At 37.9% G+C, this 144,179-nt stretch overlaps 3 protein-coding genes, 2 long non-coding RNA genes and 1 pseudogene across 11 annotated transcripts in view; 4 read left to right on the top strand and 2 right to left on the bottom strand.

Moving 5' to 3' along the window:
• Positions 1-22,445, top strand: part of phkb (phosphorylase kinase, beta) — a 67,577-nt gene extending 45,132 nt beyond the window's left edge. For 3 of the 4 annotated variants that reach the window (XM_052601437.1, XM_052601440.1, XM_052601441.1), the window contains 17 exons: positions 5,708-5,763; positions 6,450-6,543; positions 10,505-10,588; positions 12,160-12,264; positions 12,491-12,573; positions 12,649-12,739; positions 15,054-15,112; positions 15,277-15,439; positions 15,517-15,598; positions 16,025-16,082; positions 17,751-17,841; positions 19,398-19,600; positions 19,763-19,897; positions 20,522-20,651; positions 20,795-20,902; positions 21,004-21,144; positions 21,695-22,445. In XM_052601437.1, coding sequence (XP_052457397.1) covers positions 5,708-5,763; positions 6,450-6,543; positions 10,505-10,588; positions 12,160-12,264; positions 12,491-12,573; positions 12,649-12,739; positions 15,054-15,112; positions 15,277-15,439; positions 15,517-15,598; positions 16,025-16,082; positions 17,751-17,841; positions 19,398-19,600; positions 19,763-19,897; positions 20,522-20,651; positions 20,795-20,902; positions 21,004-21,144; positions 21,695-21,832 — 1,821 coding nt within the window. In that variant the 3' untranslated portion in view covers positions 21,833-22,445. Of the gene's footprint in view, positions 1-5,707; positions 5,764-6,449; positions 6,544-10,504; positions 10,589-12,159; positions 12,265-12,490; positions 12,574-12,648; positions 12,740-15,053; positions 15,113-15,276; positions 15,440-15,516; positions 15,599-16,024; positions 16,083-16,286; positions 16,378-17,750; positions 17,842-19,397; positions 19,601-19,762; positions 19,898-20,521; positions 20,652-20,794; positions 20,903-21,003; positions 21,145-21,694 lie in introns of all 4 variants that reach the window. The other variant, XM_052601438.1, reaches the window with a different exon arrangement.
• A 3,355-nt stretch (positions 22,446-25,800) lies between these two features.
• LOC128016730 (leukotriene B4 receptor 1-like) lies at positions 25,801-27,432 on the bottom strand. Its single transcript, XM_052601436.1, has one exon. The coding sequence runs from the start codon at positions 27,380-27,382 to the stop codon at positions 26,438-26,440; it is 945 nt and encodes a 314-aa protein (XP_052457396.1). The 5' UTR covers positions 27,383-27,432; the 3' UTR covers positions 25,801-26,437.
• A 1,770-nt stretch (positions 27,433-29,202) lies between these two features.
• LOC128016724 (uncharacterized) lies at positions 29,203-30,270 on the top strand. Its single transcript, XR_008184266.1, has 3 exons — positions 29,203-29,317; positions 29,758-30,011; positions 30,176-30,270. It is a non-coding gene; the product is annotated as an uncharacterized LOC128016724 (long non-coding RNA).
• A 75-nt stretch (positions 30,271-30,345) lies between these two features.
• Positions 30,346-31,909, top strand: LOC128016725 (uncharacterized). Its single transcript, XR_008184267.1, has 3 exons — positions 30,346-30,400; positions 30,529-30,598; positions 31,306-31,909. It is a non-coding gene; the product is annotated as an uncharacterized LOC128016725 (long non-coding RNA).
• A 5,893-nt stretch (positions 31,910-37,802) lies between these two features.
• Positions 37,803-38,539, bottom strand: LOC128017505 (C-C chemokine receptor type 1-like; annotated as a pseudogene).
• A 30,881-nt stretch (positions 38,540-69,420) lies between these two features.
• Positions 69,421-121,108, top strand: LOC128016719 (A disintegrin and metalloproteinase with thrombospondin motifs 18). 4 transcript variants are annotated; one of them, XM_052601428.1, is made up of 23 exons: positions 69,421-69,672; positions 69,907-69,979; positions 71,121-71,440; positions 86,104-86,380; positions 86,736-86,935; positions 87,056-87,139; positions 89,333-89,492; positions 90,105-90,210; positions 90,856-90,993; positions 91,216-91,369; positions 92,264-92,359; positions 93,067-93,215; positions 97,782-97,954; positions 100,426-100,553; positions 100,728-100,851; positions 101,647-101,894; positions 106,727-106,847; positions 107,455-107,581; positions 112,761-112,965; positions 114,884-115,078; positions 116,416-116,664; positions 116,761-116,938; positions 118,771-121,108. In XM_052601428.1, the coding sequence occupies exons 1-23, from the start codon at positions 69,616-69,618 to the stop codon at positions 118,887-118,889; spliced, it is 3,681 nt and encodes a 1,226-aa protein (XP_052457388.1). In that variant the 5' UTR covers positions 69,421-69,615; the 3' UTR covers positions 118,890-121,108. The 4 variants fall into 4 exon arrangements, with proteins under 4 accessions (XP_052457388.1, XP_052457387.1, XP_052457391.1 ...); XM_052601427.1 differs by having other exon boundaries at positions 100,423-100,553; XM_052601431.1 differs by having other exon boundaries at positions 69,421-69,729; positions 100,423-100,553.
• Positions 121,109-144,179: the final 23,071 nt, after the last annotated feature.

Here is a 144,179-nt window from a genome sequence, read left to right as displayed (position 1 = left end):
ACGAAAGCTTCTAAAGGAGCCATTAAAATGGCTTTTTCTCCCAGCCCCTGTGCTGAGGGGGTTCGCGCTATGAGCGCGGCCTATGGCCGCGCGGAAGCAACGTTGGAGAGCAGCGTGTCCGAGAACAGAGAAGAGGAAGAAGAGGCAGGCGGACCTTGTTCGGTCGTTCTTATGGCTTGAAATGGTTCACGCCCCTTTTTCGCGTAAACAGCCAATGAAAGTCCGCGATCTGAAACGGAGGGAAAAGTTCCTTTGTCTCTGAAAAGACAACCCCCCCCCCCCCCCCCTGGAGATCTAGGGCTTGTCCGATTCCATCAGGGATATTTCTAGCAAGTTTGTACTTCAGATTACATACATTTCCTTACTTGGTTCTAGATAAATGGGTCTGTCAGAGCATGACGATTAGAACAAGACTAAACATAATAGGTATATGTGATCAAAACATGAAGTTACATTAAATATGTGTAATTCTACATCTGAAAGATTTGCTTAACACATGATAACACTGCAGATGTTGGGAAACATCTAAATGTACCAAAAGGGAATACGTAATACATTTATACAGCATAAAACTAACAGGTAACAAATTCATTCCATAGAATGCATTGGGGAGAAGATTTGGCTTCTCTCCTCTCCAGTGTGGTCGTAAAGTTTTACGACCTGCAAAGATGGGGGGTTGCAGAAACGTGGCTCTCTTTGAGGAGGTTAAAGTGAGGAGAGACATTTCCTAAAGAATGAGCTTGCAACTTATACTCTTCACATAACACGGATTAACCATTTTATGCAATCCATAAACATAATTAAAATACATATTAATAATAAAATTAAAGTAAGGAACTTATACGAAAAGTTCCTTTGTCTCCAGTGTTGAAATGTGGTTGGGGGTTTTCATTTCTTCTTTGAAGCTCGCATGGGCATCGTAAATAATTTAAGTCCAGCCAGGCTGGCGCCAGGCCAGGCACTTGGTGCAAAAAGAGTTTCATTTGGAAAATCTGAATTAAACACATGAATCGATGATCTGCATATCTGTTACAACATTCATGGTAAGAGACACAAGCAAAACACTTCACAGCGATGATGTGTTAAAGATATTAAAGAGAGAGCAGGAAAAGGGCCATACATTTGGCAAGGCAACAGAGGGATTCAGTGCTGACGGCTGTGCAGAAACATATTTTGTTGTTTGAGCTGAAAGTCGTTTCTCAAATGTCTGCTGAGTGGTGACAGATGTGTTGTATGTTTATCACCGACAGCCAGCAGACATGAAGAATGTGGCAAGATATCACTTACGTGTCACTCACTCAAGTTCTGATAACTCCAGACTTTGTAGTGTGAGAATTCCAATCCAGTGTCACTCTGATGCTGTAACATTTGGAGTGTTTTTCACTGCATGAATATCTTGGCTTATGACTTTTCATGTCACCTCTTAAAAGCATGATGTTGCTTAAACATTGTTTAGTAGCCAACTGGCAAGTAATCAAGATGTACAGAATTATGAGACTATGAGATTTGAATCTGAAAACACTAAGGGTTTATGAATAAAGAACCAATAAGGCCCAAACTAATACCAGACCTCCACAAGACCCAGACCAACACTAGACATCTTGAGACCCAGACAAATAAAAGGCCCCAATAACCTGTCAGTCCATTTTAATAAAGTAAAATATAGAAACAGAATTTTTGTCACTTTATGCAGTGAGAACATCTGAACCCAAAGCCTTTTATTTTTCTAGTGAAGTTTGATGCTTATTAGATTGGGAGCCTGTGGAATGAATTGCAATAAAGTGTCAAGGTTAGCTCTGTGTCATCTGCCTCCAAATTACTCTAGTGACTGTGTGTTTCAAAACACAGTCCTAAGATTTTTCTGAAACCGTTCTTTCACAGACTTTCCCATGGAGCGGGTCAACAGGTATTAGTTATCAGCCTCCTCATCTCCTCTCACTCCACACACTGCATCTTTATGGGAATTATATCACATACAACTCCACTGACAAGCACCAGACTCCTGAGGCTTTCACCTGCCTTGCTTTAATATAAATAGTTTTTTATTGCTGACTAGATCTAATATATCTGTAGTCCTTCTAGGGACTAGGGGTGATGTGTATCGAATTCACAGCAAGCCCTTTGTTCAGAATTACACTCCCACCTTCTCAAAAGTCCAATCCCCAACCTTTTCAATTTCTTTAAGGTGGTTGTGGCAGACTTGCTGTGTTGCATAGGGAGCCCCTTCACTCTATTGTAAGATGTGGAATGTAGTTAAAAAAGTAAGCACTTTTTCCATTCTGCTCTGGAAAGAGTTTTTTTGTAAATACAATGGGGTCCAAAAGTCTGTGACCAATGCATAGCTTTTTTTTAGCATCTTAAATCCTCTTGTTTATTTCCAGGTTTAAATTCAATTTTGAATCCCAGATTTTCAGCGTGTTCTCAGACTTAAGAATCATCTGTTTCTCTCCATCTCTCAGCTTGATGGGGTGCTTTATCAAGTGAAATGTGTAAACCTGCAGCTCCCAAACTTGCCAGCTGCAGGGTTTAACATTGAGGACTCAGTGCATTAACAAAGACGCTTCTTCAAATTCTGATCCTTATAGGAGCATTAGACATCTTAGAGAGCAGCAGTTCACATCACTTAATGATTTTGCCTTTTGGCAGAAGAGCAGTCGAAGAACAAACTGCAGTGCGAATGTGGATCTGCCAGATCTCTTTATCCACATCATATCTCCAAGAGACAGTCCATTAGGTTTGCATTGATTTGTCACATAAATGGATTCAGGAAAAAAAAAAAGGCTCCCCGATTGGAATTGAACCTTAACAGTTTTATTGAGTTTGCAATAAGAATAGAATAAAAGAGCATGTGTGCAGTCATTTATCAGAAGAATGTTTTCAGTAAAAAAATGCTTATTTGATATTTGTCAAAATAAAATATTTACAACCAAATGAGCGAAACTGGTGTAATTTAGTTTTACATTCAGTTTGTGGTTTTGTAGTTGCTGCGGTCTGCAGAAAAAGAAAACGTTGTAATAACATGAAATGTGATCTCTGTATTATGGTATATTGCATCTGAGGCAGCAGTAATAGCATTTCATTAGTCTGTACTTCTACACCTTTGTGATACACACTCACAAGCTATGGAGATTTTCCATTAGTGATCCCATTTCGATTTCAGCAGCTCCAGACTCTGTGAAAACATCACTTAGCTGCCGATGGGGAGGCTTTTCAAGTGCTCTTTACATCAGATAGGAAATTTCCTCAGCATGCAGGGGCAGCTTACACCGCAGTCAGACTTAACCTAGATACTGTTAAGAGTCTAAGCCTGTCAACGTATGACGGCACTGAATTTGTGAAAGCTCCAAATGTTGAAAAGATACTGTCCTATATTAAAATGATTTGCCCTCACAAAAACATGTTTGGACTTCAGACCTTGATCAAGTTAGACGCCATATTGATTTAACACTGATGAAAAAAAAGGCTGTGAGGACAAGACTTACAATGGCATGCAGTGCAATGCAGCTGAACAATCGCTTCGTTAATAAACTCCAAGTACTTCCATCTCTCACAGCCTCATTTTCATTCATCTCAAAAATGAAATGTGGTGCTACCGACTAAGGTCTGTACCATAATGCCATAATATTATATGAAGTTGAATAGCAGTAAATACCATAGAATATAAACATGGTAATAGATGTGTTATTTATCAGCGTATCATGGTAATAACATCTGCTACCATCATTCATGGTACAAGTCTCAGATGTTTGCTGTTTTTAGGACTTATTTGTGCTTCTATGCAGATACAGCACGATTATGCTAAAATCCGCAAGAGCCTTTATCCTCATTTGTTATTTTTTTGAAACCGTTGTTTTGGCCTTCAATTTATTATTGACTGATTTGTCATTAGAGATAAATATTGACTGTTTGACTCACAGTGAGGCTCTTGGAGCCACATTATTAATGGAGATAATTTGACTGATTGGTAACGGATACATTAATAAAGAACATTTTTTTTTTTTTTTTTTTTTATCACTGTCAGTCCTATTGAGCTGCCTGCTCATAGTGTATTGTCTGCTGGTTCAGTGAGGAGAGAGAGACTGCAGGAGTCTGGCGAGAACAGGAAGGCTTCCAACAGTAACCACTAGAAGCATTTGCAGGCTTTTGTACACCACCGTCTGCCATCAGTCATAGCACTTCCAATAAAACTTCCATCTCTTTATAACATCACTACAAAGCCACTACACTGCTGTGAGAAAAGATGTGCAAGTCAAAGTTGAGATGAAGAAAAATGCTAACTTCTATTCCAGTTTAATGAGGTATGCCGGCACTTATTTTTAACAGCTCTGTACGTATAGTTGACAAATGTACAGTATTTGCTCATTACACTTCCATTTTAAGTTTTTGATTTGGTATTTTTTAGTTTGATTTAAAAAAAAAAAATATATATATATATTTTATTTTAAGCCTCAGTCTATGATTCCATCCAGTCGGAGGGTTTCAAACATGTTTGATATTTTGAGCCAAATTTAGAACACGTAATGTTTTCATCTGTCATGAGTCTCCTAGCAACAAGGCACATGTTTCTTTGTGAGTTTGCTGCATTCTAACAAATTGACCGTCTGGTATCGTGTGATCCTCAGTAGTGTTTGATGCCCAGTTTTTCTCTGTAACCATTTTCAGAATCTCCTAGTTGATGCTGCCTATAGTGTGTTAAAACATGTTGAAATTTTCAGCTTTCACTCCTGTAGTTTATTTCAGCCTTTAGTAGCTTGAACCTGCTCCCATCCACCTGAACAAAATAGCGTCCTCCTCCCTCACACAGGGCAGAATTAGCATGTATAGTCTCTGTTGATCAGCCCTAGTGATGACTCACTGCACTGCCTCCACAAAATGGCTGTGCCAATATGTCATTTAACCCAAAGCTGTGATTTGCCCTGTTCACCGAGCACTTATCTCTCCCGTTCAGGGGAAGCAAACAACAACAGTCAAGACAAACAGCCTGCATCATAAATATAATACCGTCTTCCATTTGGACATATAGATCTCTCTATCCCGATGTTTGATGCATCCTAGTGCATTTGAAGGCGTGTTATTTACATATTAGCGGGTTAATATTACAGTTCTTGGAGGTGTAGCAGAAGGTATGAAAGGATATTGTATGTGTGCTATACATTTTTGCAAGAGAAGTGTCTGGCAAACCTTGGAGAAGCCCAAAGTTGTGATCTTGAGAAAGCAAGACACATTAGCTGCTAAGATGCTCTTACGCTGTTTTGGAGTTGTGGCAGTGGAAGGTTTAAATGAAGGCTGGGTTTCCTCTGTGTGTAGGCAGAGGGCTTTAGTTACTGATTGATATGAACCAACCTAAACCTTCAGCAATCAGCAGCTCATTATCTCAGCAAAATTACTGCACCATCCAGCCCAAACAACTGTAATGAGCTAGCATAAAGAATCAGGTATCTGATCCACCATCATCTCCCTCAACTTTGGATGCAGTCTCTCTTTCTCTCCCTCTCAATGAAGCATGTTTTTCCCTATTACTTCCCCAGTCATTGGTTATACTCTAGCTGCTTTGGCTTTCCTTTCACTTTTAAGATCCCTCTCTCTTTTCTTCAGTTTTAGTCAAGTCACTCATTCCTGAGCACACAGGTGATGGATTTTACACTCTGTGCCCTTGCCTTTGAGACCCAAAGTTTTCCAATATGTCTTCTCTGCTTGTTTCCTGCAGGGTCCCATTGACAACGATGTGGTCATTCATGTGGCCCTGATAGCAGAAAGTCAAAGGTAAGTACATTTCTCATGCCTCTCTCTCTTCGTCCTGTGGTCTAATTGATGCATGCACACTAATTATTGGGTAATTCGGTAGCCTTCATCTATCAGCACTCTCATTTAAAGCTGTTCTGGTGAAATGGGGAGGTGAAAGAGGTCATGTGGCCAGCTGGTCCCTGCCAGACCTGCTCTGCAGTTCATTTAACATTGTTCACCCCAGCGCTTAACCCACCTCTCCCCTTATTCACCTTGCAAAAATTAATCAGGATTACTTGTCTAACTCAACCATCAGTACATTCATTTAAAACAACAAGTTCCACTTAACACCTCACCTTCCCTGCAAAGTTCATCCAATCAAAAGCAATATAGTACATTAATAAGAAATATTTTTTTTACAACTAGAATCGCTATAATGTGGTTTTGTTTTTGAACCGAAATTTTGTAAAACAAGGGATAGAATGCAGCACAACAATTGCACCAAATGGAATTGCAATAGATTGATTGTTTCCAAACACATGGAAGAATACGGATTGTGATCTCAAGATAACAAGCCAGAAAAAGAATAATGTTGGCTTCTAGACGTTTGTCATTATTTTTGCAATTCCTTTTTGATTCCACTAATGGTGCAGAAATTACACACAGAATCTTTAATATAGCTGTTTTTTATGTTTAATATTGTCTGTCTTGCTTGTGTTTTTCAGATTGCAGGTCTTCCTCAACACCTATGGCATCCAGACTCAGACCCCGCAGCAAGTGGAGCCCATTCAGATCTGGCCCCAGAAAGAGCTGGTGAAGGTATCACGGTTCAATCCATCATACTGGCCAACAAACAAATCTTCCACACTGATCAATCTCAGTGACAGTCGCTCCATTAGACTGTTAGTCAGTGTGGATTGACTGGCACATCAGTCATGTCAGTCAGTGAATTATTTTTGCATGCTCTTAAAAGATTTACACCACGGATTGAACCTCGAGAGTGCACTTAGTTCGACTCTGAAAATAGATTTAAATGTTATCTCCGAGATATAAATGTCCTTTGTGGAAATACTTGCAAAATATTAATTAAATATGACAATATATCAATAGAATGTAGTAATCATTTATTGACCAACCTAGTCTAAACGTATTTAACTTATCATAAATCATATTTTTACAATATTTTTAGGGCTCTCAAATCATTTGCTAAATGTTATTCCTGCCTATTCTGTCTGTAATCGGGAGTGCACAGAGCAATGTGTGTGATAGTGTTTACATGTTTGTTCTTCTGTCTGTGGGTGTGTGAGTGGGCGGTAAGGTTTTGTCATTGGAACGTGCAATTTACTGCGGTTAGGTGTAAAAGCTGTTTGAAATTAGAAGCCCAGCAGTATCTGCTTCTCTTGACTATGTTTTTCTGCTGTCAGTTTTGTGTATGTGCGCTACAGTATCCATTAGAGAGAATGTTGATCTGCTGAGTATGCCTCTGTAAGGATGCTAACTCCGTGGCTGACCGATCAGAGACAGCTGGTGCTCTCTAGATAGGGTTCCCTACTTTACATCAGATGCAGCACCTTCATTGCTGTCACCTTTTTTGGGAAATATCACATTTGCCTAATGATACACATTTGAATGTTTCTTTTATAAAGGAAGAATAGCGCTAGGTCAGTTGCTGGTCATTTTATTATTAAATTATTGATAAAAGGATTGATTATTGATTAAATAATTAATTTGTGTTGGTTTACACTACCGCTTCAAAGTCAGCAGCCATTCCTCCAGTCTTCAGTGTCACATGATCCTTCAGAAATCATTCTAATAGGCTGATTTGGTGCTCATATAACATTTATCATTTGTATTATTCTTTGTGCTGCTTAATATTTTTGTGGAAACCATGATTGATGTATAGAATGTTTAAAAATAGATTTGAAATATAACCGTTATATTTACTGTCACTTATGATCAATTTGAAGTGTCTTTGCTGAATAAAAGTTTTTTTTTTTTTTTTAAGGAATTTTTTTTTTTTACTGATCCCCAAATTTTAAACGGTAGTGTAATTTGATTATTATACTATTATTTTCACATTCAGTCAATTTTATAATTAAAACCATTCTATCAATTCAAGCAAGAGTCCATGTTCAGCTTCACATTGGGCATCTGATCAGTATTCAAATTTTTGATCAGCAAATTCTAAACAAATTATGCACAGAAATACTGGAACACTGCTGTAGTTATCTTTTTACTGTGCGTGCCACGAAGAGTTTCGGACTCTGGGCAACACTCCCAATATAATCTCTGAAGCTGTCTACACTGTCTTTTACACTCTCTAAATCTCTTCCGATCGGTTTTGGCTGTTACTCCGTCTGCATGGTGAGCAGTGCAACATACAAATCGAAAATCTTTCCAAATTACTGTCGATGTCTTTCGCTTTGGTTCTACACCAGCTTGTGTCAGATGATGTTTCTTCAGCACTCATTATCCTGTGCCACAACAAAAAGATTGAAAATACATTCATGGATCAGACTGCTCAAACTAGCTTGCTCATCCTTTCAGATGAACTACATTAATTTTGTATACTGAATATAACTATACATATATAACTATATGAACTATATACAAATTTTAACTCTGTGACTGGTTACAGTGCTCAATCGCTGTAAATGCTTTAGAAAATGTTTACACAGTGGTTATAGAGCTAAATTAAATGCCCTCAACACTTTTCATGATTACTTCATTTTGGATGTAATTCAGCTGTAAACTTGATCTTTTGTGCATCCGTAATGTATACAAATCCAAGAACCTGGTATTCTTGAACAATCACGTAAAATATAAGTGCAGATAAGAGAGCAGTTCAGAGGTTGACATGCTGTTTCTAATCCAAGCATCAAGGCTGCTGAAAGCGATAATAGCGTGAACGTCCTTTGTATTGGCTATTGTAGCAGCCTGGCTTCACTGCCCCTCTTGATGTTCTTCAGGCTTAACATGTGTGACATTTGCAGGTTTCGTGTCAAGCATGTTGAGCTCCTGATTAGAGAGAAGGGCACTCCCGATTCAGCTGTGTCTTCTCCTCATTGCTATTCTCCACACAAATTTTCCAAGGTACAGAGATCCGCACCGAGAGAAAAAGTGTTCTGGAGCATAAAGCTGTCTTGAAAAATTTGACAACTGGTTTGTGTCTAAATTAGCAGCTCTTTTCCTGTGTCAGTTGGATATGAGCTGGGTTCTTCACAGCAGGGTTTATTCAGCTCGTTCTGTTATTTTTTTCTGTTTATCAGTATGCAGTATGCAGTACACTTTTGTACGGGAGTGTTATTCTGAGAAGGTCAGAGAGAAATAGAGCTCCATCTAATGTCATAAAGATGTCAGTACACTGTGTCTTTGAGAAGGGGTTCAATTTGTGGCTGTTAGCCAAACCCAAAATTTACACACTGGTACTGGGAGAGGAAAAATCAGTCTAATAGTAAGTCCAAATTTCTCAACGTGGACCGATTACAATACAGTTCAAAAGGTTGGGGATAGTATTATTATTATTTTTCTTACATTTATTTATTTGTTTGACAGAAATTGATACTTTTGATAAACAAGGACACATTAAATTGATCAAAGATGACAATAAAGACATTTATAATCTAAAAAATTTCTTTCAAAGAAAAAAATGTAGAATCACAGAATCCTGGAAAAAAAAAATATCACACTTTTCGTACTTCATCAAGCAGCACAATCTACACGTTTTAAACTGAAGTCAGAAATGTTTCTTGAGCACCAAATCAGCATATTAGAAGCATTTCTGAAGGATCATGTGACACTGAATATTAAAGGCTGCTAAAAATTCAGGTTTGCCATCATAGGAAACATTACATTTGAAAATATGTTATTTTAAATTGTAATAATACTTTACAATATTATGGTTAAACTGTATGAGCACAAGAAACTTATTTAAAAAACATAACAAAAATATCTTACCTCAAAGCTTTGAATGTAAAGTGTTTTTGCCCATACACGCACACAAAACACTTTTCAAATGTATATACAAAATAGGACCAGTCTTATTAGACTCAGGGTAAGGAAGAATCTACCTACTTAGCGACATTGTGAGCTTTTGCTAAGCAAAGTTAATGAATCTGGTTATTCCTACAGTTTTACACAGCAAAGGGTTGTGATTTGATCCAATGAACCAGAGACTCTAATAAGTGTACTGTAACTTGTGATAGATGAAAGTATCATCTAAATGATAAATGAATAGTTAGTAATGCTTAGAAAGAGAGCAGCATCCTTGAGGTCAGGAGGAGGTGTTGTGAAATTGTTATGCTCAAATAATGGCTTAAATGCTCAGATTTCTTTGTCTTAATTAATGGCACTAAGACCTTGTGAAAAATATTACAGTGGCGTTTGACCATCTTGAAACTGTAATGTTTACTGGCTTGTCTGGCTTATGCTGATTCTTGTGCCAGGAATGAGGGGATATTAATAATCAAAGTAGCAGGTGTTCCCCATGGGATACGGTTTTATCTGGTGAAATCTCACTCAACATTGCCTTTGCTTTAAAAAGCACACCACTCAACAAAACCAGTCATGCAAAAGCCTACACATACCCTGTCATGACTGGTTTGTTGACCTTTTCTCCAGGGAAATAATCAGTCTTTCAGAATCAACTACTGAACAAAACATACATGGTATTAATTAATGGTTACACATGGCTCCTGTGCTATAATGCCTTGTACAATGCCTTTACACACATAATGGACTGGTATTCTAGTTGTTAATGGGTATGATTTGATCTTTCCAGGCTTACCGCTTCCTTGCCATCAATAAGAAGCTCGGATTGAGTGGGAGACCGGAGAGACCTGTTGGCTGCATTGGCACTTGCAAGGTAAAAAGTGTTCTTTGTGGTTGAAACTATGATAATAAATATTATTCCAGTTCTAAGAAAAAATCTCATTGTGTGCAATAGTTTTTTGCACTATATTCTAAGCCATGCATTGGCTGTGTGTGAGAAACATACTGGGCCCTATAAAACACCCGGCGCAATGCGACGCAAGTGTGTTTGCTAGTTTCAGTCCGGCGCCGTTCGCATTTTCCCGTCCAGCTTCACATCGTTTAATCAGCAAATGCATTTGCGCTCATTTTTGTGCCCATAGGTGTGCTGGTCTAAAAGAAGATCTGTGTTCTGGCACATTGCTATTTTAATGAGCTGAAAATAGACCAACTCAAACCTGGTCTAAAATCTGCCACAATGTTTTTTCTTTGTTATTTAAAGAGCGTACACGCTGCTTATTAAACACAGGGACGCACAGCAGCACACAAACATGCCAAATACAAAAAATTAAAGGATTAAGATTTTTTTTTGTAGGCTATATATATATATAAAACATAATGGATACATGTATCAGAATTAGGCTATCTATTTGCTCGCTCCAGTTCCGTTTCATTTCGGAGACGCGTTCTGTCTTTGAGCTTGCCAAATTCTGCCATGTAAATAGCAAATCTGTCATGGCACGAGCGCAACTGGCTCTTAAAAGGGAATGGAAGATGAGACTCTGATTGGTTTATTGCACGTTACGGACAAAAAACACTCATTAAGAGAATAAGGACAACCCATTTAGACCATGCGCCCGGGCGAGCCAACCGTTGCTCCGTCGTTAAAATAGCAAAAGTGGATTTGGACACACCCTGAGCGCACCTGCACCGTGTGCTTTACACTTTGTATTTAGATCATTAAAATAGGGCCCACTGAAATTTAAGTTATTGAAATTTAAGGTAATGGACTGAAATTTAAGGTATTGACTAATCTTCTTCCAGTAAAATGTTATTTTCAGTGAACTGGACAATATGTTTTACTTTCAAACTGAATGATTTATGCATGTATCTGACCGATTTGTTCACAAATGATTTAGTTGAAGCAGTTCTTGTGTTTACATCTTGCTAATTGTTTTTCCACAAATCCAGAAAATGGCTTTCGAAGACTTGGAAAATAGCATCCATTAAGTACTTTTATGGGTATTTTTCTTTTCTTTTTTTAATGTAATTGTAGTGTCTTTTTTAGGAGCTTCACAGCTATGATCACTTGGCATATAGCCTTGTGTAGCCAGACCTTCAGACTTACGGCAGAAGATTTGGGTCTGTATGAATTATAGATGATTGATTATAAGTCTATTGTTCTGTTCCAAATTCTGCTGAGCCTCGCGGCCTACTTCGTTTTTAAATATGATGACATTTGGAGAAGATAAATGTAGGAACTCCAGAGTAATTATCCTCTGTATTTGTTGGAGAATCGATTACGGTTAGTATGACAGTAGTGGGCAGTATGCAGCTTCTCACAGAAATACAGAGAGAGTTAGAGGGATGTTCATATGTCTGTCTGTGCAGAATGGATGGTGTTTTTCATATGCTGTCTGAGGTAAAGTTGCATGTAACGCATGAGGTCATTTCTCTCCCCCTTAGATTTATCGAATCCTTGGAAAGACTGTGGTCTGCTATCCAATTGTCTTCGATCTTAGCGACTTCTACTTGTCCCAGGATGTCATGCTTTTGATAGATGATATTAAGGTGAGTTTGGTGATATCACACCTCACTGGTTCCTCAAACAATGTAAGAAGAGGGCTCACTTTATGTCCCATACTTTGTCTGTCATTCTATATAAAGAAGAATAAACTTTAGGGCAATGGACAGAAACATTCCCCATAAATCATCAGTTTCAGCCCTCAGGGTTACAGAGTGTTTCTCCTGCTGTCTGCACTCTATTAATGCGTTTATGTTTGCATGTGTTTTGTAGAATGCTTTGCAGTTTATTAAGCAGTACTGGAAGATGCCAGGCCGGCCTCTCTTTCTAGTACTTATCAGAGAGGACAACATTAAGTAAGAGTCTCTCCCATCAGCCAGATCCTGGTTTTGTTTGTGAGAGGTACAGAAATGAGTCTCTTTCTTTGCTAGGGGAAGCCGTTTCAACCCGATACTGGACATGCTGGCATCTTTTAAGAAGGGAAACATTGGAGGAGTCAAAGTTCACGTGGACAGACTTCAGGTGTGCTGCTCTTTACAATAAATAATTTTACTGTTTATGAAAATCTTTTTGACTTCCACAACCAGCATTTCCCCACCTTTTCCTACCTGAGAAAGTATTATTAAAATATGAATTTATGGTTCTCTGAAATTTAATTAGACATGGGAAATATGAGAAATAACAAAGCATGGTTTTGAAATTATTATTTAAAGTCAGTAAAATATTTGTTGACAGTAAAGTTCAGATGACTGAACACACGACTGCAGACTTCACTACAGGTATTCCTGTTGAGTTGGCTTATAAACTACCATTCAAAGGTTTGGGGTTGGTAAGATTTTTAAAAAATGTTTGTATGTTACCTCTCTGAGTCTTCTTGTCTTTCAAAATAGTTCGACAGCGCCGTTGTTACCTTGCTTGTGAGAAATATCATGTAGCTTTTAAAATAAAATCGCCAGAGTAGCGATAACAACGTAAGTGTATGTTTCTGCACTGTAAGTTATGTACAGTATGTGCATCTGTGAGGGAGAGAGAGCTGAAGAGATAGGATATGTGGTTTACCTACATAATAGAGCGTAATTATGTTGCAAAACATGGAAATGTTGTTTTATCATATTGCTTACTATATTTATTTGTCTGGCCATTTGTTGTTTTGGTTATTGTGCGGTTGTAAGATCTTTGAAATAACAGAAATCATTTGGCGAAGTGATATGGACATGTCATGCGGTCCAGAGCAGGGATGTCAGGTTATCGCAACAAAACCCACCCAATAGCTACTCAAAACTAACCCAAAACTAGCCCAATCACATTTCGATGGGGGTTCCCCTGTAAAAATCTCATTCCGGGAGCAAAATAGACATTTTCAGCTAAATATTACAGCTGTGTATCAGCAAGAATCTGATGATACGATACAGTATATAATGATAAATTGTGATACTGTATGCAAGTCGATATATTGGAATATGGATATATTTTTAGGAAAGCTGTCATTAAGAAGACATCCCCATATGCAAACCTTATATATATATATATATATATATATATATATTAAACAGAACACATTAGGATCTGCATTTACGATAATTAGTCCCTGTGACATTCAACATTATTGAAACAATTTTTGTACGGTATGAGTAAAGGGGGGGGGGGGGGGGTTCAAGTGCTTGTTGAGTCTTTTTAAAATGTATTTTATAAAAAGACCATATGTATTTTTAGACTCTGCTTTAAAGATTCAGTTTAAATTTGCAATTGTGAAATACAATTTTGATCTGAACAAAAAAATTACATCTAACAACTGAATCTTGAATGAATCTTGTATGATTTATTTATTTTTAAATAATGATATAATATATTTTGAGAATCGATACAGTATCACCAAACAAAATATATACAAATAATATTTTCTAACACCTCTACTAAATATCTTGTTATTCGGGTCGCTTTAGTCTCATGTAGTTCAAGCTGAAGGTCTGGAATTCATGGCAGCTTTCATTGGCCAAGGCCCACCCATGAGGCTGTTTGACCCATATTTCCAACAACCAATCACAGTTCGTTTCGTTCATCTTCACGTTTCGAGGCATGGAAATGTCGCCACAATAAGAGACATTGTGTGTACAACTCGCGGACGTATTTTAAATATTTTATGCCACAAACTTTAAATATTTCACATACTTTTGAAAATCCAGCGTTTAGTTGATCCTCATAAGCACTGGTAGTCACAGTTGTAAACATGACGACTTTCTTCTTTCGTGAGGGGTTTGGCGTCAAGGTATCTTTGTTTCCAGATGGATTGTTAAAGAACGCGACACATGTCTCATGGAAATCCTGTAGAATTAAACCAATCCGATAACAACTTCGACATTCCTGAAGTGTTTCCACTTTTGTGTCCCATATGCATCAGACGTTTAGCCAACGGTCCGTGGGCGTGACATCTGAGGCTGAGACTAGGGTTGCTTCAACCTGCAGACATGAAAAACAACCCACGGCAACAGTGTTAAAGTAGCCCAATTCGACTTAGCAACACTAGTCCTGAGCTGTGCGTGTCCCTGAAAATAATTGTACACTTATGAACGTTTGTCAGCCAATCAGATTCAAGCATTCAACGGCCCCGTAGTATAAATGATCATTATACTCTCTACTAGGTAGAGAGTATTATAGTGATAGAGATCATTATAAAGAATATCACAACAGGGGCAAATACTCTTTTTACAGTACTTTATTGCTTAGCTTGTTGAGTAACAGTCATTTAGGACATATTACATGCATCATTGCATGTCTTGTCTAAATGCCTGTGTGTTCCCTTCGGTCTAATGTAACATTCTTTGTGGAAACCCTGTAGACCCTGATTTCAGGTGCTGTGGTGGAACAATTGGATTTCCTTCGTGTCAATGAGGCTGAGTAAGAATTAACCTCCATTTACACATTTGCCTTTCTCTCCACCTTTGTTCAATATGGTTTACTTATTGAGGCAATAGAAGCAAATTACCCTCACGGTTTCTAATGCATGCCTCAAATTAATCTTCCATTTCCTATTGACAAAATACCTTCATGTTATTCTTTAGGATCCCAGAGTTTAAGAGCTTTGAGGAGCTGGAATTGCCCAAGCACTCGAAAGTAAAGCGTCAAACCAGCACCCCGAATGCCTCGGACCTGGAGCAGCAGCCGGAGATCAACGTTGAGGAATGGCTCCATAAATCCACATTTGAGATTCTACAGAAATTCAATGTGAGCCTACTATCCTGCCCATGTGTTATTATGAGTCTACTATAGGTGCTCTTATATAACTCATATTCTGTTATCAGGACTGTGACTGTCTGGCCAGTCAGGCCCAGCTGGCAAGTATTCTCCTCAGAAAAGAAGGCCCTGAATTCTTCAGTAGAAATGGTATGTGGTTTCTCTTGATTTCTGTGGCTGAAGTATTTCAGCGATCTAAAAATGGTGAGCTTTTTAAAGAGCCACAGGACACTTCTTAAAGCATGGCTGCTTTTATAGCTCATCTGAATGAAATGTCCACAATTGTAATCCATTTAGTGCCTTCATGGCTAAGTAAGTGGGTTGGCAATGCTAGATCACACCCTTGTCACGGTCTTAATTCCCATAGTTACAGTTTATCTCATTGCTCAGGACGGTTCACACTCTTAAACGGACCTATTGAACAAGCGTGGAAAGATTAAATATATGCTTGTATGTGATTTTATGTTGCAGTCCGGAGCTTCCACATGTCTTTTGCCAAAAAAATGTTCCAGGGATGTTGTCTGAAAATGTGTTTTTATGGATAACGTGCCATTCTTAATCCTCCTTTATGTTCAGAGAATCTTAAAGATGACATGGAGAGAATCTACAGAAGAGCAGGCAGCAGGAAGCTTTGGTAAGAGTTTCCTCTCAACACCATATTCTCCAGAAGTAAATTAGCGTTGCATTATTTTCTCGCTGGTGGGGTAAAAATAAGGAACTCTTGATATCTTTATGCCTATTTTGCTTATATATCTTCTTTATATATGTGTAATGTTATATACAACTAAACACACTATGCGCATATCTATATATTCTTAAATTCGCAAACCTCATGTAGGCTGGCGGTGCGTAGTGCTGCGGCCGTTATCCAGAAGTTTGCCGGTTCTATAGCTCCCCATATTACCACTATGTTGGTCCATGGCAAGCAGGTAATTGGCCAGTGGGGCACACAACCTCTGCATGTGTGGTGTAACTGTTGACTCTGTGCCGACGGATGTGTTAACTCATGAGCACGCAGCACTCATCCTTTGTTGTGTCTTTCATTACATCCGCTCACTCAAGCTGTTATAATCATGCACAGAGAAGCCATGTAGCTCATACATTTTTTTTTTTTTTACTTTTATAATTGTTATTTTGCGTATAAGGTATTTTTTTGGGGGGAGGTGAGCTATTTTATATCCTTCATTACACAAATCTGATAGCTGGGGTTGCCACTCTAACGGTCTCATTTGCAGTTTGTTTGTGAGATAAACCCCATTATGTCTGTGAAAGTACAACCTGTCCATAACACCTATTGATATTAATTCCTCAAAGGAATCCATCAGCTAAAAATGAAATTGGTGAACATTAAAATAGGTTCGCTGAAGTCATGGATTCAATTTCCAACATCGTGAGATGATGACTTTGGATAAAAGCGCTTGCCAAATAAATGAATAAATTAAAGGACATGTGAATTACAAAAGTGTAGCGAGTCTAACTTTGTATTATAAAGTGTATTCCAGGAGCAACAGCAGCTGGGTCTGAATGCCCAGTGCTACTCTCTCACTTTGAGCTCTCCTGATCGTTTTCGTCCCACAGGGCCTAGCTTGAAATAATAGTGAGGATTTAAATGCTACAGGGGGTCAAAATCTTGAAATATATAACATTGTCTCATTTATTCAAGTGCGCATTATGCTACATTACAATTGGAATTTTTTTTTTTTTAACACAAAGTTGTTTTTGGTGATACAGTGTATGTATTGAAATGAAATACTTCTGACCTCCAGCTAAATAATTTGTCATTGTTTATGATACAGCAAGTCTTATTGAGTGGTGTTCATTACTTTATGGTTGGCAAGATGTTTTAATGTTCTTGAATGTAGACTTTTATGCTCACCAAGTCTGCATTTATTTGATCAAAAAATGCAGTAACAACAGTAATATTGTTACAATTATTGTAATATATTTAAAAATGTAATTTATTCCTATCATGGCAAAGCCGAATTGTCACGTTTGATTAATTGAATGCATCCTTGCTAAATAAAAAGTGTCCATTTATTTATATATATATATATATATATATATATATATATATATATATATATATATATATATATATATATATATATATATATATATATATATATATATATATATATATATATATAAAAAAGCAAACTTACTGACCATAAACTTATGAACAGTAGTGTGTCTATTTTAGGAATAACCTATATTTTGTAATTGGCTATAGTCCAGTCCCATTAATGTTTGGCTCCATTGAATGAGTGAGAATATCTCTGTTGTACTGTGTTGTGTTCACCAGGTCCGTTGTGCGCCTTGCTGCCAGTCTCTTAACTAAGCTAGTGGACAGCCTTGCACCGAGCATTACTAGCGTTTTAGTGCATGGCAAGCAGGTAAGTGGAAAACAGGAGCAGGGGCCTAAATAATGGGTATGAATAAAAACTCAAAGTCCCTGTCAAAGTCAAAAATATGAATTTCAATCCGGGATTTCCCACAAAAGTTTTACTGTTCACTGAATAAATTGACATCAAATGTATGTCGAAGTCATGATGGACTCCTCTTCCTATTATGCAACATGATAGTATCTAATTGCATCAGTTATCACCGCCAAAGCTAACCTGCTGCCCTTTCATTTGATGCTTCTGCAGCAAAATCGCTTTTACCCACAACTCCTGTAACCATCCCATTGTTTGTGCATTACATTTAACGTCATTATCCATTTTACCTTTTATTTGCTTTGTGTTGAGACAAACATTACGTGTGGTGTGGAGTGTTCATTTAATGAACTGCCAAAGTTTCCCAACACAGGCCTGTTTAGCCTCTGGTGGTTGTGAAATGATTCATCAGAGTAGCGCACTAGCAGTGAATCTGCATATAAATGCCGTCCTAGGGGCCTTATGTTGTGGTTAAGATAAATGGGTATGGTTTGGTTTGAAAATGGGTCATTCCTTGCATACAAGAGCAGTCTGAGCTGACCTGCATATAGAATTATAGTCCTAGCCCTATTTCATCTAAAGAAGCTGAGCCCTTTTCTGTGTTCTCCCTACTTAATGTGTATTTGGATAAATTGCCATAGTAGAGCAATACTGATGTCTGCTGGGAACTGTAAGGAGAACAGCAGATCATGCAAAACCAACTACCACGTACTTAAACCACACTTAAAAATATATGCATTTAATAACATAGATAAAATATAACCAAAGACCAAGATACATATCATACTAGATGTTTTATGGGACAAAGCTGGCCCCTGATGACCTTTGATTTGGCCCACCATACCATAAGAGAGGGATGAAGCATGCCATTCTAATTATTTATTAAATTATTTTTTTTATTTTTGCACTGAAATGTAGACAATGTACGCAAATTTGATTAAAAACAACAATAACAACAAAACCAATACAATAAAAAAAGTGGTATTAATTAACATTTACTTTTGGCTCATGGCCACTGTAATAATATTGTAATTTCAGTGTTTAAAAGGACATCTCGCATACGCTTACTACCAGTTTCATTCATTTTATTTTCTTGAAAACAGTATTTGTATTGGAGTGTTGTGGTTTTGTGATTTAAACAACACACTCTCATGGCAATTCCTAACTGGTTTATGTTTTTGTCAATTGGTGGCTATTTTATTTGTGCTTTCATACAATATGCCTTCACCCTTCTGACGCTTTGATTTAGCTATGGACCTTCATGCTGTGTTCTCTCTAAAAATAGCACGTTTCCCAAATCGCTTTGTACAGATTCATACAAAATCACCCCCTCTTAAAACGGTTACTTTTTGCCATGAGATCGGGTTGGATTTATACATTTTAAAATGAATGATCCTGGTTTGAGTTAGTGCAGTACATTTAAAACCGATTCAGAGGAAAAGAAACAAGCAAAAATGCATTACCTGAGAAATCATCCATCATGATAAAGACTGACGGCAGTTCTGTGTTACCAGGTGACTCTCGGCCTGTTTGGGCATGAAGAGATCGTGATCTCTAACCCCCTGTCTCCAGGGGTGATTAAAGACATCATATACAGCAAGTGCAGCCCCCATGGCGAGCGAGAGGCCGTGCTGCAGCAGGAGCTCGTCATCCACATTGGCTGGATCATCTCCAACAACCCAGAGCTGTTCAGTGGCATGCTGAAGATCCGTGTGGGGTACGCCATCACCGAGAGTTTCACAGCATAAGCCTAAATAATAAAACATGCTCACATTAGGAATCAAATCATTGGAAATAGGTTCTGCACATCTTCTCTATCAATAATTTACATAGGTTACATTAAACGGTCTTTATTTGTCGTGCTTATTTTTTCCATCAGATGGATTGTTCAAGCCATGAAGCACGAGTTGAAGATTCGTGCTGGGGACATGCCACCTCAGGACATCTACCAGATGTCCCCGAGTGATGTCAAACAGCTCCTGCTGGATGTCCTCCAGCCTCAGCAGACTGGCAGGTGCAGGAGGCCCACCATCTGTGTGTTACTCTAGATACCTGCCCAGACTCAATTATCTCCTGTGTCCAAACACAACAGCAGTATACAGTTTATCATCATTTAATTAATCCTAACCCTTTTTAATTGGGCAGCTGAGGTTAATTGTCAAGTAAGAGAATATGGTCTTCTGATAATGGAATTGTAATGGTTTATTAGTTTAATGTTTCACAATATCAGGCTACAGTTGAAAAAAATTGGGCTCAGTAAGACTTTAAAGAGAAAAAAAAATTATATATATATATATATATATATATATATATATATATATATATATATATATATATATATATATATATATATATATATATATAGGAATAAATTATATTTTAAAATTATTATATTTAAAATTGTATTTTAATTTGCAATAATAGTTCACAATATTACTGTATTTTTGATCAAATAAATGCAATCTTGTTCAGCGTAAAAAACTTCTTTCGAAAAGCATTTTGAATTCTACTGACACCAAATTTTGAAAAAGGAAAATAACTTTTTTTCCCAAAAGAATTCTGCTTCAGAGTTCGCATTCAATGATTTCTCCACTGCAACGGTTTTGAGGATCAATTTTAATCCTCCATACTTCCATAGATCGTGGCTCAATAGACGTCAGATCGATGGCTCGCTCAACCGCACCCCTCTCGGCTTCTATGACCGTGTTTGGCAAATCCTGGAGAGAACACGGAATGGCATCACGGTTGGACGAAAACATCTTCCTCAGGTAACTCATCTAAAATATTAAGCATGGTATTGTTAAGGACCTATAGACCTGGATAAATAATTGCATCATTTATGGATAAACTTAAATGTGTTCAGAATATCTTCCGTTTGACATTACCACCTCGATCTTTCACTCTTTTGCAGCAACCTACTCTGTCAGATATGACCATGTATGAAATGAATTTTTCCTTGTTGGTGGAAGACACATTGAAGAACATTGTTTTGCCCGAATACAGGCAGATCATTGTGGAGGTTAGGCACTATTTGGTCCTGCCTATTTTGCAACGCTTGAATTTGTACTCTGCCATATCATTCACCTGCTGTTTGACCCTGTGTCTTTGACCTGAATGCAGCTGTTGATGGTGGTGTCAGTTGTGCTGGAAAGAAACCCAGAGTTGGATTTTCAGGAGGCTGTGGATTTGGACTGGCTGGTTAAGGATGCTTTTGCAGACTTTCAGAAAGACCGCAGCAGACTGGATGGCTCTGAGAAACAGGTGAGGGCAGATTTATTATGTGCAAGCGTTTTAGTTCAGTTAATGGTATTAAATGTTTGAATCAGTGTATACTACTATAAAAAAAGTTTGGGGTAAACTAAATTTCTAAGTGTTTTTGAAAGCACTTATGGCTGCATTTATTTGAGAAATACTGATGAAACAGTAATATTATGAAATGTTTAAAAAAAAAAAGTTTTCTAACTTAATATATTTTAACGTAATTTATTCCTGTGATGTATCAAACTATGTTGACTAAATACACGTTTTTTTTCACATAGACACATGTCTATTCCCTCATTTTCACCTTTTACGATTATGTAATATCTTTGAATTTATCTTTGTTTTGGTGGCTTTCCTCAGTAAATATTTATATGTGCAATGCATTAAGTTCCAGTTGGGACTTCTGTGGGAGCCATTAATCAGCATAATCATGTAATTAAAAGATTGAGAGCCCTATTATAAAGCACAGCAGACAGTATGCATCAGAATAGCATGTCTGCTTGCATTAGCATTTTGTGGTGATGTTACTAAAGGTATATATAATCCACAGGATAACATGGAGGCCTTCTACAACACACCAGCCCTGGGGAAACAAGGCACATGCAGTTACCTGACCAAGGCAGTAATGATCCAGCTGCTGCAGGGAGAGATGAACCCCAGTAAAGATGACCCATGTTCTGTCAGCTAACGCACCACACACTCCTGTCAGCATTACTTCGACTGCAATACAAGCCCAGTCTTGCTAACATTCGATTGTTTTTGTCTGGGATATATTATATAGTATATAAATAAAAATATATATATATATATATCCATATTTGCATCTATTTTAAAAACACAGTTTACATCTTGTGTAAGAACCATTAAAGAATAACCTCATGCCTCATTTTAAACTATTAATTAAAGGTCAAAATGTCCCCTAACATCATACAGTAAAGTTCTGAACTAACGGCATGTCATTATTTCAGGATGTGGATTGAATAGAGCATTGTAGATGTTGTTGGTTATGAGCATAAAAGTGAATCTAGAAGCTGTTGTGCAAGTGTCTTTATTTTGAAAATTGATTATGTAGTATACAAATTCATCTTAACTTTATGCAGTTTGTATTTCATTTTGAGCTTGTTGTCAGTTTGCTTCCAAGCATGTGACTTAGTCAATATATCTCGTGTCACTTGCCTTTATGTATGTTTGAGTGGTATGAAAATTGTTGGAATGTTTTCACTGTAAGAACAGTATTTTCAGTCCATTATTACTTAAGGAAAATATATATTGAAAAATAAACTGTCCGTGTTTTAACTTGATTGCAATTGTCAGCCCTTTTCTCATTGTGTCAACTGCATTGAAAAACTCAAAGCTTTGGCAGAAACATAAAAGATGCATGTGTCGAATAGTTATTAGGGTACAAAAGCTTAGCAGGAATCTTGTTTATCCGAGTGAGTGGGTGTTTGGATCAAGATTCTTATTTATCATGCTGTCCACTGCCTCTGCTTCGTGTATGTCAGAGCGATCAGATGTCTCCGCAGTTCTCCTGAGGAATGAGTCCCAAGCTCACAATATATTGAACACGGAGACTAGACTGAGCGTCAGACTGAGGAATCGGTATCTGACCCCGAGGCCAGATAGAAGCTTTGAATAGATGGAAACGAGATTACACACTGGCTTTTAAGGGCTGTAAAAAGCTAAATTACATTTACATTTATTCATTTAGCAGACGCTTTTGTCCAAAGCGACTTACAGATGAAAACAGTGGAAGCAATCAAAAACAACAAAAAAAAAGCAATGATATATAAGTGCTATAACAAGGTCCCAGTTAGGTTAACACAGTACACGTAGCATGGGATTTTAAATAATATAATAAATAAAAAGCAAACCAATAGAATAAAAAAAAAGAATAGAGCAAGCTAGTTAGAGGTCTTTACATATACACACACATATATAATTGCATAATAAAAGAAAAGGAAAAAATTGAATACAAAAAGATTAGAAAGGTAGTTCGATTTTTTAAAGGGGGGGTGAAATGCTCGTTTTCACTCAATATCCTGTTAATCTTGAGTACATATAGAGTAGTACTGCATCCTTCATAAATCCAAAAAGTCTTTAGTTTTATTATATTCATAAGAGAAAGATAGTCTGTACCGATTTTTCCCGGAAAAACACGACCGACTGGAGGCGTGACGTGTGGGCGGAGCTAAAGAATCACGAGCGCGAATAGGCTTTTGCGTTGAGAGGATGTGGAAGCTGTGACATTACCGTGAGGGAAAACCCATCATCCAAAACAAACCATGGCTTACAGTCAGATTCAGCCGTTTATTTATGATCCAGAATCAGATCCAGAGGCTGAAACTGAACGAAAGCAGCAGCAGCAACGACACGCTCCGAGCGGGGCTCGAACCCGGGTCTCTGGCATGGGAGGGGACGCACTAACAAGGAGGCAGAGATATTTTAAGCAGTTTTACTCACCGCCTGCAGTTCCAACACATGATCGTGACCCTTTTTCCTTGGGATTGCATCATCCTTAAGAAATAAACGATACGCAAATCCGTCGTCAAACTGGGCCTTGTGAACAAGCATCTTCGAAATGCAGGGAACAAACAAAAACACTTGCACAACTCCGTTGATGCTCTGTAAAAATAAACTCCATCCACTGGTCCCTTAATGCTGGTTTTTTTTTTTTGGTAATCTGTGCAGGGTTGTCTTGCCCTGGCAACCAAAAACACACTTCTTTTGTGACTTTTCGCAACGCTCTCGCTCTGATCAGTGAATCGCTTTGATCAGTGAAATGTCTGTGCTGCTCAGCCTGGCTATATGGGGAGCGCACGCTCTTCCGGCAGAAGTGCCCTCAGGACCCATATAAGGAAATTCCGCTCCATCTAACGTCACACAGAGCCATACTCGAAAAAAAACTTTCCGAAACTTGTGACAAACCGGAAGGAGTATTTTGGGAACAAAAATACTCCTTCAAACGTACAACTTAATTTTTGAAACTTTGTCCATGTTTAGCATGGGAATCCAACTCTTTAACAGTGTAAAAAACTCAGTATGCATGAAATAGCATTTCACCCCCTCTTTAAGAATATAATTAGAATATTGAGTGTTAAAGTTACAGGGTCAAATAAAGATGTAAGAGATGTGTTTTAAGCCGATTCTTGAAGATGGCTAAGGACTCAGCTGCTCGGATTGAGTAGGGGAGGTCATTCCACCAGGAGGGAACATTTAATTTAAAAGTCCGTAAAAGTGACTTTGTGCTTCTTTGGGATGGCACAATAAAGCGACATTCACTTGCAGAACGCAAGCTTCTAGAGGGCACATAAGTCTGAAGTAACAAATTTAGGTAAATGGGTGCAGAGCCAGTGGTAGTTTTGTAGGCTAACATCAATGCCTTGAATCTTATGCGAGCAGCTATTGGAAGCCAGAGCAAATTTATAAACAGAGGTGTGATGTGTTCTTTTTGGCTCATTAAAAATTAATCTTGTTGCCGCGTTCTGAATTAATTGTAAAGGTTTGATAGAATTGGCTGGAAGACCTGCCAAGAGGGCATTGCAATAGTCCAGCCTGGACAGAACAAGAGCTTGAACAAGGAGTTGTGCAGCATGTTCTGAAAGAAAGGGCTTGATCTTCTTGATGTTGAATAAAGCAAATCTGCGGGATCGGACCGTTTTAGCAATGTGGTCTGAGAAAGTCAACTGATCATCAATCATAACTCCAAGACTTCTAGCTGTTTTTGAAGGAATTATGGTGGAAGTGCCTAACTTGATGGTGAAATTGTGATGGAACGATGGGTTTGCTGGAATCACAAGCAGTTCTGTCTTGGCAAAGTTGAGTTGAAGGTGATGGTCCATCATCCAGGAAAAAATGTCTGTTATATACCATTCAGAAGTTTCGGGTTAAGTAGAATTATTTTATGTTCACAGAGGCTGCATTTGTTTGATCAAAAATACTGTAAACAGTAATATTGTGAAATATGCCAATTTAAAACTTTTCTATTTGAATGTATTCCTAATGGCAATGCTAATTGTTCAGGAGTCGATACTTCTGTCTGCGCCGTCACATGATCCTTTAGGAATCATTCTAATATGATGATTTCATGCTCAAGAAACATTTCTTCTCATAAGTCTTGAAAACATGTATGCTGCTTAATGTTTTTGTTTAAGGATTCTGTGATGAAAAGAACAGCATTTATTTAAAATAGCAACTTTTTTGCCATAGTGTATTTAAGTTTAATTCTGTATTATGTTGAATTAGCAGTATTGTATTCGTTTTCCCACTACTTCATGACTAACTTTTACCACCGATGATGCAATGAATTCTCATCATAATCAAAGAATCTGTGGCACCTCTTTAACTTGACCTAAAATCTTGCATTTGCTTCTATTTCAAATACAATGCTATGCAATTTTTATAAGGATTTTTTATTGATTTATTTATCTGTAAACAGTTGCCCATTCTTTCTGGCTATTGTCTATTTAGATTTCAGATACCTCTTACACAAAGAAGGAACATGAAATTCAGAGAACTGAAAGTACGTTTTTCAAAGAATCTGTTTCTTTTATTATTAATTTCAAATCATATCAGTCTTTGACAAAGCTGTCTTACTCAGTGTCTTCTGAGAAATACACATGATCGGATTGGAAACAGGAACAACAGATAAAAACAAATACAGAAATACCTAGTTCAAATACAGAAGTGCTCAGCTGATATTGATGCACTTGTGACGACAGCTCAGCTGTTTTTAAAATAGTGTTGTTGTTTTTTCTTTCTTTCTGATAATTAGGTCATTTTGTCAATATTATTGCACACATGGCTTACACATAAGCAAGCTGTCATTGGCTTTTACAGTATTACATTACAATATAGCCCTTTCAGTCTCTAAAAACAAATGCTTAATGAAAACTAATGCATCAAATCACAAAACAATTCATTTTCCATTCAATTAAGAAACATCTTAAATATATAATACTTAAAAGGTTATATAATTACTGATTAATAACAAAAAAACATGCATCTAAACATTACCCACTATATGATCGTGTGTTTTTACATTGGACATTACATTGGTTTATGCACTGTAGTTCAGAGTGATAATGTAATTCATAAAGATAATAGCTTTTGCATTACAGTGGTGATTAGATGCAATTAGAGAGAAATTAAAGCATTAAACTCATCAAAAACTCTTAAAAAGTGCTATATATATATATATTTAGCTTTCTGAAATTCATCCAAATGCATTCTTAAAAGGTTCTTCTATCATTGTCCAGTTTCTACTTGCATATGTTGATAGGACGCGATTCTTAATTTACCTAGTGAGCTGTTCACTACTATGAAGTATGGAATGATCCCTCGGTAAATGTTGTGAGCCTTTAGAGACCATGGGCTCCTCTGGCTGCTTGCGTTTATGTAAACTCTTTGAGGAAAAAGCATAGAGGAATGGATTCACACAACTGTTGATGAACGTAAGAGTTCCAGCAATGTGTCTGGCAGTAGAGAGAACTGACTTTGATCCTAAAAAAACAGAACAGATCTTTTCTAATTTGATTATTTCGTACGGAGCCCAAAAAATGAAGAAAACTATGACAATCCGTGTGACCAGTTTAGTGGTTCTGTGTCTGGATCTGAGTGCTCCCTGCGTGGCTGTTTTGTATAAGAAATAATATGAAGTCAGCATGATTGTGAAAGGAAGAAAGAATCCAAGCAATGTCTCCAGTAGAGCAATAATACTACTGGCATCTGACTCCAGGTTTCTTTCACACTCCATTCTGGATTCCCTTTGAATGATCTCTTGTGTAACTACACCAAGACAAGAGAAAAGCAGCGAAAGAGCCCAAGTGCTGATCAGCAGTGCTATCTCTCTTCTCTTGGTCATCATGGTCCACAACTGAGATTGTGGATGTCGAATCCGTAAACAACGATACAAACTCAGCATAGTCACTGTTATCACACTTGAGTATTCGCTGCAGTAGGTGAGTGCTATCAAAAACTTGCAGCTTACTTGGTCAATGCTCTCTAGGTCACTGTAGATCCACACGGGCAGGGTTATCAAACACATGATGTCCGCAGCTGCCAGATTCAGCATCAGATGAGCGGTGAAATTGTCCTTTTTGAAATGCCGAACTATGAAAATAATTACTGCAATATTACCAGGGATTCCAACCAAGAAGCAGAGACTCATCAGACCACTGGTGAACAGGTCAGCTGTAGTCCAGCTGGTGGAGTTTAAACTGGAGTTGCCGTAGTTCAGCATGACAGAGACAGTGTCGTTCTAAGACTTCTTCAGGGATCAGCACTTTAGCATTTACACACTTATTTATAACTTATTTCATCACTTCCCTACAAGCACACCCACAGTTCTCATGAAATTCTTTCTTTCATAATCTCAGATCTAGACATGTCTACGCCTCTATCAATGTGAAACCAAAATTTTATAATAAAAAACAACAACAACAGATCTATGATATTCAACTGCTCTTTATTTTCATATATCATATACATTAAAAAACCGAAATGTCTGTTTACAATTTATTTGCACCTAGACTTCATACCAGATTTATTCAAACATACATATATAATTATAAGTGAAATAGGTAGCTTTAACGACCTGTCACATATCACATTTAAAATCATCAAGATGGCATTCATTGTTAGAATTTCTTTGTAGAATGTACAGGATTTGAAAACGGAGATTTTGTTCATTACCAGAAGTAAAGAAAGCACAAAGCTCTTTGTGATTATTGGACAGGAGGCTCAGATATGCAACAAATAATGTGAGGTGTAGAGAAAACCTGCGGATCCTGCAGAACTATGTGATTCATACGGTCAAATAGAGTCTGATTTAATGTCAGAAAATGTCTTCACACGTAGTATGAATTACTGTCTGACACTTTTTCACTGCATTTTGATGGATAGAATATATGTAGGACCAATGGTGAAAACTGTATTTTATCGGCCGTACCCCGATTATTGGTCAATAAATCCATATATATATATATATATATATATATATATATATATATATATATATATATATATATATATATATATATATATATATATATATGAAGAATTCAGATGCAAAAGCCTCTAAATGCCATCTGAAATTTTCATCTAAAATTAGGATTTTTATCAAGCTCCTATGCTTAGGTTGAGTCATTTTACTTTCATGGCAATGTGCAGGTCCTTTTCCAGGCTATTAAAGTGAACTAACTGAACATTAATATATGAGTCTGATAAATATCCTAATTTTAGGTGAAAATTTCAGATGGCACTTAGAGGCTTTTACATCTGAACTCTTCATATATATATATATATATATAGCCTATGTATAGGTGGTACTTACAATATTACCATTTAATTATGAATTTGATCCACTTAAACCATCTCAACACACACTGCTTAAGTCTCAGATGTCACGTTAGCTGTTTAAATACTGTAGGCTAGGCTATATAATATATTGTAAACTGTTTTCTCAAACAGTTATTCAATTAATGATCTCAGATGAAGGCACAAGGTTAGTTCTCAGAGTGTCTGATGTGATGCTTATTGTAAAACACAGAACTAAGAGATAGTAGTGACAACACTTTTCTTGCAAGAGATTCATAGGAACTGTACTAACTGAAGGTGGCTTCCAAATCAGCAGTATATGAGTCTCATGAGACACACATGCATGTCAGCAGTCTAAGCAACACAAGACGATAAACAATTAGTCACAGGCTTTCCATCTCCTTGTGGTGCTTCCGAGTAAAATACCACTGTTTAAGGGGGTTTTCTGTTCCTGTTTTCAAAGTCTACACGCTGTAAAAAAAAACCCCAAAAAACACCTTGCTATAATTTATGTCAACTTAAAATGGATTGAGATAACTTAAAAATCCAACTTAACTTAACTTAAGTTAAATATGTCAAGCACGGACACTTACTTTTTCAGCTGAAACAACACTCTAAAAAACGCTGGGTTGTTTTTTCAACCCAACTGCTGGGTTGAGGCCGTTGGATAGGACTTTGGGATGTTTTAACCCAAGTTTGGGTTGAAAATAACTCTTTTTTTTAACCCAGCGGGGTGGGTTGAGGACGCGGACGTGAAGGAGAGCACGCACGTCACGTCACGTCAAAATCGTACGTCTCCAGTGCGAGCAGCCGCCATTTTCTCAGCGTGATAGAAGCGAGAAGCGAGTGAAAGACTATGGTAAGTAACGTTAAATATTCAAAATGTAAAGTTATCTTTTATTGTTTACCCGGTTGTATGAAAGGCGGAAGGTTTTATGAAAGGCGGAAACAAAGGAGCTTAACGTTATATATATATAAAAAAACGGACGCGGTTTTCGCCTCGGACACGGAGGTCTTAACTGCCTCATGTAACGTTATTGAACGGAGGATGTACTTTTAATATAACGTCTGTGAATGTATTTTGTCATATTTACATAAGATTTTACATTATCTGTTCTCATTGAGGCGTTAACAGACAGTTATGGTCACGGTTACGCTCATGTGAATTTGTCTTTTTTTTTCGCGGTTAAACTGAATGTATGTTTGTCTCCTAAAGGAAACGGCATTGTGTAGTAAAGACTAGCATAGTTATTTTGAAGTGGTAACTGTTAAAAGTATGTTTTACATGTAATATTTCAGACTTGTCCAGCTCCTGTCTTCATTGTCCTCGCGCTGAGAGTTAAAGACACAGAAGCTGTTTGTGTGAGGAGTCACAGACCTGTGTGAGGATGAGGAGGAGGTGTTCTTCTGAAGAGAGGGACAGACGGTTTAAGGAGAGTAAACTTCAGAATAACATCAAGTTATCTTTATTTTTACTAAGACTAAAATAATGTTGTTGTTTTTTTAGATGTTGCAATCCAGAGACAAGATAACTTCATTCTTTTGAGACTGATGTAAGTTAAATTATTATTACTTTTTTATTTTTTTAGAAAATTAATGTTTCTGTTGTGTCCTGCCTGTTAACTTCACATTTTGATGCAAAAACAATGTGATTTTATATATGTATGTATGTATATGTTAATATTTTATTGAAACCATTGATGCCCCTTCTTTGCAGAACTCAAACTAACTGGAGTTAAGGACACAGAAGTCTGCTTGTGTGAGGAGGAGGTTTTCTCAGCTTCTTCTGAAGAGAGGGAAATATCGTTTAAGGCAAGTAAACTTCATATTTCATGTTATCAGTTGTTGTTTTTTTACTAAGAGTAAAATAATGTTTGTTTTTTGTTTTTGTAGATGTTAAAAGCAAGAGACATGGGAGAGCATCATTCCTTTGAGATTTTATGTAAGTTATTTTTAGAAAATAAATTTTTCTGTCGTCTCCTGCCAGTTTACTTCACATTTTGATGCAACAACAGTGTGATTACGTGCTCATTTCATTAAGACCATTGATGTCTGTGTTTTTTATTGCAGAAATCAAACCAAGTTTGGAGTTGTCTTGTCTGATTTGGAGAGTCATTATTCTTGGTCTTCGCTCTTAGAGGTAAAGTTCACACAAAAAATCATTTACTTGCCCTCAAGTCATTCCAAACCTATAAGACTTTTGTCTGTCTTTACAACATAAATTAATATATTTTTAGTTTTCTCATAATATTTGTTAATCCATTTATAGTTTAGATAATCAGTATTTTCAAGCTTCATAAATATAGAGTTATTGTAGAAGTAAATTCCGATATTTATATATGAATACATCTTAAATTATATGATAGCAAACATGTATGTTCAAAATAAAATACTGGTCTCCCAGACCAGCAATGGAGGACACAAAAAGAGAATATTAAATATATTCATACGTTTTCCAAAAAATGAGCAGAGTTTGTATGACTCTGGAAAAACATGAGGAGAGTAAATTATGAACATTTTAATTATTTGTTGAACTAACGGTTTGAAGAGCAGCCCTCCATGTACGTGAATATTGTGAGGTATGTGAATGTCATGTCTGTTTTAATGTTTCAGTAAAGAAGCTTTCTGAAAGCAATATTTATTCAAACAATATCGCATGTCCTCACACTAGTGCTGCCATTATAGCCTTCACGAGCGCTGTGGTGGACAGGAGACATTAAACAACCGCACAAAGTGTTGAAACTTTAAAACCGATTATTTACCTATCCTTACGGATGTGAATACACCTCTACCTGAAAATGGATAGTTTAATTAAATGTTTAATTTTTTCAAATGTGTTTCTCTTAGGCCACTGATGAAGAGCAGGCGGTGACTGGGATGAATCCTGGTCAGAGAGGAGAATCTTCTTTCCCCTAAACTGATGCAGCGGTGGTTTTAAAGGAGGACACTGCCCTGGATGATGTAGAAGATGTCACATGCTGTGCTGATGGGGTTTCTTCATGATTACATCAGTTATGCTAAAGAGATCATGAAAATTGACCGTGATGCATGATCTGTATTCATGGACTATGAAACAAACTGTAAGTGTATAATTTGTTTAAAAAAAAAAAAGATAAATGCTTTTTCTGTGTTGTTTAGTAGAAGAGTTTACACTCTGTCATTCATACACCTGCTCACATTCTTTCACACACACACACACACATGCGTCTGTTAAATGTTATAATATCAAAGTTAATGTGATTTATTTGTGTACTGTCATGCCAGAATAGTTGGAAAAAAACCTAACTAATTGTAAATTTATTGTATGTGTTTTCGTATATTTTTATACAATATATACAAATGAACAAAGTCCAATTTGATTTTAAGTTATATTCATCGAATGTTCAATGCTTTGTTTATGAACTCTGTAGCTGTTAATGCCATCCTTTTCTGCATTTCTTCTAACATGTTACTTTTTGACTTTTCTCTTGTTTTTAATAAATATTTTCCTTTTGGTAATTATTATTTGTGTGTAAAAGTGATATTTAAAATAAATAACATTTGTAGGTTTAATGCCTAGCTCAATTTGGGTTAATTTTAACGTAGAAATGCATTGTTTCCCCACATGGCTGCACTCTGCGAGTTTATGTTCTGCCAGCAGGAGGCGCTAAGAGCGGGAGAGGTAGGTTTCTCCGGTAACGGCTGCAGAGCGGTACTGAGCTCACAAACGCTGCCTTATCAAGCACATGCGAAATGGTATCGAACATTATCTAAATACAGTAGTTTTCCTTCTGAAATACAGTGATAAAAAAAACACCCGCTCTGTTTTTTTAAACCCTGCAATATAGTCATTTTAAACCATAAAAAAGGCAACCCAGCAGGCTGGGTTAAATATGATAACCCAACTGGTTGGGTTAAAACAACCCAGCGCTGGGTTCGTCCCTTTTTGACCCAGCGCTGGGTTGTCAAAATAACCCAAATTGGGTTGTTTTCAACCCAGCAGTTTTTAGAGTGAACACTATTACTTATTTGAATGTTGAATTTTAAGTTGTGATAACTAATTGCAGCAATCATTTTATATGAATACAAGTGAATCTAATTCCATGGTGTGGTTTACATTTCAGTAAATTACATTTCAAACTCATGGCTGTGTAAAAGTAGGAAACATATCAACTGCACAGTAAACAATAAGAACAATAATCACATTTCTTTAGTCAGCAACATTCACCTGATGGTGATTTTGTATGTTAAATGTACCTTCTTCGATATTAAACAATAGGCTACCACAACTGTAAACTTGTTCCATTAGGTTACTTACAGTGCCTTGTGAAGTATTCAGACCTATACAATTATATATATATATATATATATATATATATATATATATATATATATATATATATATATATATATATATATATTTCACATTAGTCTACACACCAGATTTTTGTATCATGTCTAATTACCATTTAGTAAAAAACTTGGAAACAAAGTTTGATTTACAGTATATGTACATACAGTTCCAGTCAAAAGTTTGATAAACGTCTATATTTTACCATGACATACTGCCATAATTGAAGCCTGCATTTATTTGATCAAAAATACAGAAATATTCAGCAAGGATAAGTTAAATTGATAAATAGTGATAGTCAAGACTTATATTGTTGTAAATTTTTCTATTTTTATAATTTTTAAACAACTTTTTAATCATCTGAAAATCCTAAAAGAATTAGCACAGGTTATAAAATAAATATTAAGCATCACAATCAAATCAGCGTATTAGAATGATTTCTAAAGGATCATGTCATTAGGACTGGAATAATGAAAAATCAGCTTTGCACTAAATGTATTATATTTTTAAGTATAATAAGTTTGAAAATTGTAATAATATTTCACAATATTACTGGGGTTTTGCAGGCTTGATGAGCATAAGAGACTACTTTCAAAAACATTAACAATAGTGACGTGTCCATACTTTTGACGGTAGTGTATAAGTAAAAATCTACAACATTTAAAAATTAAATGCACACAGTGTGTGCAGAATTATTTTTTACATATCTTTTATAACAGATTTACTCTTCACTCAAACCTGTTTGATCAACTTAATTTTTCGCAGCTGTGACTGAACATATAGGGTATAATTCCTCTTTATAAGACAACTAGAAGGTGAAATAAGTGTTACGAACCCCTCTTTAGAACTCGTAGAGAAAAGGGTTGCATAACATAAAGAAGGATACGTGAGACCTAAATGAAAGGCTAGAACATTTAAATAAACAAAACTAAGAAAACACGTATCATAACGGAATAAACACCAAAATACTTCTACAAAAATTACCAAACTATGATAAACAGAAACGAACAACGAGACACTTCAAAATATGAAAACAACAAAAAACAACCAAAAATTCCAATGAAGAAAGACAAGAAAAGAAAAGCAAGCTGTTGGCAGGTGAGTCTCCTCTCTCCTCCCTCACAGCGTCATGCTCCGCTTCGGCGTCCTTAATAGCGTCGTTCACCAACACGTACAATGAGTCGCAGGTGTACAACGACGCGCAGGTGCAGGGGGCGGACCTAGCAATCAAACTCAGACGCAGAAAAAGAAAGGACATTGTACATAAGAAACTCACAAGGCACAAGCCGTAACATAAGTAAGAAGATCCTTATACTGACTGTGCAGAATTATTAGGTACTTTTCCAGTAGGTACTGTGATAAAGTGGAAAAAAAATACTTAACACCTGATGAAAAGGATACAATAGTGATATTGCTAGCTGAGGGATCAAACATAAGATGGACAAACAACGGAGAGTCAGGACTGCTAAGAGAGGATTATTGGTGCCCCCCTGACCAACCTCCAAGATCTTTACACTTCCAGAGTAAGGGAAAGGGCTAGTAAAATCACTCTGGACCCCACAAAGCCAGCAAACTCCCTCTTTGAATTTGTTGCCCTCTGGTCTGCACTACAGAGCACTGAGCACTAAAACACACAGACACAAGAACATTTTTCCTCCCCAGGCAATATCCCACCCGAACAACACATAACACACCTCAGGACTGTACATCTGTAAATAGCACATATACACATTCACAATTCTGTCTGCTGACATTTTGTTTTTCCCTATATTTTATGACTGAATTGTTATTTATGAATTATTTTCTATTCTCTTTATTATTCGTGTTTTTATTACCTTAAATTATATGCATGTCTGCTCTATGTTCATACTTTCTGCACCTGTGTGTATATACACACTTTGCAATAAAGCTCTTTCTCATTCTTATCTTTCTAATTCAGATTCTGGTTAAGAGAAATTGCAAAAGTTTTGAATAGAATCTGGAGAAATGTGTTTCTCAAGAATTCTCAAGAAGGGCGGATGAGAAAGGAGAAGAAAAGAGGGATCTACGAAGAATAAAGAGAGAAATACGAAACCAGGTCAAGCTGTGGCTTGCCAAATGTTCCTCGGAGTTGTACATGTACGTTTCTGAGGGGAAAAAGAAACAAGGCTGGCCTCCTCTGAGAAAGAAGCATAAAGAAAAGCGTCTCGAATGGGCAAAAAAAAAAAAAAAAAAAGTACAGAGTTGGCCACCAAACCCACCTATTTTACAGTGCCTTGTTTATTCTGAAAGAAAAGCACTTCTCAAGTGATGCTCTCTGGAATGCAGTCGTCTCCGCAGTAAGGTCTACTGGTGAAGAGTTTGACTGATTCTGTGGATAGAAGATTGATGGCTGTGGTAGAAAGAAAAGGGGGCTAGGTGAATAAGTGAAGGGACTAAGACTCAACTTTAAAAAGCTTTTGTTGTTGTTGTTGCTTTTGCAGTTAGTAATGTTTAAAGATATTGATCATTTACAGTTTTCGTCTTATTTTATAATTTCCATTTGGTTCTACCCTAAAATGTTGTTGTAATAGTTGTGCTATTATCTCTGTACCTAATAATTCTACGCACCTCTTCTAAGAATTATTATTATATTTTGTTATTATAAAGCAAAGAAATCTTAAATAGTCAATATACAGTAAAAAAAAAAAAAGTAAATTGTTGTGCTTTTAAGAAATTCCTTGCTTCAATAAATCTTTTATTGATTGATTGATTGATCTATTTTATTAAAAGTTCAGTGTACCTAATAATTCCACACACACAGTAGATAAAACGGTTTAGGAATCGTATTTGTTTCGAGTGTTTTCTATTGGGGTTGGGGGGACTGACTCAAAGAAACAACTGAGAGACGGCGATATAACGTCATTACAATGATTACATTGCATTTTTTCTTCTATTTCCTCAAAATGTAGATATGCTGTCTAGTCAGGAAAAGGCTGATTTCCTCATAACAGCAGTGTGATTACTTCTCCATTACACTGGCTACTTTACGTTGTGTAAATCCAGTGTGGCAATCTATTGTTTTTAGGATATGTTGTAACATCTTATTGCGTTTGTATAGCCTCCTGAGACCCAGCCCATTGACTTATGTCCACTGTAGTGGACATTTGAGTTTCATCCCTCTCCTTAGAATCTTTTGTGCAAGTCTCTTAATTCCTGCTGTACTGTACAGAGGACATCCTGGGCTTTTCAGTGATAGCTATGTTATTTGATTGGCTGGGAGGCCGGGAACCCCCTCAATCTTTCAATTCAAAATGGACGGCATAGGAACAAGCACATTTTATGGAAAGATAAAAGGTGAGTAAAATATTGTTTGTCTATGGTTTTGTTACTATGATAATCATATATTTTCTTGTTCATCAAGGTGTTAGGAATCATATATTTAGTTCTGACAGCAAATACATTATGTATCTTTTGAAAAATGTGCTGAAAATTTTTATGAATGTCAATTATAGTGGACATCAGGACTATCTTCATGTAAATAATGACTCCACATTGTTATAGGAAACAGAACTGAAGCAGAAAGAATTCTTTACAAAATAGTCGAGGGAGATTCAGATTAAGAGTTGTCAGATGACGAGAGAGATGAGGATGAGTTTCAACCAGTGAGAGAAGACAGTGATGAAGAAGAGGAAGATGATGCCGAAGGCTCAGTTGAAGGGACAGATGCAGACACAGACACAGATACAGACAGGGATGAGCAGGAAACTCGACGCCCTCTGTGGGCTAGGAGTAATATGTATGTTTTATGCAGTTCCACAATTTTAAATTCAGCTGCATTGAGTATTTTAAACTGTTATTATTTATTATTTATCATTTATTATTATTTTTTTCCTTCATATCCGATTTGCACCTGTGTTACCTGGGCTTCCTGTGTGTCAAGTCCAATGCAATAGTTTTTGAAAACCAAGCATGCAGAAAGATGCAGAAATAAGGGCTGCAAGAGCAAGACGTACATGAGATGTACCAAATGCAAGATGTTCCTCTGCATTACCAAAAAGAGAAATTGCTTCCAGGACTATCACCACTAACAAAGAACATACTAAGAACAAAATGAAAAGTGAAGGTAACACTAGATTGGATTCAGTTTGACAGAAGGACAAAAATCCCCCAAAAATCAGTTTCACATTAGTTCTATGTTCATTGTTCAAATAACACTAAAAGGATTCAAGGGGACCAATAAAAGGATATGGACATAACAAAGTGTTAAACTTTAATAGTAAAGATGCAAAATGTAAGGGAAAGGATTCAAGAATGATAATTGTGTCTATTGTATAATCAAAATGTCTGTATTCTTGGATAATAGTCAATTTAAAGCCCAAAATGTATGTATTCTTAGTTAAAAAAAAAAAAAAAAAACTTCATAATCTGGTATAATGTGTATCTACCAAATGTGTTTGTTTTCGTACTCCTGTTGTCCACTACAGTGGACATGCTGTAAAACAAAAATAAAAACAAAAATGTATAAACTGTAGGATGTTTTTTTTTTTTTTAACCCTAAAAAGGTATGGAATCACAAAAAAATATGATTAGGAAAAAAAAAAAATTTCCTTGGTTCTCAGGAGGCTATGAGAAGTTTTGATGCACCTCTAGATTGTGCACTGAGACCTGCATGGAGACAGCTACGATGTGATGGGAATAGAGTTTGAAGTAGAATTTAAAATGTCTTTCCTGCCATCTAGTGGATGATAACCACATTGCTCTGCTAGCAGACTATGGTCCAGAAAGTAATTTTTCCACTTTAAATGTTTAAAACATTGTACCATTACGTGAGATGAGGACTACTTTTGTATATCAGTGGCCAAGTAAAAAAAATAAAAAAATCTATATAAGGCATTTGATCGAACTTTAATTTATTCAGGTGGTACCCTTCTATTACTTTTAGCTGCAATAAACTAATAATGGGTGACAAATATTGCTATGTATAGAACAACATTAGCTGCACTTTTAATATTTCATAAATATTTAATCTTAATAAAATGTAAATTCGTTCCCCTCACTTTGAACAGGGGTTCACACAGCTGATAAGGAATGTAAGACTTCCCGCAGTGTCACCTGTGGAGTTTCTAATCTCATGGAGTTTGGCTGAAGAAACTGGTAATGATGATTTGAAAGACGTTTCAAATATTTGAAACAAATGAATAATGTGGTGTGGAGCATAAAAAAATGAAGAAAGTTACCAGAATCCGGGTCACCAGTTTGGTCAATCTTTGCCTTTGGCTGAATGCTCCCTGTATCACCTTCTTATGTAGGCAACAATATGAAGTCAACTTGTGTAACTACACCAAGACAAGAGAAAAACAGCGAAAGAGCCCAAGTGCTGATCAGCAGTGCTATCTCTCTTCTCTTGCTCATCATGGTCCACAACTGAGATTGTGGATGTCGAATCCGTAAACAACGATACAAACTCAGCATAGTCACTGTTATCACACTTGAGTATTCGCTGCAGTAGCTGAGTGCTATGAAAAACTTGCAGCTTACTTGTTCAATGCTCTCTAGGTCACTGTAGATCCACACGGGCAGGGTTATCAAACACATGATGTCCGCAGCTGCCAGATTCAGCATCAGATGAGCCGTGAAATTGTCCTTTTTGAAATGCCGAACTACGAAAAGAATTACTGCAATATTACCAGGGATTCCAACCAAGAAGCAGAGACTCATCAGACCACTGGTGAACAGGTCAGCTGTAGTCCAGCTGGTGGAGTTTAAACTGGAGTCGCCGTGGTCCAGCATGACACAGACACACTAATGGACAATGTGCTGTGTTAGGACAAACTTCTTACAGATCACCACATTTATAACTTATTTCACTTGCTGCCCTTCACACACATGGTGTGATGAAATGCTTTCCATCCTGTAGGTGGTTGATGTAGTAATTAAATAGGCCCTATTATTCTTTTGGATATTTTCAACTTCCTTTAGTAGGTGAAATGTTGCTGTTTGTGCATGAAAAAAACCACACAAAATAAAACAAATAATAAATAAAATAAAACAAATTTCATATATATGTTCATGTAGGCCTACATACAATACCTGTCAAAACAATGGTACATTAATATCCTGAGGTGATGCATCGTAAGCCAAGTTACGAAAGATCTGCAAAGTTACAATGCACAAAGCCCACTCCAATGGGAGTATTTCTCTATATCAGTAAGCATTGTTTCTGACAAGGCTTACTCCCTGGGTTTCAGAAGGGTATTTGCAGGAGGATATTATTTTTCACGACACTGGGTGATTGAGTGACAACATACATTGGATTCTGTACATGCATGTATCTCTGTCCATTTTTTAATATAATTAAAAATAAATGTATTTTTAAATCATTTATTTCTATCAGCAAGAACTCTTATAACTCTCTTATTAACTTATAATGACCTCAACTAATGACTAAATAGTCTCTCTGTTGTTGTTGATTTTAACCACTGCATGGACATTTTGAGTTCGACTCAAAAAAATAACACCTTCAGACATGACCCTATACAGTCCCATGTCCCCTTTAGATCTCCATTACTTTAAAATTGGGTTAAAATAAACACCAAATTACACAAATCTATAACAACTACACCTAAAAAAGTAGGCTATAGGTTTAAAAGGATCTGATTATCCAGCATTTATTTTTTAATGTACACTATTATTCGGTTTACTTTAATAAAAGGTAAGAAAAGATCAATTCTTTTCAAAAAAAAAAAAAAGAATTAATAATTTAGACATTTATTCATAATAAAGATGTCCAGCAGATGGCAGGATATACCGATTTCAATGAGATATTCTTTTTTACTGGGCTTAAACCAATAAAACCTGCTTGAAGAAATCAGTTTAATAAGATACGGTCCATTGAATCTGGATCTGAGGTGCAGCTCTTTCCTGTCACTTTTCTTCGAGTGATTATGCTCTCAATCAGACAGATGTCATCAGAGGATTACAGGCATCATATTTTTGTTTGGGGATTGGGCTGTTTTTTTATATATTTGAATGTGTCCTGTCACAGTGTTGGCAGAGCTTCTGCACCATCTCAACTTTTCTGTCAGCAGGGAAGGCATAATCCAGAATCAGACGTTTTCCTTATATATACATAAACCTCTTTTGGAAAGCAGCAAATAAGCCTAAAGCCTGTATTGTGCACAGAATGTGTCTGGGGCTGATGCTCTACAACTTCTGCTTAGTGTAATAATTTGGGCATAGCAAATTTCACATTAATATGGAGAAAAAAAAAACACTTTCATTATTATTTTTAATGTAGAACATGACATAGCTAAAATACATAGAATGTGATATGTTTTATTTATTAATTCATGGAAATGTTTCAAACTTGTTCAGATTGTATCTAACAATAAGTAAATGTTTTTATAGGATGACTCTCAGTTCTGTGGATTTGAATGCCATTGATGCTTATAAAGTTAGTTCTGACTTTATTCAAATACATAAACAGTTTAAACTTCTGAATATAGTGATTAAGGTGTTTATAGAGTGTGGAATGAGACCAAAATATGATAGTAGTTTTTCTCCTTCAAGTTCTAGATTTGTCTGGAAACTAATGGAAACAGGGCTCATTACACTCACCCTATATTAATGAAGGCTTCCCCACTAAAAATGTAAAGGCTGAACTGTGATATTAAACACAAAATGTTCCCCACAGGACATGCTTGCAGGGAATAATACAGTGTGGCTATGTGTGGGAGCTGACAGGAGTCATTCGCATTGGGTTGACAGACAGCAGCGGTGCCTTGCTGAGGACCAGGGGAATTCTGGGTGATGTATGAATCTGCAGACAAATGAACTGTGAATGTGGGACTACAGTGAACTCCACCCCTCAGAGGTTAGAAATACACAGGCTGCCATATGAGAGAACAACATACGGTGTATCAACATATCACACATACTGAAAGCATGCTCTTTCATTTTAAATGTAGACACTATCATTTGCAATGCTTCATGTGACTGTAGTTCTTTCCATTACTAAAAGCAGATAAGTACACAGTCTTGTACTTTTGTATTTTTGTATTAATTTAGAATGTGGATGGTTCATAGTTCATATCAACTCAATTCACAGAAGACTTTTTAAAAATTAATTATGGGAGGAATTCTATCATAAAGGCTGCAGATGCTTGGAGTCATTGGTGAGTTAGAATGCTGCACTGGCCAGTTATGTAACCACATTCATAAATGCATATGTAATAATTGTATAAATGTAATAATTCACCATACTGGATTGTCAATAGAAGGCTATTATTTCATGAGCTCAGTTTTATAGAGTAAGATTTAGCTCATGTCATGATGGCTAACACCTACAAATGTTTTAAATAAATGTTTATATAATTATTTTTTAAAACATGCTCATACATTGATATGTATTTTTTTTTCTTTCCTTGAGAATGAACTAAATGCATTTCATTTCAGCACGCATCTGATTAATGTTGATTTAGCTTTAAAGTCTTTAGGTTAAATGAAAAAACAAAATATCCGACTGATTAGAATTGTAAACCAATTGAAATTCATAATACAAAGATTCCCAAAGATTTCATAATCCTTAATTTTATAGCAAAATCAATTACTGACTTCAGTTGACAACTATTATGTACTGTATTTATATCCAACTTACCCACAAGGCTGTGATCTTCTGCCAGGAGCATTGGGCCAATCTGCTGGGTCCAGAATCAGGTGGTTTGTCTTTGTCTGGCATCTCAGCTGAGACCTGTCCACTATGGGTGATCCTACCAGTAGTTGTGAAGTACTAGTGGTGTAGCACGTCAAGCTGCAAACCAAGTGAGGGACGCAAACCTACCCTAACCCTACTGTTTAAAATCAACCACATGGAGCAATGCATGAAAAGATTCCAGCGACAGGAAATAAACACAATGACAACTGCTCAGAAAACACTGGTAAACGCATGTCAACACATTGGAAACTATCAAAAACCACATAACAGGGCACTAAAATCAGCTAAAAAAACTGCAGAAGAACTGCATTTATCGACACATTGACAGCCACCAAAAACATCCTAACAACCACACTGCAATGTGCTAAAAACTTACTCTATAAACTATAAACTTGCTCTATAATTACATACAATCTATACAGTATTCATATACAGTATGTAAATCTGGCTGTTTCCATGTGACACTATGATTACTCAGTGTCTAGGCTTATTTCTACATGGTTCCTCAGGCAGGGCTCTTCACTGATGTCCATGTGGATTCGTGGAGTGAAGTTTCTACTGGTTGTGGAGGACGCATTCATCAGGCTGCTCCGTCTTCACCAGTGTAGGGCAGTTGAGCACCTCCCAAAGGCGCTGCTTGATCTTCAGTCCCGGCTTAAGGCTTTAGGGACGTTGCCGACCGCAGCGTGTTTTCATCATGGGCTCCACCACAGAGTGGTAAATGTCCTGGTAGCCCAGCACGCTGCTGCTGTGGATGGGGACTGGCTCTTCCTGATGACACAGAGGCCCCACTGAAGAGACTGAGGCTGCTGGACAGATGTTTGGAAGAACAGCAGAGTTCTTCAAGTAGTGCTCTTCCAAACCTCTGGGTCTTTGAGCTTTGGCAGATAAGCAGCTGTAAGAGTGATTTAATCTGATTACAGCTGCCAGCTGTGAAAGCTCACAGGGATCTTGAATGGAAGAGACGGCCTCCACCAAGAATCCTCTAAGATGTGTGGGAAGAGTCCTGGTTCTTCTCAGGTAAAGCTGCTCCATTTAACTCCTTATTTGCTGCTTATTAATAGTTTATAAGGTAGTTGTTAAGTTTAGGGTATTGGGTAGGATTATGGATGTCATGCATTATATGTACTTTATAAGCATTTATAAACATCCAATATGTTAATAATAGACATGCTAATAAGCAACTAGTTATTAGTGTGAATTGGACCCTATACTAAAGTGTTACCGGATTTATAAAATCCTTGAAACTTGATCATATACTCTCTCACATACACATACTTTCTATACTCTGTATCCTCAGGCAATCCTGATAATATTTGGCTCCCTCGAAGATATATACAGGAATCCAGTACATGAAAGAATAAAATTGCAATCCATCATTGACAATGCTAGTCTCCACACACTTCACAGTCGGCACAGGAACAAGGGGAGTGACGCGCACCCATCAACATGTGCTGTTTTGCAGAGATTATCTCACCAAACAAACCTTCTGAAATTTTGGGAGCGCTCCAGTCCGTGCAAGAACAATAAAGTCAATAAAGCTGCGTAAAATGCACAAATCATACAGTGACATTCTGTGGCTGTTCATGAGCCAAACTCTTAGACTTACTCGCAACTGTAGTTTAGAGTGACATTCAAATTGCTTTATTGCATTCCGTCTGACATGTCGAGAGAGAAACAGTTCAGGAAATCAACACTCAGGGTACAAATTATATCAGGCTTGACATGGTATGTGTGACAACTGAAATTACCCTACCCAAAAACAAACACAAAGAAAACAATGGTCTAATTTTGATCAATTAGTCAGGTTTGAACCTGGTATTGTGCTTGACGTATTGCTATATTGATGCTGAGGTCCACATGACTGTTGTAGCAACATGGCATATAAATACTAGAGGTTGCTAATGTAATTAAAGTTGCATGTTTGATGTTTATATTATGAATATAACATCATTTTGTGAATGCCAGCTTGATGTCACCAGGTATAAAATACATCATAGTTGATTTATAGCTATACTGCTGCTTTCAACACTCACATGCATCTCAAGTAGTTCAAAGAGGGCTAAGATGTCTTGTTATATTATCTACCATTCTACATCAAACAATTTCTCAGCTAGGCCTTTTTTCAATGCTTTTTGCTTATCATTGAATGGTCAAGCTATTGTTCAATCTCTGGCTTAATTGCAAAATGATTCCCGTTGTATGTTACTTCATAGAGGGCAACATTTTCCGGAAGTAAAAATCCTGTTCATTTTCTCCATTTTAATTTAAATTTGTAATTTTTGTAATTTTAACTGATTATTCTTTAAAGACATACCTGTTGGGAGCAACAGGGGTGTTAATTGATATGACTGTGCAAACTGTCACTATACTTTCATGTCTTGTTATACAACGTGGATTCACTCTGTTTCATAAAAACACATCTTATATCTTACAAATCTATTTGCAGTGAAAATCACAGGATGTTAGTATTTATAAATTCTATAATATTGTTGCACCTTTCATCTTGTTGCTAGGCTGTTTTTTACATTGTGATGGACTTTTCTTTTCTTAGAGGAGGGGTGACAATAATATACAGGTAAAATGATCCAATAATTTAAATTGAAATGGAATCGAGATTTATTTATTTGGTGAGTCACCAGTGGTGAATCACTCGGCAGATGGACTTGTGCCCAGGCCTGCTCTGTGTAAATCATTAGCCAGCAGCAAATGCTACCTGCTTTATCTCTTTAGAGTTTCATTTTACAGAACGAACAGTTTCAAATGGACAACTGCAGGCACACAGTGAGTGGAAAAATGGCAGGGTTAAAAATAAGAAAATGAAAAAATGGTAACTGTTAACTTCTGGCCCCTCATTCCCCTCAGGCAGTCTTTTGTGTGTTTCTGGCAGTGCGATTAGTCACCAGTGAGTGTTTTAATTTGACAGTGATTATTACCATGTTAACTGCGAACTGATGGAGCCAATTATCGACTCAAAGTATGATGTCACTATTTTTGGGATAGAGAGATAAGGCCATGCAAGCAGCCAGAGGGGTTTTATTGTGGAAAAGATGATGACCATTTATTTTTGTGTTCCTCATACAATACCAAATGTTAATTTAATTTAAATCTGTTTCTAAAATGTGATTTCTGAGAGAAAGACTCCAGTGCTTTTTAGTGAATCAAATACCGCAGAACCAATTTAGAATCAGCATTACTTAATTGAATTACTTAACTTTTATGTAAGGTAAATACACTTAAACCTACTAAAACCCAGACCTTGTCCAACAGCTCTGATGTACAGTACCAAATTTTTGGCCACGTTTTTATTGTCCTTCTCAGCTTCTATGAGTGTGGATGTTAGGTTCGTTGGCTGTTTTAAGAGTGTGGCTGCAGGTATTCTACTGTCTATTTGACTCAGGATTAATCTGATCCGAGTGTTACAGACAACACACGGCAGTGGCAAGCAATGGCAATAATATGGCCACAGTGTGGAGTGCTAGCTGCAGGAACTTTCTAGATTAATGACGGGTTTAACAGATACTTACTTTCACACTCCCAGGCGCCTGCACAGGGAAATCTTACTGGACCAAGCACAATCAAACATGATCTCTGTTAAAATCTCCATGCAATGCTACCTGCTTAAGGAAACATTATGCCTGAACTTGCTTTGGATTCCCCCACGAGGTGGATCTTAACCATAATGCTTTCTACACATGTGCAGGGGTGGAGGTATATGTAGTAATGTTTGAGTTCTTAAGCAGCAGGGGTCTGAGGACGCTTCATAGCAGGGGATGCAGGAGAATAAGAAAACAATTGTAAATAAAACAGAATGGGTTGAAGAAAAAACATAGTAAACCCAATGTTTTGCTTGGAACCCGACAGGATGTGGGATGAAGGGGAGCAGGAAACAAAATATAGAGCTTAGTGAACCCTCCAACACACAAACATGCCTTTCACTTTGACTCTTTTAAATAAGCTGTTCAAGTGCAGACATGCTCCAACTGATTTCGTTTACTCCGTGTCCAAAATGCGGGTTCCTCTGTAGCCTCTGGAATTGGAAGGTTGCTGCTTTAAATAATTATTATAAATGAGATACTGAAAAACTTGAGACAGCAGTGAACATGCTTTTGACAGCCAAAAGAAGATAAATAGGGTGAAAATGTAGGGTGATATGGTGAAAACCACAAATGGAGATTGAAAGATAGAGAATGGGAAATATGAGAGGCTTTTGTTGAGTGCCAAATATGGGTTCCCATACTGCAGATGTTGTCTTCTTTGAAGCACATTCTAACCATCCTAGAGGGAGTCGACCAATAACCCAGGTGTAGACACACTTTCCTTCACTGGGCTGTGTAATTTATGGCAACAAGAGTGCCTGAGGGAGTCACCAGAGAGGGGTATTCCCTGTCGAAACGAGATCCTGGTTGCTGGCAGCAGCCCTGGACGGAGTCAGTGATGAGAACCAATATAGATCTAACAATGCAGAAAGTCATGAGCAAAGAACAGAAAGAGGCCCCTCTTGTCTCTTGTATACACATCCTCTCAGGCCTCTCAAGCTTGGAGTTGCATGTCCTGCACAGCTCACCCTGAACAGCTCTCACAGTTCGACAGACTTGAATGCCTGAGTGGGCCTCCTTCAATCAGCTGAATCATGAAATGTTTTAAGAATGGTGTCATCACACCAAAGACTTATTGTACAAGGCATTGCCACTGGGGGAGCAGGTGAGCAGCTAAAAGAGGTGATGCCATTTGTTTATATATATATTGTTTAAATAACATAAAACATGTATTTTCTATGACACCTTTGTATCCTGTGCAGCAGCGTATCTTCTGAACCTAACAGCTAGTGGGGCATAAAAGAACATTTTATATGGAAATGTATGATTGTATGAATTTGTTTGTCAAAACATAAAATAGAATTTGCCATGAGAGTGTTGGCTGTAAGGAGACATACATTCTGTGCTCCTGATAAAGTGATATAACTGTATAATGGCGCAGGGTTTGAGGGGTTAAAGAAAAAGCTTGGCCCATCTGACAGTGAGGAGAGGTCATGTCCTCATTTGCTTGCTTCCCAAGAACACCAACCACCAAAGTCGGCCCACTTTTCATCTGATCACTGACGCCAGGCTTAGAGGGATAACTCTTGTTCTTTAACAGTGGCTTTAGATGAAACAGCAACCTGGGTGCTCCCTCACTTTAATCTTCCTTTCTGGTGAAATTAAATCCTCATTATAGTTTAACGCACGTGTGAATGTCTACGTGTCCTTAGTTGTCTGATGGAAAAAGAAAAAAGTAGATGGTTGTATATGTGCTGCTGTTAGAGGCTCACCTGTATAACAGATCAAATAATGGGCTGAAACCTGAAAAATGCAGAGTAGAGAATCAATCTTGAATTTCAATGTTGAAATAACATCCTATCTACTAAGATATATTTCTCAGGTCCTTTTTATTTTAAGGCAGGATATAAACATTCTTCAATGCTTATGATATCCCACAATTTTTTCTGTGCGGTTTGGCATTTGCTTGAAAAATGTAAAATAAATAAATAAATTAATCAATTCATAAATTGTGTGTGAAAGTTGAACCGTTGATTTAAATATGATTACATTTCATTAGATAATTTCTAGTGTGTTAATAGCAGATGAGGTACATTTAGTAATCCAGATATTTTACTACAGTTTAAAGGAATAGGAAATGAAATGATAAATTCAATTATTTTATGATTTACTTTTCCCCAATGTTGTTCCAAACCAGTTTGTAGAATCTCGGGAACCAACAAACTTTCTAAGTCTCAGAATATCTTTTATGTTCTACAGATGAAAAAGTATGGTTTGAAAGAATATGAGGGTGATTAAATGATCACAGAAGGTAGTTTTTTTGTTTGTTTTTTAAGAAATATCCCTTTAACCAGTTTTGTGCATGGAAGTGGCAGTTGACAGCTGTTTTGGGACAGTGAATGTGTGATGAAGTGAGACATTGGGGCATCTGGTGAACTGTGGAAAGCTGCTACACCAGGCAAATCGATGCTTCAGTAAATACAAATATATATTTATACTGTTGAGATACACTATCACCCATTGTTTTTTGTTCTGTTTACTCTGTGTAGATGTTTATTCTTATTCTCTTCTTGTATATATAATACTTATAAGTGCTTAGAGCTCCTGCAAGCCAAAACAAATTTCTTGTGTATGTCAGTGCACTTTTCCAATAATGCTTATTCTGAATCTTATTCGGATCAAATGTCATGCATCATTTTGCATAGCAATGTGGAACGTGTAATTTCTTGCACTTGTGCTGTAACTTTAAAAGCCCCCAGAGCTTACTGGAGTGATTTTTACAGATACTGACACTATTCTGTTTCCTCCCAACATAGTGTCATCTGAAAGACCATGCCACTATTCTGCCAAATACTGCTTAAGTACTGCTTAGAGGAGCTAATAAATGCTTCACCATCTCAAGACTTGGATATGATCTCTGACCTTTGCTCAATAAACCGAGCCACTATCAGCATGTTTTAATCCTCACAGTGGCAAGGAGAACCATGGGAAGAGTATGATGAGTTTTCACTAGCTCTAGGATATAATAAATATGATTTCTCATTCATTCTGTATAGGTTTTTCCTTTGATGGCAAGCTGAATTTTTAGCATCCATTACTCCAATCTTTGAGGTCACATGACCTTTCAGAAATCATTGTAATATGCCAATTTGGTACTCAAGAAAGTTTTTGTCATAATTATCACTGATGGTTCTTCAAAAATGTATACAATTTGATTTGAAGCAATATAAATGTATTTTCAGTCACTTTTGATAATTTTAATGCATCCCTACTGAATAAATGTATTAATGTCTTTTAAAAAAACCATTTTGACCCCAAACATTTGATTAATATATATGAATAAATCTTTATGCAAATTAGTTGTCAATCAAATACAATAATCACAATTAATCTAATAATTTCTTATTTGGTGATGTAAAAAACCCAGTACAAAAGCCAAACTGCTTTAAATAACAGAAAACATTCGTCTATTCATCCATTTTCTAAACTGCTTGTCCTTTGAAAACATCTTACTGAGAATACTGGGAAACATTTATCTGTGCGGCATGATTTCCACATGGTTGCTTAAATCTTAAACTGTGATGCTCTTCTGTTGAATGCGGGGGCGAGTGTTAGTGTGGGTGTATGTGGGTAACCCTTAACCTCCAGTGCGGCCTCTAATCGATCATGTCTGCTCCTATCCTTTCATCTGCTGTTTTGTTGGATTTGACTGGCCACGTGGGCTTTGCATAGTACATCCAAACCGAAGCCCTGACTCAGCAAGTGACCAAAGGGCAGGGTATCCAAGGCTGGGAAAGAGCTTTACATTGTGGAATCGAGCCTCAGGATGCACAGAGCTGGAGTCTGCAGCTGCCAGCAACCCTGCAACACTGAGGCACTGTTCAGACTCTCCAGGATACTTCTAACTTCTTTCACTGGCTCAGTTTTACAAACCACGACCAGTCTCGGCGTAGCAGGGATGTGTATTAAGGCGTTTAGGAAAGTAGTTTCCATTATTTGAGAAATTTAAGTCAATATTTGGCTTTGACACTAATGACTCTCATTTGAAAACACTAATGTGGTAAATGGATAAAGGCCGTCTCAATCCGTTAGACTGAGAGACAGCGGAAAGTGAGCTGGCCTGTGCTCTCTCTCACAGTTTGAGGTGTGGTACAGTGCTGTATGTTATGGGTGGATGGAGGGGGTGGTGTAAATACTAAAAGAGTTCTATACTATGGATTCTGTCTGTTAATGGTTCTGCATTTCCCCACATTCAATTTTCAATTCTCAAGACTCAGTTCTTCATTCTTACTCTCATTTGTTTTCTCAAGAGCTGTTCCAATAGAGACCTAATATAAATCAGGCTCATCTTTCTTCTTTACAGCTGGCCTCAAACTTTGTGCACTTATTCAACTTCAAACATGAAGATAGATGTTGACTTTGATGTTGATGTGATATAATAGCTTACAGCCCAAGATCCCAATAGGCTCCAGCATCTCCACAACCCTACAGAACAAGTGGTTTGGAGAATGGATGGATTTATGACCTAATCCTAGAGTCATCTGCCTTGTAAATTTATTGTATATTTCTTTTGTTAGATTTTGTTATATTTCTATATTTAACAAAATCAATAAACAGTGTTGTATGTGCTTTAGTAGTTAAATGTATCACATAGAAATCTAGCACTAACCTAATTTCAACAAGTTGTTAATAAATGACCAGTAATCCATATCATTTATGAAATGTCATATTTATCAATTATCCTTTAGTGTGACCTGATCCAGTTCACTGTAAAAAGTGACCTGAAAACTGTTGCCTATACTTCTAACTGATTATAAATATAGTTTTGTTGGTATAAATTAATGTATTTAGGTTGATACAGCAATATTAAATAATATTTATAGCTTTAATAAAACCAGTTAGCTTAGATGTTAAAATTTTTGCTTGCCATTTCTTTGTAAGCAAATTTATAAAGTGGATTTCTAATAGTAAATCTATGTTCAAGAGTTAATGCGTTGTGCCATTTTCCTCTTTTACACACTCTTTCTTTACAAGCCTGTTCATTAATAATCACTGCTCATATCATCAGATCAATATCTGAAAACATATACAGTAGTCCATTTGATTGAGAACATCATACTAAAAATATATAAATAAACTCAAAGAATAAGCCACACATTCGGTACACATTCAAAATGTCATTTTACTGTTGGCTTTAAGCGGTACGGTATCCACCTACATGTCCACTGCATGTAAATATTTACAGAGTGTAAGATGATGTCATGTCTCTGGTCCCTTGTTCACAATGATGATTGTCTCCACTGTGATTAGCAGACATGGTACAACTCCAGGACTACGCGGCCATATCAAAACAGAGTTGCTGCTCATTCTGACCAATCAGAGCAGAAAATTGGAGACAAGGGGCCCTACGTGGACTTCTAAAGCCAAGCCAACACACAGCAACCCACACGTAGCATTTCCTTTGCCTAAAAGCCCTTTCAAAGTGTCCTCTCAGATCACACTAACAATCCCTATTGTAAAAGGTCATTGGAAACGAATGTCATCCCATCAAAATGCAGTTATTCATGCTAGAGGGTGGGGCATGATGGGATATGGTTGTGTTTTCATCACACCTCTTAGAGGTTTGGTGTGGGGGACGGACTGCCTTGGCAAAGGGAAATGTAAAAAAGGGAATGACAACTTGTACTTACTTTCCTTTAGTTTAACACATCAAATAAAGGGATTTTCTGGGTTCAGTGCATGTTAAACTCATTCAACAACACTTATGGTGCAATGAATCTGTGTTTTAGAGAGGCACTTACAATAGAAGTTAATGGAGACTATTCCTAAACATTAAAGTCAGCATGGAATGAAAATTCACATTACTTTCTAAATGCATGTTTTGATAGTATTGTTAAATGATTTGTCTATCCCTATGCTTTATTAATTTTTTAGACCTCAAAATACATTTTAATTTGTGTTTTTCTGGTACAGACGACATTATTGTTGAAACAATAGATGATAATAGTACTGTTATTGAAAGTTTGCATGTTCAGGCCCCCAACAAACCCTGTTGCCATGTAAATTAATGACCAAAACACATAAAAGGTTGTCAGTCCATAACACTCAGATGTACTTCACACTGTGGATGAAAACATATGTCACATCTTCTATTTCTTTGTGTCTGCTTCAACGAAGCCACACGATTAAAAAAATTGTGCATGTTAAAATGATTATCTTTTTCTGTATAAAATAATATCCAGTTTTACTTCTCTAAATTTTACTTTTATTACAAGTTCCTCATAGGAACCCTGATTTTTCCAAGGGACAAGTCAAACAATTATTATTATTATAATTTTTTTTTTTTTTTTTTGTGGTAGTCAAGTTTATTCCAAAATTCTGTTGAATGAGCTTAATTTGTATTGAACCTGAAATATTACTTAAAGTTTAACAGTAAAAGAAGCAGTTGCTTATTTTTGCCTTCAGTGTGCACTTTAAGTATAAGAAACTCCAGAAAACTAAAAAAATCCTCTTTTCCCAGAATTTTCAGAAGTAATAATTGAGGGTGCACAGTAAAGAAACCGAATGGTTGATTAGCTCAGCAGTGGTTTTGCTCTGTGACAGACAGTGGATAATGGGTATTTACACTAATGACAGCAGACAAACATGTCTGAGCGTGCGGCTGTATTGTGCTCGGTCTCCCGCAGTGAACGCGTTTTAACGAGGAACAAATCGTCTGTGGATTTCTTAATTGATGACTCTTATATTTACAGAAATCTATTTGCACTGTTATTCAGGCTCATTTAAATGTGAAAATGGGACATGAAGCTGGAGATGCTCTGAGGGTGGAGAGTTTTCAGGACGTATCAGCGCAATTTGAAAGCTCTGCTTCAACGCTTCTGTTTAGACAAGAGGGATAAAGGCTTTCAGCAAGAGAAATGAAGCTGATGACAGAGTAATTTACAGTGTATCAGCTGGAGTCCCGTTGTAATCTTTGATGAGGGGATGGATTTATTGTTGATCTCTTGTGCTATTACGTTAGAAACACCCAGAACACTACAACACAAAAACCTGCCAGGTGAAACGCTATTATGCCCAAAGCCACAGAAAAAAAAAAAAAAGTAGAGGCTAAATAAACATGCTTGATTTATCACCTAAGAGCAAAGAGCTCACTATACACACTGTAGAACAAAGTTGGACATGACAAAGCCACATTTCTCCTGATGTTTATCATCGGTTGACTGGTGCAGTGCTGAGTGTTTTGATCTGTTTAATTCATTACGTGAGCCTCAGCAGCCACACACCCTGTAGATCAAAAGATTGCTGACTGAATCAACTATTGTGTAAAACTGGGCTATTGTATATACCTGATTTTGTATGTATGCTGCGACGGGTGTGTGCTCACTTTTAAAGTGCTGACTGTGCCGATGCAAAGAAAACTACACCTCTGAATACACGCTCATCATATTTGTGCTAGTATATCTCTTCAGGTTTACTAGATGCTTTAACTAAAATTGGATTTTAATCCCAATTTAAAACACCTGTTAGGATCCGTCTTCTAAAAATCATATTCCATGTGATTTTCCTGATATGGGTTTTGCTTTCTGTCAGAACATGGCCTAAAATGTGCTTGAATAATATAGTAAGAGACACAGAGGTCCATAATATCTGTTAGCATCCCGGACTCCTGGAAGTACTCTGAGATCTTTTCTCATGATATCTTTTCTCATAATGTACAGTAGTTACAAAAACGATCAATAGGGGCTAACTGTGTCATGTTAACTCGCCAAACTTTGACCCCTTGTTCAGAAAAAAAGAGCATAGTATGACATCTTCCTATTGAGTTTCCTTTCCGTTTCATATCCACAGGATGATTACAGATTGTTCTATTGTTCTGTCAGACTTGGGGATTTTTGTTCTTTTGAACGAGTGCAGAGAGGATGTTCATGACAACCTCGGGGGAAACGAAGACCTCCTTCACACCACACTGGCAAAGTAAAACCCAGCCCTATATGAAAAGTGAACAAACGACCTTTGTTTGCTTGAGTTGAGTTTTTAAAGGGGAAACACTGTGTGTGTTGTTGGGGGGGGGGGGGGGGGGGAGGTTGGCAGAGACCAACAGGAGGAATCAAGAGAAGAAAAACCTGACAGTTCAGAGAGAGCCGGTGTGCAGGTGCTGTGGAGTTATGAAACACTATCACCTCTGCAGACTGCGCCTTAAATCTCAGGCTCTTGGAGTACTCATCAAGTCGGTGCAGTGCTCTCCCTCCAGTAAGCTCTGTGGTCAGCAACTCTTCATCTTCCAACTTGTAGAGCTTGGATAACAATTCCACAGTTTCAGCATGGAACACTGGTCCATAACAGAAAACCACTTGTATTTTCACAGAGCTGTATTTTAAGTAATACGCTTCAAATTCACCCCAAATCAACAGCAAATAAAACATTTAGAAAATTAAATATTTACTTTTAAATTCTTTTGAATTTAATGTGATATACAATATTAGGTACAACTTTACAATAAGGTTCAGTTAGTTACTATTAGTTAATGAATTAACTAACTTGAACAAACAGTGAACAAAAGTATTTATGAATCTTTCTTTATGTTAGTTAATGAAAACACAGCCTTTCATTGTTAGTTCATGTTAATTCACAGTTCATTAACTAATGTTAACAAGCACAACTTTTGATTTTAATAATGCATTAGCAAATGTTGAAATTAACATTAGATAAGATTAATAAACGCTGTAGAAGTATTGTTCATCCTTAGTTTATGTTAACTAACTAAACTTAACTAAACTAACGAACCTTATTGTAATGTGTTACCCAATATTAATATATTTAAATATTATTTACAGGGTTCCCATTGACCTGTAACACCCCCCCCCCCATTATTTTTTTCAATATTATTGTTTTTACTGTATTTTTGATTAAACAAGTGCAGCCTTGGCGAGCATAAGAGATTTCTTTCAAAAGTATTAAAAACTCTTGCCAAACCCAAACTTTTGAATGGCGGAGTATGAAATGTTCTGTGCATGAGCGTTTGATGATTTGTTTATATTGGGCAAATTATTGAAGAACTTATTGAAACTTTCCAGTGCTTAGTGTTCTTGTTTCAAATAACTGAAGTGTAGTTGGTGTGAATTGCTTCTTGCAATTGGATTTTGAGATCCATAACTGGGACTTCAGGCTCAAATAGATCATCCAACTCCCACAACTCCCTCCTTTACTCAGAAAAATTATTGGCTCAGTGTAGCTTACGTATCCTCTACATTCTGAAATGTTCTTATTGATTATTATGTGCCTTTGGGTTTAATTGAAAACTACCAAAATACATTTCTGTGTGCTCTGTCCGAGCATTACCTTGTTGTTTTATTGCATTGATGATTGATTCCAGTCATGTTGAAATTAGCCATAGCATTTAAATTGGTGAAAGTAGGATAAAATATCCAGATGGGTCTCTTGGTTAAGAGTGACTTACCTGTTCAGAATGAAATATGTCTGAAATTGGTATTTTTCATAAATGTTCCGTGTCTTCCATCACAGAATCAGTTTCATTGCTAAGTTAAATATGGCAACTTTTGTGACTAAATGGTTCTGTAGCCAAGCCAATCCTCACTTGGGTGGATCTGAACCCTAAAACCCATTCCACTCAACCCATCTTCAATAATTTCTCAAAGCACATATTCCTTTAAGTAAATAATTATAATGCAGCTCCTAAATTACATGAAACATCAAAGACAATCACTCCACCCATAGACAAGGGACACCACAAAGCAGAGGAATTATCATAATCAGAGATGAAACTTTTCCTGTAGAACATTCTAAAAATACCTAATGCCAAAAAAGAAAAAGAAAAAATCCCCTCAATTTTTCTACCTCATGATATTTATGCTCTTACTTTAGAAATGCTGACATTTTGTGCCTAGACACTGAGCAGTGAGAGATGAGTGTGTCTTGCCAGTGCGGTGGAAGAGTTTAGGCACCCTGAGGTCTGTCACGTCCTCAGATGAGGCGCTGCCATGTGGCACAGCAGGCTCACTGAGGCTTACAACTTTCATTTAGTTTTCATTTATTTTTCAGTCTGTCTGTTCTGTTTAGTTCCCTCTATCATTGTTCGTTTTTTTTATATGTTTTTTTTAGAGTACTGTGGTTTAAATTCATGTTTTTACATAAAACTTTGCCTTATAATTATGAGCATGTTTAATGGCATTAAATTGTCAGTACGGTCTACTGTTATTGCTGTCTAGTGGCATTTTTACATTTAATGCAATATATATATATATATATATATATATATATATATATATATATATATATATATATATATATATATTTACAGCCAATAATATTTATTTTCATACCCCTTTTATAATTTCCCAAATCTTTATAATTAATTAAAAAAAAGTACACATTTTTATACATATACACTACTGCTCAAGGGTTTGAGGTTGGAGTCTTTTAAGCTCACCAACGCTAAATTTCTTTGATTTAAAAAGTATTTGCTAAATATTAGTAGGCCTACATGTCCCAAAATTTTCTGTTTTAATAGGTTTTAAAATGCTATTTATTCTTGTGATGGCAGAGCTTAATTTTCAGCAGCCATTACTTAAGTCTTCAGTGTAACATGATAAAAAAATAAATACAAATGTTTACCTCAAATGCACTGTAAGCCGCTTTGGATATAAAAAGCATCTGCAATATGTGTAACTCAAAAAAAAAAAAAAAAAACACTTATGATTTATATCCTGTTATTCACATATTTCTCAACTACATTGTTGCGATTATGATAGTTTGCATCTGGGGTACATAGACAGCTGTGGTTATTGCACATGTACTGTATAATCAGGTAAAGCCGATTTGGGTGTGGTCATATTAATCATGTCTATCTGGGAGGTTAAGCTGCTGCATTTGATACAGAGAGCTCAAGCATTGCTCTGTCTGTAAACCCACAGCACTAATGAGTGACAGGGAGCTCCCACAAACACAAAGCCCTGCTTATCCTCTTTAAGGCACAAATCCAGATTCATTTGAGTAATCCCTGGCAAATATTCCCCGTAGACCTACTGTTCATCGGAGCTTCCGTGGTGATTTCTGGAAGAAAGCCAGTGCGTTTGATCGGACCCCGCGCCAAACACATGCTGATAGACAAAATGTTCTCGAGGGGAAAAAGCCATACGTCAGATGTATTTACACAATCAAACACAAAGTTGAGAGTGAGCTCATGCTGCTGCCTATTGCAATTGGGAAGACTTTCTCCACATGAACCTTTGGTGTGTGTTTGTGTTTAAACAGACGCGTGGGATGTTAATTATCCTGTCTGCTGTCTCCAAAGTGTGCATGTTTTCTTTGCTTTATTAGGCTTTACAGCCAATAAACCTATAGTTCTCTAGGAGTGCTGGGCTTTGATGGGGTACTGTTAATTTTTACTGTTGTGCAGGACTGTGAAATGTCTCAATGATGACTGGGTTGAGACCTCTCTAATGAAAGCCATTACGTGGCTCGTGAAGACCAGCACATGATTTACTCTCAGGGTCACTTGTTTGTCTATTTCATCCTGTTTTATCATTGGCAAATGCATGACTGACTGGTCTGGGTCCGTATATTTTGTTCTGAGAATCATACAGTACTTATTTCAGACAAAGATCTGAAGGAATAAAACAAAAAAACAAAGTGGATGGCTGGATGGTAATTTATGGCTTTGTAAATATAGCAGCAGATCATGATGTGGTCCAGAGGGCACTGTGGAGCGAGCTGTTGACAGTGAGCGATTGGATTTGCTCTACCCTCCTATTATTCAAAAATGTAGCCTCACTATACCATGTGCTCTCTATCAAGTCTGCTTCTACCCATTGGGCTTGTGCTGATGTGGCACAACTGTGTTAGAGAGTCTGCACTCTTTGCCAGGCCACGTGAGTGATGAAAAGTTCAGATAGGTTTTGATCATTTTTAACCACTGATGAAAACCGATGAAAATTAAAGAATGTGCAGTGTTGTAAATTCAGCTGTTGCCAAATTTTCTTGATGTCTCTTAAAACAACTATTTTTACATTGAGGACTCCAAATATAGCTCATGTCAGAAGTAATAAATCATGGCAAACAAGCAGCCAAGCAGCCAAGCAATCAGGTCATTTATTAAGTGGAAGAACTGTTTCCACAGAATTGGAGAGCCATAATAGGAGAAAGCTGGGAAATTGCAGGAAGAGATCAGCAGTACTTTCAACTTTGTCCTGCAAGATTTAAATGGCCACTCTCTGCAAGCTAAAATGAAGACTGTTCCTTTCCTAGACTTGATGATAAGTCTCACGATTTACTGATTTACGTTCAACAGTCTTTAAAACTCGAATCACAGGGGAAAATTCACAACAGGAACACAGTAAACAAATCCAACAAGCAGACCTGACAAACACAAACTGAACAGAATGTGACTTTTAAACACAGGGAAATTTGCGATACATAGACGCATGTAATGAGTCAATTAACTGGTACACAGAACACATGGGGAGGAAAAACACCAGGGCCTGACAATAAGTAGATAAGAGAAGGAAGTATCGGAGCAGTGTTACAGGTGAGTTACAGTACATGATTTTGCCTGAAGCAAAGTTAGTCTCTTTTGCATTAATTCAATAACGCTCCATCACAAGAGTAACTTGCATGTGAACAGTCACATACTCACCCAGTCACTTAAGGTTTTTCTTTATTTTTTCAATATTAAGACTGAAAGCAATTACAGTTATCTAATCACTAATGTTTGTTTTTCATCATTAAAAATGATTATGAAAAGTTGTACACGTTGGAATTGCAATAAAACAGGATCCCACATCCACATCCGTCATACAGCATACTGAACATTTAAGCCATTCACTTCCATTCCAACAAAACAGCCTCTAGTGACCCTGTTATAACCTGAATTTTGAATTGTGAATATTTTTGCATTTTATTTACCCAACTTACATATGTAACCTTAACCTGGACAATCTGCTGAGTGCCAAGAACTTTTTTTCTGGCTGTCAACTGATAGTCGCTGAAGGCTATGAGTCACTCAGATGTCCACCTAAGACAAGAATGACGTAATGCCCATTTATTTACTAAAGGTGCTGGATGAGAAGAAAAAGGAAGAGGAAAAAATAGGTCATAAACTTATTGTAGGGTGGGTAACCGGACCTCTTCACATAGTCATTGCCAACTTTTTCAGTTTTACACACAAAAATATAATATACAAAAATAAAAACCAGGCCTGGTCCTCTCTCGTCCTTCACTGTCGTTGCTCCTCTTTTGTATCCTTCCGATCTCCTCCGTGGGACTCGAGACCGAGAGAGGAGCAGGTGTCGCTCATTTCCAATAGTCCACCAGTCTAGCTTTGTTCCCAAGGCTCTCGGCCCCGTCCCACTCGTTGCAATTATATATTAAATATAATTCAGTGATTCCTACATAATATACTTCATATTATTAACTATATATATATATATATATATATATATATATATATATATATATATATATATATATATATATATATATATATATATGTATGTGTGTGTGTGTGTGTGTTGCTGATACTGAGTAGCTTATATTTTAAGCACGATATTCATATTGTATGTTTACTTTGTGGCACTTATATTACACACTGTGGCTGTATCCAAATATGCATACTTCTTTACTAAATAGTTGGTGAAAAATAATATGTGAAAATAGTAGTATGTCCAAAAAAAACGTCATTTTCGTTATAAAATAATTTAGTAATTAATCATTATGTTTGTCCGTGGGCTTTGCAAATATTTAACCAATGAAAATAATTAAAAAAAGAGCTTGTAACTTACTGTCAATGCAAAGGTAAATAAAGAAATGGTTGTTTAAATATGTACAGCATTTTTTTTTTTGACTCAATAAACAATATATATAAGACATGTTCCTGGATCAACATCTTTTGATGATCCTGGATCAACATTACTGTCCAGAAATACATCCTTAACCCAATACCTACCCCTAAACCTAACCCTATCCATAGTTTATTCCTAAAATCAGAGGGAAATGATAGCTGATTAACAAGAGCGTAGAAGCACCGAATCCTGATTGTAAGCCTAAAACTGACATTTCCTGAAAAGTTAATCCATAATTCTGATTGGTTGATTGGAATGCTATAAATGAAAGCTATAAATGCACATGCTGCACAGCCGTCATCAGCTTTTCTTTCATTCAGCAAGCGTTTTGTGTGTGCATAAATTTTTTTGTCTGTCTTGAGTCTTATTTGGTGTTGTCTGTCCTCATAAGCTGCATTATATCTAAGGCCACAGCTAAGACAAAACATAAGGGTGATAGCAGATCATCCTAAGTGGGGATACACAATATTTGTGTGGTCTGCTTGGGAGCCAACTGTCCACATTGCAAGCACATGGCAATGCTGGCGATTCACTCACTGAAGACTCTCTTCAAGGAGGGAGCCTTTGCCGGGGGTTCCCTGTGGGTCTGGCCCAGCTTCCGATGAGGTGGAGGGGCAGCTGCACTCGTAGGGTTCACAGGTGGTTGATGGCAGCTATGGTGGCTGCTGAGAGACATTTATGGGTTACCCTGTTGAATATGAAAGAAAGGGACAGGATCTGCCTCATGGATGCCCTGTTGCTGCCTTCTGGCCTGTTCAGCAATGCCGTCAACTCAGTCATCAACAGATACCAGGAGGCACGTAAGCAGGCTGCTGTGTTCAAAAAGTTCCTCCCTCGTCGCTCTTGTGCGCATCTGGGCAGGAGATACCCCCTCTGCATAACAAGAGGCATAAAAACATAGTGTCGCCTCTCATGCTTCCCCATGGTGGGACCGAGAGCCAAAATGAAGCTCCGGACATCTAAGCCCAAAACAGATCTAAGGGCAGTTATTGAAGCAAAGAAGTCCTTGGCCAAGAATTCCTGAAGTGAGTCGGACAGGACTTCAGAAGGTGCCCCCTACTGAGGTAGAGCGGTGTACACTGCATCACACGGTACCTGTCTCACCCCAGTTCCCTTGGGAACTCAGTCTGTCAACCCTGCCAGAGCTCCAGGGTGCAGCAGCTTCCATCGAGCACTGCTCTCACCTTATTCTATTCTCACAGGCGTGGAGTATGATAATTCACCCCCGCCCGGAGTTATGGAGACTGTGGGTGTGGCCCCTGAGGGGGCACAGCTCATAGCGTCTGGTCACTCAACTGATGTTGTTGAGACCATCCTCCAATCCAGAGCTCCCTCAGTGAGGAAACTATATGCCATTAGGTGGAAACTTTTCACCTCATGGTGCAGAGACTGCCAGCTTGACCCAACTGTCCAATTGTTACAGTTCTGGAGTTTTTACAAGCCAGGTTCTCTGCAGGGTTGACCCACTCCACCTTAAATGTTTACATGGCGGCTATTGTGGCCTACCATGTCCCCTTCAGTGGCCAGTCAGTGGGAAGAAACCCCCTAGTGACATGTTTCCTCCGTGGTGCACTGAGGCCTCCAGTACAGCCCCGTGTTCCTCCCTGGGGCTTGGTTGTGTTAGAGGCTCTCTGTAAAGCTCCATTCGAGCCAACTGAGGAGATATCAGATCGTCATCTGACTATAAAGACTGCCTTCCTGTTGATGATAACTTCTCTAAATAGAGTTGGAGACCTTAAGGCCCTCTTAGAGGCCCCTACTATGGTCAAATAATTTCTATACCATCTAGTGGGTTATGTTCCAAAAGGTTCCTTCTGTCACACAACAAACGTTAGTGCTGCAGGCCTTCTGTCCAGAATAAGCTTAATTGTATGTGTCCAGTTCAAGCGCTGGACACAAACGTCCACAGAGCTGCCCTGTGGGAAGGATGACTCAACTGCTTGTGTGCCATGGTCCTCCCAAAAGGTGTCTCCCTGCGACTAAGCAGACCCTTAGCCGGTGGATAATTGAGGCTATTAACCTGGCCTATGAGTCCTCTGACCTCCCCTCGCCGATGGGAGTCAAGGATCACTCCTGACAGGGTATGGCGGCCTCCAAGGCATTCTTAGCAGGTGTATTGATGCAAGTTCCTGAAGAGGAACATCTCAGGTTAAGCATGTAATCATGGTTCCTCGAGGGAACGAGACAGTACGTCTAGAAAGCAATACTACCGGCATCCCTTCCAAAGCTTGATTCACTCCTAGAAGTTGATGCCGGCTGTGCAGTACAAGCTTTTATTGCTTCCTGGTTGCTTACGTCACCCCGCCCGCAACGTCACCACCTTTCATTGGAAAAATAATTTTAGATGCAGACCATCATTTGTTTTTATCCTCATTGAATCAATTTTGTTGAACAAATCATTTAAATATATGATTCAGTGACTGCTTCATTGAAACTGTCACTTGTTTAATTCTTAAGTGAATCAGTGTTGTGAAACAAATAATTTGAATGAATGATTCAGTGACTTAATCATTAAGACAGACACTTGTTGCCACCTACTGGTGTAGATATGTAACCTGCAGAAAGAGTAACTAAAAATAACTCATAGACTGACAGTCTGTATTGAAAGCACACAGACAAGTGGAGTGCTTTTTACAGCTGGATATATTCTACATGATATCACCATCAAAGATCTACTAAAGTTCAGCATGACATTCTGTAATTCAAATTTTTGCAGGTTGGTAACATGCTAAAATTTACTTCTGTTATGCCTAGTTTTTTTTTTTTTTTTTGCTTGAGCCTGACGTTAACTCTTTATCAGTTGATGTCTTATGAGGATGAAATAAAAATGCCCTCTGTAAAAAGGTTGAAACTCAGTGGCTGTTTAAGCAGAGAGTTTCTTTGAATAGCGGACAGGCAGAGACAACTGTGAATGGGTCAGAGTAAATTGGCCTCCTGTTGATGTACAGAGACGTCTCTTTAGCCTCTTTACAGGAGAAGAAATCCAGACTGCCACTCGGCACACAGCTAATGCTGCCTGCTGCTAACTGCAAGACCTTGTGTGAATATAAGAAAGCAGAGGTAGAAGGGGACTAATTTGACAAAGTAAAAACAAATCATCTTTGAGCGTGAAAGGAGCAAGTAAGAGAAAAATGTGTATGTGTGTGTATTTTCATGTGTTTTCATACTATTGACGGCCAGCCAGCAGGGGGCTACACTGGGAATTCCCAAAGCATGCTGAAACACATCCCCTCCTTTTTCCAGTCTCTTTAACCTCAGTCCTGTTCACTAAAGATCTTCTGTCTTTTATGGTATTTTCTCATTCATTCTGTCCAATTCTAACTGACCCTTCCTTTGTTACTAAAATCACACTGCCAACTTGGGTTATGTAAATGTAAAGTCTCGAATCCTATCTATCTATCTATCTATCTATCTATCTATCTATCTATCTATCTATCTATCTATCTATCTATCTATCTATCTATCTATCTATCTATCTATCTATCTATCTGTCTATCTGTCTATCTGTCTGTCTGTCAGACCATGAGCCTTGGTGATAAACAGCAAAAAAATAATAATATATAAATAAATAAATCATTCCACATTTATTAGCCTATCAGAAAGCTAACCAATCACAAATGATTATGATAAATTATAATTCTGTGAATTATGCTTTTATCTATTTAAATTTACTGGCATTATACTAACTAAAATTATACTAACACCTCTAACATTTTTAATTGAAATATATACGTTATTATTTATTCAAAACCTTCAACCCCAACATGTCAAGCTAAAACTAAAAAGAGAGGCCTGGTCAACAGTTCATTCAGAACTGGAAAGACCATTCAGTGGTGAATAACTGTCTTTCCCATTGTTTATTTGTCTAGTAATTTTAATGTTGAGCTCTGTTCACTTCTCTTAATCGCAGTCTCCAGAATGGCTCCCTCAGCAGCCTGCTCAGGGCTGAGATGGGCCCTGCCTCCTGGTGTGATCAAAGACTAGCTTTATCCTCTAGACGGGTGTAGGTTACAGTCCCTTTCACTTTATGGGTGGTCAAAGGGTCAGATGAACATGTAACCACATATGAGATAAATCCTTAAGAGTAGCAAGTCCAGGGTCAACAGATAGACTGTGATGTATGAGGCGACTAGGGACGATATCACATCTTCTTTTCTCACGGACCATTATGACTCATTGGCGACTTATCTAAACTGTGCATGTTGTGCCTTGAAATCAGAGTTCAGTAATACAAAACCACAAGAAGCTCTTGACTTTGCGAGATCTGTATAAAGAAGGCACATTTAAACACTCAGAAACTCAATATCATTGTGAAATAGATAATCTAATATCTTATATTTTTATTTTATATATTATAATTATTTTTCAAGGCTATGAAGTAGTTCCAGGCTTGTTGAAGTAACTTGAAGTTAGTTGTCTGAATTGTTTGTTCTGGTGGTGTGTGACTTTTTTTTAAGGGAAATCTGTAGTGTAAGTAGTTCTACACGCCTGAACAAATGACTTGAGAGTGACAGACAGAGAGAAGACTGTTGACAAAGCAATTGTTCAATAAAGTAATTATTTTTGTTTTATTCGCATACATAAAAGCATTCTCGTCGCTTCATAACGTTACGGTTGAACCACTGATGGCAGATGCACTATTCTGACGATGCTTTTCATACTTTTCTGGACCTTGACAGTGTTATTTACTTGGGAGTCTATGGGACAGTCTCAAGCCTCCCAGTTTTCATCCAAAATGTCTTAAATTGTGTTCCGAAGATGAACAAAGCTTTTATTGGTTTGGAACAACATGGGGGTAAATGATTAATGAAAAAAAATTTCATTTTGGGGTGGAGTATCTCTTTAAAGACAAGTGTTGTATTTTGGACTTTTTGTTTAATTTTCAGATCCTTTATGGCTTCAAATATAAGTTCGTCATGTTGTCATTCACAGCAGAACTGGTTGCTTTTGTTCATAGTTTAGAACTTGTTAAAGGGGGGGTGAAATGCTCGTTTTCACTCAATATCCTGTTGATCTTGAGTACCTATAGAGTAGTACTGCATCCTTCATAACTCCAAAAAGTCTTTAGTTTTATTATATTCATAAGAGAAAGATAGTCTGTACCGATTTTTCCCGGAAAAACACGAGCGCCTAGAGGCGTGACGTGTGGGCGGAGCTAAAGAATCACGAACGCGAGTAGGATTTTGTGTTGAGCGAGTCTGGAAGCTGTGACACAGATCCAGAGGCTGAAATTTAACAAGAGCAGCATCAGCAAAGGCTTCTCTATGTGGTATGTACTGAAACTGTATATATTTGCTTAGCGGTTTTGGAAAATGACTAAGTTCCACTTTGTCGTCTTTTGTGACATTTCGCGACGCTCTCGCTGTGATCAGTGATTGTCTGTGCACAGCCTCTCTCTGCTCTGCTATACTGGAGCGCGCGCTCTTCCGGCAGACGCGCCCTTAGCACCCATATAAGGAAATTCCGCTCCATCTAACGTCACACAGAGCCATACTCGAAAAAAACTTTCTGAAACTTGTGACAAACCGGAAGGAGTATTTTTTGGAACAGAAATACTCCTTCAAACGTACAACTTAATTTTTGAAACTTTGTCCATGTTTAGCATGGGAATCCAACTCTTTAACAGTGTAAAAAACTCAGTATACATGAAATAGCATTTCACCCCCCCTTTAATAATAATTTTTGTTCTCGATTCTTTAAACCCCTACAAAAAAATGTATGGATGAAATGTTTCCAGATCCATGATTGCAGAAAAAAAGGGATTTTTTTTTATTTATTATTCATTACCATTATTCATTGACTCAGGTTGTTTGAGTTAGCCATATCCACTGTATCTTTATCTTGATTATTGTATTTGGAGTGTCCTTGGTACCACTCCTTATCCCCTGGCTCTCTCTGGTTAATGTGGTTAGTCAAGGAAGATACTTTAGAACAAACTTCTGTCTGTTCCTCCAGCCTCTCCACTCCTGCAATTTTTATATTTCCACAGATGGGGGAAAAAATGCCCAAAACGACAATATTTAGGCTGTAATTACAGGAGAGTAAAATTCTATGCTTGACAGAGAATGAACGATGATGGTTGTGCATGGTCAAACACGCCACATAGAAGATACGTGCTCAGACCAATAAACTAAAAATACACTGAGTCTGGTCTGTTTGCTCACTGCAAACAAGAACACAATGGAGACTTGCTATGAGGTTTACGCTAATTCTCTTCTTCAACAAGCATAAATCAGATGCTAATAGGATGTGGAGTGTTAAATGCTTGAGTAGTTTTGTGAGCTTTCATGTACAACAATAAATAAACATTCATGTTTAAAGGCATGTGTACAGGAACAAATTAAACTAGAGCATGTAGGTAAGCCTTTAAAGGCCTTTAAAGAGGAACCGGCAGACTACCAGGTGCCTCATCTCCCACAAATTATCTTCATTTACCTAAAGCCTGCAGGCTAAAGCCCACCTGTAGTGATGCCTTACACAGACACTTTCTTTTTTGTGGACTAGAAGAGAACAGATATAGAGCTGCATATTTTGGTATTAAACAGTAGTTAATGTTTATATTGTTCTTCTGTTGAAAAAAAAATATATATATTAACGTTTGTCTGGTCTTATTGAGATTGATTCATCTGTGCAGGCTAGTTTCTGACGAAAAAAATTAATGTCTTTGTAATCTTTAAAAGTAAACTTGCTCTTCCTCCGAAATGACTTTCACTATTTGTTCAGTATATTTGTAAAAATCACATTCTACCTGGCTCCATTCTGTTATGTAACACCATTTTCCTAATCTAGTCAATTATCAGTGGCTAAAATTAAGTCCCATTCTACATATTTTCTTGCTTACTTTCTTCTTTGCTCTTCACTGACCTGTACAATAAAGGTAAATAAAATAGTTTTTTGCAGGATGCAAGTCCATCATGGAAACGAGAGACAATGGTTTTATGGGTCAGCACTGATGGCTTTTAAGAGGAAATGGAGGAGGGGGCTTTATCCCAGATTAAGCAGTCATTCACTACAGTCTTATCAGATGTGAAGGCATTGCTTAATACATATCTGAGTCTTTTCCTCTTACCCCCCACACAGACTTACAGATACTGTATGCGTGCAGGCCAAGACACTCTAGAAACACAAAGACTAGGCAAACAGATCTTACAAAACAGAGCTACACATATACAAACCACTTTCCCACGTATTTGTATTTATATAAATGTATTTAGATGAGCATTTGACCCTTGTCTTGAATCATGTCATGTTGATGGTATTGGAGTTATTTATTTTTATTCTCCTGAACTTCAAGGAGTTTCACTGACAGCATCAAGCTGTTTTTCTGTGCTAATATTATGAGACGTGCTTGATCATTTATAGAGTGCTGACACTGTTTTGAAGTCTATATTCTCAGGCCAGGTACACAATAGCAGGGAATAGTACACAGACATTAAACAACATTAAACAGACAGTAAACAGCCACATCGGCATCAATTTAACCATTGTTTGACCCATAACACACATGTGGACCCAAGCACTCAAAACTCTGATCTCTAGTTAATCCTTTAAGATACAGATGTTGGTAGCTTTTAGGATTTGAATGAATGCACATGCAGCTGTATTTGTCATGATGTCTGAGATATTACAAGTTGTAAGTTTCCTCGGGCCTTCAAGTCATAAGATAACAGATATCGGGGATATTCTCCAGGGTATGAGCTGAAGTCAAGAGGTCAGACTTGAAAGGCAGTTGTTTCCTCGTTGTTTCCTCATTATTTCCTTATTTGTCACACAGTCAAATAAATAGTGGGTGCAACCACCAACTCAAAGGTGTATAGTTTCATGTCATGGTTTAGAATTTATGACCTCTCAAGTCAACACCCTTGTCTGGGTACCATATTATTTCCAAAGGTACAGCCCACATAGGCTCCATTATGGATAAACAATTTTGTTGAGTGGAAACGAGTCCCTACAAGTAGGTTGTGTGTGTTTTTATGTAATCAAATGTGTTTAATTCTAAAATTTGTATGATTTATAAGATTGTCTTCCTCAGCAAAATGAATGAGAGTTTACAAACCTGATGCTATCAAATACATGTAGATGAGCAGGGCTGTGTATTTCTGCACAAATACATTGAAGCCCCCAGATCCTCATTATTTAGAGATGTGCTTTGAATGACCATCAGACATTATGGTTCCAGTATTGTATTCTGTTCTTTAAATCCAGTACAGGGTAAATGAGGAGCAGATATGGGCAACCCTGACCTGGCATAGTTCTCCCCAGCTGGAGCCACTGCTGGAAAAGCCATTTCTCCACAACATGCAAACAAATATAAAACAAATGGTGTACAGCCATGTAAAGAGATGGGGAACAAATGTTAGGAAATATGAGGTCAGATTCTGAGTTATGACCTCACTGCCTATTGCATTACGTTAAATTGCAAAAGTTGCTTTAAACGATCATATGTGGCAATCTTTTGCAAGCAGCAGATCTGAATTGACGAAGATGCACGTTTAAGAGTCATTCATTTACTCCAGAAGTTTGTATTGGCAAGTATTATATCTGCCCCCACCTCAGGCTTTAACTAATCATTGGTTGGTTGAGTGCATCTGACTCATTTTTGGACAGACATCTGTGAGTGAACCTTTTGACTGTTTTTGACAATCCATTTAACATACCATGTACATAAACCCGTGTGGTATGGTGTTGCATGTTTAGCTCTCTGTGTCTATGGAGTTTGGGCACAGTTTTAAAACCAGAGAAAGAAGTATTGGTACAGAAACCTATGTAAATAACAACTCTGTAAGTAAAACCATCTTCCTTTCGGGTTTGATACATTTGGCTTTGACAAGCTGAGCCCTCAGCCAACATTTACTAAAACATCTGACAACACTCTTTCTGAGGACTTTTCAAAATAAGGTAAGAACCTAATGGATTGTAAAGCATGGTTAAACTCACTGGATGATTTCTTTCACATGCAGACTTTCTTTGAGCTACTTGTCATATGTTTGTTATTGTGTAGAGCATGGCAATCTTGGCCGGCTCTGTTCATTAGAGACAAAAGCCGAAACCACTGCAAAAGCAAACAAAATAAATATCAAACTACTTTTAAGCCACCTCTCATGATGTCTTGAATTGATCTTTTATTCTTTGGCTGAACCTTGATTTTAACTTTTATGTGATTCATAAACATTTTAGTATAAAAATCAGGTAGTTTTACGAGCTCCTTTAATAAACCGGTGAACAGGGTAAACAATCAAACAAATGAGAATGCTCAAATTCACCCAAATGTAGACCGAGCTCTCATATTAAGACTTTGGGACCAGTGTGTTCTAACAGCTGTCATGTGTTTGGTTATCATAGGGCTTGGAACCAAGAACCAGTTCATATTCAGATTTGGTCAAATCTCTTAAAAATATGGGAAGTGAATGATTTTCTCATTAAGTACACACTCGTTCTTATTAAAACTGTGCTAAAATATTTTGACAGTGTTTGCTACTATACACTGTTGCCGCAGTATTAAACCCACAGCTTGAAATTTACAGCATCATCAATCAGTGCAGACTGATACCTCAAGAAATAATGAGCCAGCTAGTGAATGCTTTGAATGGTGCAATTTCCCAACAAATGACTCATATCAGTTGGATCTTTTTAAAGAACAATCAAAAACAAAGTGTAATCAGTGTAATCCGATTCCTGAACAAACAACTCTTGCAAGTTAATTTTAGTTAATGCAAAACATACAAATGTATTCAGTTGAACTCTGATTCGGAATAACAATGTCTCTTGTGAGCTTCATTGAATACACTGTGTGACTAGTGTAGTCCGATTCCCAAAATAGCTCAAAACATAACTCTAATCAGCTGATCTGAGTCACTGAATAAAATAATAAAAATAATAATAATAAATTCATGTAATGTGCAGGGTTACTTAAGACTTGGGACTTATTTATTTATTTTTTATTTTATTTATGTAGGCCCTATTGCATGTATGCATGCATATATGTATATTTTTTAAATGGTGCCTATAAATGGTACATATACTTCTCCTTAAATATAGCCTATGACTTAATAGGATACAACCAGAATCAGGCTGACAGGAGATCTCGTTTGCACAATGTTGAAGAAGATTGAATAGATGCAGTAGACAAGAACACCCAATGACCATCACTTAAACAAACTGTAATGCAGTGTAGACTAAGAGGGCTTGCAGAACAGATATTCATGACAGCAGAGTTTTAGGAACAAGACCTGACGTGAAAGCGCTTCATTATACATAGCGTACAGTAGGCTATCATAAATCATCCGGCAGCCCATTCACAACTCTTCAGTTTCACATTGAACACACATCTCTTTCGACAGCGTGTGTTTACTTGCTCGGACCGTTCATTTAGAGGGAGTGTTACGAACATGTGTCCCATTTAAATGAACTCCGTGATCTGTTTATGGACGGTAGGACAGTGAGGAACTCTAATACACTGAATCGACCGCAGATGGTCGCCGTTGATTGGTGGAAACTTTAAACCCCCACCTTTTGCCCATCAGCCGGTGCCACTATCGCAGTGTAGTTTACACTCACAGACTGTCACTGCTCAGCAGTTATCTGTACCTGCGCTTGCAAACAGAAGCAGTGCGCGTTACCCAAATGGAGCCGGTGGATTTTACTTGAAGAACGAAAGAAACAGGGCAGTTTAAACAATTAGAAATGTCTCTTTATTGCATAGCATGGATTCGCGGATTGTTCATTTCCCCGTTTTTGAAGAGGTAACAGTAAAGGTAGATGCATGACAACATGGATTGCCTTTTTCTTTTGCTCTGGAGTTTACAAGTCCCTTTGGTAAGCAGCACATCAGTGAGATTATTGGCGAGTGTGTCGTTTGGGAATTTAATAAAGGCAGGTGACACGCAGATAATTATATATATATATATATATATATATATATATATATATATATATATATATATATATATATATATATATATATATATATATATATATATATATATATATATATTTGTACTCCTTGTCACTTATCAAGTTAATTGTGGGGAGTTGTTTGCGCTTTTACAGGCTCTGCAGTTCTGTTGCTTCCACTCTGTAACATCGGTGTCATTTACCGGCGACACTGGCGTCCTCTATCAAGGTTTGTGTCTTTACGCAGTGCAACTGCAGCTATTTCTGTTCTGAATGATGACAAGTCAGTGATTGATGCCGATACCTGCGCGCACTCTAGTTGAACCAAAGATTCCTACCTGGACATACCTGTACAAATAAATATATAAATACGCTGCAGGATGGCACACAGATCCGGTGAACTGCCGGTAGCCCGGTACTGTAGGGTTGGGCGCGTTAAAGGGAGTCCCTCGTCTCTTATCTGCTGCATGGGAGCCAGTCACTGAGAGTTCTTTTTTTTTAATCAATAATTACACTACAGTCAAAAGTTCGGAAACTTTTAACTAAATTCATGTTCCTCCTGAGCTTTTGGTTAAATACTTTATGGTTTGTATAGCCTATAACTTGTGGCTGCATGGAATATAAGTTAATTTATTTGTATTTTCCACAGCTTGCACAGGCTACACTGAAATGTTTAAAAATGTCATGCAGAAGCATGAGACAGTACATTAAGTTTGCAGAGACACATGCGTTTATTGATATAGCAACATAAAATAAAGTGTTAAACGATTTACAGATTTAGTCAGGAGGTTTATTTTTTATTAGTTAATACATTTTATTTAATGGATAATTTAGACAAGAGAGTGAAAGTGAGCCAACAAGTGTTGGCAAGTCCCCATGAAATGGTTTGACAGTGGAGTTTTCTTTCCTGTATTGGGAGCGACAGTTTCATTAGAGACTGTTTGACTAAAAAACAACAACAACACCCCCCCCCCCCAAAAAAAAAAAATCCCTTGTAGTGCTGAGTGATTCATGAATATTCTTGCTCCAATTCTCCTGGAAGAGAAAGACTGTAAAGTTTAAAAGAGGATATCTGATAAAATTGTCAGCTTTTATTCAATAGAATAAAAGACACTTGAATTATTGAAATTCTATTTTCCTGTAAAGCTGCTTTGACACAACCAGGATTGTATAAATCGCTAAACAAATAGAGGACTTGACTTGACTCTTGATTTACCTGCCAACTGTACTAATTCCATTTAGACAGAAAACCATGGATGACATTACATTATTACGTTATATTAGTAAGAATGATTAATTAATTAAACGGTGATGGATTGGAATTGAGATTTATATGATTGGTATTTATACTGTGTTGGTTCCTCTCACAGATTACGATTTTACCATACCAGTGGAAGTCGACTCACTTGGAGGCTATATTTCCCATGATGTGTCAAGGCATGGAAGGAACAGGAGATCCCTGTCAGAAGCTGGTGGTCCAGTGCACTATCATGTCTCTGCATTTGGCAAGGAATTGCACTTAGACCTGCAGCCATCTCCTGTGCTGGCAGAAGGGTTTACTCTACAGACCCTGGGTGCAGAGGGCATCAGTACAGCCACCCTTCAGCCTTCTATTCATAACTGTCTCTATCAGGGTTCCATCAGAAACCATTCTGAATCCTCTGTGGCTATATCCACCTGTACAGGTCTGGTAAGTGGCTCCCTTTAAACTGACTCAAAAAAAAAGATTCAATGACTCCAAAACGGGCTACATCAATGTCTACCACACATTAAAAATTGCTTTTGAAGAAGGCATCCTAATTGAAATGGAACCGTATAAGTGACTGATTTTAAATGCTCTACTAGACATCAACTTTTGTGCATCATATAAAATTGAATTAAATATAAGTATACTTGTTTACTCATTATGCCCCGAGATGTTGCCTTTGAATTTAACCAAAACATATCTTAAGGGGCAGCATAATTAAGCTGTAAACATTTTGGAACAGGCTTTGCATCTCTTGCACACTTAAATGCTTCACTGCCCTCTATTAGTGTGGATCAGGATGATCATCTATGAGATTTATGTAAATTGCATGTATAATATTGAGTTTTAGATTTTAGCTTTTTACACAATAATTAATTACATATTTCCTGCTCATGTATACCACACCAATATTTGCTGTTTTTTATCCTTATGCCTTGGCTTTCAGGCCTTCTCAGCTGCTAGATATTTGGGAAAGGTTTGAAAATGTACTGTCGTTTGTTTGTTTACTCATTAAATACATGGGTAATTTGCAGTAGCTGGCAATGTTGCTAGTATGCAGACATGTTGGAGTTATGGTTAGTAAAGTATACATTGTGCATGTGGGAGCTTAAGCCTCAGAGCATATAGTTTTGAGAGTGAGGAGTTGTCGTCATAGCACAGAGCCCCTCCCCTCCATATCACAGTCTCCGCCATGTTGGCAGGACACCGGCGGCAAAACATGGTTGTTTACGTGTGTTGTTAACTCGGTAGTAGAGGAGGTTCTCACAATTCTGCACTGTTTTACCATGCCTGGAAGTTACTGCTGCGTTAGAAACTGCTCCAGTACAATATAATTCACAATTTCCATATATGTGCATGGAGGTAAATGGTCCAGGTCTCTGTGCCGCTGCAGGGAGCTCGTATCCAAATACCACTGGTTTGCGCTTGGTGTGAGCTTGTTCCTGTAAGGTCCCCTTTCTTTCGCCTTATCTTTTTGCATTGCTTTACTTTCTTCCTTTTCTTTCTTGTTTTCGTAGATCCGTCTCTGTTCCGCTGACATAATAAATGCGCAAAAATTAGAGCTCTGAAATGTTTACTGAAAGCATTGTCCCTGGCAACTGATAGCTTGTCCTACCATCATGGACAACCGGCTCAGACCCCTCCCAAAACAACCCAAATCGGCAACTGACTCCTCACTCTCAATAGTATACAGTGTGCAAGTAAAACAGGTTTATGGGAGCACTCAAGTAAACCAAAGTGCAGATATTGGAGCACTGAGCTATGCTTGACATATATTGGTCTATATGTTTTTCTTCAGAGAGGATCACGTCTCATCTTGGATGGTGGGGGACTTATAAAATCATACCGAGTTCAGCTGATGGTCTCTCGCTCCCTGCTCTTTTGTTCAGTGTTTGCCCTGCTTTCCTGTCTCTCTTGTTCACTATAATTAAAGACAGAGTGAGGTTTCAGACACTTGGCTGTCAGCGCTAATCTTTGCATTGTCCTTTTCATTAGTGGTAGCCTTTCCGCAATAAAACAGCAGTGACCCATTCTTTTAAAACTGTGACAACCCAATGCGATTTAGGAGCAATTGCATCTGAATAGACTGCAGGGACTCTTTGATCTACTCCCCTTCTTTTGATGCTCAAAGCTTTTTTTTGAATGATGGGCCAAGCTCTAGGTGATTTTCTCTACAGCCTTAAAGGTGCCCCAATTTCAGATATACAGGATGCCAAACAAACCTGTGTGTCCTTTAGATTTTGTGCTTAAACATACAAAAGCAAAAGGAAATGTCCAAGAAAAAAGGGGTCTCTCACTCTGTCACTCTCCTTCTTTCACTCTCCCTTTCTTTGTTGGAGTGAAAAAGAATGAGTCACCAAGGATTTTAACCCTTCCCTGTCATCTCCGCTTGATGAGAAGCTTTGGATTAAGTACAAATGAGAATTCCCATTCATCCCTCTGCTGATCCGCAACAACCCCTTGTGCCGTGAAAGGCAGAGGAGTCAGTTGCTTAGAGAGAAAGAGTTTTTGTGCTGTGAGAATGCAAGTCCAAAAGTAAAATCAATGTGAACGAGAACCCCCGCAGCTGGTACATTCAAATATAATGCAATCCATTAGGTTATTGAGTTGATGAAAGTCTGATTTGCTTGTACTGGTTCTCTTGCGCTCTGTTAAACAGTGCATAACATAGCAGATGGACAGGGATTCAGTTGTTAAATGAAGAACAGGCGGTCCCGGACTTTAAATCGGGAACAAAGGGATTTACTCGCTAAATCCTGCTTCATTTAAAGTTTTTAATTACTGAGCGCCTTTCAACTGCTGTCATCACTTGCCTCGAATGGACTGTCTGGCCCCAGATTTAGCAGCATGATCAAACGTCTTCCATCCAACCATTAAACAAAACATATTATCAAACTAATGAAATGCTGGTTGATTTGTGGATTAGTTTTTTCATGTATGTTGTTTCTGGGTTTGGTTCAAAAACTTCTAGATGGGCTGCATCCAGGATGGCATATGAATGCCAGTCCCAAAGCTGCTTCAGTTTATAAAAGCAGATTAACAGGTGAAGCTTCTGAAGCGGTGCTCTGCTACTTCTTGTTCACTGTTCAAATCTTCCAACGGAGAGGTCGCATGGTTGTGCAATTTCACAGTTGCTTTTCCAGCCTAGGCATAGACAAATCCACATCCTCGGGCCTTCTCTGGGTCATGGTTCCATTAGGCTGGTGACAGGTTCAAGCCCATCCCCCTTTGATATGGCAGATCCTGCTTTCTAGACGTGTTTTGACTGGCTGAGCCATCAGAATTGGCTTTAGCACTACAATGAAAGGCTTTATACTGTTCAACATGGATAATTGATGTATGATCTATTCTGGCAGTGTTGCTATATTTAGCTGTTATGATTCGTTTGACACATAGGCACTCATTCAGTAATTTTAACACATTCACCGCCCTGTCAGCTGAAAGAAGACTTGATGTTCCTTATTAGTTTATGTTAACTGACGTTTTTCTAAAAATTTGCTTTTTTACACTCTCTGCTGGGTAGAATAACAATAGGTTGTCTAAATAGCTTTAACTTTGAAATGTTGACATTGTGAATCAATTAATTATCTCAAAAAACATACATGGCTGGAAGAATTCCCACTCCCATTTTAATGATGTCCAACTTGATGAAGATGCTATGTGCTGATATTTTTCTGGCTGTTTGGTGTTCTAAATTGAGGGACTCCTCAGCTTTGTTGATTATTTGTCTTTGTAACTATTCTGTGTATTATACTGACAATATATAAAAATTGTACTGACCCCAAACTTTTTAACAGTAGTAAATTTTCTGCTACATTTTTTCTCTAGCAAGCAGGGCTTTGTAAGGCAGTGAAGAGCAAATCTAGCAAATAGATTTGCCCTTCACAAAATTTCAGTTCTTTACAAACATGCCCAACCATGCTGAACTCAGACATGACCTTTCCCAATCTATCTATCTATCTATCTATCTATCTATCTATCTATCTATCTATCTATCTATCTATCTATCTATCTATCTATCTATCTATCTATCTATCTATCTATACAGTACAGACCAAAAGTTTGGACACACCATCTCATTCAAAGAGTTTTCTTTATTTTCAGGATGATGAAAATTGTAGATCCACACTGAAGGCATCAAAACATGTGGAGTTATATATGGAATTATATACATAACAAAAAAGTGTGAAACAACTGAAAATATGTCATATTGTAGGTTCTTCAAAGTAGCCACCTTTTGCTTTGATTACTGCTTTGCACACTCTTGGCGTTCTCTTGATGAGCTTCAAGAGGTAGTCACCTGAAACGGTCTTCCAACAGTCTTGAAGGAGTTCCCCGAGAGATGCTTAGCACTTGTTGGCCCTTTTGCCTTCTGTCTGCGGTCCAGCTAACCCCTAAACCATCTCGATTGGGTTCAGGTCCGGTGACTGTGGAGGCCAGGTCATCTGGTGCAGCACCCCATCACTCTCCTTCTTGGTCAAATAGCCCTTGATGCCTTCAGTGTGACTCTACAATTTACATAGTCATGAAAATAAAGAAAACTCTTTGAATGAGAAGGTGTGTCCAAACTTTTGGTCTGTACTGTACTGTATATATATATCAGTTACTTATTAAAGCCCACCTATTAAAACGGATCTGATACTATTATTGAATTAATCAAATTAATGTTAATCTTCCATAATTGTACTGATTGAGCATATGATGTGACATTTAATGCTTAAATTAATATTTTGTGTAAACTGTGCTAAAAAGTTAAAAATGATGTAGTTTGCACTGATGTTACAAGGTGATAGTCACTTTTGCTAAACAGGCTTGCCACATACTCTCTCGTGTGCCTTTTTGGATGGCAAAGTGTTCTTTTATTTTTTATGGAAAGCCCGGCCCATCGTCCAGCCATGTGGGTGCTAGACTCTGTGTGAATTGCTGCTGAAGCACTTCAGCTGTGTTTATTCAGTGCCAGACCTGCTGGTTCAAGCTGATGTGCTAACGTGTGGGATTGTACTTAGGGACAGTTGTGATGCTAATTCACTCTGACTGCAAAGGAGGAAGGCTGTTAGTGCGCTCAAAGCTTGTGTGGATACACTGCATGGAGAGTAGAGCACCGGGCCATTCAAACATCAATGGAAGAGAAAGGCTGGGAATTACCATATACAGACTCGAGAGCACATCTGTAGTGCTTGTCTGACTCAGGAAATTGTGAGAAAATGTTTTGGGGTTTCCATCAGCCTTGTTTGTTGTCAAGATTTGTACTTAGAGGTTCTGTTGAAATGGTCACCATTGGCGGCCTCCCAGTTTGAAACCCCCTTCCTGGTATCATAAATTAAGTATAGATGCATGGGAGCATTGGGTAGTGCCATTATAATTATAAATGACAGTAGTATGATCCTTTTGATCATGATTTTGCATAAATACCTAAGATTCTTGTGTCAATTTTTAAATTGTGAATAATCATAGAAATGCATACTTTGTACATCCAACAGTACAGATAATGTTGTAGTTTAATTTCTCATTGCCTTAAAACATTAACGTGAAGCATTTAATATTTAAATATGTCGTCAGCTGTCAGCAAAAAATGAAAAAATTATATTGTCAGTACTAGTGTATTGATGTACAAAGCCCAGCTCACACAAAAGTTACTTTCAAACCAAGCAGCTTTCTGTTGGTCCCAGTGTGACCAACTTGATATCGCTGCAAAGTCTGCCCTCTTGTGAAATTCCTGATCACGTATTTATATTGAAATATATAAATACCTTTGCTAAACAATGATAAATGTGACCACATCTTAACTTGGGCTTAAAATATGTGGCTGCCCAGGAATCGGGTCCTTTTCAAGAGGTTTTACCATATTTTGGGCTCCTTTACATCAACTATTTTGAAACTCTCGTACTGGTATTACACATAGCTTCAGTCACTCTTGTTTGTTCAGTTTAAAAACATTTGCTAACCACAGTAATACAATTATGATAATATGATTTATTGAATCGCAAAATATGTGTTGTGGTGTATTATATCACAATTAGCAATACCCTACAACAACAGGGGCATGTTTGGGACCAGCCTGGGATTCTTCCTGCCACTAGTGACCCAGTCCCATTTATGAACCACTCCGAGTCTGATAGCTGAGACTACGAAACCTTGCACCTTGGGAGACAATGCTTAGGTGACGTGGTGGACATACTTGTCTGAGTTTTGGGAGGGCAGACAAACAAATTGAAACCAGAGTGAATATATGCTGGGCTCCTTTGTAGTTACAAATGTTCCCCACTCCCCCTTTCATAATTCATTGGGTGTTATGCCATGTTAGCACTATAGAAGTCGCCAGGGGCTATTCCCTGGTGGTCTGTGTGGTGACAGTGATGTAGAGACTGCTTAGGGATGCCAGAAAGAGAAAGCCTGTGGGAGAGAGTGGAGAAGAGGAAAGGCATGCTGGTCCTGTAATAGCTCTTGTTCTCACTCACTTGAAGACCTAAAACTAATGGGCAGTGGTGAAGTGGCTGTCGCACCAGCTCTGAGAAGCCATAAATATTATAAAGAATATCTTGTGCCTTGGACCACTTGGGAAGGGCTTTTTAAAATTCTCATTTCTCCTCTGAGCTTTAATTATGTTAGTCAAGCTCATGCATCTTTCTTAGAGTAATAGAGATATTTGTCATTGACAACTTAGTTTTGTGATATCTGAGGCTTGGGCAGGATCTTCATCTTTTAAGTTGTCTCTTGTTTGAGTTTACTAGCTTACCCACTGGATCAGCTTTCATTGTGATCTTGCTCCAACTGGTTTAATAGATTATAGTTGGGGTAGTGCCATTCTTAATTTTTGACAGAAATGAAAATGAGACAGTGAGAGGTAAAAGTACAGTGTGTTCGACTGATTGTACTGTAGTTTCCATTGTCATTTGTTTATTGACAACATCTTTTAAAAAAAAAAAAAAAAAAAAAAAAAAGAAAGAAAGAAAAAAACAAGCAAAAATACCACAATTTTTTTTGAAAGTCTTGAGTTTGAAAATGATGTGATCTACTATCTTTATATAGGACATACAAATTTGTGATGTGCCTTACAGTAAATACATACAGTATTTGTGTTTACTTTGCACTGTTTAAGTTCTTTTCAGAGTGCTGCATTACATTATCTTAACATGTAATAATGCCACCAGGATATGGACATGAATTTCATAATTTAATCATAGTGTATTCAGAGTTTAATGTCCTTGTATTCATGAAATTGTAGACGTGAAATTGGGCTTTAACTCACCACATGAAATTGTCTTTGACTGCAAAAGAATATGTAATAAGGAAGCACTGTTTAATTTATGATTGGTCATCTGTTGCAAACATAACATGTAACGTTTTGACATTGTATATTTCGGACCTAATATTTTTAGCAGTGCAAAAACATGCTAGCCCAGTGCTTTATAACCCTTGGTTAAAAGTTTAAGTACAGTTTCCGAGTTTGTGTAGATCTCAAACAATCAAATGCCCATGAGTTGTCCATTATTTGTCTGTGCACACAAACACTGAAGCCAGAAGAGTTGATGCTCTGGTCAGATGTAACCAAGCAGCGGAATGCAGATGTGTTTTAAAGCTTAGTAATAAGCAGCTTTGGGTTTCTCACTGCTCCCTTCCAGCCTTTAACAGCATGTAAGCACTTACTCATCTAGATTATAATACCACGGTCGGAAGCTCAGTTTACACGAATATATGCTAATTACATTTCACAGAATCAATGAGACAGCCCATAAATTATTTCCCTTACTTTCACTGACGACTGACTAGTGATGTAGTCAAAGACAAATCTCATGAAAGCGCATTAAAACATACATTCCCTGCAGTTAAATCCTTCGTAGAGAAGCACTTTGAGGACTGTGCTTTAATCGTTGTTTCCCATCATCTGATATTCCTTTGAATATGTGAAGACTCAGTGAGTGGAGTAATATTGTCATGGTTTCTGTGTTTGCTGTGAAAATGAAATGTGTTTATCTGGCAGCAGACTTTGGCCCTCTAATCTACATCTCTTACAAGTGTTTCTTGAAGGAGATAACTAAAAGTCTGGCACATTAATGTGAAACCAGAGGAAGAGACTGTGGTTGAGTGCTTCCCTTTGTTCCCTCGAGTGTAATAGGCTTTAAGTAGTCAGGTGGTTTTTGGAGAAGGCTGTAGTTAGGCACTTGTGTAATTATGAGATCACCTGTCAGACATCATTACATTAAAACATTCAAGTGCAGTAATATATTCTATAGAAAAGACTCCCAAACTTCTTGAATCTTGACCCCTCCCCCCACTTCTCTCTATAGTAATTTAATGTAATTTTTTTTTTTACATTTAATTTAATAAAACATGTATTTTAGTTATTTATAGCTGTTCATCAACTCATGTATGCAGTTTCTGCATGAACCGATTGGAGAAACTAGCACTGAATACCAATGTGAGAAAAACACAAATGTGGATCCTAATACCACAACATAATAATTAATTATGTAATTAATAATTATATTAATTACATAATTAATTATTATGTTGTGGTATTAGGATCCATGTAGTTCTTCAGTTAGTTTCCTCTCTTATGTCTTCAGACACCTCATTTCTTTTTTGCACCCCATCAGACATAATGGCCAAAAAGCTTAAAAATATAAATAAATTGGCCCCAGATGGAATCCATTTACCCCCATTGTAGAAGCAAAGCACCTTCATCTGCTAACTGCTGGACTAAGTTGTTAGATATTTGACAGTAAAGTTTGCTATGTTTCTAAAACAAATGGAATACATGTGTGATAATTGTGTGAGGTGGACTGCAGGGCACTTGCAGAGGTCCTCCAGGATGTTGGTTAAACACGTGCTTGCGGGGTGCGCTGTGCAGGGAGGGCTTCACTGCAGGAAGCTCAAGTAATGTGCAAACATGGTTTATAAAAAAATGGCAGCACTGAAATCTTGTGGCTTTTCTTAAAATGCCAGCTTTTTGAATTTCCATTATCTCTTATGTCTTCCATTATCTCCCATCGTATATATATACAGTAGGCAACAGACCAAAAGTTTGGACATACCTTCTCATTCAAATAGTTTTCTTTATTTTCATGACTATGAATATATATATATATATATATATATATATATATATATATATATATATATATATTGCATCTTGAATGTTTAATTATTATTCCTTTTTGGTTATCTGAAAGGGAGAGGAAATTAATGAACAAAAAGTGTTATTTTTTTCTGTCAGTGTGGTTTCAAATGTAAAGATGTGCAAACCCACATCACAGCATCAGGAATTGTCCAGTTATTTTTGAAAGTAGTGTTTCATCATTTGTGCGGAACATGGATCAGTGGCATTGGTTTTCTGCTTGTGAGTAAAGTTTTACTGCAAAACTACACTGTAATTCCAATACACTAATAATAGGGTGATTTGGCACTATTATCATCAAAAAAGAAAGTTAAGCCTGTTATTTAAAGAAAGTAAATTGCATATGGGCTTCTTTGGTTGATTTAAATGTGACAGACGTTAAAGGGTTAGTTCACCCAAAAAGAAAAATTATGTCATTAATAACTCAACCTCATGTCATTCCAAACCCGTGAGACCCGTGAGACCCGTGAGAGCATCAAAAGTTACCGACTGCAGCTTTAATGTTAATGTTTTTTTTTTTTTTTTATAGAAATTGTGGCAATAAATTAAGAATTTGTTCCCATATATTAATACATTTCCTCATTTTAAATTAGTTAAAAAGTCCATATATTTAGCTGAAATGGCCATAATAACTGTAAATTTAAACTCTAATTTTCCCCCACCTGAATGTCATATCTGTGTCTCAGTAGTAAATGAAAAAAATAAAAATAAAAACAATACAACTTAACATATATTTTTTTGTGCAAATAAATAAATAAATAAATAAATACAATAAAATACAATACAATAAAAAAAAAAAAAAAAAAAATCATGTTAAAATTGAAATGAGTTGTGTTCTCCCTATTTGCTGTGATCACTTTTGTAGATTTTGGCAAATTCTCACATCAGTTGTCTCAGTTTTGATGCCTTGAGTCAGTGGAAGAAAGCCATTAGCCGCAAGAAGAGAGGTCAGCGTGGTTAGAGAGAGACGGGTGGCCCTGTTGCCCTGTGTTTAATGGTGGGAGCAGATGCCCCAGATTATTGTGGCAGCCTGCCATGTTCTACTGCTGTTTTCACAGCATGTGCGTTTGCGGGCACTGCCTCAGCCCTGAGAGTGCCCTGTGTTTACCTTGCCACCTGTGAGATGTGAGGGGTCGGGGTACATGGGATCAAACACACAGGGGCATGAAGAACATAAGCGGGTTAAATCACAGACTGAATGCACAGCTATTCTGCAAGGATTTGTTCTTTTCATGGAGGATGGGATTAGGTAGAATTCCAAAGCCAGACGGAATGTGAGAGGTTCAGCAGTATGGGAGACAAAGGTTAAAATTCTAGTCTTAAAGAGGGAAGATGACCTCAGCTCAGTGATGAGAGCAAGGAAGATGCACTATCCCATTACCAATGGTTTCCTTACGGCACCACAGGTCTCTAAAATATTATATTTGATTTTGTGTCTTGTAGCCAATGTTTTAGAAAACATTCCATATTTATTTCATCCCCAAGCCAAACTGACAGGACAGAGTGGCTCATCTTTAGCACATGTTAATTATATCTTTGTGGCTGTGTAGGTAAAATATTCCCCTCATTTAGCTCACAATAACCAAAAAACCTAGACAGAGTTGGTTGCCCTCTCAGAAGTTTGTCTCTTTGGCAACAATGACTCTGCCAGAGTGAATATGGTCCAGGCACTGATGCCTGGAGGACCATGACCTGTTTTACAACTGCAGAAGTTCCTTCTTAGCAAAGCCAGGCCTGTCGGGAGGAAAATGTGTATATCACATGTTTTTAATTTCTGAATTCCATTAAATTCAATTACATTTTAATACTAAAAGCAATGTATAAAAACTTTAACAATGTATAACAAAATACACTTTATTTTATTCAGAAATTCTGTATTGCTGTGTTGCGTTTTATGATTTAATGCACTTAAAAAAAGAAAGAAATAAAAATCAGAAACAGTGGCAATGAAATGAATGGACAATTTTTGATAATGTAATTAATTACATTTGAATGATTCCTTTTTCTTTTCTTTTTTTTTTGGAAAAACAAAGTGCCATACATAAAATTTTAAAAACATAAAATTGTGTAATAGCCACATTGAAAACATAATTTTACTGTACAATAGTCATATAATCATGTCATTACTTCAACCAACCAACCTCTGGGCATATAGTGAGATGGCAAACATTGAAAACACCAGAAGCGTCACACATGTGCCAAACTTTGCCACTCATTCACACACAAAACATGCAGAATTCATATTTATAGCAGTCTTTTGAGGTTCAATATTCTTAGACTCTAATTCATATCGCAATTTAAGTGTAGGGCTCTCCTTAGAATCTTTTTTCTTCCAAGTTTCCCAAATTCCATGACATTCTATGTTATTCCATTTTATGACTGGATTCTGTGATTCCTCCTACTAAATATAATGCAAAGATTAATGCAAACTTAAAGAAAGGAAGAAGTCTGAATGCATAGTGCATGTTTGCCTAATGAAGCTGACACTGAAATATTGCCACATTCTGCTGGTAAAAAGGCATAGTAGAAACGCTGACCCAAACCAAATAAATCTGGAGACACATGTATATAGCTTATAATGAAGCAATTAAGCTCTGACATGTTTTATTAGCAATGGCTCCATGTGTGCATTTGTTGGCTTGCTGTGGCTGTGTCCCGGGGCACCAATGCATGTCACTATCATAGCAGACGATAAACTTTGGGTTCGCCTTTGACCCCACACCTCATTAATCAACTGCTCACGTCTATCTGACCTGCTCCACCTACCACTCAAGCATGCCTTCTTCTATTTCTTATAGTGGCCAACCAGCTTTGCAGAATTATTATTAACTAAATTGGCATATTAAAATATCTTTCAAGGATAATGTGATGCTGAAGACTGGAGTAATGTATAATTTCAATATAAAACTGTTATTTTAATTTGCAATACTAGTTCATAATATAACTTTTTTTCTTTAACTGTAGGTTTTTACCTCTCAGGTTTCCTTTTCCTCTGAGAAAACGAGTCAATTAGAGAGTTTCAAGGTCTGAGTGTTGTTAAGAGAGGATGTAGATATGATAGTCTGTGCCTGGCTTTTGGCCATGCTAATCGTCACTGTAAAACAAGCTGCTGAAAAGTTATGCTGCATATGAACTTTCCTCTGCTTTCTGTACTGAAACATTTGATAAATGGGCAGCTCCTTAAGATTCCTTCAGAAGCCCCAGGCTGCTCTACATCCCGCCATGTCATCGTTTGTTTATTGTGTACTGACAGCTGTAACTATGGCGATGCCCATTTTTTGTGACTCTGCAACAGCTGTTTTTTTTTAACCCCCGACGTTTCAGCTGGAGGGACCAAGAATCCCCCACAACCAGGAATGCAAGAGGAGGTGGTCTCCTGGAGGGCTTTTCTTCCATTACACTGAACTCACCGAAATATCTCCATGTCTTCGATTTGATATATTCTCAGTCCCGCGTCTGTGCGCTCTGATTTTAACTTGGTCTGGGGGGTTATCTCAATGCTAATGTGTCCCTTTTGCAGTTCTCGTGGTAAACTAGAAGCTGACCTCTGTCGACAGCATCTGTCCAATGCTGTTTATAACCACTGAGGACAAGTTCAAATCAACCCTCTGTTTGTAAAAATAAAACAATAAACATACTGACAGCATGTGCTTACAATGGAAATCTTTTGGGCCATCATCATATATTGTGCAACAGATGCTGTTGCCCCTGCGCAAGTAAATAATCAATTACGGCTATCACGATTAAAATTAAATGTGAAAATTAATTAAAAGTATCTACAGTATCTACTGAATCACTCACACTGCATCAGATTGCTTTTTACGCATGCTTTGTTTTTCAGTGTTGAGCCCTATAACCAATCACACACGTTTCTGTTGATCTTAGGAATGTAATGGCCAATCAGAGACGGTTAGATTAGTCTGAAACGGCGTTCAGATTTAGTCAGCGCTGAAAACTCCAGAGTTGTTGTTGAGAGTATGTGCTTACTGATTGAACACAGTGCAGATACAATGTAGCTTTTCAGTGATTTTTGCATAACTTGCACTAGACTAGACTAATGCAAAAAAGTTTTTAAATGTATTTTTTGAATCAGAATGAATAATAATCAGTCATAATTACAATATCAAGAGCAATAATTAACTATCATGATTTTTGTCATAATATTGATTTTTTTTAAAACAGTCAATTCTAATTAGAAAACAATTTAAAGTAATTTGATTTATTGAACTAACTGGTTAAATCTAAGCATTTGACATTAAAGACAACAGAGAAACAACTATTAAGGTGGTGAAAAATAAATTGCCCCTTAAAGGAAACATTCATTTCTGACCCTGTTGTAAATCATCTATTTTTATATTTTAATACTCAAAATGGATATCTATTCTTGATACTGTACAGTATAATGTTGTGATGCCTAGATTCATATAGCATTTAAAACATTTGATTTCATTATTTTATGCAGAATTTATTATTTTTTTTTTGATCAAAGGTGACGTTGAAAAAATATTGCAGTTAAAAAGCTGCGTTTCTTAAAGGTGCAGTGTGTAATTTTTAGCGGCATCTAGCGGTGAGCTTGCGAATTGCAACCAACGGCTCAGTGCCGAGAAGGGTATAACTGCAGCCTGGAGATCTCCTTATGGGGCGGGAACTCCAAAATAGGGTGTGGCCTCCTCCAATTGAGAGACACGTGCATGACACGCATGCACAATTTTTCCCCCAAACCACTTCAATGCAAACTCCGCCCCACAACTGATTCTGAAGTTTTTATTGGTTGTGTCAGTTAAAGGGTTTCCTAAACTATGTAACAAAAAAATGCTAACCCCTAAACCTACCCCACACCTTACCTTAACCAGTGAAATTGACTGAATGACGGGACTGGCACTGAATAGCGTGGTATAGAAAGTTTCAGTTCAGGAAATAAAAAGTTAATAAGATGATGCGATATGAGACTCACCGCTCAATGGCACCTTTTTAGTTACACCCAGCATCACTACCCCCTCCTAGCCTGCAAATTTCGTTTTCCGGGACGGCCCCGTTGCTTGGAATAAAATTCTTCCTCCGCTCCTGAGTGATTTCCATTTACATCATGAAGCAGAGGTTCAAACTTGGGTCCAAACACCACTGGCCACAAGCTTTGGCCTCTACTCTTGTGGAGAATATTTATTTATTTAGCATATTTTATTTTAGATGAACTAGAAACAATGTTTAATTTATAAAGTCTTATTTTGAAATGAAAGTCAGTAACAATTGCCTCAAGCCACAGCCAATGGTGAAAGTCTTTACGAGGAGACCCCGTCCCATTTTGGAGGTTCTGCCCAATTTTGGACTTGCAGTCCCCTGCTACGGTGGCCGACACAGGTAAAGAATGTTGTCATTAAAGACAGCAGAGAGCAATGCGATTTCTTTACAAAGGCAAATCAAGGAATTCTGAAGAATCATATAATACTGAAGACTGGAGTAATGTCTTCTGAAAAATCAGCTTAGCCAACACGGAAAGAAATACAGTATATTTTATACATATACTTTTTTTTTGACTTGTAATAATATTTAAAAATATAGATTTTTACTGTTATCTGTGATCCAAAAAATGCAGCGTTGGTGTTCATAAGATCGGTCACACTTTATTTTAAGGTCCAATTCTTGCTATTAACAAACATACGACTTTTGCCTCAATAAACTCCTAATTTGCTGCTTGTTAATAGTTTGTGAGGGAGTTGTTAAATTTAGGTATTGGGTAGAATTAGGGATGTAGAATATAGTCATGCAGAATATGTGCTTTATAAGTACTAGTAAATAATGCTAATGATAGGCTTGCTAATAAGCAACACATTAATAGTTAGAATTGGTCCCCACACTTAAGTGTTTCCAAAAATTTTTACTCACCCCAAACTTTTAAACAGAATTTTGTTTCTATATCTGACATGCAGTCCAACCTCATTGTTTGTGATTGGTTACCTATTCATAGCTTGCTCTTCCTCTTTCTCTGCAGTCAGGTCTGATCCGGTTCTCCAGCGAAGAACTTCTCATCACTCCACTACCGCAGCATTTGGCTTTACAACACAACTACAGCGCCCCCTCTGGACATCGCCCACATGTCATCTACAAGCGATCAGCTGAGCGCAGAGTGTTCTCAAATAAGACTGACTGGATCAGCAGTGTTAAATCAAACAACCCCTACAAGAACCACCACCGTCACCACCACCGTCACCATGACTACCAGCACGGAAAGCTCCAGAGACAACATTTCTGCGGACGCCGCAAGCAATGTATGTAAGGGAATTTCCTTTTAGCCATTTGTAGACGGAAAGTTATAGTCTATACATGTTGTAAACTTGTAGAATTTGTCGGTATGTGTATAAAAGTAAGGCACTCTGAGATATTAATACTGATTCCAAGCAAAACTACTGTGTCATTATTATCTGTTGTACTGAAAGAAATCGAATGAAAGCTTGGAAACAGCATGTGAAGTTAAGGACTGTGTATTTCCTGGTCTGTCATCACCACTCTGGTGCTTTTATCAGGGAGCTAGTTTGGAAATGAAAAGCAGTTATTTGTGGCAATTTCCAGTTTCTTTTTCATGGGTTTCCATACTTTTACCTCTCCACCTCATCCTTGCTACAGATAATCCCAAGTCTCCTACAGAGGATCATTTTGTCATGCCTGATGAGTTTGAGCAGCAAAGCCGGGTGAAGCGCTCAGAGATTACATCAAGCAAAGACGCTGGCCTGAACGTGGAAACTCTGGTGGTGGCGGACAGGAAGATGCTGGAGAAACATGGCAGAGAGAACGTCACTACCTATGTCCTTACTGTCATGAACATGGTGAGCAGAGCTATCAGCAGCATTGTTGCTGAGAAGACACTTTGTTTTAGCATGTAACTGCTTACTTTCTACCTTTACCTTTATCTATAGTAATGTGCACAGTGTTGTTGTGCTAAACAGGTCTCCAGTCTGTTCAAAGATGGAACTATTGGAAATGATATTAACATTGTTGTGGTCAGCCTTCTCCTACTTGAAAAAGATCCGGTAAGATACATACATAAATCCACACACTGGGTCTAATTCATGAAACATGAGCAGAACAAATTTTTGTGTAAATCGTGTGTAAAGTGGTTCTAGCGTAAATTCTCGGATTCATTAAAATGTTCGTATTTTCCAAATGTTAGTTGGTATGAAAGAAATCTGCAACTGCTCCCAGCCACTCGTAAATAGTGCGTTTAACATCTAAACGTTTTGCTCATTAATAAGGCTGCATTTTAATTCACCTTAATCGGGTACATATTTACACAGCATTTTGAAAAAATATTATATATAGTAATTACATACGGGTTTTCTGTTTACTTTTATTATGAGAGCCAGTAATAGCATCTGCAAAAGGAACACTTTAATCAAATAATTAATTGCTTTCAATAGGGCTGGGCAAAATAATATCACTTAATTGTTACGGAAATTAGTTTTTTGTAATCCAGCTTCAGGTCGTACCATTTTCTTTTCACTTCTGGGACTGTTCGATTAACAGATGAAATTCCATTGACAGCATCTGTAATTGGCTGCCTTTTTTAGGACCTGATACACCGATGTATGCTGGAAAATAAAATGTGGCATTTTGAATGAACTTCTGATAATAAAACTTCAATTTTTGCATCTGAGAATTTTTTATTTTTCATTCGCTTTTGAGAAGACATGTTGAAATCCTTTGTTTGGTGTCATAATATGATGCTCATATATAGTTGTCAGTCGGATTTAATGGGCGGCATTTATGGTAATTGAGAATTTAAGTTGTCCCATTTACGACTGATTGGAATTCATTAAAACACATTTCACTCTCAAATCTGACATTTACGAAGTATTTGTGAATCAGGAGAAGAGTTTTCGGGAAGGTGTCTTTACACGCGAATCACTCACATATTTACTCATATTTACGAATGTTTCATGAATGAGACCCATTCTTTTTATATATATACATATATAAAATATAATAAAATAAAATAATAAAATATATATAAATATATATGAATATGCAATCGGTCATGATAATGACACAAAACTTAAAGCTGCAGTTGGTAACTTTTGACGCTCTAGCGGTTAATAAACAGAACTGTTTGCGTCTTGCGGAAGAACATCGTAGCCGGAACTACTTTTCTCTGTTTATGTCTATGAAGAATCACAAAGGTACTGGGTTACTCCGCCGCAGTACCCCCGAAGCAATCTAAAATAGTCCGAATATAAACACTTATTATAGGTGCACCCTAGTGATTCAGGACAGGCTAAAAACACGGTTTGGAAAATGGATTCAAGGTGTACTCGCTTATTATATACATTTTGTATACTTTGAACACAAAAAAAGTTACGGACCGCAGCTCTGATTGGTTGTTTTCTTACCGGGAGCGGTGTATTTCTGCAAATGGTAATAGGAGCACTGGGAGGAGCCAGAGGAGCTTGATTTTTTTTTTTTTTTTTTTTTTTTACATATTATCTGTCTCACATTCTACTGTCAGGACATAATGACAGGTTGTACAAATATGTAAAAAAAACATTTTTACAAAAGTTACCAACTGCAGCTTTAAATGATACAGACATCACTGAAAATAACACGAGTCAGCTGTTGATTCTGTAACCATTAACTCATCAAACCTTTAACTCATCTTTTTTAACTATTCACTGAATAGAAATGGCTCATTAGAGTCAATTGACTTTGAATTGGACTACACTTGCCAATGCTGGTTGTTTTTTTAAATCACTAAAAACAACCAACTCATAACAGTCAATTGTTTGTGAATAAATTGGTCATGATGTATGTTTTTGATTCACTGCAAAAAACAGGTACAAAAGAGTAATTTGTTTGGGAATCAGAATATAAAATCACTACACGTTTTTTATGATTCAGTGCAAAGAATTGAGTCATTCATTCAGGAATCGGACATGTTGTATGCTGATATTTTTTGTCATTATTTTGCATGTCTTTTTATTGCTCCACATTCAACAAAGACTACAAAATAAGACTGAATTTACTTTGGTGCTAAACAGTGCAGGAGACACTGGTCATTATTCTCGTTAAAGCCAAATGTAATATGTAATATATGGTTTTCAGAAGAATACCAGTGTTTTTTTCTATATCTTTCATGATTGAAAGATGCCTGATCATTCACTACTCTTTCTTCTCTCTCTCTCTCACCACCCCTTTGAACACTTCATCTCTCTTGACTTCACTGCTGTCAGCTGGGTCTGTCTATCAACCATCACGCAGACCAATCACTCAACAACTTCTGCCAGTGGCAGTCTGGCCTAGTAGGTAAAAACGGCAAGCGGCACGACCATGCCATACTGTTGACAGGGCTGGACATCTGCTCCTGGAAGAACGAACCATGTGATACCTTAGGTAAGGCACTTGACACCACCTCCCAATAGCAGAAGTGGGTCATGTGTTGTGAAGTCAGTGGCTAATGGAGTTGCATGAAGGTAAATTACACAATCCCAAGGTTAGAAAGAGCTTGTGGTTCATGATGTGTGCCCTGGTCCACCCTCAGGCAGAGAACTTCACCTGAATGAATCCAAGAAAGCTAAATTCCACTTTGCAGTCTATTGGCAGCTTCTCTAGTTTTTGCTGTAGAGGCGTCAGCCAAATGTAATGAATTCAGCTGTAAAGCTCCAAACCACAAGTATGCACTTCTTTGAATGTATGGCAGAAGGGAATGCACTGCTTTTAAATTGCCTCTCTGTGATGTGAAACTCAAACCCAAGCTGAAACCATACAGTCAGGAAGAATAGCCTAAAAGAGTGTTTATGTGTAACGGGATCCTGTTTCAAAGTCTGTAGGTTTGAAAACATTGTGGTGTGTTTAGTGATGCTTAAATCATGTATTAATGTTTTTATCCAGACATGTTGGATTTTAAAGTGATTTGCATCTTCAACATGCATCAGTGTCACTTATATATCTTCTACTTCCACCCATGTTTTTCTCTTTCTGTCCTTTCTGACTTCCTGTCTGCAGGTTTCGCTCCAATAAGTGGGATGTGTAGCAAGTATCGTAGCTGCACGATTAATGAAGATACGGGGCTGGGCCTCGCTTTCACCATCGCCCACGAGTCAGGACATAAGTACGTTTACTCATGCTTTCAGGTCCCACACTATTTCAATTTGGGAAACCATATGCTGTGCAACAGGCAAACATTTTGTTTGTGTTTGCTGGTTGCCATTGTGTTAAAAGGAAGTTTATGCTGTATGTTTGAGATTTTGTTTTTATGGCCGCCACATTTTGAGTCCTTCGGTCCTTTGGCAGATTCTCAACATAAACTGGAACAAAATATATCCTGGAGAACCACCAGGCTGATAGCATGTTGTGGGATTTGTTATTCTCAGCGGTTCAAACATTTTGGTCAAATTAAATGGACACGTGCCTCCAATGTGTACAGTGTATGGGGCAAAATCTTCACTGGCCAACAGTCTTTAATCACTCATTTATTGAGGAGTGGTCATTTATAAACACATGGCATTAATTAATCTGATTGCCAGAGGGCTGTTGAATGTAAACATCTAAATGTGTGAATCATGTAACTTATTCAGTACAATACAGAGATTATCGAAGGGTTTTGTGGGATGAAAGCACTTTCAGTAGTAGAGGTAATGTCCCACCAGAGTCAGGGAGTGGTTTCTGTCCTTAGGTTGTACATTAGTAGTCTTACTGGGTAAAACTTACAATCGCTATTTCTCCCTTATTTGTTCCCCAATTTTTTTTGCCCCAGTTTTGGAATGATCCATGACGGAGAGGGGAATCCCTGCCGGAAGACTGAAGGGAACATAATGTCTCCCACATTGGCTGGGAACAATGGTGTTTTCTCATGGTCTGCCTGTAGTAGGCAATACTTGAACCGATTTTTAGGGTAAGGTTTCACTTCATCCCACAGAAAAAGTGGTGTATAAATCCATTTTATTGATATATTTAATTTCCTATATTCTGTTTTATATATAATTTTAATGTTACATATATTTTTTGTTTATATATAATGTTACATATGTTTATAGATAAATATGCACTGTTGAATTGTATAATATGCAATGGTTTTTATGTCTCTTTCTGTGCTCATCTTCGTTTGTGTTCACAGTACAGCTCAGGCTTCATGTCTAGTGGATGAACCTAAGCAGATAGGCCAGTACAAGTACCCTGAGCAGCTTCCAGGGCAGCTGTATGATGCTGATATACAGTGCAAATGGCAGTTTGGCTCGAAAGCAAAACTGTGCAGCCTGGACTTTGTAAAGGTAACTCATAGTGTATAATATGTGCTATTAGGATTCTCTTCATATCTTTATGCTAAAATAGTTTGAACACATGTTAAAAAACGTCAAACAACTCTTGTTAAACAATTCAGGTTGACACATGGTTGACATGGTTGACACAAACACACCTCTGAGCTTTGGAAAGAAAACCCATTGCCTCAAAATCTACTCTTAATCTTCATTCACAGTCCATGGTCAAGGATGGACAGGGCCCCCTTTGGCATCTGCTGTAGCATTTAGCGTCTAATCCACACATTGATATGCAAATAATTGTGCTTGGGAAATTAACATTGCGAGAGTGGGATTAGCTCTCATTTTATGGACTTCCTCTTTGAGAGATCCCTGTTGCTTTTGTGGGCTTCTATGTGTTCTGAAAAACATCTTAAACCTCAACCTTGATGGAAGGCAGCTGTACATCTTAATTAAGAACGATTGTAGAGATAAAACCCAATGTTTTTGTTTGCTGTTCTCCCAAGCCATCCTGTCCTTGTCACCAAGTCATTGAGATGTAATTAGCCATTGGAGCTAGCGGTGTTAGCTGCCCAATTGTCCAGAGTCCAGTGTTGCTAGCTTTCCTCACTGTCTGCCAGATGAAATCGGGCTGTTGGCCAGCAGTGGCCGGTCTCCCAACCCCTCATCACCCATTATTATCGTCGTATTGTGTGAAGAACCAAAATGCAACGTTAATAGCATGTTTAATTTGAGCAGCACAGTGATTGATTTTGACAGGCTTTTTTATTTGTTGGGAAAGCTGATTGGCCATTGCTGTAGAAACAAGAGGTCTGCGTGGTGAGGTGCAAGCCAGGGAGGTTGAAGGGTTCCCAGTGGGTGTTGACCCATTTTTAAATGTGTTCTCTGTGTGTTTGTGCCCACCAGGACATCTGTAAATCATTGTGGTGCCACAGAACAGGACACCGGTGTGAGACCAAGTTCATGCCTGCTGCCGAGGGCACCATCTGCGGAACAGACATGGTGAGTGACTGTCTGTTTGCCATTTCTCTGTCTGAACTCACTGAACCACCATTCAAGGAGGAACATGAACTGACCAGTCTCTCTGGCCATTTTTCTTCATGCACACCTGCAGTATTGTTCTCTGCTTTGTGTAAATGTTCCATAAGGACGGTTGGTCCTTTCCACTGGTTGATGGGAATGTGAGGTGCTGATGTGTGGGACTGTGTGGCTTGGCTGGACCGAGTCCTGCTCTCCAGGTGTAAATCTGGGCCCCAGCCCAAACCAACAGGCTCAAGATCTTCTAAGCAGATATACTCTCTCCTTTACCTCACTTTTCCTCTCATACCGTCTGTAATCTTAGCCATTAAAAGATGAGTTTGTCAGATAGTAGTCTGCTATCTCCTCATCTGCCATACAAACACATAAATTTGGTGGCTGTTTTAAATTTAAACACTTTTCTATGCACGTAAAAAAAGGTATATATGAGACCGTGAGATATGAGCCAAGTTTAACATAAGAAGTAAAGCCACAATATAAGATACAAAGTTGAAACTGTGAAATAATATAGAATAATAATTAGAAGAAATAGTTGCAAGATTGTGAGATATAAGTTTGTAGTTGCAAGAAAAAAAATCACAATGTGAGAAATAAAGAGGAAATAAAAAACGACTTCCATACATTACTGATCTGTGTAAGATGTTTATTCTTTTCCTATTTCCATAATGCAGTGGTGCCGGAGAGGACAGTGTGTCAAATTGAATGATCATGGTCCTACAGCGGTGCATGGCCAGTGGTCGGGCTGGTCCGAGTGGTCTGACTGTTCACGCACCTGTGGTGGAGGGGTCATGTACAGAGAGCGGTCCTGCAACAGCCCCAGGTAACCAAAAACTCAAAGATATCAGACTCTGTGCTATGGAATAATTCACGTTAAGATACTGACACATTATTGCATTTGTTTGAATGAACATCTATTCTAAATTTGAAGAATATGGATAAATTCAGTTTGTGTTTGTATCAGAGAGGAAATCCAGATGAATATGACGTCTGATTGCAAAATGACCTTAATTTAATATTGTGCTCTGACCGGTTGTTAATGCTTATTAAAATTATCACTGCAGTAAAATGTTAATGATTGTAATGATGCCATGAATGGTAGACTAGCTGTGAATGGGGGAAGCACATGCGTTTCCTGACCAACTGACCTACTGCAACTCCTAGATTACCCCTGAACTTTGACACACTGAGTAATCTTGGATTAAGTGTATTGTGGTATGTCAGAGTTCACTGTTACAGAATGCAAAGGATCAGTGTATCTACAGAGTCAATTACAGTTCTAAATCATTCCAGCACTAGAAAGAGTAAACATACAGTCATTCAAGTCATATACAAACATATATGTATGTAAGAAGGATTGTTCAAGATTTGAGTGTCTGTCAAATAGATGGAGTTTTTGTGCATTTAGGTTCAGGTGCTTCCCCTCTTTATGTGGTGGCAGGTTTATTTGAGATTGGGTTTCTATAGACCACAGGTGGCTCTACATGTGGTTTTGTCAAGCTTATGGAGCATGGAATTGTGCTTCATCAACACTTGGCTGTCTAGAGCATCTTAACATATTTCTGTTGGAATAGGAAATACTTATAATGCCTTAGACAGCCAGACCAACATGTCTGACATGAACAGTTCCAGTAAAGAAAGAAAGAAAGAAAGAAACTATTCAGCGCGATGTGAGTTGAAGTGGAGCACTTCATTAATGTGCTGGAAATACCCAGCCCCAAAATCCTTGTGTGTTTGTTAAATTGGGTACATATTAAATATTAAATTGGGCACATGTGATTTAAATTATCCATTGTGATCTCATACAAAGCGTTAAGGTAGATTTAAAGATTAGGTTGATTTAAAGATCTTTTACACAGATGCACAACATTTGAAGAGATCCTGCTAAATTATTTTGGAAGCACATTGCTAGAAAAGAAAAGGCATTTTTTGTTCTCATTTTTTTGGTCTATATTAGTTCGGTTGCGTCTGATCCACTGAAAGAGGCTTGGGGTGCTTCAGATGGGCTTGCTTTTAGGGCATAATTCGAACTATAATCTGAGATTTTTGGGAGGGATTATCCTACATTTTCTCTGTTTTTTTGTTTTGTTTTTTTTGTCAGTCACCCCCCTCATGGCTCAGTAAAAATAAGACAATATCTCTTTTTTTTTTCACAATGCAGTCAAGTGTGCTATGATCGTTGTAACTGACTTCTCTTCTCACTGAGTGGCTGTTTACACCCACAGCATTTATGAGGTGCAAACCATGAACATCTGCCTGCATTCAGCATGAATAGTTCATGTTGATCAGAACATTTTATCTGTATCATTTCCCTCAGAAATGTTTCAGAAGAGGCATTTTGATGGACAGTCTTCCCTTATGGCTCTCAGACAGCACCTGCAGTGGAATATTTGTTGGTATGTCTTCTGTCTGTGGCGGTGATGTTCAAGGGGAATCCCCATTCTCATCACTTCAGTGTTAGGCCCTCAGGAGACAGCTGTTGAAGCCAGCGGCATACGATGTCATCTCACTCAAACAGCATTTATCAATAAATATGATCTGATAAATGTGCTCCCTTGACTTTATCCATACTCAGCTGGCAGATTTACTGGTTCAAGTGTCTTTGATATATATATATTTTTTAAATACATCTGCAACAGTGTAGCGGAGATGGTTGTTGATGGGATTGCCTTTTTAAAGTGTAGGATACAGTGTTAACTAAGAGAACATGGGTATCATTAATGCACCATTACCAGGGGCCAAAGTTGAAAGAGCAAGCTGCATGTACAATCATCATCAGGGCTTCGGAAAACCCCTAACAAACAAACGATTAAATTTCATTGCAACATTGCTTGGTTTTGTTTATTTATATGTAGAGTGCTCTGTTTTAATGACTTGACTTTAAAGTGGGTATCTAATGGCTAACAGTGTGGGCATAATGAGGGTTTGATTACAGATGGGAGATGTATTGAGAGAGTGAGGTAGAGAAGGATGTGGGCCTGGGTGGGGAGTTTTGGGGAGATTCAGGCAAGCAGACAGACAGGGTGACCCTGTTTCCTCTGACGTTTGCACTTAGTACTGCAGTTCTAAGATTTAACATTCCCCAGTTAGGAAACAGTTCTACAAGGTTTTGTCGACAAAGAGAAAATGAGAATAATGTTCCCTTTTGCCAACAAGTCTTGTGTGAAGTTAAGCATGAATTGGGCACAGTTATTTCAAGGTATAATCAGAAAACATGCACTTGGCTCTCTCCCCCGCCTCTCCTCTTTCAATCTCTCCCTGTGCTTTGTGTGTTTGTAAGTGCTCTACCATATGGGCCCATAGCACAGTCACTAAAGCTCTAATAGGATCAGCCTGAAATCTGCTCAAAAAACAAAAGCAGACGTGCACAAACAACCGTCTGACAGCACTGTTAGACTATCACTGATCTCACTGACTTCTTCTGAAAATTGAGGCATAATTTTCCAATGCAGTAAGTTTATACGCACGATAGATCAAGGTTCAAGGAGTCTTTCACGGCAAGATCCACTTAGAGAAGTATAATCTCATTGAGGCCCACCATAAACATTTTAGTAAAAAAAAAAAAAAAGTAAAAAAAAAAGAACAAAACTTTGAAAATTGATTATATAGTAATTGCCTATATAATTGCCCACAACTTCAAAGTCACCAGCAAGTTTCCAACAATTACTTTGATATTTTCTTCAGATTTACAAGCTGTATCCTTTTAGTTAGTGTAGTTTGCAAGGAGCTGAGAATAAACACAATGAGGCTGTAAAAGTGCATAAGTGAGAAGATGAGCTCTGAATGAAAACCATGGTAGTCCTAGCCATTTGTTAGCTGCAGCCTTTAATTTCAAGACACATTAAGCTTAAAAAAATAACAAATGGGGTTTAACTGATGTTTTTCATGTTATAAAATACTACATAAAATATGCTGAGCTTATGTTAACCAATGACCCTGTTTCTGGCATTTAACCAAAAACGTTCACAGGATGGACTGAAGTTGATTCAGTAGCCAAGGATTTGGTGAGTTAAATGAAGGTTAATCAAACTGGTAACTCAGATTTTTTTTTAAACAATTCAATATAATAACCAACTCTTCGCTCTGTAGGTTTGCGTGCATTTGAGCCCACCACCATTCTAGTGACCCACTTATTCCCACTCAATATTCCCACTGCTACCCAGCAGCGGGTCAAGACCCACAGTTTGAAAACTGCTGTTCTAGACAATAGAATTATGTTGTCAGTTTTCAGAAGAAAAGTAATTAATATATCTTACTGTGTGTGTTTTCCCCATGCTTTCTCTGTTTGATCACTGTACATGCAAAAAGACGAGGAGTGATTTTTAAGAGAATGTGGAAGGCTAATCTGTCGTCTCTGTGAGTGGTTTCCTAACCTCAAGTGTGAACATGCAATAAAAAACAAAAGGCCAGAGACTAAAAGAACATGCACAGGCACACACATACATTAACAGGCCCATGGTGCAGTCCTTTGCTTTGAGGTTATGCTACAAGAGGGTCTTCCACTTTAAAACATGCAGCCATGCCGCAAGCATGCCTCCGTTCTCACAGCCTCAGTCACAGGAGCTGTTGGACCGCTTTTCCCTCAGGAAAGATGGTGACTGTCTGCTTCATGTGGCACTTGGAAGCATTCCTGTGGCATTGGGAGGAGGCTACCACTCTTCTCCAGCCTCAAGCTGCCTCAGCAATACAGGGTGACAGTTCGAACACATTGTCCAGAGCCTGAGGGCTGACCTTTTATGATATCCAGCCTTGCTTGCGAGAGTTGGCCATTGCAGATTTCAGAGAAGTAAAGAATAAATTAAATTACATGTTGGTTCAAGCAAGGTTATGTTAGTTTGGTGGTTGTTTTTTGCTAGATCAGCCAGAAAAAAACCTATCACTCTTTATCAAGGTCAGTTTGTTGGTTAACTAGTTAAGAAAACATGGTAGGTACCATCCAAAACAAAGCGTTTTCAACCAGTTTTCCTATTTGACTGCAAGCAAATCGACTCCGATTACACAATGTGTAAGGTACACCAGCGCAGCTGCGTGCTGTCTTATTCTCGTTGACGTTTATTATTCAAAAATCATAGCTGTTGAAAACACAGGCGAGTCCAAGTCATGAATGGAATTGAATCCCAAACACTTTATATCTTTTACAGCTGTCAGTTGGGATGTGATTCACTCAGAGACATCACTGATAATGCACAAAGACATTCCCTTAGTGCAGATGCTAATGCACATCATATGAAATGCATCACACCAGCCCTTCTTCCAAAAAATACTGAATGGCTGTCATTCCTCTTGCATGTTGAATGCTTGCTGAGGCACATCTGTTTCTTCTCTTCTTCTTGCTCTCTCTTCTTGCTTCCATGTACATTTGTGCTAATTGGTGGTTGTTTCACCCAAGCCCACAGCACAATGGCAAGTTCTGCCAAGGCCCCGGTCGACTGCACCAGCTGTGTAACACCAAGCGATGCCAGCCCAGTGGAGTGGACTTCAGAGCTCAGCAGTGTGCCGAGTACAACAGCAAACCCTTCAGGGGATGGTACTACAAATGGAAGCCATACACCAAAGTGGAAGGTATGGGAGATATATGGGCCTTAATGCATTCATTACGAACAAAAGCAAATGTCTCATTAACAGTTGGAAGAGATCACAGTAAGCCTCTGCTGGGTTCAAAATCCCCATGCATTTTATTTACTGGATGAGTGAGACTCAGACAAAAAAACAAACAAAAAAAAAGTATTATATATGTATGATTTCAATGACATTTTAAATAATAAATATAATATAATATAATATAATATAATATAATATAATATAATATAATATAATATACCAATCAAATGTTTGGGGGCTGTAAGATTATTATTATTATTATTATTAAATATTTTTAAAGTCTCTCTATAATCATCAAGGCTGCATTAATTTAATCAAAAATACAATAAAACAGTCATATTGTTAAATGTTAAATTGAAACTAGCAGCCGTTACTTCAGTCTTCAGTGTCACACAATCCTTCAGAAATCATTCTAATATGCATTTGGTGATCAGGAAGCATTTCATATTATTATCCATTTTGAAAACAGTTGTGCTGCTTAATATTTTGGGATAAATGGGATAAATGTTTTTCAGGATTCTTTGTATGAATTTAACACTAAAAAGAACAGCATTTATTTAAAATAGAGAACTTTTTAAGCAGTTCAAAATTTGTATTGTCACACTTTAAAATATAATTTTGAACAGTACGTGCACACTAAAAACATTAAACCTCTAAACATTAACGTTCATCTCAGACCTTGCATGCTTAGTCTTTAATATTGATATGAGAGTCAGCAAGAACAGGTGGGTTTTTAAATAGTAATCATTTTAATTTGTTTCTGACAGAATTGTTTGAGATCGTTACATAGGACAAACATATTCCACCCAAGCGATTCATCTCACCTAATGTGTGTTGACTAAGCTGTGCATGGATTTGGACTGGTAACATGTATCCACTTGTTCTGTGAGAGCAGTGCACTGATCGACCTTGTAGGCAGGTTTGGACCTGAATAGTACCCTGTTGTGTGTTTGGGCTTTCTTATGAATTAATGGACTAGGAGTGAAAAGGGAAAGGATAGGAACAATTAGGCACTGTCTTGTCAGATTTTTTTTTAAAACTAATGAGAAAGACCTGAGAGGAAATGCTGAGCTGTCTCCTGCTGGAAAGACCTTTTCAGTGTATTCAGGGGTTTCAGTGGGGTGACTGGAGCTCAGTTCTCTAATCACTAGGTTGTTTGTTTCAGTGGCTAGTACAGGTGTTAGGAAACACTTACTTGGCCTCATCTTTGTGGGGAAGTTGTGGCCTTGTGGTTAGAGAGTTTGACTCCTAACCCTAAGGTCATGGGTTCGAGTCTTAGTCCGGCAATACCACGACTGAGGTGTCCTTGAACAAGACACCGAACCCCCAACTGCTCCCTGGGCGCTGCAGCATTAATGGCTGCCCACTGCTCCGGGTGTGTTTTCTCGGTGTGTGTGTACACTACTGTGTGTGTCTTTGGATGCGTTAAATGCAGAGCACGAATTCTGAGTAGGGGCCACCATACTTGGCAGTATGTCACTTCACTTTACTTTTAGGTGCATTATTCAGTCTGTAACAGGATAATTTGTTTTCCTTTGAAGTATAAGCACAATAATTATGATTTAATATGTAAAAATAAAAATAAAAATAAGAGTTCATACTGAGCTGGTGTATTGAATGAGCCTGGATATGTGTGTGGATGTAGACGCATCTCTGATAGGTATTTTTCTCTCGGTAGGAGAGTTGGACAGAGTTGCCCTTTTTGCATTCCAGCTTTATGGGCCCATTTGTAACAGAGTTTTACATTTTAGTGCAACATGTGTTCTGTGGGTATGTTTTCTACAGCATGGTGAGCCTTCCAGTTGCTTCACGGCCAATCACACACATCTTAAACATGCCCAGTAATTAGCACTATACAGTCCTACAAAATTGCATTGTGTCTGTTAGGAATAAATTATGCATGAGTTAATTTATGACGTAATTGAATTTAATAAAAGTTTTTTTTTTTTTTTTTTTACAGCAATAAGGGTTACGTGCTGCAGACTTCCGTACTCTGTTAAACAAGTTTCGATGCTTCCTGTTCAAGCATTTTGCAAATGCTTCATTAAATATGAAGCTGTTTTACTCAAGATGCCTTCAAAGTAGATACAAAGATGATCATAATCAAATATGTCTATCACATATGAGGATTGATATTGGATTTTTTTTTATTCTTTACACTAATATTTAGATATAAAATTTGAATAAAACATCAACAACATAAACAGCTAGCTACATTAAAACATTAAAAGTTTGTGCATGTTTTTCAAAGAATTGTTTTCCATTTTGCTTAAAAGTCCACCTGGGTTTTGTCTGAAAAATGTTCACAGGATCATTACGTCATATGTCTTCAGGCACGAAACTTCATAGCAGCACACTGAGAGGACCATTCTTACATAAAATCACTCTGAAGCTATAAGATCTAATGACCCCATTTATCTCCTGTCTAGAAGAGGACATCTGTAAGCTGTACTGCATTGCTGAGGACTTTGATTTTTTCTTCGCTATGTCCAGCAAAGTCAAAGATGGGACATCTTGCTCAGACTACAAAGGAGGCGTATGCATTGATGGGATATGCAAGGTACGTGAGGACGTGATGATTCTGAGAAGGTCATATTTCTAGCATCACATTTACCACAGATTTAACATTACTTTTTTTGCACGAGAACTGACTGACATATGCCTTTGCACGCGAAATTGGCTAAACTGTTTGAGTCAGTTTGAAAAATTCATTTTAATAACTTTTCCTGTGCAGCCGGTGGGCTGTGACCAGGTGTTGGGATCAAAGGCTGCTTTGGATGCCTGTGGCGTTTGTAAAGGAGACAACTCAAGCTGCAAGTTCTACAGTGGCCAGTACACCCTCCAGCACAGAGCCAATGGTAAGGTGCTTGTAGAGCATGTTCCTTTCATACCTTCTGATCTTGTCCAACAAATCAATATTTTGAATAGAATAACAGGCTTCAAGAGAAAGAAACAAGGAGTAAATTCATTATAAAATAATAGAAAAATGTCTAAAGCAATGGTTCTCACCTGAGGTATTTCTTCATTTTGTAGTTCATTTTCCAGTTTCAGTGTTGAAAACACTTTTTTTTCGAGATTCTTTAATCAATGGATAGTTCAATTTATTTTTGTTTTATTTTTTTATTTTTTTTATTTTTTTTTTAAATAGAAATATTTTGTAACATGATAAATACTTACAATTTAATACATCATTTCTCAATAAAAAATTTTTTTTTTAAATGAAATCCCCAAACTTCTGAATCTTTCACAAATCTGCATTGTTTTTTTGGGATTGAACACTGGAGGCAATTAGGTGGTATTGGATTATTTTTATTTTATCAAAATACTTTGAGAACTAGTGGTCTTTAATAAAATATAATAAAAGATCACAGAGAGTGAAATAAGAGAAGAAAAATTCCTTGCAGTATGATTACGTCTGTCACTTTATAGCGCCTCTCCTCAGACTTAACAGAAAACTTCAATGTATTTTTTAGAGCACTTACACAGTGAGAGCTCTGCAGTCTGGCACCTCATCGCTCTCCTCCAACAGAAGGAGGTGATAATGCATCAGCTCAGAGATGCCTGTTCCCTCTGGCCTTTAAAAATGCAGAAACTGCAAAAGTGAGCAGATATGGCAAACCTGTTTTTTTTTTTCTTCTTCTTCTTCTTTTCAGAATATTACCCCATTGTGACGGTTCCTGCTGGAGCGAGAAGCATCAGGGTGCAAGAGATGGAGATCTCAACCAGCTATCTGGCTGTCCGCAGCCTGAAGCGTGGCACCTACTACCTGACGGGAGATTGGACGGTGGACTGGCCTGGCAGGTTCCAGTTTGCAGGCTCTACGTTCAACTATCATCGCTCTTTCAACCGTCCTGAGATCCTATACGCCACAGGCCCCACTAATGAGACCCTGCTCTTTGAAGTGAGTCACCCCGTACCCATCCAGCCTTACACCTGTTAGCGAATTAGCCATGACAGGGTCTTGGCAAGAGTGCTGTGGCCATTCGGTCAGGTGAAAACAAGGCTGAGGGACAGTGGGTGAGTGAGAGAGATGAGAAACAAATGAGGGAAAGATAGGCCCAAACCCAATTCTACCCCGTAGCCCTTCCCCTTTAAAAAAGCTTACATTTATGTGTCTTTTTGTTGTCTTTGAAGAGAATTGAGACACCCCTCAATGTCTATTCGAGAGAGAGAGAGAAAGAGAGAGAAATGGAAGTTGCGTGTGTTCGCGTCTGTGCGTTTATCTTTTTAGAGTGAGTTTACTTAAAAACAGCGGTTGTATCCTCTCGTCGCTGGAAAATATAATGTAGAGATTCAGTATTTAAACTGTATTTAATAAAAGTCGTGGGGCAGCGTTGACAAGTTTATTTCCTCCTGGATGTGTGAGCTGTGCGATTTCCGATATGTGTGTGTGTGTGTGTGTGTGTCAGTTAGCAGCACATTAATACTGATCGATAATTAAAGTCTCTAATGCACACCAGCACGCCAGTCAGTATATGTGTGTATTGTAAGAGCTAGATGACAAATGATGGGATGTGACGTCATGGTAGTAGTGTCCCAATCCTGAGGGGAATATTTTCTCCCCTACCCCTTGACACTCCGTTCAAGGGGCAAGGAAAAGGGGTAGGCGGAAGGGTATAAAATAGAATTGGGATTGGGCTATAGAGAGAGAGACAAAATAGAAGGGACACAAATGAGTCAAACGGGCAGACTAATGCCTCTATTTGGGATTAATTGCAGAGCAGAGCCAATGTGGTCATTGTGACTTTCATCTTCAGTGTGTAGAGATTCAAGATCAAACAGAGTGACAAAGTGAATGGCACTAAGCTTTGAACTCGCTGCACTGTGTGCTGTGCTAATGGGCAGCACAGGGCACTGCTTACGTGAAGGGTGATGAGTATGGGCTCAGATGTTCCTTTGAGGTTAAGTTATAGTAAGGGGGCTTCATATATCTGCACAAATCTGAATCAGGGATAAGGGAGATTATTAGATTTCAGAAGAATCATTTAAACCTATTATTGCCATTGTGTTGTGTTGTGTAGATCTGGGGCCAGTTGCATAAGCTTAGCCTCTATCTTAAGACAGTAGCTTCAGAACCAGTTTGACCAACTTAGCAGTTAACAAAGGGGTAATCAGTCTAACATTTTGGAATCATTTTGGATCTATGTTTTTATGTAACCAAATGTAAAAACTGTTGACCAGTCTTAAAGAACAAAATTAGATGACTAACTTTTAAGACTAGTCTAAACCTTTTATGCAACCAGCCCCTATTCTGTGGGCTCCCAGACAGCAACATCCCAGACAGCAACATCCCAGACAGCAACCCAGACAGTGTTGGCCCAGATCCGGCCCACATCTGGCCCACATGAAATCCATGTGGGCCAGATGTGGGCCAGAACTGGGCCGAAACAGCTTGCTGTCTGGGTAGCCTGATTTGGGCCACATATCACTTAACTAATGTGGCCCACACTCCTCCCACCAACAATCGGCCCTCATATTGTTTGCCTCATCCACGCCGTGCCATCATTGCCACACTTAACCCAGCTCAGGGTGAAAGGGTACATGGCCATTGCCGACAGGAGGCCAGCAGTGCCAGCTTGAGGCCACATTTGGGGCATGTCTGTTTGCTATGTGGGAAGGATAATGCTGTAGCATCAAACAATTCAGTATTTATGCTGCTGTCTTGTAACCATCATAAAGTCATTGTAAAGTTTGAATTAATAATTTTGACTCCAAGAAAGAATATCATGATGGCATGCTTGGATAACTTACCAGTTAATATAAATCCAGATCCATTATATCATACTTCCAAATTTCTTCAGCCCACATGCCCTCTCTTCATTACATTTTTCCCAGGGTGGGTGGTGGCAGCAGAGGTCTGATTTGCAGATGAGATTGCATTAATCTCTCTAAGTATGCTCTGTAATTTCAAAAAGAAGAGTAGGGTACAGAGAGATTAAAAGATTTTTGCAATTGAACTCAGTAGATCAGAGAGGCTTGAGGTCGCAATTCGAGGGAAGCAGCTGGTCAATTAAGTTTGGCTGGATCTCTTGATTTAATGTAATGTATCAGCTTCAAGACCCTTACTGAACGCTTGGGAAAATGCATTTTGAGAAATGGGAACCAAGTAGTTCCTTTCAAACTTGACATGCTTCTATTTCAAACTCTTTTTTGGGATTTATTTAAGTATTGACATTCTTGTGGAATGCCTTAAGAGTATCATGCCAGTCCAGAGTGATTCATTTAGATGTGATCCCATTCATCAGTCTTTCATTCGCTCGTTTCTTTTTGACAGTAGCTACACTGCTATGCTTCTAGCCAGGGCCCAGATGGATTTTTGTGTAGTAACCCTATACTGGGAGTGCTTGATAATGAACCTGTCCTAGTAGTCCTGTAGTTAAGTATTTACCCCAGATTTTCCTTCATTATTCAGAATGTCTGGAGAGAAAGAGGGGCATCTAGAGCTAGGAGCAAATCAGATGAAGCTTTCATTGCAACATAAAATGAAAGAGGATGCAAGGACGCATCAGAAAAATAGCTTTTACAGTATTTGGATGGGGAAGGTTGTTTTGCATGTTGAATTGATGTTTAAAAATGTGATTCTTGTTGCATATGTTAAGACTGAAACTCTAGACTTCCTATATCAGAGCTCAGACATGGTGCAATGGACTCATGTGGGTCTTGACCCAGGATCAGAAGAGGTAGAGTTTCCCCATGTGTTGTATCCATAGTCAGATGGCTAGCCGGATCACAGATGGATCAGAGACCTCCTCCTGTGCCTGATTCTGGAATAGTTGCTCTGTGTTCAGTGCCAACTGTAAATCTGGACGATCTTAGAACAGGTTAGCGTGCAGGGTCCGATTCCAGGGCAGTAGATTCAGTCTGGACACTCAGAGGGAGACTGAGCCAAGATACAGTATGTTAAAAAGTTTGCTAACTTGCCACTGTGTTTCAGTATACTTGTTTTACTTCCTCTGGAAATCCTCCAACCTTCAAATACCACACAATATCTTCTGCTGTTCTGTTGATAGATTATTTCCTCCTCTAAAGGTCTGGAGTTACTTTCAGTTTGTGGTTCTATCTCAACATTCACCTGCATCTCATTGAACATTAACAATCAATTCCCATGAGTTCATACCTCTCCATCTGTAATGTAAATCATGTATTCATGACACTAAATTGAACAGAAGTTTGACTAGTAAAGATCTTGGATAGTTTTAGCTAAAACGATAATCTGACAGAGCACTGAGACTGGTTTATTGTGGCTGACTTAAGCATAATCTTCCCACATCAGCAGCAGCCTGCCATAAACTTCCTATTCAAAACATTAACTGAGGGTAAATCCATAGTAATTAGAGGATGGGTGGCATCTTCCTAATCCACTACTTAACTTCACACTCTTACTTAAGAGAAATCTGGGCTGCCTTGCAATTACCGTTGGCTTGTGTAAACACTGCTGCAACTCTCCAGTGACCCTTAAGATTCGATCCTTGTTTAGCTCTACATATAGTTTAGTGGTTTACCAGTTCCAGTGAATTTGGTGTCATTGCATTTTTATATTATAAACAGTCTGAGGAAAATCCCAATGTGGCAAAGTCTGAGCAAAAACAAAGGTCCTCTTCTTGTCTGAGAACTTTTCCACTCCATTAGAGTTATCCTCGGTCTGTCCTCAGTGGCCTTGGGCACAGATTTAGTGTGGAACTGACTGAACTTCCTCTGTGGTCTAGTCTCACATGAATGAGTACAAGAACTTCTCTAGGAACAGCCACCAACATTTTTGCATACAGGCCTACTGAAAAATACACATCAATGTAAATCTAGCTGGGAAATAAAGTCTCACAGTACACCACTATATAAAAATATTCTGATTCACCCAACCCACAGTTTGGTCCACTTGTGCCATTTTCCAAGATGACAAGCTTCAGTTCAGACACATAGACCGTCAAATTCAAGCATCCCTCCAGATCAGCGTCACCAGGAGCTGTGGTATCATCTCTCAATCCCAGTGGAGCTACAGCCACAAAACAGCAGCAGACACCCTGGCAGCTTCTCCCTTGCTGGAATATGAGAACATTAACAAGAAAATCAGCATGTTAACAGTTCGTTGTGTAAACAACTCAAATCATGCCATTGCATATTCAAACTAACAGATCTAGATAATTTGATTGACGTTTGACTTTTTCCTCATTATAAAGTGCTTGACAGAGACCGAGGTGATGCATGTGTGTATTTGAATCCTTCATATATTCAGTTGTTGTATGTTTTATGTCCGCTACTGTTCAAAAGTATGGGGTTCGTAATATTTTTTTTTTTTTTATGTTAAAAAAAGAAGAAAATTCTTATGTTCACCATGGCTGCATTTATTTGATCAAAAATAACATAGCCACATTGTGTTTCACAGTGAACTCAGAATTTTCAGCAGCCATTACTCATGATCCTCCAGAGATCATTCTAATATTTGCTGCTCAAGAAACATTTATTATGTGTTATTATTATTAATGTTGAAGAGGTTTTTTTAGGATTCTTCTGTGAACCGAATGTTTGAAGTATATTTAAAATAGAAATATCTTGTAACATTTTAAATTACATGACATTTTTTCATCAATTTAATGCATCCTTGTAGAATCAGTATTTAAAAATATTACATTTCTGTCAGTTACTTCAAGATTTTGAACAGTTGTGTGTACTTGGATAGACAGAAGCCTGTTGCTTGATTGTTTTCACCAACCTATGTCCATCTCTTCTCCTCCACAGATTCTTCTTCAGGGTAAAAATCCTGGTATATCCTGGGAATACACTTTACCCCATCCTGAGAAGAAGCACAACTACACCTGGTCTGTGGTGCGCTCTGACTGCTCAGCGTCTTGTGCTGGGGGTGAGTTGATTCTGTATGTACAGTAAATGTTTGCTTTGTTGACTCAGGGGTGAGAGAGCTGTGGTTGTGTGATGGTAAGGAAGGAAGCGTATGTGTGTATTTTTCCAGGTCCATCAAACACACCTTTATGAGCAAAAACAAAAAGTGGCCCCTCCTTCTCACAGATCTCTCAACCTAATTGGCTTATCTCTGTGGTAGTAGCTCCTCCATTCGCTGTCAGTTGTCTGAATGATGGTTGCAGACAGACAGCACTATGACACGTCCAGAGCACAGATCTCTATCTGCGCTCTCACACAGTTTCATTCATGCTTGTCTTTAGAGCCGACCTCTGGGCCTCTCACACTGACAGAGGCCCGGCTTTGTTTGCCACAACAGAAGCCACACAACAGTACTGCCGTTCATCCTGAGTTCCCATAATCCCTAGAATGACTATTCAAGGACAGTGTGCTCCAAGCTTTCCATTTTCAAAAGATTACTCAAAGGATGCATTAGTTTATTGCATGATAAAGTCATATGTTAGGGTGGGTTAGAGAGCTGGATTTCTGCAAAATGTCCAAAGAGAGTAGTTGTGTTTACACTTCTCTGTATCTATCTATATCTCTTTCAGGTCGGGTCTCAATGAAAGCCATTTGTTTGCAGGATCACAACATGCAGGTCAACTCTTCACTCTGCAACCCTGAGACCAGACCTGTGGTGGGCTCTCACCTGTGTAACACACAGCCCTGCCCTGCTTAGTAAGAGTCTGTGTTTGTGTGTGTAATTCTGAATGAGTGTGTGATCTGAATGTGTGTCTGAATTTCGCGTTCCATGCTTGCTTCTCTCCAGCAGAGTTGGACACAAATTAGAATTTAAGATTTAGCTCCATTTCAGTCATTTAGTTCAAATTTGAATTTTTCAAACCCAACACAGTAGCTGAATTGGAAGTTAAATTGGAATAATGTTAAAACCTGTACATAAGACTTGAAAGACATTTTAAACTGGAAGTAGCATCATAGTATGCATCCAAACAAACAAAAAAATTTTTTTTGGTAATTGGATGGAGGCAAAAAAATAAAATAAATAATGACGTAAAAAATAAATTATGAATGATTCATGCAAAGTAAGATCAATAGTCTTTACCAAACTTCCTTTTGTAGTTAAAAATGTATTCTATTTATTACATTTCTTATATAGTAATCAAAATTATATTTTCATTAAACTGCCTTAATTTCAAACCTGTTTGCTACTTTCATTTAAATTCAAAAATTTTAATGGAATTTAAAAAGCATTCTTAGTTTAATTTTTCAGTGGTACTCTCCAGTGCTATTGGTGGGCACAGTGCCCTGGTATGTCTGTCTTTAATCAGCTGTGGTGACTTTAGCACGAGCACAACCCAGCTTAAAGCTCTGAGAAATCACGTTCTTCCTTGGGTTCTTTTCTCTGTTTCATTCCTTAAAGAAAACAGGATTAACATAGCCTCCAGACAGGGACTGACTGCACCCTCACTGCCCAAACTCCAGCTCCAAGCCACAGCCTGCCACACACGCACCTCTTAAATTATACAAACTCAAACCCACATACATACACACACACACACCAGCTTTCATAATAAGGCATACAGTCACATACAAATACTAGTTTCTCGTTCTGTCTTGTCTTTTTGTTGACATTGTTGATATTCCAAGAATCGAAACCATATTTATTGAAGTCTTCCACTATATTTACAGTGAGTGTTATGCGTGAAAAGGATACTTGTTATATTTGGAGATGAGGAAGATAAATGGGAAAAAGCAACTTTCCAGAAGTTGGCAAATTAAATGGATAGACACGTTGTACTGTGTGTAAAACATGCTTAGTGATCTTTTTGCATGGACAAAAGAGAGAAAATAAAGCAGGAACCATCTCACAAGGGACCCTGGGAATAACATTCTCAGTCTAGGTGTCAGAAACCTCCTCGGGGCTCTGGAGACTATGAAAGGAACTGCTCAAACCAGCCTTTCTCTTGGTGTCTCAAAGCTGAAGTCAATCTGCCGGTCCATCTTCCTTTTGAGAGTCCCGCTGCCATTCCAACAAGAGCAACACTCAACTTGACTTGATTTACTGATCTCTTCCCTTACAGAAGCATCTACATACCCTGCATCCCTCACTTGCCAGAGTGAAAGTCATTGACGCACCATTCTAGAAACTCTGATAACAAATCACCCCTCCTGGCTGTCTTCCCTCCGTCCTTCTTGCTCTCTCTTTCTCTTTGGCCTTACGTCCTGTGAAATGTTGGCTGCGAATGATTATAACGTGCGGGCTATGGCGAGGCAATGTTAAAAGGGGAAATCAAGACCATATGATTATTTCCTTACAGCAACAAGCTCTAACCAGTTTGGCTTGTCCCATTCAATGCCTGACAAATAGTCCAATAACAGTGTAATTGAAAACAACAGCAGGGTTGACGGGAGAGCAGCATGTCTGTGGCGGTGCTGGATATGTCGAGACAGACTGTACTGGTTCCTATCCCTCACCACCAATGTGTGCCTGTAACCCTATGACACTTTTAACGTGGTGAGCAGAGAGGCTTTGATTACCAGCAGAGATGACCAGTGATCCTAAACTCCTTCTGTTGGTGTCACTGCTCAATGACATCACCACCCTGTGGGTCACACAGGAAGTTAGTTACTCTGTCATACCTACACTGGAAAAGCTACTGAAGGGATAACTCCTCCAAAGATTTGACTTCTATCATCATTTAGTCTCCCTCATGCCGTTTTTTTTTTTGTTTGTTTTGTCTTTAGCCCTCATTTGTAAGTCACTTTGGATAAAAAGCGTCTGCTGAATGACTAAATGTAAATGTAAACCTGTATGACTTTCTTCTTCTTCTGCAGAACTCGAAAAAAACATATTATGAAAAATGTCTGTTTAGTCAGTGTTGTTTTTGGACACATTTACTTTCATTTATGAATATTTTCAAAAAAAAAATGCTTCATAACATCTCATTTTGTGTTCTGCGGAAGAAGGAAAGTCTAGCAAGTTTGGAACAGCATGAAAGTGAACAAATGATGACAGAGTTTTCATTTTCATCTCTTTTTAGAGCTTTTCAAACATAGGTATGACAAGGCATTACGTTAAATCTTAAATGGCCTTCTGCTTTTCTTCTCTCTTCTCTCTTTTTTTCTCTCAGTGTAGCTCATACTGTAAGTGGGTTTATTGTTCAGACAGACAGGTCCTAAATCCCACAGTTACTAATGACCTTCCCCACTGTATGCAGAGCCGAGTCTGTTTCTCTCCATACTGAATAACATCACGGCCTTAAGATATCGACTTCAGACTCCCGGAACATTATTTGTTTGAGGCTTTGATTTATGACTGCTGAAAAGAGGAAAACTAAAAAAAAGGTGCAGGAAAGGGAAAATAAATATCCTTTGGAAACACTTCCAGAAAAAGTATGGGCATGCATTCAAAACAGGAGAGCAAGACAGAAGCTTCTGCTTATCTTTCCGGCAAATATCTTTAGTGTTGACAGGTCTGCCCATGTTTTATTATGGAGCAAGAGAGACCGCATCCCTGTGGGGATTGAGCACGTCTAGCCAGCAAGGAATTGAGCACTAATCTCCGTACAATGGCCTACGGGAATCAGTCTGATGACTTGCTTCCGGCTGCATATGCTGTCCTGCTGCTTCTGTGAAGCGTGGATCGCAGTGACTTCAAACACGGGCTGGGCCCAGAAGCGGCCAGCATGATTTGTTTCCTAAAATGTCATGAAAAGATAAATGTGCATGCCTTAAAGACTTTTGCAGTGCCCTCTGAATATTTCTTCTTTTTTTTTTTTACCAGACTTTTGTCAAATTGACCACCTCACATACACTACTGTTAAAATTTGGGGTCAGAACGATTTTTTTGTAAAGAAATTATTACTATTTGTTTTTGTATTCAGCAAAGATGCATTACTTATGCATTAATAATTGCATTAATGTGCATTATTAATAAAAAAAGCAACCGCTGTTGATAATACATTGATGATAATAAGAAGTATTTCTCGTAAACCGAATCAGCATTTTATAATGATATTTGAAAGAAATTGAAAAGCTTTGCTATCACAATAATTAATTAATTCGATTTTAAAATATAATAAAATAGAAAACAGTTAGTTTAAATTGTAATAATATTTCCCAATATTTTTGTTTTACTCTATTTAATAAAAATAAAATTATAGCCACGGTGAGCATTAGAAACTTTCAAAAACATTTTAAAAAATTTACTCACACTAAACTTTTGAACTGATCACCCCAAAAGACCAAAGATGACTATAATGAATAACAATAAAAGAAATTCCAATATCATACAACCAAACATAGCTAAAGTGGTTAGAGCACATGCTTTGGTCTGTTTAAAGTAATATTTTTAGCATAAAAAAAAAAAAAATGTCACATGGGTTTAGAAAAGTAGATGGTTCTCTTAGTGCTCTTAAACTTACAAATGCTTCCAAACCCAAACCATTCCTCAGAGAGCGCTAAAAATTCAGCCTTTGTCCCGCGGTAAGACCAACGGTAGCTTACATTTCATTGAGTGATTTGGAACAAGTATCTATTATGGGTGCATCATTCTGGGTAGACATGTAGATAATGGTAGCGAAATCGGACCGTATCCGGAAATGTGGAGCAGTCCACAGCATTGACCCCAAGGATATGTTTTCTTTAATTGTATGGCTTGAAATATGCGAGTTATTGAAAGATTCCAGAAATACAAAATGTAAAAAAAATGCCAGCAGTGGTTTGCAGTGAGGCACGCCAAGGCAGCTCTTCGACCAATGACACATTGTCATTTATGTGGCAAGGAGAGGACGAGGGGGAGAGAAAATTGTTTCTTTTCAGAGTTACAGTCTGAGCACTGGAACCAAGCTTCTCTGGCAACTGATGATTTTTTACACCTTTTTTTTCCTTTTAGACATAAATAAACATTCAATTTAGTCTATATTTTATCATGTCATATCCACTATCTAAAATCAACAAAATTTGAATTATCTTTAGTCCACAAAAATAATGTCGTATTTGATGGAAGTGTGGAAAATTAAACCAAAAATAGACATATTATACACTACTGTTTAGGGTCAGTAAAAGTTTTTTTTAATTTTTTTATACTGAAAAAAAAAATATATATATATATTTTGAATAAATGCTGTTTGAACTTATTAATCATCACATAATGATGAAAAAACAATTATCCACAAAAATATTAAGCAGCACATCTGTTTTCAGTATTGACAATAATAACATGAAATCTCTCTTAATACATCAGAAATTTTGAATGATTTGCAGAATGAAAGCTGAAAACTCAGCTTGCTGAGAAAACTCTTCACAGTTCACATTCTTTTCAATTTCACATATAAGCACAAAGTGTCCAAAGGCTAATTTGATATAAGTATTTAGAAAGAAGGCATTGATTCATGGCATCTGTTGTTAATCATATTGCTGTAGTGAAACATTTGTAGTGTCTCATTTACTTGCCATCAATTTTTTATTTTGTAATATTCTGTAATGTACATATAGTGCAGAATTAGAAATTGTATTTATGAACTCAAGATGTCTGCACCTCTTGATTCATCTCTAACATTTCAATCATTAGGCTGGGAACTTCATTGTAAAGGATAAGTGCATGTTTATATATGCCCATATGAGCCCACAGGAGAGGGTGAGGTCGGGTGCGTGCAAACAAATGTATGTGGTGTCTTAATTAGTCTTTTCTTCATGTGGTTTAGAGAGTAATCATATTGTAATAGTCTAATGATCATCACATTATGTAGATTTTGTTTTAAAAAGGCCATGTGTGTGTATACGTCTCACGTGTCTGTGCCATATGGGTGTAAAATGTCCTCTTCCATGTTAAAATGTGCTGAAGTGTTCAAACACAAGGTTCACACCTGAAGGTCAAATTGTTTGTCTTTGATAGTTGGACGACAGGTAAATGGGGAGTGTGCAGTAGAGCATGTGGAGGTGGGCAGCAGACACGGAACATCCGCTGCATGAGGAAGGTGACGTACCAGCGGGAAGAGGTTGCGGCTCACTCCTTATGTCCAGTAATGGCTCCGGCCCAACTACAGCCCTGCAATACACAGACATGTCCTCCAGAGTGGAGCACTGGCTCCTGGTCTCAGGTATGTTTGCATAAACATGCAACCAACATAACATTACCTCCATCTGTTTCTTTCCAATGAAATAATAGAATGTCATCATCAGGTGTGCAGCTACAGTCAATAGAAAATTAGGTATTTTGTAACATTATTAAGACTTATTGATTAGGAAATCCACATATTTGAATGATTTCTAAAGGATCATGTGGCACTAAATACATTATTTATAGTCTTTATAGTTATCTTTATTGTAATCATGATTGGTGTATGAACAGGCCTTAAGGGATGGGTCAACAGTGTAGTTACAAATGTAATTACAGTAATTAATTAAAGATGTAATTAAATGCAGGTATTTACAATGTTAAAACATGTACAGTATGAACACAAAGTGCATTGTACCAAATGATTAATTTAAATGTAAGTACTAGTAGTTAAGTCCACTTAATATAAAGTGGGACCATTAAAACTAACTTCAAGTTAACCTTGAAGTTGAAACAGCACGACTGGTCTTCAACGTGCCCAAAAGAGCCCATTTTACACCCCTCTTTATCTCCTTGCACTGGCTATCGGTTGCGTCTCACATTAAGTTCAAGACATTGCATTTAGAACAGCCACAGGCTCAGCACCGGCCTCCTTCCACTCACTACTATGAATTTACATCCTATCCAGAAGTCTGAGATCCACTAGTGAGCAACGCCTCATGGTACCATCACAGAGAGGTTCAAAATCACTTTCCAGAACATTCGCGTTCACCATTCTTGGCTGGTAGAATGATCTTCCCACCCTTATCTGGAATGCTGAATCCTTGGCAATTTTCAAGTGACAGCTGAAAAATCATCTCTTTCGAAGTTACTTGACTTCATTTAAAAAAAAAAAAAGTATTTCGCTTTATTTATTCCTTCTCTTTCTAGCTTGTAACCTATTTAAGAGCTTGATGTATCCCCCAATTGTAAGTTACATTGGATAAAAGTGTCTGCAAAATGACTAAATGTAAAATGTAAATATTAACCTCATGTACAATAAACCTAATATAAGCTAACTTTTTTTTCTTTCAATGAGGCTAAAAAAGGGCAATGACATTTTTTACCCATTAATTGTATTTTCCACTGTGTAAATAATCAAGTTATAATGAATAATGTTTAGTTGTCTGAGATTGACCAGAGCATTTTTCTGAAATTCTGCTATACCCTTTCATAGAAATCCTTCCCTAAATTACAACACATGCATATTATATTTTGAAAAGTGACCAGAGAATGAGGTGAAGGCTTTAGATGCCCAGAACAACTTGATGGAAAACGTTCTGTATGCCAGATCAGTGCTGAAACACTACTGCCCCCTGCTGTTACTGCACATGTAGCACATTGTGCTCCATCTGTTTTACTGTTGCATCGCTATCATTAAGAATCAGTTCTGGATGTATTGGACTTCTGAAATTACCACACAAAGTGTCCTTTCTGAAACCTTAGTGTTGTTGGCAAGTCTTATATTAGATAAATGACTACTTTACACATGGTTTAATCTAAGATTTAGTAATAACGTTTGCTGTTGCTACTTGTGTATACTTGTGCATAAATTTGTGTAATTTATCTTTCAGTGTTCATACACAAAAGCCAGAGAATTCCGAAACACATTTCCTGAGTTCATTTTGTCATTAGCAGCAGTGCTGAATTCTTTAACCTTTTTTCCCCAGTCTAATCTTATGTAATATGTTAAATCATAAATCTCTGAGAAGATTTTGCAGCAGTAGTTGATATTGACTAAATTCCTCCTAAAGGTCAGGTTGAGTTCGCACTGCCTGTCTCCAGAGTTCATATCAACTTTTGTTTGAGGTGAACTGCATGCCACTGTGACCTTTACAATGTTGAAACTAACATCACTCAAAGACCACATGAGGGTAACTCACTCTCTCCCTGTTTGTCTTTCTTTCCTTCCTTCACGCTAGTGCTCTAAGACCTGTGGGCGAGGGTTGAAGAAGCGTAGTGTTTTCTGCAGGAGCACCAATCCAGGTGCCAGGGCTGTGGTGGTGCCTGACAGCATGTGTAAATTACACCTGAAGCCCAAAGCCCAGGAGGCCTGTGTGCTGAGCCGCTGTCCCAGGAATGAGCGTCTTCAGTGGATCACTACCACCTGGGGAGAGGTAAGGCCCCTCATAGGAATATCAGAGGTTATGTAGAAGAGCTCACACAAACAGTTCATATGTAGCACATATATATGTTCACCCAGTGAATCCTGATGTAGAATCAAGGGCATGTTAAAGAGATGCCGTCATGAAAATCTCATAATGCATATTCAGTCAGAACAAGATGGACCAGAGGGGTTGCATCAGCATACTAGCTATACTCATGGCAATTTTTTTCTCTCTCTCTCTCTATGTTAAGGGTAAAACAAAAGTTTGAAATACTTTGCAGTGATATACTGGTAGCGAACATCCTGATGATATGTGCTGCGTGCTTTTATCAACACACAACAAAAATGACAGTGGTGAGAAAATAGCAGTTAAGAAAACATCCGGTCATAGTGATGTGGATATGTTTGCACAAGCTATGCAGTTCCAGTCAAGTCGCATCATATTTATATAAGTGTTTTATACAATAGTTTGCTTTACCGCAAGCTGCGTTACCTTAAAAAATATATACAAAGCAGCTTTAGTCACTTTCAATTAGAAATATTACTTGAATTTCAGAAAGCAGCTCTCCAGTGTGTTTGTGTTTTTACCTGTGTCTGACCTCAATGGATTGAACGGAAGAAATTACCCAGAGAAGTTTAACATGTCAAAGAAGTCCAAGTTTAAAGTTGTTTATTAGCAGTTTGAGGGTGTTTACTACATATTGTTTCAGATTTAAGTTGATAGATTTAACTGAAAATCGCTTAGTGTATGATGGACTTTTTTTTAGCTTCAGACTATAAATCCAACCAGGCCAAGGATATACATTTTTTCTTTTTATCTTTTGAGACGATTTAAGAATACATGTTGTTTTCATTTATAAATGAAAACAACATAATAAATGATAAAATGATAAATCATGCTTTTTCTAGCAAAGATGCTCATTTTGTTGATTTTGAATCAGCTTGAAAGTCTGGTACTGTGTGATCCTCAGTAGTCTAGTGTATGATGTCCTGTTTTTTTCTCTGTAACTACTTGCAGCAAGTGTATGGTGCCTAGTGCTTTAAAATCTCCTTAGATGTGAAAAGTCATGTAGTGTATTCCAGCTTTGCGATGCAAATGTTATTATATGCAAGTGGTTAGATCGACATCTGTGCATGTATATTTAAAGCCAAGTGATTCCAGACAGCTAAGTGGCACTTTCCAGTCTGCATTTGTACTTCAGTATCTCTCTCCTCCAATCTAGCAGCATTGTTAACACACTGCTAAGGAGGAATGAGTTGATCTTGTAGCGAAGGGTCAGTGAAGTATTTATGTGCATATACTTGTATACTTATGTACTTTATTATTTTGTCTGATTGTTTTTGCAGTGTTCAACCTCATGTGGAGCAGGAGTAAAGAGAAGAGAGCTGCAATGTGGGGAGAAAGACTCCCAAGGAGGCTACACAGAGTTCCCTGTGAGGAGGTGCAGGAACCTCCATAAGCCCCAAGCAGACCTTGAGCAAGCTTGTAATAATGGCCCCTGCCCAGAGCCCCCACCGCCCCAGATCCTCCAGCCTGGCCCAGACAGGGCTGGCACTTCTGTGACTCTGGGCTGGTACTCCTCTCCTTGGCTGCAGGTATGCTCAACTAGCTCATCAAAACCAATCTGTGTTCTGTTCCATTTCTATTCTTCTAGACATCTAATGTTCCTGTCCTGTCTGTGTGATTTTCAGTGCACGGTGTCCTGTGGTGGTGGGGTGCAGACACGTAGCGTTCAGTGTCTGAGGCAAGGGCGTCTGTCAGTGGGATGTTTACCTCATCAGAGACCCATCAGCTCACGTGCTTGCAATACACATTTCTGTCCTGGTCCAGTCCCAGTCCCTGTCCTACCTCCCTCACCTACACTTAAAGGTACAAGCTGGTTTAGCTCACTTTTTTTTATTGATTTAGAAGACCATCCAATGTACACACCTGTTTCAAATGTTTGAGGTCAGTGAGACTTTAAGAAATTAGTAATATTTTTAGCAAGGATGCAAAAGTGACAGTAAAGACGTTATAAGTTAAATAAAAGTTTAAAGAAAAAATACTCTTTTAAACTTTCTTTTTATTAAAGAAAAATGGGTGATTTCCACAGAAACATGAAGCAGTACTGCTGTTTTCAACAGTGATACTAACAATAATTGTTTCCTAAGCACCGAAATCAGCTTATTAGAATGATTTCTGAAGGATACTGATGCCTAAACTTTTGAATTTTAGTGTATATTTTTTCTCACAATTGGCCTGGTTTTACAGTCAGAGCTTAGACCAGGATTAGTCCATAGTTCAATTAGGACATTTAAGTGAATTTTATAAATGTGCCTTAGAAAAAAACATTACTGGCATACATTTTGAGACAAAATAAAGGCACTGATATATTTTAAGATCAGTCAGAGCAAGTTTCTTTCAGTTGAAACAGCTCAGACTTAGATTTTAGTCAGGGATTAGGTTTAAGCCTTATCTGTCAAACTGGGGGTTAGTGCGTTATCTGTTTGCATGTTCCTGAGAATCTAACTCAAGACTCTGGTGTTGTAAGCAATACAACATAACAATTTATCCCAGAGAGGCATTAACATGAGATGCACTTTAATACAAACTCACAAGACTTGTTCAGAAAAGTACAGAATAATACAGAGATGAACATGAAATTGAGATTTTGTGTGTGTGTGTGTAGTTTTCAGTGTCTTTGAGCCGTGAAGTGAAGATTGAGCTGTATTCTGAATTATTTGCGGAGGTTTTATTGGGCATGTGAGCCAGTTGGCTAGCAGAGCGTTATAATCTAGAAGTTAAAAGAGTATAGATAAAAAATTCTGCTGTGGATTAAAGTAGGAATTGCCTGGTCTTCTCCAAGATGTACATAAATCTGCATGACCAGACTATCTTAACAATAAGAAGTGAAATGCAGCTAATCTACTCTCATTGTTAGTTCATCACTTCTTTGCAGGAACATTCCCAATAGTCTTGCTCATAGGAACTATGGTGTTGGCTAATGAATCAAACCAGCAATTTATGGTTGCCCTCCCTGAGTCTTGAACACTACACCACTCCAACTTTTACCTCAACTCTTATCTCACTCAACAGTACTCTTAATGTCTGAATGTGGATACTACTGGATGTTCATTGGTGATGAAATACTGCTGAATGTTTATTTGTTATGAACTCTCATATCTTGTTCGGTAGCTCAGTTGGTAGAGCATGAAGTTAGTAATGTCATGGGTTGGATTCTCAAGAAACGTGCTGATAAAATGTATTGCTTTAGATAAATAATCTTCCAATTGCACGAATGTTTTCCACATTGTTAATTGGTTATTGATTCTTTGTTTACATATGTATCATATCATCAAGCTATCAGTGGCGTTTTCACTTTTTCCTTATGTAGTGATAAAAACATGTACTTTTGACATGATTTAAAACCACATTGGTAGGTCAAATGACTGTCTGCCACTCAAATAATAATAGTCACAGCTTAATTATAATGCTAATGAAGACATAAAAATCTCTTCTCCATAGAGAATAGGTATGTCTGTGTAGGCATAATTGTTTATTCTCATTGGAAAACTGAGTTTGAGAGCCTTCAGAGAGCAGGTCAGGTCCTTATCAGTATGCCGGTGTAGTATTTCCAAGTGCTTTGCAACATCGCCACAATGTCTCGATTAGAATAAATAAATATAGAATAAATAATAGTCATTTTGTCTTTCTGTTAACAGAAGACCATCTTTGCATCGACTTCTTCAGCTGGTGTCATCTGGTGCCTCAGCATGGGGTTTGCAATCACAAATTCTACGGTCAACAATGCTGCAAGTCCTGTTCCGCCAAAAGACTGTAAGAGGAAGATCTTCCCATAAGCCTCCTCGCTTCTCTTAGATCTGTAAATCATTGTGATACAGATGACCACTATGGACAAAGTTGATATTTGCGAGATGTGGTAAAGAAAGAGGCATACCAGTGGACCGTGTCTTGGACTAGGAACTCGAAAAACTCATTGGTACATTGGAAAACTGGACCTGGTTCTGGCTTCATCTGTGGTGTATCATAATTAGAATTGTGGTTCTTTAATAACCAATCTGCAAAACATTTATATTGTAAATATATCTGTTCTCTTATGATTGGAGATGGGACCATCAGTTTAAGCCATAAAGAGACTTCCATCATCAGTTCACATTGAAGAGCACCAGATGAACATTGGCGAGACTGTACACATCTGAAGTACTATAGAATCCATTGAAACCGTGTGTTTACCAGCAGATATACAGAACTGAGGGATGTTCCACTGCACTGGTTTTTAAAAGTTTCATCTATGAAAACTCGTGTTCTTGATGGTTGTCTTTTACCGTTGCTTCATATCTTGCTGCTTTTTTAACCTCTCGCTATGTTGTCAATTGTCAAGTTAACAGAAGTTCAATGTTTGGCACAGCTCATAAATGTCAGTTTCTAAACAGTGAACCAATCAGAAGAAACCAGGGGCAGAGCAATCGAGTGTGTTTACAGCAACAACTGTACATCATTTATTGGACGAATGGTTTAGCTATAGCCAGTTTTTATTGTTTTGTTATTATCTTCATTTTAAAAACAGTACATTTCACAGTGAACAACTCCTGAACCTGTAATCATTTAGTCTAAAGGTGTGGTCGCATTTGTGAATTTTTCTGTGAAAACGGTCCCTTGTCTAATTTTAATAATGTAGTGATTAATGAAGCACAGCTCATACAGAAGTCACTTTCAAACCAAGCCACATGTGATCTCACATTAATACTGCCTGCTTTACAGGACTGCTTTAGTTTGAATCAGCAAATCTTTTGAATCAGTGTTTTCGGGTGCAATAAGAAGTGCAGTGCACATTCTCATTCCATCATAATTTTGTTTTATTTTTTCTCAAAACAATTCATCTTGTATATTTTATTTGTTAATGTGTTTAGTTTGCTATAAAAGCTTTCCTCCAGGGAAGAGAACATCCACATCTCTAGTGCGTAGGCTTCTAATTTTAACAGACATTAACATGCAAAAATTTTCTCTGTGGAACTGGTGTGACCTGTAAGTTTGAGTCACAATTCCATCTGATTGCCACAGAAGACTAAAGCAGACAAGATAGATTTATCATTAATGAAGATCAGTGCTTCTGCTGAAATATGTAGTGGGTCCATTGGTAGATGAACTATGTTTGTGTAGGGATGCCAGTATGTGAGTGTAATTTGTCTGTGGTTCATACAAGCCATCTCCCATGCGGTGTACGAGAGCTCATCCCAGATGCGTGTCAGAGAGGTTGCTCTCAGTCACTTTGTAGGGACCAATTAGTGTGCAGGAGCGAGTGTCATGCTCAAACCCAAGCCTCTCGGGACTTGGAACCTCATCTAAGTTTACTTTGTTAGTGTTCTTCAACTCTTTCTGTTTCTATCTGTTTGAGTGTTGAAGTTGTTGGAGCACTATTTTGTGCTTTACGGAAAAGTGGAGTCTCACCTTAGTAAAGCTTTCCCAGGGTTCAGGTATGACGGTCATGCTCTAACAATAAACATCGCAACAGATGGCACATGAGGTTTAGCTGAAGTACTCATTCTGTCCTCGTTTCAGTCCAAACACTTCATTAACAGTTCCCAACCCCTTTAAGGGGATATTTGCATACACTAATAAGTGCAAAAGTTCACTTTTTTAGAAGTAGATGTTGCACTGCAGAGTGCTCTGTCCTTTTTGCCTGAACCCTTTCAAAGGGTACCTTCGTTTATTGGTTGTATAACTTCTGGATCTCCATTAATGAACTCGTGTTTGGTTTCTTACAATATGTTTCCCAACTAATGTGTTCCTAATCATGAAAAAATGTAAAATACATTGTTTAGCCTTGTCGTGATGTTATGTATGTTATGTACAAAGGATGACTCATGTCTTTCATCACTGTCTGAATTGAAAAAGTGTGTAATTTATTACTATGTCAAAATAGTTCCTGGGCTACAGTGTTGTCTGGAGAGGAGCTTCCTGTATAATACCACACTGTAAGTGTGATATTTAATATTTTCACTGAAAGTTTTATAATTAAAAAGTATTTGATTTACCGTATTCCTCTAGTGACGCTTTTTCCACTAGTGCTTGGAGAGATTGAGGCGAGTACAGGAAGCCCTTGAATGATGAAAATGCTGCAATATTTAAGAATGAAAAATGATATTCTGTCATCACAACAAATTACTATGAACATCAAGCCAGAAGCAAAGTGGATTTTAGACAAAATACTCCCTAATATATTATCGACGAGGAAAGCAGACTTGTTCTCTGTGCAAATATAAAACGTTATTTAAAATGCGCCACTAAGGGACAGACATAATAATATAATAGGCTATAAACACATGAAAAAAACACTCCGCTACAAATAGTGTTTCCCATCCAATCATAACATTAAATACCCTAAACATTCATATTCCTCCCTCTCCTCTTTGTGTTCCAGGCAAAATGTTCTTGCATAGACTAAACATCCTAGTAAATCACACTGAGTTTGCTTAAGTCCTCCCTCGACATTCCTGAATATCTTTTCCTCCTCATAATATGCGTGCATTTGTCATTGTTTATAATTTCCTGTGTGTACAATTACTTGTGATAATTTCTGACGGCACTGAGAGACTTGTAAAAAGAGAGGAGCAATTCCTCATCCGTGTCACTGGATGCACAGACACTGATTATGAAGACTGCATACCAAGCACGTCTGTGGCATTTCTATCCCCTCTTGTGCATGGTGCAAACTTTCTTTGTTTCTCTCTCTCCTTGCTTGCTCACACAAACACACACACCGTGTCTTCACTCTCTAGAATTCACTGTGTCACTTCAGCTCTGGCAGTATGATGCTTCCTTGGAGTACCCCTCACTTCTGACAGGCTTTCTAATCACATCTTAACAGGGCGCTGGCCATGAGCACTTTCTCTTTCATTCTCTTTCTCTCTTTTTCAGCGCTCAGATGAAGTGAGAGCTGCCATCCTCTCCAATCATCAGCTAAAGGATATCATCCAGCATTCACTCTGTGTACCCTTGCAGACAATAGATCACTCAAAGGGTGAATGGACATGTAAGGGATCCTGTAGAACAGTCATCAACACAGGTGGGTCACAGGTCAGCTCTGAGAATGGAATGGCAGGACAAATATTGAACAAATGATAAACTGCGGCTTACCATATAACTGTGTATAGCTAGCGAGTTAAGGAAACAAATAAAAAAGGCTCATGAAGTTTAAAAAAGTTTAACTTCCCACGTTTTGTTTGTTTGACAGAGTCTGCCGTGTCATGGCATAAATTCACCTGTCAATGTTTGAAAAATAAATGAATCAATAAAGGTGCCAGACGTCCCAGCTATTTTTGGATTGTTTCATATGTGCTACAAAAACATGCACAGAACTACACCTATAAATATTTTTTGCATATTATGATTTCTTCTTATCAAAGAAGTGAATTGAAACCTGAGCAAGGGGTTTGCGTTATTTGAATTAGAATATGAAACGAAGATTCGGATGTCATGTATCACATGGTTTTGGCAAAATGAATCAAGCTCTGGTACAGTCCCTGCATCCCAATGTTCATACTATCCATCCTAAATAGTATTTGAGATTAGAATGAGTGTGTCCCAAAGCATAGTATGTTGAAAACAATATGCCAAAAGTCCTCGGATGGTCTACTGTTTAAGGGTGATTCTGAAGTGTGGATCTGCGCACACTCTAATGGTTAATATTACCCACAATCCATTGCGAAATGTGGAGGATGTTAACTGACAAGATGATTGACAGGCCAGTTGCAACAGAGCGCTCTGTTAAACATGCAACTGTATGTCAAGATAGTATGTCCCAAAGCTAGCCTACTCTTCAACTAAACACTCAAAAGTGTGTACTTTTTCTTCCCCAAAAAAGTACATACTTTTAAGGGCCTGGTATAGTAGGCACATTTGGACGCAGCAGTGTTTCACTGTGAGATGTTTCATTTGTCAGGTAAAATGTATAGTATCGCTTTTGTGTTTACTTTAAAGAGTTTTGTTAATGTGTTGGAGCACACATGAGGTTGAATTAGGGCTTGATGTGCTGTCGGACAGGTTGCTTCCAGTTTTGCTAATAGGGAATCGAGTTGTCTTTTGCGTCTTTTGTGTTTGAACGGTCAAATACATATACAATACCTGTTCTGGCCACGATTTGTGTATGCACATTTGGTCATGTCTTACATTTATGTAAATAGCTAGGAAAAATTGATTGTGTCAGTATACTGGATCTATGCCTAAGTGACTGCAGACGCATATGAATACTGGATGATTTCTGTGTCCCAAATGGTAATCAAACAACAAAAGAAAAAGGTTTGGGCTATCTGTTTTTTTTTTTTTTTTTTTTTTTTTGACATTTTACAATTTTCATTGGTTTCCAGAAATATGAACTATTGTGATGTGTGTCATTGTCATGATATAAAATTACTTATACCATAATATAACATATTACAATATAACACATGGACCCCCACGTTCAGTGTAAAGTCTGGATTCAGATGTAAAACCAGTTAGGAATAGGAACAGTTAGGAACCACTGATCTAGAATCACAGTTGCATTCATACAGAAACCTTATTCACATAAGCATATCTTCTCTATATCTGCACTTCTCTTCCCATTTCTTGATATTTTAAACACACGCAAACACACACACACGTTTTCTCGTCTCCTCTGTCCGAGAATTTCAGTGTAGGTTATTTTGGGAGGATTAAAATGTCACTGTGGGTTTAGATGGCTGTGATTGTGTCTAGGCTCAGGAGCCGGGCTCATTTGTAGCTGTCAGTTGGCATTGGGCTTTTCTCAGTAATGTAAAGATGGCAGTCTCTGTGGCCCCGTTTGTCCCTGCAAGAGCGGTCTCGCAGATTATCATCTCAAAGGGACTGACAGCGGCTCGGACCACCTTTGTGTGGCTGCCTCTCCAGCTGAGTGAGTGGAAGACCACCGACCCCCACAGTCTTCACTCCTAGAAACACTGCGACTTTGAAAAGTTTTACTGGTTGCATTAAAACCCTGTCAGAAAGTCTATAAAGAGGAGATTTGTGGAATGCCTCCCGCATTTTACAGGCTATTGTGGTGAAAATAGGGCTGTGTTATGGAACTTGACACATCTCATAACATGCACAGTAAAAATTATTTTGTGGTAACATCTCAATTAAGTGGTTTTACTCAAGGCAAAAAATATTTAATAGGTCTACATCAAGCCAACTATATTGGGTTATACCAACAACAATATTTTTAAGCCTCAGATCAGGTAGAAATAAATTTGTTCCTTAAAGGGAAATATTAAAATTATTTCATCATTTGCTCACATTTGTGTCGTTGCATGATAATATGACTGACTGGCTTCTGCAGAACACAAAAGACTGTTTTCTATGCTCTTGTCCATGCATTTACATATGGCTGAGACTTTCAAACTTCAAAAAGAAGCCTTGTGACCAAAATTTGAGTCTCTAAAATTAACTAAAGATTATTGACAGCCTCTCTAACTCTTCTTGGAAAGATAGAAGCTGAGATGTCTGAATCATAAAAGCACTGTTGTCTGAATGATTTATTTGTAATTTGAACTGACCTAATTCTTGAGTTTGAGTCAACCGATTTATCATTGATTTGATATTTAGTGCATAAGTCAAATGGACTGCTTTTATAATGGTTTTATCTTGTTTTTGAGTTTATTCTGAAAGCTCAAGGTTATTTGGATTGCAAAGAAAAGATCATTGAAAAAAAATTGTCTTCACATGTTTTCCTTCAGTAGTCCACAGAAGAAAGCAAGTAATATGGGGTTGGAACAACATGATGCTGAGTAAAAATAATGACAGAACTATCCTTTTAAGGTAACAACTGCAGATTTTCATATAATTTGCACATACAGAGATAAAGGAGCTCAGTGTTTTGTGGCACTGAGATTGTAGTCTCCCCTTATCAAACTGGGATCAGAAGATGTATGTATGTCATGCTGACTGAAATGAAAATTACTATTTCTATAAAGTCCTTTCAGCTTTGCTCTTTTACCCCATATCATACCCCCAGTCAGTGATGATCAGACTTAGCATGATAGAACACAATTACAGTTATTGTTTATCTTAGCTTTTAATTGGACGTTTGCACGTCTTGTTGAGATTGTACAAATTCCCAATGTATTCCTCCTTATGTTCCCTTCCCACAGATAGAAGGATAAATAGTGATGGAGTCATGGAAGTGCAATTTTGACAATTCAAAGAGAGAAGTCCACAAACACCCCCTTCCCTTGCTTTCCTGAATAATGCATGTCGAAATGTTTAAGGGCAAATTTACTGCAGCATGTCCCAGTACATCTCCTCCACAGATCATTGATTAAAATTGTAATCTACTGTTTTTTTTTTCTTTTTTTCTTCTTCTGCATGCTATGAATATTATTGATCTCTGTGTTTGTGGCTGCGCTCTCTCATTTATCTTCCTTTGAGTGACTTGTTCAGATTTAGCTCCCCTTGAAATGTAAGAATTGATTACAAGTCCCATAGTGGCAGACAGCCGCTGCCTCCTCTTCAGCCTCGCTGACCTTGGCGCAGAGAAAAAGACCCTAGCGCAAGACGAGAGATGCGTTCTGTCCCCATTCTCTTTCTCTCTCTCTCCTTCACTTTAACCTCTCCACTTCAAGGCTATTGCGATGCATTTCATGACCCTAAAACTGTAGTAGTGTGTTACCTTAAAGACCACAGGCAATCTGATAGCCTTCATTTTGACACTCCAGAATTAATCAATTTACTGCCAAAAGCAGATCCATTTCTTGTCAGTGTATTTCAAGCGGCTGATATTGTAAAACAGCCTCGTACCTGCAGGCACGCACGCACTCACCGACCGACCGACCCTCTTCTCTCTTCTCACCTCCCCTGAGATGCTGTGTGTTGGAGGACATCGATTTATTTTACATAGTAATGCAAACAGTGGGAGGGAACAGGTCACCTCAGCTATTGCCACCTGTGCGTCGGTATGAAGCAAATGGCACAGGTCAGTGAAGCCTTTTCTGCTTGAGTGGCTGCTGCATATTTCATAGTACACATGAAGAATGCCAGCCATCGCTTTAGGACAGAGATGTTCGAGTGAAAGCAGGAAGTGGAGCAGCACTGTTCCGTTTGACTCCAGTAGAGGGAGGTGCATACCTACTGTTGAGCTGCAGGCTTTGTCTCTGAGGACAGGAACCAGAATTAGATTCCTTCAGGGATGAATAAATGATCTCACAAGCATTTAAGCAGGATGTGTAGATGCAGAGTGTATGGCTTTCTTTTCTGATAAAAGATCTGGGGATTGGTGTATTCCTGTTTGACCTCTAAAATTGTTAGATGCATTAATTACATTAAAATAATTTCATTTTTGTGCTTTTAAAGATAAAGAGTAAAGATAAAGGGTAAAGAGTGTCCACAGTAATGAAATTTAGAAATCTAAATTTAACACACATGCTGTGAGGCAGATTTAAAAGACTTTTAAACAAACAAACAAACATTTTATTATACCAAAAATGAAGTGTTATTGTGGTGTAACCATCAAGTAAAAAACAAAATATTTTCCTTTAAAATACTGAAAACGAGAGTGTACACATTTTAAATATTTTCAATGTGCAAAGTTTTGTTTTTACATGTATCATTAATTAATAATTTATAAGAATCATGATGCTTAAAACCTTATTTAAAGACTAACTTTGTCATATAAAGGTAAAATTATCTGACACACAGCCACAAGGATCTGCAGGGTATTTCCAGTTTATACACACACACACACACACGCACGCACGCACACACACACACACACACACACACACACACACACACACACACACACACACACACACATTTGAATGTTACTGGATATGGTACAAAGTTTCAAAAAAGAGCTTTAGATTTGAGCTTTAAATGTTTGTGAAATGTATATGGAATATCAGTTTTCAGCTTTCAGTCCGTATAGAGGAGCTGTCACACTTCCATTACTTTAGTTGGTGCCAACTGCTATGCATCTTTGTTTAAGTGTCTGTTTGGTGGGGCTGACATTGTGCAGAGTTTGTCTAAAACTCATAGAAATTGACAGAGACAGTGTTCAGCACTCTAAAGGCGAGCTATTTTTACCCAGCTGTCTCTGAAGAGCCCTCTGAAAGACAAGTGACAGGCAGGTATAACTCAAAACTGGCCTGCCATCTCCAAAGATAACGCCACTATCTCAGCTACCTGGAACTGTTTTGCTTCAGTGCTGTCAAATTTGTCAGCAGGAGACAGGGGAGTGTCGATGACAGTTACAGCTCACACTCAAGTTCTTTTACCCTTTTCCTTTCTTTTTTTTTTTTTTACTCATCGCCTTTGGTAAAGTGAGCATGACAGTGGTGAGTTGTGGCAACATTGCTACCCGTTGTTGTTATTAAAGCGCAAAACAAGCTGTCACTGAAAACCGAGCCATGCTCCTGATGGGCTCGGGAGCCTTTGCGTGATGCTGTGAAATGCGAAACAAATAAAGCTTGTGCCTCTAATGACTTTCGAATAAATAAATCATATTTACAAATCACTCCATGATTAAGGGGAGTGACAGGAAGCGCCACAAGCGAACTCTCCTTCTCGGCATGTGCCCAAAGCCCAAGGCACAGCTGTCAAACACGGTAACAATTACAATAGATATCACAGCAAATGAAGCAAATCAATCACCTATCCATCCCCCACCCCCCCACATCACCTTCTCAAAGAGAGAATAAACAATCATTAACATTCTCCAGCGCAAATAAGGTGTGTTTTGCTCTGGGAGGCTCACATTCTCATTTGGGACCCACAAACGGGGGTGGAGAGGGGGATGAGTGCAGTCCCATAAGCCCTTGCTGTGGGAAGTTTACTCTCCTATCTGCAGTCTGCCAGGTCCCCCCTAAGAGCCTACCGTCTACCTGTTCACATCCCTGGCATCACATCAGTTAGCAGAGATTTAAAGAATCGTTTCGCTGGAACCCATTCGGGGGGTTGGTGGTGCCTAATTAGTCCAGAGTGGAGCATGCTGGTGGAGAAGTGATTGCCAGACCTACTCTCAGAAAAAGAGCTGTGAAGTGTAGTTGTGGAGAGCAGCAGGACGCAACGATTAGTTCCACCACAGACGGAACAAGAGGAGAAACAGAGACAGTTGTTTTGACTCCTTAATACCTTCCCACTGTTCCAGGCTGGAGCCGGAACAAACCAAACTCGATAGAGAGAACTTCTCTCCTCGAGTGCATGCTGCATCACAGCTGTTGTTATCAGACACACTAGTGTGAAAAATCGGTTTCTTTCCAATGCTTCCAATAATATATAAAAATACTGAATATGTTTTTATTATGTTGTAATATTAGTTAATATTATAGAAAGCTTGACTTGAAAACTGATTGAGTTTTTTATATGAGTAATAGAAAATGAGAATGTGAAATGAATCATATTACAAATGCGATTAATGATTATCTTGTTAAAATATATTTAAGAAGGGATTTTTACTTTTTACTAGGAAACAAATGTTTTGATTTAAGAAAAAGCAAATACTTTAAATCAAGAAGCAAAACTCCATAACGGTTAGTTTACTAAAATTTATTTTACACAGCTTCAGTTGTTCTTTGTTTTAAAAACAGATGTTAGGAAGAATATTATAAACAATTCTTTAAAGTAAAATTTTTTTCTTCATACTAGAGGTAATGGTCTAACAATATTTCAAATATTGTTGTGGCTTTTTTTCCCATTGTGTTGCAGTGATTTTGTAGTGTTATGACTTGTTTACATTGTGTTGCGGTGATTATATTGTGTTTTGACTCCTTTTTATTATGTTGTGGCTTGTTTTCATTGTGTTGTGTCTTGTTGTGTTGTCATGATTCCATTAGGTTTTGGCTTGTTTTTGTTGTTTTCATTGTGTCGTGGCTTGTTTTTACTGTGTTGTGGCTCATTTCTGTTATGTTGTGGTGATGCTGTGTTTTGGCTTGTTTTCATTGGGTTCTGGCTTGTTTTCGTTTTGTTCCGGTGATTACATTGTGGCTTGTTTTTGTTGTATTGTGGCTTATTTTCATGTGTTATGGCTTGTTTTTGTTGTGTTGTGGCTTGTTTGACTTGTTTTCGTTGTGTTGTGGCTTGTTTTCATTGTATTGTGGCTCGTTTTCATTGTGTTATGGCTTGTTTTAGTAATGTTGTGACTTGTTTCTGTTGTGTTGTGGCTTGTTTGACTTGTTTTCGTTGTGTTGTGGCTTGTTTTCATTGTGTTATGGCTTGTTTTCGTTGTGTTGTGGCTTGTTTTAGTAACGTTGTGACTTGTTTCTGTTGTGTTGTGGCGACTTTTATTGAGTTGTGCCTTGCTTCTGTAGTGTTGTGCTAATTTTGTTCTGTGGATTTCACTGTGTTGTGCACTACTGGGCCACTGTAAAATAAATGTGTTCAGCCCATGAAACATATTTCAGGTCTTCTGGAGCCATCCAGAAGCTTTTATGTGACAAACAAATTACTGAAATTAAAGTTAATAACTGATTTGATGACACAAATAATATTTTCTTGCTACATTGACAATTTTTTTTTCTCATTTTAAAGCAAGAATATAACAACATTTAATTAGATTTAAGCTTAAAGTGAGAAAATAATTTGCCAGCAGGACAGGAGAAAAAACAAAAAAAAAACAAAAAAAAAACATTTAATTTAAGAGATACTGTGTGAAAACTAGTCTTACTCTATTACACACTTTTGCTTGTCAAGTAAATGCATTTTGTTTTAATGATGGTTCATTTTGCAGGGAAATCAGCCACAATCCTGATTAGGAAAATAATGTTCTGATGTGTTGAGAATCCACTGCTATTTTAGTATATTATAATATAGCCCTTTTTTTAGATATCCGAATATAAGCTTTTAAAGGTGAGGGATGATAATGCAGCTCTGTTCTCCCTGCTCCTCTTCAGAACAGAACATCAAACCCAAAGCACTACTCAGCTTATTTTCAGTCCCGCTTTTAGCTTGGAAGTGCTGGATATTGCCGCAGAGTGTCTGCTGCCTGAATACCCGAGAGCGTCTGTGGCCACTGCAGTCCTCTCACCCAGCATGGGTTATTTATGTCTGTGCTGTGAGAGGGTCAGTGCACAACACAGGCCAAAGCCATGTAGGACTGAACACGGAGATGAGGATATTGTCTTCATCCAGAGATGCACAAGCATTTTCATTCCATGATTAGTAAGGTGACAGGTGGAAGTTTAATTTGTTAAAGACATCTCCCCGGCAGTGTTTGTGCCCAGCTGTGCATGTTTATGTGTGTGCATATAGGTGAGGGGGTGTGTTTTAAACTGAAAGAAGGATTCTAGTCCAAATACATTCTGGGAGATTTAGTCTCAGGTGCATAGGCAGATTCAAACAAGCATGGTATGTTGGTTTGCAGAGACGAACATGTTCACATATACACAAAAACATGCTTCACATATATGAACACCCAAATAGAAAAGAGGAATGGAAGTGAACACAATATATAATATATAATCGCTCTTATATCCCTATGCTATTAGAAGGCCCTATGAAATCCCCCCCCCCCCCCCGAAATAATTTATCTTTTCTATTTTTTTTTTTTTTTTTTTAGTAATCCAAAAACATTTGTAATTAATTGAAATCATGAAACAGATACAATTCAACTGTTTATCAAAATTTTAACAAAAAAATAACTTTTTTAGGCCCTTTGTTTTTTTTTCTTCAAATTCTAATGTATTGTTTATAAATTACATGTTTTATTTATTTTTTGATTGGTTTTATCACATTTTATTAGTCAAAAGAATTTTACAGTAAAGTGCCTGATGAATTTTTTCCCCCAGAAATTCTTTGCTGTCTTTTTAAATTTTTCTGTATGATTTGTTAAAAGTAAAATATGAAAAAAAAGATAAAAAAATAACCAATTGTGATATTCTACACATTCTAGAAATTGTGATATTGAGAAGCACATTCTAAATTTCAATATTAATATATTTCTCTCGCAGTTTCTTCATTAAACCAAACTTTTATGTTGATGTAGTGTTCTGTAATGTTCTGTAGTGAGGTGGAAGGCACTGAGAACACCACAAGCGTCATGCAAAAAAAAATAGCCAAATCATATGACATTCCGCGTTCTACAGGAAATTACATTTTTAATGATTGAAATCCATGATTCCATCTATGTTTTCCACATCACAGAAATCATTGAGCCCTACTATTATACTCTCCGATAAATGTAGATATGAAATTAATAGCACATTCTATTACAACTGTGGCTATGCGGGGGAGTTTTCCTTTTGGAATTACAGAAAGACTTGCAGCAGGCAGCAAGCAGCTGGAAAGTCCTATAATGGGGATGTATCTAGAGAGAATGACATTTTTTTGTGTTTGTGTTTATGATGCATTTTAATGGCTTCAGGGGTCCGGCGAGCTGCTGGAGTTGTGTTTTCCATGCACGCCATGTCCCAGTCTTCTTGTTCGCCCTCCCCTCTGTCCCCGTGGGATTTGGAGAAGCACTCTGTTGAGGGCTCATCAGCTGCCTGGCATTTGATCAATTCAGAAGTCCCTTTGTGCAGGTAACCTGCAGATAAAAGACATTGTTATCTGCCTGAGATCCTCTGCTTATAACAGAGTTTGAGAGAAAGAAAAGGATAGGTTGGGAGAGAGGGGCAGAGAGGAGACGGAGAGGGACAAGGAGAGATGCAGATAACCAAAGAGAGAGTGACACATTGGAGGTCAACACCTTGATATGAGTCATTACACCTGTCAGAGGATTGAGAGTGAAAAGAGAAGGCGAGATAATACCAATGGTATGACAAGTGGTAAAATACTAGTTGTGTAGGAAGACTTATTATTTTCACACTGGTGCAAAAAGCAAATGTTTCCCATTAAATCTTAAATGTATTCATTTCAGTGATGGAATTGTAGCAAAAACAGAAACTATTTTTCATTTTTTGCTGATAATCTTTTGTTTTGGGCTAAATGAGTCTGAAAGTCTTTTCTGCCTGGTCATTTTGAAACTCTGCTCTGATAACATTTTACAATAGTGCTGATGAGAAATTGTCCTCGGCTTAATTAAGAATGAATCGCTCTAATGGAACTTCACAGTTAGCTTCGATTTTGATTTTTTCTTTCTTTTTTTAAATAAATCTAAATGAAAACAATGTCGTGCATTGAGATAATGGAGTTCCACAGAACCGGGAGCTGAAGGAAAATATTACGCCTATAACAAACAGCATATTGACATGACTTCCTGCACACTTTAATGTGAATTATTCACTATGCCAAAAACGTTTTTATTCAGAGAAGTATTTAACTGATCTATTTAAAAGTATCTCCTGAATTTTTTTTTTTTTTTTTTTTTTTTTTTTTAAATTTAGGCATTTAGGCATTTAGATGCGGTGAAGACTTGATGAAGTTCAAACTGAGCATCATAATGGGGAAGAAAGGGGATTTAAGTGACTTTTAACATGGAAAGGTTGTTGGTGCCAGACAGGCTGGTCTGAGTATTTCAAAAACTCTTGATCTACTGGGATTTTCACACACAACTATCACTAGGGTTTACAGAGAATGGTCCAAAAAAAAAGAAAATATCAAGTGAGTGGCAGATGTCTGGATGAAAATACCTTGTTGATGTCAGAAGTCAGAGGAGAATGCAGACTGGTTAAAAATGATAGAAGGGCAACAGTAACTCAAATAACCACTCGTTACAACCAAGGAATGCAGAATACAATCTCTCAACCCACAACACTTCGAACCCTGAAGCAGCTGGCTACAGCAGCAGAAGACCACACCAGGTGCCACTCCTGTCAACTAAGAACAAGCTACAATTTGCACAGGCACACCAAAATTGGACAATACAAGATTGGAAAAATGTTGAATGGTCTGATCAGTCTCTATTTCTGCTGCAACATTCAGGTGGTAGGGTCAGAATTTGGTGTAAAGAACACGAAAGAATGGATCCATCCTGTCTTGTCTCAACGGTTCAGGCTGGTGGAGGTGGTAATTGGTGTGGGGGATGTTTTCTTGGCACACTTTGGGCCCCTTGGTACCAATTGAGCACTGTTTAAATGCCAAAGCCTACATGAGTATTGTTGCTGACCACGTCCATCCGTTTATGACTACAGTGTACCCATCTTCTGATGGTTGCTTCAAACAGGATAATGCACCATGTCACAAAGCTCAAATCATCTCAGACTTCATTTCTTGAACATGACAATGATAATTTGGTTTACTCAAACGGCCTCCACAGTCACCAGATCTCAATCCAATAGAGCAGCTTTGGGATGTGGTGGAACTGAAGATTCGCATCATGGATGTGGAGCCGACAAATCTGCAGAAACTGCGAGATTCTATGATGTCAATATGGACCAAAATCTTTGAGGAATGTGTCCAACATCTTGTTGAATCTATGCCACAAAGAGTTAAGGCAGTTCTGAAGGCAAGGGGGTCCAACCCGGTACTTGCAACGTGTACCTAATAAAGTGGCCAGTGATTCATTCGTAAGATTCTTCTTCTTTTTTTAAATGCATATTTAACATTGCTGGAGCCTTTTCTGTAGTTTTGTAAAGGGCAATAATACATGTAGAACAGAAAAGAGACTGCAGAATGTTTCTGCTTTGCTCAATCACATCACCTGAAACTCCACAGCAGCAGAAAATGACTGTTGTGATGGAGTGGCTGAGAAAGAGAGGGAGGGAGACAAAGACACCGAAGCCTCTGCACAGAGATAGGTGGTCCGGGTAGATCTGTCCTGCATGTGCTCTGGATGGTACAAGGCTGTGCTCTAATTGGACAAGAGCTTTTGCATCATGGCTGAATCCCTGAATCCTGCAGCCACAATTTAGCGTGAGTTACTCCACTCGTACATTCTGTGGGACAGAACTTTCTGGATCTCTTCCTTCCTTCTTTTCCTTCGTTTTATTCTTTTTTTTCATTCGTTTTCTTTGTCATCCTTCCTAACATTGTTTGTTCACTTTTCCCACTTATTTATTATTTCTTCTTCCTTCTTTCCATCTTTCCTTTTCCCTTTCCCTTCATTCATTCACCCTTTCCTTTCTCTCTTCCTTACATCATTTCCTTCATTATTTTCTTATTTTCCTCCATTCCTTCTTTTTAGTCAGTCTTTTCTTTCACTTTGTTCATTTCCTCCTTCCTTCCTTCACTCTTTCCTTTCTCTCATCTTTCCATCCTTCCTTTCTCCTCTCTATTTTTTCTCTTAACCTTTATTAATTTGTTTGCTATTTCCTTCCGCTCTTCCTTCCTTCCTTCCTTCCTTCCTGATTTGTTCAATATTTCCCCCTCCCTCCCTTAATTCGTTCACTTTCTCTCCTTCCTTCTTCCGTTCACTTTTTTCTTCTGCTCATCTATCCTTCCTTTGTTGCTTTCTGCACTATTTTCTTCCTCTTCCTCTCATCCTTCATACATTCTTTCATTATTTCCTCCCTTTCATCCTTTCTTTATTCATTTGTTCATTATTTACATTCATCCTTCCTTCCTTCCATTCACTCTTTTCTTCCTCTTATTAATCTTTCCTTCCTTCCTTCACTGGTTTTTCCTCTCATCCTTCCTTCATCTGTGTACTCTGTCCTTTTCTTTATTTTTTATTCATTCACTCTTTTCTTCTTTCTATACTTCCCCGTCTTCATGCATTTGTTCACTCTTGCCTTTCACTCACCCATCCATCATTCCTTTCTTTCTCCCTGTTATGCTTCTCCTCACCTTTCCTTCCTGTCTTCATCCCTTCCTTTCCCTATGCTTTCTCTTTTCATTTCTCTTATTTTTTCCCCTTTTTCTTATGCCTGCCTCCTGTGTTCTTTCCTTAGTTTATTTGTTTACTCTTTTAATCCACTCATCCTTACTTTCTTCATTCATTTGTTCACTCCTTCCTCCCTGTCATGCTTCTGTACTTTCTTCCTTCCTTCATTTGTTCACTTCCCTCATCCTTTTATCTTCTTTTGTTTGTTAATTCATTCCTTTGTTGTTTTGTCAGTCTCAGTCTATTTCCCCTGCTTATTCTTATCCTGTTCTTAAATGGAAATATGTTTGTGTGTGTGTGTGTGTGTGTGTGTGTATGTGTATGTGTGTGGGGTCTGAGGGAGGGGTAGGTCTATTCATGGCACAGCGACGGGGCCATCAGCTCAACACTACACATCTGGATTTGCAGGAGTCCTCCACAAATTAAAAACTATTACCCACGTCCTTTTACTGTTGCAGAGACACCCCCCACCATTGCATAAAACAATAACACACACACACACACACACACACACACACACACACACACACACGCACACACATAAACAGAGGAACACCGACATCTACACACTGCCCAAGCGCTGTGTTCATATTTGCTATATATCAACCGCAAAGCAATGTTCAGAATTGCTTTTATGGCCAGAGGAGATGCTGGTTTATCAGACTAACCAGCTGTTGGTTATCATAAGCTCAGTGCAGGTGGAGACTCTGAAATGGTAATGGCCAGACAGCTGTAGATGCCTTTCCCATCAGTGTTGGAAGTTTGGAAAAGTGACAGAGTTTATCACCTCCTGCCCAGCCCACCCTCACCACTCACTGCTTGTGTGACACCGCCTGTCAGAGCACTCGCCATCAAACAGGACTTACCGCCCATGAAGAGTCACAGATTCCCTGTCCCAGGAGGCTCAGAGACAAAATATCCACTGGGTTATATATATTGCTGCTACCACACTGTCCCCTCTGGCAACACAAACCTTTTTTTTTTAATGCACACATGCACATTCTTTGCTTTGCCTCCTTTATTTGCAGCCATATCGAATGCATGTTTTCCGCAGGACAACTTTGTTCTGTGATGTTTATCCCTTCTGCACACTGTGATCATGGCTTGCTTTCTTGTTTTTATCTCTCTGGATAAAATCTATAATCATAGTCCTGTTTCAATAGGAGTACACCATCCTAGGCTTCTGTCATCTGTTTCCCACTGCTTTGCCCCACGGAAAAGGGAAGTGACTAATTTAATCTGAAGTATAACAAACCCTTGTGCTGTTTTTTTAAGTGTGCATATTGCATGCAGGAAGACCGCACTGAGCGTTTCATTAAATGACTGGATGCAGATGAGTGTTGAGTGATGTTTGCATAGGTTGACAAGAGTAAGATTGCTGTTGAGAGTTTGGGCTTAGTAGGTTTGGCTCAGTGTTGTGATATGCCCTAATGCTGTAGTATTTGTATATATGTTGATACAGTGGCCCCCCAGAAGTGTTTGGACATTTAGGCAGCAATTAAAAATGTGTAAAGTGGAATTTTTTTTGTCAAGCACAAGCACAAATGTTTATACAAATATTCATAGATTTCAAACATAAAACAATAGACATTATTTAAAATTAAGAAATTCTTTTTTTGAGAAAAGTTCTATCATCATTTGTTTGCAGATGGTGCTTTAGTTTGATTTTATGCATCCAGTACATTCAAAATCTAGGAGTGTGCAACGAGTTGTGATGTCTCTTATAATATCATAATTGTTGTTATATCACTTCGCAAGCTAACATTATCGAATATCTCACTCACTTTGCAAAAACAAGCCTTGACAATGGACACTTTCACTTCACAACGAATAGTCTACAATGCAGTTTGATGCCATCAAAATTCATGATATTGGGCAAAAAAAATAATTCTCCTCAGTATTTAGATAGGCTCGTATAACCGCACTACTTATGAAACCCAGCCTTAACCCATCTCTTTTGGAGAACTACAGACCGGTTTCCCTTCTTCTTTTCATTGCAAGAACACTTGAACACGCTGTGTTAAACCAAGTGTCTGCCTTTCTCACACAGAACAGCCTCCACGACAAACAGCCAACAGTCTGGTTGCAGAAGTGCACATTCAACCGAGACTGCCCAGTTTTTGAAGCCCTAAGACTGGCAAAAGCAGATTTCAAATCTTTCATATAAAAAAAAAATAAAAAACTAACACTAGCTTCTCTAATCTTTTTGTATTCTTTCTGTTTCCTTTTTTTATTTATTATACAATTAACAAAAGCAAAAAATACTTCAAACACTTTTTGTTTGATTTTTGTTCTTTTTACTTATATAATTTAAAAAAACCTTGCTACTCTACACGTACTGCATTAAGCTATTGAGACTTGTTATAGCACTTGCATATCATTGCTCTTTTCTTGATTTTGATTGCTTATATTGTCCTCATTTTTAAGTCAAATAAAAGTGTCTGCTAAATGATTAAATGTAAATGTAAAAATTCACCTTCAAGAGTTTTTGACTTTTATATTTATATCACATGATATAGTTAAACAATATCATGCACAAGCAAGAGTGACAGCTTTACTGAATATCAGCTCAAATGCAAATGTGGCATTTGTTTTATACAACACTACAATTAACAGTCAATAAGCAGTTAATATTAAGCAAGTTGCATTTTAGACACAGTTTCATCAATATTGTCTGTTTTTGCTTATTTTGTCATCAGAAATATTTTGGTTAAATGAATCAAATGAGTGATTTTTGAATAAACCAGGAGAGTCTGTGATTCAATGGCCACAGTCTGTAGAATGAATCAGCAAGGTTCATTATCAGTAGGTTGGCTGAATGACTTAACAACTAACTCATTAAGGCAGTCACTTCCTGCACCTACAGGCAGTTTTACTTCATATTTAAAAATCTTTTTGTTTATTTGTAAAATTTGGGGGGGGGGGGGGGGGGGGGGTTGTGGTGGGGTGGGGTGGGGGGTACAGTATCTCGTGTATGCTACATGAAGGAACAAACATACTTTGCTGTTCTCATACTCTCAGTGATCACCTCACCGCCAACCCGCTATCATCCCGGTGACCTCTAAAGAGCCACCTCAGCTCCGTCCCACCACAGCTGAGCCATTCTATCCAGTCTCCTCTACACCAGATATAAAGCGAGTCTCTCTACACCACCAACAAAATGAAGCAATATAAATGATAATTTGTAATATTTCAGTAGGGTCTGGCTTGACTCTCACTTATGTAGATGAATAAAACATCCTTGGTAGTGCTTATTGCTAATCTGAAGTGGCTATAAGATGAGAACATTTTAAACAAATGTTCTTTAAACTCTTTCGCAAAGTGTGCACACTTTCTTTATTATATTTACATTTAGGTTTTCCAGGCAAATAGATCCAATTCTGCCGTCCACTTATTGCATCCACTGCCTCTTAGCTATATGATCAGTCAATGTTTAAAAGGCACATTATGAAATGGATCATTTTCATAATTGTATTGTCTTATGCCCAGGCAGCTCACTTTCCCACCCACAATCCTCAGCCGGCAGCCTTCAGCACTGGACCATAAGCATCAATTTGCAAAGCTGTCACACAAATGCTTATCAGCCAATGCCCCTGCCTTCCCTTAACAAAGGCAGCAGAGCTGAGTGGGCCTAGTTTGGAGCTGCATATCACCAACTCCTCTTCGCATTAACCTTGTGTTGATAATCTCATCGCGGTCGTGCCTTTCATGATCTGGAGCCAAAACAAAATGACTAAATTTTGGAGTGCAAGCAAACTGTGCTGCCTTGGTGAGATTATTCACTTCTTTCTAATTTCATTTTGATGGTTTGGATCAATTTGATAGTGGGCCCTTACAAACAAGTGCATTTGTTTTGGTGTAAGCTGTAAATATTTACGTGGGTGTAGTAAATGTGACCTGACTCTGGCAGGACAAGGCTGTTCACGTAGCTCTGTCGCTGTAGCATAACATATGGCAGAGTGTAATCCTGTGCATAAGTGTGTGTAGGCCTGTGATAATATTTTGATAGAATCCAGTGGCGTGACTCCTTAAGCTTGATTTACAGAGGTGCTGTGGCAAAAATGTGGATGGAGGAAATGTCGAAAGGGTCAGAAATGTTCAAGCAGAAACATTCCCTCATTTTCTGTTAAATGGAACCTGATAAATCTAGATCTAATCAATTCCAGTTGGGTTTTTCCACCTCTTGATTTACAGGGAGACACAATACATCTTATTTATCACCATACATAAACATAATGGTTGGGAAACACAACTCCTGAAAGAACAGGCAAACTTATGCAATGTATAACTACAGCACTAATGTATGCTCTCGCTCCTTATCTTCTCATTTCCTAGCCACAGCTATTACCATTTCTGCCAAACATGTAGAGGCTCTAGTGTTTCTTTCATACCTCATTATGTAGTATAGAATCAGGAGGAGAGAATAGGAGCAAGATAAGAGGAGCATGCAAATGTTTGATGTCTCAAGATGAGAAAAAAAAGAAACCAGCACTACAAACAACTCCAATTGTTTGATGTTACCGCATCGTTCAGCCTATTGTGAGATTTCTGGTTTTAGAGAAGTTTGTATCTTACACAAGATGGCACTGCATCGCCTCGGTGAGAGATGACGCGATCATATCTGCAAGGGACCAGCTAAAGGGAAGGAAGTCAGTTTTGATGAATACAATGAGTTTAAAAACACAGTTACTAACTTCAGCCATTTTATGCTACATTAATCAGAAATATCTTTCTGAACATTGCAAAGAAATGTATTCCTGTAAGGACTAAAAATACACATTCAGCCAAAAATGAAAATCCTGTCATCATTTACTCGCGTCATTCCAAATCTGTATGATTTACTTTCATCTGTGGAACTGTTTTCACCTTTGGCTGAACTGTACCTTTCACAATAGTTTTCAGTTATTTTAGATAATATTAATAAAAAAATAAAAATAAAAATTGACATAAGCTGCTACAATCCAAATATTTTTGGACCTGACATCTAACTTTTTAAATGTAAAAAACAATAACAAAAAACAATATAAACCTTACATGCACATATCAATAGTAATATAACAGGATTAATGTAGGGCTTAACAGGGTCATATTGACTAGCATGCAGGTCATGGTGTGATCAATAGTATGTAGGAGTTGGTAACACTTAAGATGATGGCTATATGCTGAAGACATGAAAATGTATGACAGTTAACAATTTTCATCTGTCCTGGGTCCTCCACACCTTTGGCCCAAGATTCTAGTTAAGTTCTAGCATGCCCATGACCCTCCAGGGGAAAGTAGTTTGGAAAATTAATGGATGGATAAAGTATCATTTGTGAGCAACATATTTTATTAAAGTTGTAAGACCAACAATTTCCTTTGATATAACATTCAAATCTCTTTGCCCGTGCATCATGGCAAGTGTGTTGGGAAATTGTTTTGTCCAGCTCATTTGACCTCATTGTGCATCCTTTGGTTTGGGTTACTTTATCAAATAAAGTGTTCTCCACTGACTTTAGATCCCCCCCCACTGTTATTTTGCCCCATAACTGATACATTGCTCATAGCGTTTATTCTTGATGTCAAATGTGTTAATTTTATCCAGGCAGTGATTCTGTGTTTGGTAACTTCAATTGTTTGAAAAGACCAGAGACTGCTCTTGATCAGAAAAATACGAAACTTTGCAGCTTAAAGCGGCATCATGTTTTGTGTCAAAACGTATTTTCAGAAACATATTTGGCCTTGAACCAGCCCAGTTTAACAGACATCAAATAACAGCAGCAAGAAGAACAGGTGAGATGAGCCTGTAACCAGGAATATGAGAGAACAAAGACAAGGCTATGTTTTTGGGGTCAAAACAATCAGTCAGCTTATTTAGTTGAGCACTGTTTTAGGATGGCACTCGGCTTACACCTCAACATGCAAAATGACATGCCCAAATAAAACACACGTCATATATGATGTAATAAAAACAACAGCTTATCTTGTAAATGAAATTACTTGAGGATGAATAAATTATGACAGAAATATAATTTTAGATTTACTGTCCCAAAGTAATGGATGACAAAATAAAAACACAATAATGCAATGCTCCCCATTACATAATGTTAGCGGCAGTACATTTTTTGACACAGTACTTCACAGTATTATTCTGAAACAAATAATGCTTTTAGGCATCTATCAATGTAGAAAAATACTCTTGTTGCATCTAAAAGGCTTGGAAAAGGTTCCCTTCCATAATAATAATTAAAAAAAAATTAAAAAAAATAAATAAAAGGAAATGGAGGTATAATATACTGTATAACGCGTAATATATGAGTTTTACCCTGTGATGTATACTGACAAAATGTACTAAGTGCACTAAGCCCCCGCCCACCGTCTCTCTCTATTCATTCCCAAGTTGTTGTGGTATTGGTTTCTATTTGAGAGGTACTCAGAGAGTTGATGTCTGCAACTTGCCCAATACAGCCCATGGGTTTGAAATATAATACACCTAAATGGAGAAAGTCAATCTGTCTCTTGCTTCACTTGTGGTGTTAAAGTCATTCCGTGGTGTAGTGGTGACACTCACACCGTTTAGTTCCGGTAACTCTTCATTTTTCATATGGGGTCATTTTGTCATTTGAACACATTGACTTTGTCTTTCCTGAAATTTTGCACTGTGGTTTGGCTCGAAAAGGCGATAGCCAATTCTAGTAAGTACTGCAATACTTCATTAGACAGAGGATAGTACATTGTGCAGTCTGTTCATAACTGATGTTGGTTACTTTTATTGTATCTGTCATTTTAGAAACTCAGGTTTTACCTATTAATTCAGCAAGGACATTTCTGCATGGCTGATCTGTCACCCTGTGGGATTTACTGAGACACAATCTAATGAAAGTCATGATGAAGTAGAGACATTGCTCATATCCCTTTTAAGATAGATTATTATGGCTTTCTTTACTGCTGCTTGGTAAATGTTAGAGTCTAGCTCAACAAAATTATTTGGAGATGCTTCTAAACTAACATATTCATGTGCAGGCTGAGAATGTTGCATTGTGCCTTTACCTCTTAGAGTGACAAGACGTTTTTCCTAGAATTACTTTATGAATCCTCTTGGACATGAATACTGTGGCTGCTTATTTAAGAGTATAAATGTATCATAAAACTTGCTAACTATTTACAGTATGTTTAGGTTTTCATAGTTTTAAAAATAATAATCAAATTAATTTCATTAATTTTGCCTGGGGTGCTGTTTTTTTATTTTATTTGTCAGAATCACATTGTAGATACAGTACACTGAGTCCAATGTGTATAATGTGGGTCAGTATTACAAACTGTATATGAATCTTTATACAATATATAGCGTTCCAGTAAATGTATCGCTGAGATTTGTTTTTTCGGGAACAGATGTAGAGCATTCCATATGCAGGCAGAAACAATCAAGACAACAAAAACATATGCCCAGCATTCTGAGGGCTAATGCTTTGTGTATTTTTCCCCATGCTAAGTAGGTTTTAAGAGCCTTTAGTGAAATGAGTCTAATGCAGGCCTTTTTACAGTGACGCACTGGCTTTGATCATTGCTTTCTCTTGTTTGTGTGGGTGACTGCGACTCATTAGTTGCTGTATAGTTATAATTAGGCAGCACGACTGTACGTATATGTTAAATTTGAAGAAAAAAAAAAGAGAATTCTCATGGAAAAGATTAAATGAGAGGCTTTTGGAAAGTCCCCATCTCGCTAAGTCTTTAAATGGGCTCTAACTGTGCTCAGTAAAGTACTACAAAACCCCTATAATTAATCCTCTATTCTGAACTCCAACTGCTAATTATGACATACAAGTCCATACCGAGAGCTACTTATGCAGGAAAACATGTCTGCATCCAGACACAAACATGTCTGAGAGCATAGAGAGGAAATCATAGAAGTATGAAATGCATGAAAGAGAGTGTGTAAAAATAATCAAGCTGCAAAGCTACAAAGGAGTGCAAAAGAGAAAGAATATGCCAGAGAAAAGGTCAGATGTAGCAAGATTCTTCTGTCTAATATGTTATCATCATTGCAGTTGCTTGGGTCCTGATGTATTTTAATGAATGGCTGAGGTTTTACAGTCCTGTATCACCCAGCACCAGTTGGTTACAATCAATCACACTTGCAGAGAAAGGAAAATCTATCGACCTTTCCCCGTCACGTTTTTCAGATGCATGCAATTTTTTTCAACCAAAATATTTTAGCATGTAGTCATAAGCTGGGTTGGTTTTATTGATTATCTTGGCCTCCTCTCCATGTGGTGCAGCAAAGGGACTGACCTAAAATCCACTGATGTTTTTTTTTTTTTTTTTCTGGATACCTCCAAAGCTCTGGTCCATGATTAAGTGCTCGCAGCCCTATTAACCCTGACTCTTTTCAGTGAGATCATCTTGGATACAGTTGTCTCTTCTCAAACACACAGTGCAGGTCTGCAACTTAACACATTTAAGCTGTGCAGTTGGGAGCAAATACAAACAATATTAGTTCCCTGTTAAGGAAACTGCGTCCTCTTAGGGGACACTATGGGGAACACCTCGTCGTGACCCGTGTCTGAAGCATACTTTGAAAAACGCCAACTTGTTGGCCGGCGACAGCCTCTGATGTCACTACAATCGCAACTATAAATACGCGCCGGTAGGACCCGTCACTTATCTTCTTCGTCTTCATTGCCTGTTTTGTTTGAAGCGTGCATCTGAGAAACGACCAAAATGGTAAGAACGATCTATCATTGTTATCATGGCATCCACTAGCAAGGCGTTTAAACAGTGTGTGCATCCATGTCAGTGTTAACTGACACCTGATGACTCACACAGTCTTTGCGTCTTTTGTTTGGGCGAAGAGCACGCGCGCAATGTCCTTGAGGGGGCAATCTGCGTGCACTGCGAGCGTTTTTCTGTGGAAAAGCTCCGCTCTCGTTTGTCTCTCTTTTCGAGGAAAGAGGGACAGCCATCTGGAGCCCCCAACTGAGGACCCGCCATTGCTGAGGCACGGAGTAGAATGAGCTCGTGGGGATCACAGGTGGATCTCACTGAGGAGTATAGAGAGGGACTTTTCCTTTCACACTCTCCGGTGGCAAATGAGAGTGAACTTCAAGAGGGAGATGCATTGTCATTAACCCATTCTGATACTGAAGTTAGTGCTATGCTGGGTTCTACCCAGAAAGAGCAGGAGATGTCTGAGAGTGGCGAAGAAGCTGAGGCTGAGCCTTCTCAATCCTCCTGCCCTGCGTATGGGAAGCTGTTAGAGGTTATGGATCATGCCATGGCAAAATTAGACTTGCCATGGAAGCGTGCCAGAAAGGTAACGTCGCGAGGTCGCCTCGATGAGCCTCCAGCCAAGGCGAGCCTTCCATTCTTGCCTGACTTACATGCAGAAGTCGAAAAGGAATGGAAGAGGCCATTTTCCTCCACATCCATCGGTTTCAGCAT

Source organism: Carassius gibelio, chromosome A7, assembly GCF_023724105.1.
Source record: "Carassius gibelio isolate Cgi1373 ecotype wild population from Czech Republic chromosome A7, carGib1.2-hapl.c, whole genome shotgun sequence".
Lineage (NCBI taxonomy): Eukaryota > Metazoa > Chordata > Actinopteri > Cypriniformes > Cyprinidae > Carassius > Carassius gibelio.
Note: the sequence above shows the minus strand (reverse complement) of the source record. Positions and strands in the feature narration are given on the sequence as shown.

Coding starts and splice junctions, on each gene's coding strand:
- LOC128016730 (XM_052601436.1), bottom strand. CDS start 27,382: ATGCTGAACTACGGCAACTCCAGTTTAAACTCCACCAGCTGGACTACA.
- LOC128016719 (XM_052601431.1), top strand. CDS start 69,616: ATGCATGACAACATGGATTGCCTTTTTCTTTTGCTCTGGAGTTTACAA. Junction 91,370..92,263: donor GCAGCCTGGACTTTGTAAAG/GTAACTCATAGT, acceptor TGTGCCCACCAG/GACATCTGTAAATCATTGTG. Junction 106,848..107,454: donor CTCAGCGTCTTGTGCTGGGG/GTGAGTTGATTC, acceptor TATCTCTTTCAG/GTCGGGTCTCAATGAAAGCC.